This window comes from Neolamprologus multifasciatus, chromosome 15, assembly GCF_963576455.1.
Source record: "Neolamprologus multifasciatus chromosome 15, fNeoMul1.2, whole genome shotgun sequence".
Lineage (NCBI taxonomy): Eukaryota > Metazoa > Chordata > Actinopteri > Cichliformes > Cichlidae > Neolamprologus > Neolamprologus multifasciatus.
Window position 1 is genome coordinate 31,408,617 of NC_140453.1, and position 124,464 is coordinate 31,533,080.

A 124,464-nucleotide genomic window follows, 5' to 3' on the forward strand; every position below is an offset into this window, starting at 1 on the left:
GAATATATTCCTCCAAAATGCACTCAGTTTCGAACAAGACCAAAACATGTGGACATGGTTGGCAGGCGATAGTCCGCATCTGCTACAGGCATGACTAATGGTTGGATAGATTTTAGATAATTTTGCGTTTGTATAGTGTACTTTATAGACCACCTTGCACTGAATCAAAGCATGACGAGCACAAATTGAGGACAAGTGAATCAATTTCAAAGCAGAATCCCACTGCTGTTCTGGCAGGGTTGTCTGTAGCTCTTCCTCCCACCTCAGCTTAATATGAGAAATGGATTTGGGGACCAAAGCATCTAGTATTTTATACGAGGCTGATATCAGTCTGTTTTGATGAGGTTTCGTCTGCAGGATGATATCCAGATTTGTTTCTGGAGGCCGATTGGGAAAGTGAGGGAACTGTGTTTTTACAAAATCTCTAGCCTGAAGATAACGAAAAAAGTTGGAATTAGGCAGGCCGTATTTAGACGATAGGTCAGCAAAAGATAGAAAGGTGTCCTGACTGTACAAGTCCTTAACAGTTCTAAGTCCTTTATCTTTCCAAATGCTAAAGGTCGCATCAGTGTTTGAAGGTGCAAAATTACAATTTTTTGATAAAGGCATTAGCAAATACGGTCCAAGTAGCCCGAAGTACTTTCTGAACTATCGCCAAATAGTTACCGTTTCCTTAGCTATTGGATTACACCCAACAAAGGTTGGAGAGAAAGGGAGTGGTGAGCTGGGTATTGATGATAATGAGTAACAGCTAGATGCAGTTTCCATTTGTACCCAGGCTGGTACAGGGGGGTCGTTATGAACCCAATGTAAAAGTTTTTGTATGTTAGCTGCCCAATAGTAGTGTCTAAAATTGGGCAGACCAAGACCACGGTCAGTTTTAGAGGACTGAAGAATAGACTTGCGAATTTCCCTCCTCATATGAAATGTGACAGAATCTTTTCTAACTTGTAAAAAAATGCCTTGGTAAGAAGAATTGGGACATGTTGAAAAAGCACCCGCCCCTTTCCTGATGGGTGCCCAAAGTGCCCTTTTGTTGAGGCAACTTTTAAATTTTTTTTATTTATTTATTTATTTATTTTTATGTGTGTGGGCGTGCGGAGTCCTGTCTGTGCCCCTCAACAATAATATATACTATTAATCACATTTTGCTAAATAAAAGGATCTGGCTTGCATCAGTCACATGATCACATTTAACCAATGATCGCTCTTGACGGCAGAAGGCGCTGGTTACGAGCCGGGAACGAGCTCACAAAGAGCACGCGCATTTTTTGCAGTCCGGAGCTGTAAGAGAAACACAAATTAATTCAGAGACACAGACTGATGCGACAAAACCAGTAAGTAGGTGTACAGCGTACACTGTAGTCTATAGCACCCAGGAGTATTAGCTTATTATGTACACGTTGGTAAGTTGTCTTGTGGCAACTGACGAACTGAAACAAACGAGCGTGCTGTGTGTGCAACAGCGCGACAAACATTACCTGTCCTTTTATTAACTGCACAAGTAGTGCTGGTCATAGCTGCTGGCTACCTGTGTAAGGCTGTCATGGGTCTGTAGCTCTGTCACCGTTTTAGGGAACATATTTAGTTTTAAAGTAAGTTTCTGGGCTCTTCCTGCCTTTCTGGGGGGATTATATTTCACTTAAAACGATCTAATGTGCATGTCCACATAATTATGCATTATTATAATATTTTAAAAAACACACGCTGTATTTTAAAGAACATACATTAAGAAGCAGATTATATTAGATTTATATTTTAAATAAGACGAAATTTGGATTTTACAGCAGTAAAATTATTGTATCTCTACAGTTTAATAAGCTTTCCCCCTGCACAGAGTGGATAGTGAAACAAATGGAATCATCATAATGACATTATTTCATATTTATTACTTCCCCCTCCTCATTGCTTTATTATTGTAGCTCTAGTAATAAATAATAATGTAAGGATTCTGGATCAGCACCATAGTATAGTATATACGGTATTCTGAAGGTCTAAAATGTCACTGTGTGTGCGTGCCTGTGTTTGTTTTATGTATATGGAGTTTTTAAAATTATTACTCATGATATAACAATGTCCAGACATGGCTGGTAAGGACAGTAGGAGCTGTGTGAGGCTACTAAAGGCAGGGCTATAACATTTTTCTGTCATCATTAAGTGCAAGAGTTGTTAGGTGTGGATTTTTAAATTATAGTTTATTGCAATAGCAAGTTGTGCCTTGTTCTCAGATAGACAGCAAGTGGAGAGTGATATATGAAATGATGGGATGGAAGGAAGAAGAGAAGCAAAGAGTGATTCACAGGCAGAGCCTAAATTATTTCTCACAGTATTTTGTTGCCTTATGATTCCAAGCGCTGTCACCAATCTTTGCATTTTGTTATTATCTCATGAAACTTGTTTAATCAGCTACCATCTCTCCTATGGACTTTTTAATGTCTACAGTCTCAGATCAAAACAGCCCTGCCCTCCAGCACTATCAGCAGCAACCCCTCAACAGCAACATTGTATCCATCAGGTAAAACATCGGCTATGTTTGCTTTGCCTTGTCACCACCTCACAACAGTGATATAGTATGATGCGATCCCATATTAGATTCTTGATGAATGTGTGTTGTTGTTATTCAGCCTGGTTCAATGTGCCCCTTTTTAACTTTGAGCACCCGCCCCTTTAAACGTCTCTGCACGGCCCTGCTCTGAACGCAGCCATATTGCAAGAGGCTCGATAGCAATGGCGAATAGGAGGGGTGAGAGAGGGCACCCTTGCCTAGTGCCCCTTTCAAGTGGAAAAGGCTTGAAAGGCAAGTTGTGGTTAGTACGAATGCAGGTGGATGGCGAGGAATATAGTAGCTTAACCCAGTGAATAAAGTCAGCCCCTAAGCCAAACCTATCCATCACCTCATAGAGGAAGCTCCACTCGACGCGGTCGAAAGCTTTCTCCGCGTCAAGAGATACCACAACCTCTGGAATTGAGTTGCACGATGTGTGGATAATATTCAAGAGGCGTCTTGAATTGTCATATGAGTGCCTGCCGGCCATAAATCCCGTCTGATCAGAGGCGATAATTTGTGGCAGAACACGTTGTAGCCTAAGTGCGAGGATTTTAGATAGTATTTTAAAATCAATATTTAAAAGAGAAATTGGTCTGTAACTGCTGCACAACAGAGGATCCTTGTCCTTTTTCAAGATTAAACAAATAGAGCTTCGGACAAAGTCTTGGGTAATTGACATTTTGAAAAGGCTTCATTATACATATCTTTCAACAATGGTGCCATAAGATCATAATTTTTTTTTTAAGTCCATTTGTATTTCTTTTTAATTAAACCATGAAAACTTCAAACATTGCAGGTTTCAGTTTTTTTCTTATGCGTTTTTAAAAATTACTTATTTAATAAATACTCTTATATTTATAAGATATCCCCCAAAATATTTTAATTATATATTAATCCTTCCGTGCTGGTTGATAAAATGAGAACTGTAGTTCCCCTATTTTACCGAGGAATAACTTAGATCTTAAAAAATATGTAAAAGCTGTTTTAACTGTTTTGTAATAAATACTTTTTACTTGCCGATTAAATTGTGACATTAAGTAGAGAAAATGAAAAGTGTTCATTAGGAAAAGTATACCCTTTCATGGTGTGATACTTTAGGCCTGGGTAGTAATTTTGGAGGTGGTATTTGAGATTACAGGCTGAAGTTTCAGCTTGTTCGTGGCTTGGGGGGAATTTTTTCTACATGCTGGTGTTTGTGTGGATGGATTTGTGCCTGCGTATTGCTGTAAGCAGTTCTTGTATGCACCTCAGATGGAATTCATTTCCTAGTGTTTATGATGCATGACACATACAAGCTATTACTAAATGATGCACACACTTTGCCTGTCCTATTGTTGCTTTAGACAATTGGCACACGGAAGAGGGCATCGTTTTCATTATCCTGGTTATAAAACAAAATCAAAATGCATAACACAAACTTGAAACAGGCTTTGTTATTTAGTCATTAACATTTTCAAAGGGTCAGCAGGGAGCTCCATTTTTGATTTAGCAGAACTACACGCTGGATGCCATTCATTTTGCATCCCCAAAGGTATTTGTGCACTAACTGGAGATCTTTTACTTGTTAGCCAACTGTGTGAACCACTACATTATGGAGCCATTTACTAATATACTGACTTCATGTGATTCTATTCCTGTCAATAAACAGATTAACCTCTATTTAACAATTAATTGCTGGGAGAATATGCCACCTGTAAAGATGCTGGTAGCAGAACTTCTTTGAGTAATGTGCCCCATCTCTTACCCTGAAGATTCACTAAGATGAAAAACTGAAACAGGCATGCCTCCTTCAGTGCATCTATCAACACATGACTCTAACCTGTCCTTTATGGTTGGGCTTAGCTTGGAAACAATAACATAACTGTAGGGTTGGAAAGGCAAATAGGTGTAGAAAATGAAAGAGCAGTTTAAGATCTAGTAATTACAATTTGGAGTCATGGTGCCCTCCTCCCTCTAGGTGCAGAACCACTATCTTTCTTTTTTACAACTCTTTATATTCTACTCGTCTCTACCTCTCTCTCTTTCTCTGTGTGTGTGTGTGTGTTGTGACATTTCCAGGACTAGGGTGTGGTCCCATCTCCACTTACTGCCCTCTCCACTTATTGGCAGACTGTTGTTCTGCTCCATGTGGCAGTATACCTCAGGGCCACGTTCTACTTTAAAACACTTACCTGTCAACTTGCTGACCTTGATCTTGGGACTTACTTGCTTGTCTTCTTCCTCCTTCCTGCCTGTTTAGAAACTTTCCTGAATATCTGCGTGACCCACTCTCTCTCAGTCTCAGTTGGAGACTCACCTGTTCACTCTGGAACCACAACACTCCAGAATAGATGCAGAATACTTACCTGAGTGAAGTCCTGGTCTTTGGAAAACCACCTTTGATTATTGTCTTGAAACTGATCATTTAAACCTGTTGAATCATTCACCTGTGTCCTGTCATTGAGTCCCCAGCAATCTTCCATCATGGTATGAAGAGTGATGAAGTTTGGCCACATAAAACAAAGTTGTGAACATGTAGTAAATGCTTTACCCCCAATATTAGGTTAAGGTAAAAGCATATTTCTGTGCCTCTGTTTTGACATCTGTGTCTAATACTTTTTTGATCTCTGTAACCATCCTAAAGCCCAATTAGCCCAATTAATGAGCTTCACAGTAAAATATAAAAAGCCAAACAGAAACATTTGTCCATGCTGACAACGAAAGTCATCTATCTGCTGTCTGATTTAGTTTGGGGATTTTCGGGTGCTAAATGCAAGAGAGTTGGACACTGCATGTTTGGATGAGAAACAAAGACAAAAAACAAACAAAGACAAAAAAACCCCAAAGTGTTCATAGAAATTTATTAACCACTGCTAAAATCAGCTAAAACAAAGATGTGTTTTAGCTGAAGATGAAATCTGCTTCTTTTTTTGCACTTTTTGAGAGCACTGTACATTAGGAACCATATGTGTGGGTTCTGAGCTGAGGAAAATACCTTGGTGCTGATATCTAGAGCGTGGATGATAATATATGCAATGATGTTTCAAGGTCTTAAAAACTGCATTGCATCTTTTTGCTGGTAGTTGGTATGGGGTGTTTGTGCTGATATGCTGTATTTTGTTTTTGCTGTGCATTATTTCAACTTTGAAAACCTAAGTTGAGCTACCATGTTCTTTTTAGAGAGAAGAGGCATTCTCCTGGCAACTTTTACAAACAATCCATACATGTTCATCTTTAACATTTACTCTACATTTATTTATTTATTTATACTCCCCAAAACCTGTATAGTCCCCTGTACGTTTTTTTTTTTTTTTTGCAGTTTCTCTGAGCATTGCACGATCTGACCTGATATTGGAGTGAATTTGCTGGGACATTCACTTCTGGAAAGATTTGCAGGTATATTAAATGCTTTCTATTCATTAGTAAGCTTTCTCAGTCAAGAATGATTGCCTTCAAATTGTTTGGAAATACCTTTATAAACCCTTTCTAAGCTGATGGGCAGCAGCAATTGCTTCTTTCAAATCACTGTTCTTCTTTGGCATTGTGTTATCTGGATGAGAAAACAGCCAAAACATCTGCTTTACTAGAGGTGCTTGCCCTCCTTGATGATCAGTCTAATGAGATGGTCTAATTAATATGTCATGTGTTGTAGCTGTGGTTCATCAGAAGCGAGATAAGGTAATTAAAAAATATTACTTAAAGTGGCATTTCTCATTATAAATGGTTTATTGTTTTAGTCAGTGCTGTATACAGTACTTTACTTTTAGTGACAACTATTTTCTATTTCACAACTATTTTCTGACATGTGTATAAAAACGCACAAATAGATAAAAACTACAACCAATGATCCTTTGAAAAAAGAAAAGATGCACCCCTTTTTCTTTAGAGGGTGCTAGAGTTTTAAAAGTGAGTCCATTGTATTCTGAGGGGGCGGATGCTAACTTTTGTGGCGATAAGAAGAACCGTTTGTTTCCCCGGTTTAAAATATATGGTTTCTTCCAATTTTGACTTCTGTCAGCAAGAAATCTTCTAAAATCTCTGAAGCCACTGCAGTGCAGCTCTAAATGTAGCCTGGCAAGCCCCCCTCATCTCAACAAGGCTGTTAACGGCAAATGATTGTACCGTCACGTGGATCTGTTTACGTCTTGAGTCACTTCCGGAAAAACTGACGATTGACAGGTGCTTTATCCAATCAGAAGCTGGAAGTAGAGTAGCGGAAGTGTGCGTTCTCACTTGAAAGAAGAAGCTAGCGGAGGGATTAAACTGTTTACGGTCGGGTTTTTTAACCCTCCGCTTTAACGGAATGTAGTATATCAAAACCTTGAACTTGCATATGTATCTTTACACAGCTTACAGCAGAGGAAAGCTATGTCGCTGTCAGCAGCTCAGTTCCTGGACGAGATAAACGCGCAAGCAGAAATAAAGGTAAACACCCGGGAGAAGCGGACTAGCCACCCATGCTAACCTAATGCTAAGCATTGTAGAGGGACGCTCTGTTTTTGTAGCTAGCTGCACACCTTTTAGGGTGTCCTCTCTGATTTATTTATGTACACAGCTACATCCGCAAAAAGCGTTTCTATTTTAAAGTGTTTGACATTACCGCTGTCATTATCGTGGGAGGAACTGTCTTGTGTGTAAAGGGTATAATTATTCTCTTGGGGTTGGTTAAACTGTTTTATGATGTGTCGCTGAAAAAATTGGGGAGTGTGTTTCCTCATGTCACTCGTGTCAAGCACACTAATAATTACATATGTCCATCTTGCCGTCATTGCACGAGACTTTTCCGTAAAATGCTGCTGTCATTTGATGTTTAGTCATCATGTGCAGGTCACCGCGATGTTGCTTTCACTTCCCCTTTGAGCTTTTTTTTTAGTTATTAAGAAAGAAAACTACTATTTTACTCCGGTTTAGTCTTTTTTTTTCTGGCTATGCTGTCACAGTTTTCACCTTACTTGCTAATAATTTGTTGGATTTGGATCTAATAGTTGTAAGCAGCTGTTGTCGTTGAGAATGCAGACTGGTAAGAAAGCATTTTTGAACATTTTTTCTTTGGATTAATCGATAGCTCTATCACGTTGTGCAAATAAACCTTAGTGTTGGGTTACAAGTTTATGTTGTACTGTATGTACCGCCATAGCTCATCTTTTCTATGCATCACTGAGATAGGCGGCTTTAAGTCTGTATGTCATGGATCATTAAATAATAACGCATAAAAGTATTTACCTTGTGAATTCATTAGGTGTAATGCCTAACTTTAAAACACATCGTGTTGGGTGGAGTCCTCAGAGATCCAGGACTAGACCCAGGACCAGGGTACAGTGTGATGACAGCAAAAATATTATGTCATATTTTTATTTCATCTTGATGGATGAAATTCTTGGAGTTGACGTAAGCGACTTTTCTTCTGGCCAGCCAAAAGCTGACCACAAAGTTATGAGGCTTAGTAGCTTTCTGCATCACACCACTTTATTGATAGAATATCCTCCACAAACCCTGCTCTCAATTATACCTAATACAGGTGACGGAAGTAGGATTTGATTTCAGTGTGCAGCTGTGGGTGTGTTTGGTCTTCACACATTCAACCTTGATTGCCATCTCCTCACCGTTGGCATGTTGTTGCGGATTCCCAACTCTCAACTCCATGGCTTCACCTTTGTCACCTGTGTTAGGTTCGTGTGAGAGCTCAGTTTGTGGAGGTTTCTCTTGAGATGGTTGTCAGTCAGACAGAATGATGGAAGCAGATTCTGGCAGCTCTTGTAACCCTAGCTCTTAGCTCAGTCTTTAGTTGCATTCCTTGTTAATCCTTTAACACCCAAGTATCACACATGCTGCCTGGAGTTATTTTGTAAGTTTGGCTGTAAAATGAAAAAATAATTCTCATCATTCAGGAACCATTTGAATTTCCTCTCTAGCCCAATGTGGTTGACGGGTTATGATAATGTGAAGTACACACGGTAAACTGCTGCAGAGCTGATTTTTCTGTGTGCAGACAGCTGTACCATGTGAATGCTTTGTGCTACCGTGACACAACGTAAACTAGTCTTCTCTTCACAAATGTTAACAGAGTTAAGTTACTTAAAGAGTGCTTGTAAATAGGGCTGTTCAATATAACGATATATATCGGATGACAATATAAAAACTATTGTTTCATTTTACGCTATCGTTTGTTTCATGGTGTCGCAAAATAAACTGTTTACGGCAATATTTTTTCATGGTTTTGATGATCACTGTAGTGGCTATATTAATTTCTTAAAGTTCTCTCTTTCTCTTATATTTAATATAACCACACTACAGACAGACAAGCGCTTGTTTTTGCATTGCAACAACAACGGTAAAACCATCGCGTGTCCGCTTGTTTATGTCTCACATAAACCTTTCACAATAAAGCTCAAGATCCTGTTGAGACAAAATAAACTGAATCACGTGAAAGAGCAGATTATTTACGGATGAGAAGTAAAAAAGAGCCGCCAGGTACTAAAAAATAAACCTTAGACTCAAACGTTAGAACAGGCTTTTCCCCGCAGCACGCGGCGTAATAAATACTCAAAGAAAACGGCGGCCGTTACAACTTATGTCTAAAAATGTATCGTTTCATGCATCGGTTAAAACACTCGACTCCAGCTACATGACGCGCAGCTGGAAACACTTCCCGCAAGTCGAGCTGCCCGAGATTCACAGAATTTACAGAAAATGTTACATTTTTGTGATTTATATCGATATCGATAGAATTCTTATATCGGGATATGAGATTTTGGTCATATTGCACAGCCCTACTTGTAAAGTGGGCTCACTGGTGGATCCACTGGTCCTGGGTGGCAGAGCAGAATATCTACCAAATGAAAGTCAGTGGATCGATCCCTGACTTCTTCAGTCCACATGCTGAAGTAACCTTGGGCGAGATGCTGAATCTCATGTTGCATCTACTGGAGCGTATATGAATGTTAGAAAGCTCTTAGGCATAGATGTAAGTGGTGTATGAATGTGTGTGTGATTGGGTGAATGACCTTTTTAGTAGAAACCTCTCTAGGTCCTCAGCTGGGTAGAAAGATGCTATGTAAGTACGGGTACATTCCTGATTTAATATTAAGTGGATAGAAGAAACTGAATTTTTAATTAATGTAAAATTTTAAATAGTTTTTTGCTTTTTTGTGTGAACAAAAGAATTATTCTTTTCAAGACTTGCATAGTAAAGGGGATTTATTATGCCTCTTTCTAGCTCTATATACACATTTCATGGACTCCACTAGAGAAGCTCTGCAAGTCATCTTAAACTAGGTTTTCATGCAGGCTTTGAGTATTCAGAGCTTGCGCCTCACGGGGATTACTTTACTTATGCTAACCTCATTATTTGAAATTGTCTTTAAAGAAAACATCTCATATTATATCTGTCTATCTAGCTCTCTAAAAGAGAACAAGACAAACTCGTAATGAGTCCTGATTGGCTGGAAACAGTTACTTAAGTTAAGGCGAAGCCAAAGAGAAAGTACCAAAAGTTTCAGATCTCTCTGATTAAAAGTACTTTTGTTTTGAGATTGTTTGACTTGGCTGAGGGCATCAGGCTCTGCCCTCACAAAGCAACATGCTGTACTTGAGGTGCTCAGTAAAACCTTGTTTTGTGGGAAACGGCAGCAGCATTAGTAGGACAGTAGGGAAAGTTGCATAACAGCACTTTTGTTTCACACAGAAGTAATCAGAGCTCAGAAGTAAACAATTTAAAGTGACTGTGCAGATTGGATGGCTAAGATGGGCGTGATTCATGATTAAATCCACAATAGTTTGTTTGTAGCTCAGATTGAAAGAAGATTTGCCTGTTATTTGTACAAGCAGATATTTTTATGTACATTTAAATCACTAATTTTAGGAAAGGAAAAAGAGAACGTTATTATTAAACTCACTTTGTACTTCCAGATTATAATGATTAAAAAAGTTTACTTCGAGGCAATAATGCTACAAGTCTCAAGTTTACATAGAGTACCTTAATAATAAGTGAGAACTGGTGTTGCTAAAGCTGTTAGTGCCCATCTGTACCCAGCATCGCTGCTACAGTAATCTAGATAAACTAGACATGTGGCATTAGTCTGTCAGTGCGTTACATCTTAAGCATACACGTAAGATCAAAAGTTCACATCGCATACACATCCTTCTGACTCACACGCTCTTCCTGTATTGATCTGATTAGAAAACATTTTCTCTGAAAGGCTCACAGTAAACTTGAAACTCCTCATGAACTGCTTTTCCAATTCGGCAATAACACCTAAGCCTGGAAGGCCTTCAGCTCTTAGTTTCTCCTGACCAAATCACATGCTCCCCTCCACTTTGTGACCTTGATCCCTTTTAGCTCGATGAAGCTCACTAAAAGAAAACAACATGATATTCTAATCTAATGAAAATTTGCTCCAGCAGCAACCTGAAAGTCATGCTTTTTGTCTTTGTTTGCCCCCCAATAAGGGTCCCTCCCAGCATCCAAAAGAAAAAAAAAAAAGATTTTCTGATACTAAACCTGGGATTTATACCCTGCTCACACTTGTCTGTAAAGTTTATTAATAAGAGCAATGAAAGGAGACACAGGGGAGGTGCTACAGTTGATAAGTTGTCTTTTTGTCCTTGACAAAAACATTAAGTGTATGATTCTTCAAAATTAACAGATATTACACAAAATTACACTCAGATTCAAAATGAATGCTTTGTGTTTACCGGATGTACTGGAAATGGAGTAAGACTACACTCAGGCAGAGGCTTATACATTATGCTTATGCATTGCTGCAGCAATCTCTAAGCATTAGAAAGCGTCATCACACAGTCTAATATGTCGACGGATGAAACCTGACAGGCACTGTAGCTCATGTGTTTGACAAACCTGATACTTGGCCACTTTGAACTCTGCTGTGGACTAAATTATGGGGAAAAAAAGCATTTTGAATTTAAGAAAGCAGCGTCTGGTTTAGTTGTTGGCTTTCAGTGTTATTAAAGGATTGACTTGTGAACATATATCAAAGACTTGTCTGCTGATCTGTCAGTTCTCTTCTAAGAGAACAACCTGATTCCTAGAAGGTCTTTGGACATTAAGAGGGTCTAGTTTCTACGAACTGTCTAAACCCTGGAATAAACTTTATTCCCTGCTTTATTTATTTATTTAGTCTTCTGGCTGTAAGCATTTTCAGATCCATATTTTTGTTCTATAGGCCTCTATAGACCTGGAGGCCTCTTTTAAAGCTTCCTGTTGACCTAATAGAAGATTTTGTCGTTTTGGGGGGAAGGGTGTAAAATTCAGAGAGATATAATAATCAACCAGCAATATTCTTACATCAGTCCACTGTGCTGTAGTTCTTCATACAAAGGCTATCACCTCATTCAAATCATTACTTCTGAGTAGACCCGATTCACAAAGTTTCTTTAAAGACTGGGTGCTTATGATAATGTGGTGATACTGAGCTAAAATCACAAATATTTTTTGCTAAGTCCATTTAAAAAGTATAATTTAATTAGGTCTTCTAATATTGGCATGGTGGACAGTAAACCTGATGTGTGAAGCACGGAGTTTCCTGGACAAAAAAATGCTATTTTCCGAGTTGTTCCTTGCAAATTTGCCATTTTTCTGAAATTTGCTACGCCACCCCTCCCTCCCCCAATGCCCCCCCCTTTTCTCCCTACCTTCAGTATCCCTTTTATGTAGTTTTTTGCATTCACCTGTGTTTTTACCCATTGTTATGTTAAGTGTTAAGTTCTCATTTATTTAGTTTTATCATTTGCTCCTCGTTAGACCTGTTCTTGTCTGCGACTGGTCAACACACCACCCTTTTTGTTTTGCGTGAAGGTGTCGATGGCTTGATGGGCAGAATCTGGGTTGACTTTGGAGTTCATAGTCATATGACTGCTTAGTGTGCCTGAGGTTGCCAGATTTGGTGAAATAATACCATGGATATGATGTAATTGTCCTGTTCACCTGGTTCATGTTTGAAATGAAGCTGTTGGTGTTTAGGCTTTTAAAATGGGTCTAAGTGTACACCAATGTCGTTTCCAGGTGTGACCACAACAGTTGGCGTTTCGGGGTCCAGCTACAGGCCAGCGTGCGTGGTCATTTGTGTGTCTGCTTCGTGTCGTTATAAGTGAGTGGCTTAGCAGCTGGGGGTTGCAAAGTGATGCCAAGATGCTGCTGTCCCTGGGAATGCTGATGCTGTCGGCCACACAGATTTACACCATCTTCACCGTTCAGCTCTTCGCCTTCCTCAACCTGTTGCCCGTGGAGGCCGACATCACTGCTGTAAGTAATCCTTTACACAAACGCATTTGGAAGACCAGTTATGCTTCTTAAAGGAAAACCCTTAGATTAAGAAACGAAACCTGCCTCTTTATGTTTTCATAAGTGTCTTGAACTGCTGGTGAATTAGTTTTCCTTTCTTTCAGTTCTCATTTGACAACAAAACGGACACCTTTGATGATTTGCCCGCAAGGTTTGGCTACCGGCTCCCCAGCGATGGACTTAAGGTGAGTGCAAAGAGGCACCAGGTTTGTTTTTATGACTTCTGGCTTAGATGTTTGCTGGGAATTTTTCACTTTACAGCTCCATTGGATTAAAGTTTAAACAGCTGAGATGCAAAGTTCCCAAACTCGAGAAAACTATTTTACATGTCCTGAAATCTGAGCAAAGTAAAGATCGTTACATGTACAGTCAGAACAAAACCTGGTTGTACAAAACGTGTGATAGCATGTGACAGAAAAAACCTTTTAAATGGGTGTAGTCTTTAATGCTTCTAAAATTGCATTAACGTGACTAAGTTTATGAAAACAGTGGAAATATCAATAGAAAACAAACTAGTTGCCAACATAAAAAGCTGATTTTTATAAAACGTGCAACTCTGCTACAGAGACTTACAGATCACACCCCAGATGGGCTCAAATGAAGGGCTGTTAAGATTTAATTATATGTGGTGAAGGTGCTGTTAACCATTGTTGCTTAGTGTTGAGGATTGTAATGATCTGTGTTGTTGTGAGGCTTCTGTATGACACTGTGCAACCAGCAGTCCTCTCAGTGGTTCTCCTACAAAGCTCCCAAACAGAAGGGGTGATTCATGTCTGCTGCCTAAGCGGGTTATTGTGGTGCTTCCCACAGTGAAGAGCTCGCTTGTTGTTATCGTACAAAGGCTTTCCACACCACACCAAGCTGATATTGACATGCTTTGTGCCTTGTTTCGTATTTTCTGTTTAATGCCCGAGTTAAATGATCTCTACTCAGTCGTATGTATTGATCACACTTATCTGAATTTAAGAGCACCATGACATGAAATGATTCTTGTAGGATTGCAACAACTTGAATATGAACTTGGGCTAGTTGGGCGAGGCATACAGCCACGTGTTTGTAATTTGGCTTTCTTTTACCACCACATCCTTCCTTTTAACACGCATACAGTACACCTTTGCACTTGGTGTTTGGTGTAAAACTGTTAGAGCCATTTATATACAAGCCTGTATTAAGGAACTGGAAATTATTACTTATTAAAATTCTTGCAAAGGGGTCGTAGACTGCAGCGTCACCTCCAAAGTTCCTTCTGGATGCATACTCCCGTTACTTGCAGTGTTTGTTAAGAACTTGTTAGACTGTAAGACTCTTGCTCCTCTGCAATGCCAATAAAAACCTTTGGCATCACAAGGCAACAGAAGCTTGTTTCCAGAGGGTTCCCCCTTGGGGCTGGATGAGGCTTCAAACAGAGCCTTCGCTGTTTCCACTTGCACAGCGTGGGCTGTTTACAGTCTCGATGCAAAGCTACTGCAAACATATCTGTACCCACCGTGCAGGGTGACACAGAGATGGGGTTAATGTGCAGCACGACAGAAAAGTTCTGTGAGATTTGAGGATGCAGAAACTGGTGAAGGTTTGATGTTTCCTTTTAATGCTAGTGTAGTCAAAACATGTATACATTCAAAGGTGAATGTATAGGCACAAATACTTTTTTACTTGGTGATTTTAAGTTGTTTTTATGCCTTTTGTGCTGTAGACAGTCGTCGGCAGAAGTTTATGTTGTCTGATTCTCCATCCGTCCCATACCAGTGAATATTATACATCGGGATCACTCTGAGGGAATTTTTTGAAATTTGGTTAGATTTTGAGTTTAGGTTCATTCTGACACAATAAAACATGTTTTGTTTTGTTAGCAAAACTCACATTTTTAAGTGAATTTGACAAAGTTTTCACAGATTAAAGAATTTTACACCGGGTACCTTGCTGATGCAACCGCCAAGATTTTTGGCTGTCTCCCAATTCAGGGTCTGCAGCCTTAAAGGCCGCATTTTAAGGCCGATTACGTCACCGCGACGCGACGAAGGCTGTCCCAATTCGAAGGCTGCCCGAAATGCGGCCCTCAAATGCGTCCTTAATTTCCCTGAATTTTAAGGACGTGGCGGTGTAGACTTCGTGGCCCAACATATCCCAGAATGCATAGCGCGGCGGTGGGTGTGGATAATTTTGCCGAAAAAAACGGCGGATGAGTGGGGGCGCCTGAAGAGTAAACTTAAGTAAGTACTGAATATTATGTCACTTATTTATGTGCAAATGTTTAATAACGAAGATCATTAAAACATTCCTGTTGGCCACATGTCGGCAAAGTTATGTGACATTAGTGACGTTTGTACTAACTTGGTTTTACAGCCTTTACTTTAAAATATACGCAGTTCAATAGCTGAGCTTAATCAGAGAATGATCAAAGCTCATGTAGAAACAAACAAACAAATGAACAAAAGATTTTCTCCTTCATTTCTGTCAAACAAAGCTGTATGAAACGTTTCCAGCTGTTAGTATCATGGTTGCTAGGCAACCTGGGCAGCGCAACGGAGGCTAGACCGTCCCATTTCACAAGCCTCGCACTTCCGGCCTTAGCGGTCTTTAAGTACGCAGCCCTTGAGGATCGTTGAGGCTGCGTACTTTAAGGCTGCAGACCCTGAATTGGGAGACAGCCTATGTCTCCTCCTGTAAACACTCCACTGTCTGATTGGATAAAATGATGGCAGACATTGTATAGAACAGGGGTGTCGAACTCCAGGCCTCGAGGGCCGGTGTCCTGCAGGTTTTAGATCTCACCCTGGGTCAACACAACTGAATCACATGATTAGTTCATTACCAGACCTCTGGAGAACTGCAAGACATGTTGAGGAGGCAATTTAGCCATTTAAATCAGCTGTGTTGGATCAAGGACGCGTCTAAAACCCGCAGGACACCGGCCCTCGAGGCCTGGAGTTCGACACCTGTGGTATAGAAGAACACCCACTGAAACAATTTTGGTTTTAAATCTTTGGGAGAACTTTGCAACAGCAAAAATGGAAATGAAAGAATTACTTCGAGGAACAGGAAGCTCGACAAACTTTTTTTTTTTTTCCATCGGGTTTTGACATTTGATTGAAGATTCTATATTTCCTCTTTTTAAATGTCCCGTGACAACAGGAAGTGCCCGAAGGCGTTTGGAAATTGCAGCTGGATGTTGAGATTTGATTCTGTCCGGTCTTTGGTGATGACATTTTATATCTGAGAGATCAAAGTTCACGTCTGGTCAGACCTGGATTAGAAGTGCAAGGTGACTGGTTGGCAGCAGCCAACTTCAGCAGTGAAGTGAAGTATTGTACAAAGTTCACCATCATGGAAAGTTTTAGTCTTTATCAGCTCTGCAGGTGATTCTGGAAGGAATCATCTGGGTACTGTGACCTCCTATTTATTTATTTATTTATTTTTTTAAGACAACAATAAATCCAACTTGAAATAACTGCCCCCCTCCTCCCTCCTTTTTCCTTTATGCAGTTGAGTTATTTGCATACCACCGCAGTTTCAGATGTTTTGTTTTCATTCCTTTTTTTATTTTTTATTTTTTTTCACCCACTTTCATTTCCCCAATTCGGGCCTGGTCAGTAGACACAGTTTCACCTCGCTAAAGTTTACTCTGGAAAGTCCGCGGTTTGGCTCATGCGGCAGCAGATGGTGACCGACTACAGCTACGCCTGGCGTTGTTGTTGCTAAATGATTCTCAGGCACCCGTTTAAAAATAAAGAACTTTCTATTATTTAAATCAGCAGTCCCCAACCCCCGGGCCTCGGTCCGGTACCGGTCCGTGAGTCGGACGCGAGAGTTGAGGCTCAAGTGTGAAATGTATAGTTTTCAGGGTTTTTATCGGTTTTCAGCGTTATTTTGTTATTGTTTTTATCGTTTACTTGGTTTTCCTGGGTCTTTTCACGTGTGTTATGAATAAATCTTCTTTTTTCGGTACCGGTACTAGTTTTATTTTGTTGTATTTATCCGCGACACCTTAAAGGCCGGTCCATGAAAATATTGTCGGGCATAAACCGGTCCGTGGCGCAAAAAAGGTTGGAGACCGCTGATTTAAATGGATCTAATGCTGCATTCGAAGACTAATTAAAAAAAAAAAAGTTAAAAACCTAAAAAAACTTATCAGTATTTGTTTAGATTTTTTTTAAACTACAAATACAGTGCAATATATCATTACTGTAGCAAATGTAGCACATAGCTGTGATTACTGTACTATAGCTCAGTTTGTTTGTTAAACCACAGTAGAGAGAAGGCAGGAAAGCTGAGAGGACGACCAGGGAATGATCTCAGGTCAGATTCAGACCTGAGCCTTACAGCACGTGGGTTGCACCAGATAGTTCTAATTATTGTTTGTGTCTGGATGATTTAATCAAGCTTTATACTCTTTCTGTGTGTGATGAGTAACTTTGTGCCTGTTGCCTAACCAGGCCATAAATGGATCTGACCAATCAGACCACTGCGTTTGACGAGTGCGCTCATAGCTCAAAATACAGCCTGGTACTGAATATACAATGATATGGAAATAGTGTTATTTTACTATTTTACCTCAGTCACAGCTGGAAGCTGCACTGGGTTGATTTCTCTGCTTCCTCAGATGTGATCCCAACAAGATCTCAAGAAGTTAATGAACCCAGAATCTCTTCTGTTCTGTCTAATTCTGGGACATACACATTTCCTCAGTAAAATGTGACCCAGAAACATACCACTTCTTTTTAAAAACATATGTACACTGCAGCTGTACTGCGTCAGCGTTATTTCTGTACAGGATGAGTGCAATAAGTTTCAGTAAGATTGTCCCAAAACCAAAATGTAACACTAAACAGGGTGAAGTCGGTGTCTGTCTGAATGAAAGCAAGCTCTCACTCAGACAGCATGACAAGCTCGCTGGTCATGCATGAGGTCGGGTTTTGAAGTGCTTTATGCAGGTGAAGTAATGAAAATCATCATATCTGAGAGTGGAATCACACAGGTTTTAATCTGCTTACAGAGAGCCTCGGTATTAATTGCTTTGTTTCTATCTCTCTCAACCCAGAGCAAAGCTGCAAACGAGCCCTGTGGTGAGATTTACACTGACGGGATTAAGTGTAATCACTGTGCAATCATTTGAAAGAGTTGGCTTGGCTCTTGAATTCTGCAACAACACAAAGTCCCACAGTTTGTTGGCACTTAGGCACTCTGTTAGCACTCTCTGCAGTTGTTTGTACTCTAGTCAGTAGGAGAAGAAATTAAATAGTTTTCTGATCCTATTTAACGCTGACTCTCTTTAAATGTGATTATCAGTTTTATTTTGGAGAGCGCTACTCCACTAACAGGTTTTATTAATTATTAGCCTTTATTTGAAGCGAGATTTAAAGAAAATGCTTTGCTGGGTTAATTGCTGCTACCGCAGCAGCTCTGCAGTCCCACCTCTTCTTTGTGACATTCGCAGCTGGTTAGTTGTGCAAAAGTGCTTGTGTAAGAATATTTGAACCGCTGCATTCTTTCCATCATAATCATGTTAAATGAGTTGTCCTCAGATGGTGCTTCTTCCACATGTGGTTTTCTTGCTATGATGGGCTAAAAAAACTGTTACGGGATAAATTAGTGCTTTTTAAGAGTTACTTTTAAAATTTCTTTTATCTATAATGTGTTAAACCTTTTTTTCACATCTCTGGAAGCATCACAGCTGAGGTGCACTGTCTTTATTATTATTAAAAAATGCCTAGATGTTGATTTAGTTAGAATTTAAGGTGATATCGTCTACTGGTTAAGTGCGGTCTTGTTGCACAAGCAGAACATTTGTGTCATCTCGGTTTGTATTTTCAGGATGCACCCCCAGGTATTTCCTCTTTCCTCCCTGGCTCCTGTCTCTGCATTCTGCAGTACTTGCAGATGTTTTAGGGGTCTTTTTTTAAATTGCTTTTTATGTACAACAGAGGGCGCTCTTGCCACTGGTTTCAGGAGTCAGGAGGAATGTGAGGCAGTAGCACAGTGATGTCATTTAACAGCAAGGCTGGGCTGCGCTGGAGGCACCCAGAGGTGACGACAATGTGGGAAGCGGGTGATTCCTCACGTTCCTCCGGTCTGTGATATTTCAGAGAGCTCCCTGGTCTTTGGATTTGATCTTCCCGTTAATGTTAAACTAAAACCGGACACTGCCTTTAGTCAGCAGCTTTCTCTTCCGTGCTGTCGTTAACGTCCAGCTGATTTGTTAGGCATTTCCCGTGTTGAGTTCAGCCGGTGTTCTGGAGGCACAGAGGTGTGGCAGCTGGCAAGATGTGCACAAAGAATATCAGTTTCCTGCTGGTTGAAGCTGGGCTTATGTGTGTGGTAGAAAGTGCTGACTCTCTTTGATATACTGGGCTGGCTTTGTATACGTGAGAGAGAGAAACACAGAGCGATGGAAGTGAAGGCAGAGTCCCAAAGTCCCACAGCAGCTCACACTTCCTGTCTACCACCCTGCCTTAGACACACACACACACACTGGTGTTAGTTACACTTCCATTAAAGCGGCAGAGGTTTTTGAAATAGCTCTCCTCGTGTTGATTTCTTCTCCATGCATCTCATCTGGTTCTTTGCTTAGTCACTTCTATTTTTGTCTCCATTCAATTTTTTTTCTGGTTTTCCTATTTTGTCCGCAGCTATCTTTTGAATCTTTTGCTGTCTGTGCTTTTGTATCTTTCTTTTATCACTCCCAGGCTTTCTCTCTCTTCTCACTATCTTCTTCTCGTCCGTCACTTCAAAGCTGTTGTTGGCTATGTGACTAAGGCAGGAAGCAGCAGCAGAGAAGAAGAAAGAGGATCAGATTTTTGAGACAATCTGAGAACAACAGCATCCTTGATATGTAGCTGACTGTAATATGTATGTGTCTTCATTCCAGTGGAAAGTTCTGCATTCATTATACATGCATCACAATGTCACATGAATATGGTGCATGTAGGGGTTGCAAACCAGCAATTTATTTTCTCCAGCTTTCTTGATGGATGCTGCTTATCCAGGAGGAGAAAGGTTTAAAGCTTTAGATTAAGGAACGAAACTCTGTTGTTGACGCATGTTAACCACACACAGGCACACGCAGATCCCAGAAATCTCGCCTACAATGTAAATCTAGGAAAGGACTGAAAAATAGCAGCTCAGATATGTTTGAAGTTTGAAAACGTGATCTAATTCTTGTTTAACTTGTGATATAAGTGAACCAAATAAAGATAAATTTGGATGGAAGTCACATTACCCCTTCATAATATCTCCACAGGGCTTCCTGATTGGCGCTCGACCAGAAAATGCCTGCGAGCCCATCGAACCCCCGCCGAAGGAAAACTTGACGGGCAACTTCATCGTCCTCATCAAGCGGTTTGAATGCAACTTTGACATCAAGGTACCATATTCACACCAACGATCACACACAGTATATTACCCCAGTTATTGTGTTTGAGTCCTTGTCTGAACATCTCTAGTCCTGTTGTGAAGGCACATACCCGAGCAGATCCTGTGATATTCTAATGACACTGAATGATTTTGACTGCTTCCTGTGTGAATGCTCATTTAAAGCACTGAGAGCAACAGAAAACGCACGCTATTTCAGCAGCTGTAGACCGGTCAGGGCCCTGCCACTGTGTGCTTCACAGCGCGTTCGTGTCAGCAGGTGGTGTTTCTGAGTGGATTCTTACCAAAACTCCTAGATCAGCTCATCGGGGCAGAAAAACAGGAAGAGGCCATTTCCCTAAACACAGTTTCCTGCCTCTTTCTTTTCCTCCTGCAGCTTTGTGTGTGATACCTGATGTATGGAGTTGAAAAATGTTGATTTCCAAATGAGTTTCCCAAAAGAGGCCCGAGAGCCGATCCTCATCAGTCAAGTCAAGTGTGTTGGGAGCGTGGTTGTTTCCCTCGAATGGTAAAGCAGAGTTAGAGTAATGTCAATCATGTTGTAATGCTGACCTGTCAGTTTAAAGAGGAGAGGGAGAGAAAAAAGTCGGATAAACTCGGATAAATCCAGACTAATCTATGTAATAAAGCTTCCCCCCTCCAGTTTTCTAGTCGACTAGTAGCTGCTAACTCAATGGATTAGACTACGAGTCGATTAAATACATTTCTGGGGTTAAAGAGAATGTGATTAAGCTTCATGTCGCTGCACTGAGCATCCGACTGGCTATTTCATGTGGCCAGCTTTGGGATAATTTAATGTTTTTAAGCTCAAATTGGCTTAAGCGGGCTCTGTCATCTTTTAGCTTTTTAAAAACCCACATTTGGGATTTCCTGTCATGTGTAACTAGGAGCTGCTGATAACGTCGCTCTGCGACTGACTGGCTTGAGTGTCCATCAGCGAGGTCACTGTTCGTCCTGTGACCAACCGACCAATCAAAACTCCCTCTGTCCTCATTGACAGTTCGGGTGACTGTCAGGGGGAAGAGTTGCTTACAGTGACTCTGGGTTTAAGCTGCTTTTAAATGGCTCAGGTTTCGAACACATTTTATTGATTTGCGCAGATGTGGAAAAGTAGTCACCAGACTTTATTCCCTCCCACATAAAATCCATCCGTAAGGTGAGAGCCAAATACAAATCACAAACATTATGTGCCCTTTTTTGTCCCCAGAGGTCTTGAGGACACATTTTTGCTATATGAGTTTCCATAAAGACGTTCGTCAGGAACAGCATCTATCCTGAACATCAACCTTGACATTAGAATAGCCAAGAGTAGTCATTAGAATAATTTGGCATTTTACTATTGATGGAGCACCCCGACCTGACTATTTTGGATGATCTGTGCCCAAATTAAGTTTTTAAGTGTTAAATCGGATATGCCTCACACTGCCTGTTGCTCACAGATTTGGAGAAGCAGAGAGGAGAGAAAAGAGATGCAGCATTAAGATGAGTAATGGGCTAAAGGAGAGGAAGGCATGCAGCCTGTTGGCCTCTTGTTCCATTTATCTGTCTCATTTTCTTTTTTTCTTGTACTGTTACCTTTTCCATTCCCCCCTCCTCACCCTCCCCGCTCTGCCTTATACCGTCTGGGTTGTGCCTTTTTATTCATTCAGTCTCACATTTCCTGTTTTCTCCCCCCCTCCCCCCCCTTTTTTAACTCGTTTTATTTTCATTTGCCATTTCTCTCACTTTTTCTCGCCTGCTGTTGAAACTGTTGAGCAGCCATCAGCCATGTAGCCTTATAAGGTCTTACTGCCACACACACACACACACACACACACACACACACACACACACACACACACACACAGAAACATGTTGACAGACGGGGCAGTGAGGTGTTTCCTGAGCTGGATTGTAACCAGACTCCACATAGTTGTGTCAGACACACACACACACACACGATATATACACAATGCACATATTCTGCTCCATCAGAAGCTGCCATTTAACCCTCTGTGACCCTCAGCTGAGATTCTTAAACTAATTATAATTTTTTTTAACCGTGTGTGTTTCTTGAGAGACTGAATCATCAGCCATTAGTCATAATTAATTTTTTAATTTTTTTTTGGAGCTGCTCGTATTTCACAGCTTCTTCTGATTAAAGTGAAATTATTATTGTGTTAAAGCTTCACTAATTTATTTCTTGCCATCTTTACTTGTTTTAAGCCAGAATTTCCCTTGTCCTTCCTAACTGCCAACTGTGCATCCCACCACGCTTGTGATGTCAAACAGCATCACAAACAAAAAACCCCCAGTGATGAGTACAAATACTAAAGCTGCTGTACTTCGTGTCCCTGATAACATAATAATAATGAGTATGCCACCAAAACACGTATGATTTGACTCATGCACATGTTGTAATCATGTTTGTTGACATCTGTTCCATAAAAAGGACAAAAATATACAAAAATAAGGAAAGCTGTGGAAGGATGGAGGAAAGGAGTTCTGATTCTTGTTGTTGCTATAACCACATACTTAGTATAGAATAGTTTTAAACTTTACAGCAACACCCATAAAGATAAAGGCTAAAACTAGTGAAAACTAATAAATTTGATAATTATGAGAGTAAACAGACATTTGTCAGTAATCTCTGGGTGTGGGTGTCGGGGAGGTCGTCTTTATGTCTCCTTCTCTTTCTTTATCACCTCTCTAATCTCTTTTCCCCCCTCAGTCTCCCTCTTTCTGTGAGGTCTCACTTCGACCTTAATGATTGGTCATCTACACACATCATCACTTGGAGACACACACAGACATGTGGCTTGCCCCCTCCCCTTAGCACTCTCTCGATCACTCTCCCAGTTGTTTCTCTTTCTTGCATCCCTCCCTCCCCATCACACACACACACATACTGACACACACGACCTCCCACCCTTCCTCCCTCTTAGCTGGGCTCAGTTCCCTCCAGAAGCTGCAGGGAAACAAAGGAATAATAGATTCCATCTTGACTGAAACCAGGCGCTCATCTGTGGGGGTGTGTGTCTGCATGTGTGGGGTGCAGGGGTGTCACCCCTGCATGCCTGCAGTTTCGTCCTATTGCCCTCAATTTCTTTGTCCTTCTGCAGCCTCCTGCAGCTATTACACCTAGCCATTAGCATCCAGTGATCAACAGCGCAGAGTTGTAATGGATCCTGTGGCAGTAATGCCAATAAAACAGACACTCGCACACTTAACCCTTCGTCAAGCGTTAACACCTCGTGTGTGTGAGTGAGAGAGAGAAAGGGAAGGTCGTAGGAGTCAGTATTGAAGCAGGATAGGAGATAGGGAGGGGTGAAGGGATGTTAACAGGCATGCTTGCTCATCGTGTGTGTAAGAGCAAAGCATTCCTCCATGGCCTTTTTTTTTCTTTCTTTTTTGTAAATAAATCTCCAGAGAGCGAGGGTTTGCACTTCCTGTGGACTGGGATTCTTTGAGGTGGTGCGGAGCGCCTCATTGGTGACCTTTCTGGGAGGAGGAGAGGGAACGGGACAGGAAACTCTATACCCTTTTCCTCCCCCCTCTCATCCATGAGCATCCCCTCCTTTTTTTCCCCCATTTCATCCTTTGCTGAATGACCATCCATCCCCCCCGTTTCCCCTTCAGTAACACACACACACACAACAAGTCTGTATATGCTGCAATATAATATTCTAATTACGTAATACAGACTCTTCTTTTTCTCCTATAAGCTGTCCCTTTGCACAGTCAGTCCCTCTGCTGCCCTCTGTGTGATTGTTTTCTGGTTTAAACGGTTCCTACTGATCCAGTCTGTGAATGTTTTCGCTCTTATCTGGTTTTGGGTAATGTTTGTGCAACAATTGTGGCAGGTAGAGCTGACAGCTTTCTGTCTGGTGGAAAATTCCCTATCATTGACCTAAGTTGTGCTATGATTCATTCGAAAACTTACCGCTCAAAGTCAACCATTCAGTCTGGCGCAAAAGCTCTTTGTTCTGTCAGGAAGCTGCAAAATCCAGGCGATAAGATTACACATCAAACACGTCTCCCATTTAAAAAGCCTCTTGTTACCAGAGTTTAGTTAAACATAACCTGTAACCCTGTACTGATGTGATTCAAGAGCATGGTTGGAGAAAACTGGCATATAATTAGGGCTCACATTGTTACTTTACTAATTGTAACTTTAGTTTGTTGTTCATGAACTCAAAAGTCATTAAAGAGTATTCTTAAGAAATAAAGGAAATTGGCACTAAAGGTTTCCTCTGAACATTCAGGAAGATGTAATGAGTGCCCAGGGCATGTTTTTGTTTTAACCCATATCCATGTAATTCTACTTTTAAATTTCTTACATGGTTACTTTCTTAACTAATGCAAACTTTTTTTCTTATTAGTCTGAACAGAAAACTCAAAATCAAAGGAAAAGTTGAGTCTAACAATCTTGTAACTCTCAACAGTGAAGTACTGTCTTGAATTCTGGCATGTTTACTCTATTAATCCCTATAATAAAAACATTTGTAATGGATTTGTCTTCCTGTTCACTGTCACATTAAAAGCTTACATTGATTTTGAGTGGAAATGGGTTGTGCAGAGTAAATTCGGCAGATGTTTTTATGTGATCTGTGTCGATGAGAAGTTACAAAGTGCTTATTCACCAAGTCAAAATGTTGCTGCAGAAATCCAGTGAAGGAAAAGCGTGATAAACGGGTGACCGGTTAAACTTCATCACTTTAGGCGCAGTCACATCATCCTAAAGATGCTGACGGGTGACCCCCGGTACCACGATTGGTTTCTAGGGAAAAATGTGTATTCCCCAACTGTTTGGCGAGTGGTTTCTGTAACGACTTTCCAATAAGCTGGCACGTTGGTGTCACATCACCTAAGCAGTTTCTGGTGCGTGCCCCACATCTGTACGCAAGTCCAAACATCTTTGTGCCTGCTAGTCTTTATGTAACAGTCATAACACAGCTCTCATTCGACTTATGCACCCCAACTCCAGATTGTCACTGTCGGCATACCTGCTGCAGAAAACACGGTCAAAAACTGTCAAAACTGTTGCGCTTCCCTGAATGCATGAACCGCTTCCTGTATAACTGCAGTAACTCCAAAGATAACGGCTTCCTACTGTCCAAATGCATAACAATAGAAACAATTAAATGGCTCTTACACTTGCTGAAGGTTGCTGTCTGTTATTAGGTGAAAGTCAGTCATAAAGAGGGACTGGGGAACCTCCTTGCGATTTCTTTGGTTGATGGTTGCCATGGCTGCCCGTTGTTTGATTACAGATATTAAAGAAGAAAACTTTTCTGAAAACACTTGCTAGCTAACCATCGAGCTGCAATGACGTGGAAACATAAATGGAGAATGTTTGCCTTCAATAGGCACAACTTTCATACCGCCTCTTCTATACAAACTACATCAGTCACGGGGGGGGTTTAATGCAACACTGCATCCATGTGCCAGTCTCCATGTGACAAATCTCACCTTGTAACAGCAACCCATCTGCCAGCAGGTGAAGACCCTCCCACTTGGTTACCAGAAGATTGCTGACTGATCTTTAGCCCTGTGTGGCTGTGTGTGGAATAACACAGTCCATGTATTCCTGGATATGAGTACAAATATAAATACATTGAAAGTTGACTTGGAAAAGTCAGGAACTGTGACTTTTCCTTCAACGCCACAGTCAAAGTTGGTTAGCACTGGTTCCGGTGGCTAGTAATTCCCCTCCTAACCTTGCTTCCCACATCTGCCTTACAGTAAATACTTTTCAGTGCACAGCCTGTTTGTGTTGCAGTGACCTCACAGCCCCCAAGCCCCCCCCCCCCCACACACACACACACAGTCTTTATTCAAACAATGATCTAGCTTCCTGCACACACTCACTCAGTCTTATGACAGGGTATGACTATGGCTGACTGGATGTATGACTAGCTCGTGTGTGTGTGAGAGGGTCTCGGTTGTTTTATATCCATTGCAGTTTGTTGTGGCAGGAAGCTGCTTAAGCTGCAGATCTAGGCACAGATCCTTACATATTTATATATAAAGGAACTGTAATGCACTTAATTGCACACAAATGAGCTTATTTAGAAAGCTGATTTGGCTGCATGTTTCAGTCATTGACCTTTGTTCTCCTTTTCCACCTTTCTAGTTATAGGTAAAACTCTACATACATTTATACATATCTGTATTAATACAAGCAGCTATTTAAAACAACAACAACAACAACAACAACATGCAAACATATGTGCAGTTACAGACAAACACACTTCAATACCTTTAGTTCAAACAAAGGCTCTTTCAAACCCAGGCTTGGATTGCACAAATTAAAGCTGTAATGTGTTATCAGCAAAAACATGGCCCCACCCTGCAGTTTGCGGATTTATTGAACTCTTTATCTAATCGCTAGTCTGGACCTTGAAACTAAAACCCAGCTCTGCCCAGCATTCCTCTGAAAACCCAAGGAGAGGGGAGGGAGGGAGGGAGAGTGAGATGAAGGAAACCTGAGGAGTTGAATGAGATGAGGGCAGGGAGGTATAATAAAGGCATGAGAGTGGAAATATCAGCAAAGGGGCTGGGCATTTCTGAAGAAGCTGGCCATCGGGGTGATATAACAAGGGTAATGAGGGGGGAGAGGAGGAGGTTAAATTTAGAGAAGAGAAAGTGATGGAAATGAAAGACGTGTTTTGTAGGGAAAGGATGCGTGGGAGGAGAAAACAAGGAGCAGGAGGGGAGAAAATGGGAGAGAGGTAGTTAAGGGCAGAGAGGAAGAAGGCAGTTAAGACCTGATTTGGAGCTGCAGTAATGGGAAGCTCACATTTGCAAAAAACTTGCATTGTCCAGCTTTTAAAATCATTTAAGGCAAGAAATGTGAACAAGATGTCCTGTGCTGCTCAAACTCATTTACACAGAGCTGAGGTCAAGATTGCTCCATGCAAATTTAGCGACTCCGAACAAGCTCCACGCTGTCGCTGACTGCACGAGACACGAGAGTGGAAGTCAAATAGATAAAGAGGCAAAAAGAGGCATGTCTTCAGTGTAAGAGGAAAGACAAGTCGGTGTTGTTGCTGCAGGACCGCATGTAGTGCTGGCAGCAGATAGATAAGAGTGAAGATGCAGTAACTCTTCACACGCACACGCAGTGGTGATGCAGCAGTAGTTAGTGATGCTATCAGCAGTCTCTTTCCACACTACAGTGTTAGAGATCCCAGTATGTGAGCAGGAAGCAGGCAGGTGTAACTGCAGCACAGCGGTATATACTTGGCTGTATTTTCTTTTCTTGAATCCTGCAAAAAATATGAATCTTTTTTTTTTTTTGATTTTTTTTTTGTGTATTCTATGACATGCATGTAACAGAACACATTCCTGATAGCTTTGTAAGGCAGCACAGTTTGGTGTACTGTGTCTCTCTTAGTGTCCAAACAAGTCAAGTCCAGCTCTGGCCAGTGTTTGTACAGTTTACACACCTTCAGTCAGCTGAGAGCTAGAAGAGAGAGAGAGTGTGTGCTTTTACACACACTCTCTCTCTTCCGCAGTAATCGAAGGTGCAGTGACCTGTAGTAGCAAGCTACTTTGAAATACCTTTTCCACCATTTTACGGTTGACTTGAAACACGTTTCTTTTCCTTCTCTCACATTCACACAGTCGGATTCATTCACAGGAAGCAGCTCGATACGAGAGCAGAATTTGGCCGCTGTTGGCCTCCAGGTGGCTTCAGCCTTCCTGCTTGAAGGTCAAATAAACTCTTAAAGCTAATGAGTCTGGAAGAATGACATTTGCAGGGAAATTTAAATTGTTCAGCCTTATTTGCATTTATCTGCGTCATTTGTTTTGATTGTAATCATTGATTGGATAAACACTCAAACAATTAGGCGATCTATTAATTTATTCAGCAGTGTTGATGAGAGGAAAATACCAGGCATTTGCTGGTTTCAGCTTTGAGGATTTGTTGCTTTTCTCTCTTGGAGATATTTTTCAGTGACATTTTTGGACGGTAGTTGGTTGGACAAAAGGACCAGTCGAATCTTCTTATGGTCAGAATTAGGGATGGGTATCGTTTAGGTTTTATCCGATACCGGTGCCAAACCGGTACTTTTGAAACGGTGCCGGTGCTTAAACGGTGCTCAAACCGGTGCTTAAAGAATGGAGAACACAAAATTGGTCCAAAAACCTCTCATGTTCAACTGTTTTTTTGTAAAAAGATAACAATGTTAGCCTTTTCTGCAGCTATGGGGCATATATGGTATCACTCTTGGCTGGAAGCAGTGCTTAAACAATGGAAACAACACAAACTTTATCCAAAAACCTCTCATGTTTAACTGTTTTCCACTTTTTCTTTGGTCATTTTAGCCTTTTTGGCCAGAGTGAAGGGAGTATCTGCCATCAAACAAGAAGACAGCCGCATGTAGCTATGATGGTGTTTACTAGTTCACCTTACTGCATTAATGTAATAACGTGGTTAGCCTACTCAACGTAAATTACACACGAACAACATTAAGCTACTCACGCAGAGAAGAACGGCTGCTGCTGCATCATCATCCTCATCATTTCTGCTACACTGGCAGGGCTAGGGGCCAGGACTCTCCTCTTCGGGTTTTGGTGGATGTTGCTAACTCCGGGTCCGATAACAGGCACCACACCCGCAGTAGATGTGCTCGGTGTGAGGTCTGGCAGCAAGCTATCAAATACGGTGCATTTCTCGGCTTTTAAAAAAAAAAAGCTATGCATCGCCAGGTGTTTCATCAGATTTGAGGTGTTACCTCCTTTGACAGTATCAGCTTAAAGCACTTGTTGCAGGCTGCTGAGTTTGCATCTTTTGCTGTGAAGTACAGCCAGACTTTGACCGCTTCGCCTTGGGCATTTGTAATCTGTAGCTCTGCTCTAGAAGAACGTACGTACCTGGGCCCGCCTACTATCCTTGGAGACGTAAAATGATTGGCTAGAATTCAAAGTGTATGACATCTCAGGAAAAAAAAAAGCACTGAAATAAAGCACCGAAATGTGCGCGGCTTTTCGGTCTGGTTACTACCGTTTCTGACTAAGGACCGGTACCCATCCTTAGTCAGAATCTTATTAGGTCTACTTTTAGAAAAGATTAGACAAATAATGAAGACCAATATAAAAACTTCAATAATGATGGGAAATAAAGATGGGAATTCATTAGAATTTGGTGATTCCATTGTGAATATCTCTTATAGATTCGATTCCTTATCGATTCTCAGTGGGTTCTCATCGGCTCTGCTACCATCACTACCATCGCTAAGAATCATATAAAAGACATTACATTTGTACAAATTCATTACACGCTGTGGGTCAAATGTTTGTGCATGTTGGGGGTATCTGGAGCGTCTGACTGCTGGGCTGGGGTTAGCAGTCAGTCAGCTAACGTCACTCTGGGTTCTTGGCTAGTTTAGCGTTAGCATGCTGTTTGTCCAGGTACTTGCAAAGACTCAAAGTTGTGTTAGCAACAAAATGCAGCTGTTTCTGTCTTGGATGCAGTTTCCACGTTACCATTGTGCTCCTGTCCTTTATAAATAAAATTTATAAAGGACAAGACTAAAGATTCCAAGTAATTAAACTACTAGAAATCAGTTCTCTACAAGAATCAGTTCTTAATTCCCTAATGCTCAATATATTGCTTTGTCTTTGATCTAATTATATTAGAATCCATCATCAGTTCATGTGCATGTTTCACATCTGTATTCATTTTAGTACAAACTTCTGCCTTCACTGTGCGCTCGTATGCCACATTGTATTTTAACCTCCTGGATCTTGTTAAGTTCACTCACAGGGCTCCAAAAACAGCATCTTAAGTTGAGTTTAATCAGCCTTTTTTTTTAAAAAAGCCATAATTAGTCAGTTTTACAAATAAACCTTCACCGTCTGCACTGCTGCCCAGTTTAGAATTGGTTTGATGTGCACCACGGGGTGCCGAGAAGAGAAAACAAGCCGCGCTACGCTTTGTTTGGAATCCAAAGTGTGCTGGTACAAGAAAAGAAAATGATGTGAAGGTTTTGGAAAGCAGAACCGAGGAAAAAAATGACCAGAGCTAGAAGTTTGTAGAGCTAAGTCATGCCGTCACGTGACGACAAAAAAATGAAGCGATACCCTTCAGAATCTACACTTACCCTCTCTCTTTTTAAGTTTGCAACTTTTCCTACATTCTAACCAAATTGGGTGTTTTTTGAAGTGATTTGATGCTTAAGTATCATCGCACGAGGATACCTGCTGTTATGATCACCGTGATCCTCCACAGACGTTTGACAAAGAACAGAAATCATCATTTATCTGTTTCTCATCACATTGACTTTTACTATGAATTTCTGTTTTTCTATTATTCCTAGAGGCTTCTTATTTTCTGCCTCCTGTCGTCACCTCGTTACACACACACACACACACACACACACACACACACACACACCCCTCCCTGTTTCTCTCCTTCCTCTCTGGAATGCACTGAATGTCCTTATCTTTGCCCATGCAAACACGAGGGTGAGCCAGCAGCAGAGGTTGAATTCCTCTGCAGATCCCAGGCCGGCTGGCTGCACCACAAACTGGCATCTAGACAACCTACAAGTTAAACGACTCCCTACACGCACTGAAGAATGCTCCGTAAAGACGAGATGTAAAGCATGACCTACTTGTTTATCTTTTGGCCGTATTTTTGGCGTCTGGCAGCTGTTGCACTTTCCCATTTTTGCAACTTCATTTCCAGCAACCTTAACTTAACAACTGAACCAGAGACATCCTCATAATTTCTATCCTGCACATTAGCCTGCCCTGTTAAAACCCAGCACTTTCATTATACATGATGCATCTTTGGCCCCACACAGTTTGGTTGGGAGATTCAGAAGTGTTATGCTGCTAACCGCTAATGTGGCATTAGTGCTGCTGGCCTCAAGTGAAGATGACGAACAAGCTACAGAAATCACTTCTTCCAGGCTAAACATATTTTTATGAGCACTTTGAGTGTAATGGTGGCTTTCAGTGATGTTTCCTGTTGATAAATTGGTCTTAAATGTGTCCAGAAGAAGTTAATCCATCGCATAAGACTGAAAATCACAGCTTTGTGATATGAACCAAAGTCACACACACCTCTAGATGCAGTGTCTTGTATTCTGCTTCTCCAGACAGCTTTCCTCCAGACGCTCGCACACAGGAGCCATTGATACCTCCACACAATGCAGCCTCAGAGGCAAACACATGGAATCACAATGCAGCGGCTGCCATACACGCAGCTTTTACGTATGCATGTGCATAAAATTACTATGACAAGGAACACACAAAAGACAGAGCTGCTCAGTGTTGGTGTCCATGCAGGCCACAATAACACACACACACACACACACACACACACACACACACACACAAAGGTCTTAATGGATTTGCTTGCATCATAGCGGAGTACAATGCTTGTCTAAAGAGCCCTACTTGAACAGCGCAGCTGGCACAAATACTCACGACCAATCATCGCTCAGATTAGTATGAGCGGCCCACCCCGCCTCCTCACCCCACCCCTTACCCCACTCCAGACGACTTTCAGATATTTTACACTGTGGCCCAAAGTCCTCTTTCTGTTCTCCTTCATGTTTCAGGTCACATGCTCTGACTCATTATTCACATCAGCAGTTCTTCAGTGGCTTCAGGTCGCGAATCGTATTTAAGAAAAATAAACCTGCGTTCTTTGCTTTGCCAAATATATTGTCTCTGCTTAGGCTCCACCAAATCCTTAAAAATACTGAGGGGTGAGCTGGATAGCAGGGACTATTACTTTGTCCTACAGAGAAACTTTCTGTCTTGCCAGTCATCCTCTCACCCACCCAAATATTGCAAACCAAACCCCACCCTCCCTACACCACCATGGTAGTTGTGACTGCCTCCAGCGGGACAGCACAACCAAGAATTGCTCAGGAGATGCTGAGGGAACACATCTGAGGTGTTGTTGCAGTATGTCTCTCATCAGGATTGTGTAAAACTACTGAGCTGATTTTTCATTAAAGTTAGCGGTGAGTTGGAGCCGTTGATTTTAGACAGGACTAAGGCCACGATTGCTGTTGGAGATGATCTAGGACGTTTGTAGCTCAGGAATGCACCTGAGCTATAAGACTTGCAGCTTTTGTCTTTTGCAGATAGATTTAGTTTTGTTGCACTCTGCTAAATGAGATCAAAAATGTATTTCTCGAGGAGCGGCAGCGCTGTGGCTGCTTTAGCTTCCATGACTCCCTCAGGATGTTACGTCATCTGACGCATGTTTTTTCCCCTCTAAATTTCAGAGGAAGCATCTACTGTCCCACTATCTCTGACTGTGTCAGAATACCTAATGATTTACTCTGAGATTATATCGTCACATCCCGTTTCCTTCACCACATCAGCCACAACAATGGCTGTACAGGATACTGTAGCCCATAAAAGCTGCCTCACAGAAGAAAGATCGCATTACATCAGTTTTCCCCACATCCCCTAATGTAGCACACATGACTGCTGCAGGAAGGTTCCCTATTTTACTGTCTATTCATGTTTTGAATGTGTGTGTGTGTTGTGCGTGTGTGTGTGCGCGCCTTACACCTGTTGCATCTAGCGACCGGAGGCATTATGCCTGCTCTTGCCAACCATGAAGCTGTGCTGATTGTTAAGATGTTCTGCTGTATTGAAAGCGTGCGGTTTTCAGAGAATTATTTGTCCGTGTTTGAAATGTTGTCTGCTGTGTAGACCAGCGTTCCCCAACCCCCGGGCCTCGGACCGGTACCGGTCCGTGAGTCGTTTGGTACCGGGCCGTGAGAGTTGAGGCTCAGGTGTGAAATGTGTGGTTTTCAGGGTTTTTATCGGTTTTCAGCGTTATTTTGTTATTGTTTTTATCGTTAACTTGGTTTTCCTGGGTCTTTTCACGTGTGTTATGAATAAATCTTCTTTTTTTTGGTACCGGTACTAGTTTTATTTTATTGTATTTATCCGCGACACCTTAAAGGCCGGTCCATGAAAATATTGTCGGGCATAAACCGGTCCGTGGCGCAAAAAAGGTTGGGGATCGCTGGTGTAGACTCACAAGTTTCTTTTATCAGAATCGGCTTGTTTGGCCCAACGTAAGTCTGTCTTTTTACCTTTTGACCTTTTAATTAAAGTCAAAGTCTTGACCAAATAACAGAAGAGTCTGGACAGACATCATAGTGATAATCTACAGGAGGTTCTCATGCGGTTTGTATTTCTGATTTCATCAGACAATTAAAGTCTAGTTTACTTTCTTGTTTTTCTTGTTTTAAGCTGATGTCTCATTTATAATTGTTAAAACATCTAAATATGTAACCCTTTAGAGTACTGGATTGTCAGACAGGAGACAATGATCGAGACTATTCTGTGTGTTTGACTGAAAATGCTAAAAACGTTTGTCCAAAATAACTGCGCAAAGCTGGCAAGTTTTTGGAAAAACCCTGGCCTGGGACATTTCTAGATTATGAAGAGGGGAAAAAAGGTTTCAGAGCATAGCTGCTGCACTGACCTACGCAGTAAACACGTTACGCACTAGTGCAGGCGTCTGTTTTGTAGAAGAGGTGGGCGGGTACACATCTATGATTAATAAGAGTGTGATGAGGGTGGGATGTTTATGCAACACTTTAAAACACATACAAGCACATGATAATAGTCTTTGGCTAAAGGAAATGGCCAGTACTGTCTCAGCCTGGCTTACATTAAAGAATTGCATGATAACAAATATCTGTTTTCAGATATTTTCAGGATATTTGTGGCGATGCAGGAAAAATCTGAGTGACCTTTTATTGCAGTTTGCAGAGCTTTTTTTTCTTCTTCTTTTTTTTGTTTTTAATTTAAAAAAAGGTGCCAGCAGCAGGATTATAGTGTAGTAGGTAATAGCTAGTGTTTTCCCTGGAAATTTTAAGTAAAAGTATAAAACACCTGTTTTATTTGAACAATAATTTAAGACTGTAATTCTTCAGGGCCTGCAGGATATTGTCACATAATAAAACTTGGGGGAAAAAAGCCACACCGTGGGTGGCACTTTCTAACCAGCTGGTTAAAGTCCTGCTTTACCTCCATATTACTGCATCAGTGATTTCCATCCACTGTTTGCTTTTCCTGTCATATTGATTCTAACTTCTGAGTGCTGCAGCCATGCTCGGTTGAGTCATTTGTGTACGTTTGCATCGCACATCAGCAGCTGCTAGCTGCCCGCCTGCATAGACTGATTGTACTCAACTGTGTTTTTTTGCCTCATGGTTTCCACATTCAGCAGGAAAACCTTTCAAGTCCTGTGTTTTGACGGAGACTGTTGAAGTAGCTCCCTTGTAGGGGGAAAAATAATCATCATTTGATGCTGAAACGCAGCTCTTACTGTCAGACATGCCCGGGTTTGACTCGTCGTTGCTCACACAATATCGCGACTTGACAGTTTTGCATCATGTAAGTTTATATTGGTATTAACGCGGATTATACGATATAGTACATGCCTAATGCAAATAGTATTTTTAAAGATTTACATTGCAAAGTATTAATAAATTGTCCAATTAGAATTTAAATGCAAATCTTGTGTTTGTTACTACATGTTGTGTTCTTACTTATTCTTGATGGCTGATAGTCATGGCTTGTTTTTGTTGTAGAGCACAGAAAAGTGCCTGTAGGGTATCAGATTGACCCATGTTGGCTGTTTGTTATAAATAAAATAAGAAATTGTAGCACATTTGAAGCAGACCAGGCATCAGGACACAAAGCCATTCCAGTCTAAATATGTTTTTTTTTATTCGTGCTGTTCATCCGAGCCTTGGTTGAGAGGGCCACAGGCAGAGCATTGAAGCCCAGACTCCTCTCTCTCCCTGTCCACTTCTTCTCATCAACTCCTACCAAGACTTTCCCAACCCAACAGAAATGTTGAGCGGTGCCACATGCTTCATGCTGCTCTGTTAAATAATGAAAATCAAATTTGGTCACAGTATATGACAGAAACTGCTGTTATCACATATACTGCTGTCACTTTTATCCACCTGACCCCCACCACAAATTTTTTCAGATTGACAATCGGATGTAAACGGTTTTGCCTTTTTTTTTGGTTTGTTTGTTTGTTTCAGGTCCTCAATGCCCAAAAAGCCGGCTACAAGGCAGCCATTGTTCACAATGTGGAGTCGGATGACTTAATCGGCATGGGATCCAATGATGGTAAGATGCTCCTGTTATCTAGTTCAGTGTTTTAATGGGTGCTTGTTGGGTGGCCAAACAGTATGAACCTCCTTTCCTTTACGGATGCCTGTCTTGTGAAGCTAACAGCTCGGTAATGCTAACATTTAGGATTAAGTGTCGAAGATCAAGGTCACACAGATCAATGTCACACATGTTACACAAATGTGTGATAGGACAGAAATAATGAATGGGTGAATTTTCATAGCAAGAAGATCAGCTTCACTCTGCACAAACACTTCTCTGGTCTTTGTTCAGCGGCATAACTCAGCAGCTGGTGAACCTTTAAAATCTTTCCTCACCACACTCCCTGCTGGTGGCTGATGCCCTCAGACGTCAGTGCGTTGGTGGTTCTTGGTGTCTGGGGCTGGGCGCTCATGTATGTACCGGCTCACTCCTGGTGGCCGCTTGGCGAGGCCTGGCGCCTGTGGCCCAGCTGGACCCCGCCAAGCGGCCACCAGGGGCGTGAGGTGCCCTCTGGCCTCTGGGCCTGGGGCTCGGTCCTCTCTGGCACTGCTGGCTGCTGGCAGAGCCCGCGGGCACATCACTGCAACCCCCTCTGGCCTCGGCTCCGTGGCTGCTGGGTGACCCCTCGTCTGGTGCTCTCCTCAGCTCTTCCCAGGAAGGTGGCACAGTTGCCCCTTTGGTGGTCTTCCTTGGGTCCTCGTACTCAGGGGCCTCCGGATGTCTGGGGCCTGGATCTCCTCCATACCTGCTTCCCACACTCCCTAGCAGATCGTTACATGGAGAAACCTTTTGAATACAAGCGTGCTGATCCACACAGGTGTGCACACAGGTGTTCACATGGGTGTTCACAGACACAAACTACACCTTTCTTGGCTGCTACCTCAAAGCACATTGTGCGCTGTCGATCTTGCGTGCTGCACAATAACATGTAATATTTAGTATCTACTGTCAGCTAGTTTATTGTGATGGTGTTGTATTTATTATGTTGCTCTTTTTTTGTTTGTTTTCTCCTGTTTTTTTTCTTCTCTTGACAGGTGATCCAGGTGTTTTTTTTCTTTTTTGTTTGTTTGCTTTTCTTTCTTTTTTTTTCTTCCCTCCTTTCTCACCATCTCTTCTCCCCTCTAATTTGTATTTCTTTCCCTCTTTCTTTGATTCTTTCTTTCTCCCTGTCCTATCGTCCAGTCATGTCTGTCCCGTTTGCAACAACTGAAAATAAAATAAATAAATAATTATAATAAAGGTCAGTCAAATGGACCAATATGGCAGGGCCATGATGATCCACTTGGCATCTTTTTTGGCCTTCAGACAACAATTGTGATGGCTAAAGATCCAAACGGGACAGGCAGAAAAAAAATCTTTCAAAAGGATGCATTGATGTTTGCAAACGCTCAGGTGTAAAGTATTTGACTTATTGGGGAAGTTGTTTACTAATCAGAAGGTCAGTGGTTCAAACCCTGGCTCCGCCAACCTGCTTGTCTAAGTATCTTTGTGCAAAATGCCGATCACCACATGTGCCTTAGATGCATCTATCAGCGTGTGTGAATGGGTGAATGAGACTTGCAGTAAAAACACACTTTGAGTTCTCAGAAAGGAGCTTTAAAAGCTGCAACTGAAAGTAACTGAGTAATTCTAGATGTATGTAACTTATCCATTTTGTTTGTTTTGGTTTTTTAGTGGATATCATGAAGCAGTTGGTTATCCCGTCTGTGTTTGTGGGCGAGGAGACTGCGAACACTCTGAAAGAGGACTACATGTATGACAAGGGGTAAGCTCAAACCCAAATCTCTCCATTTTCTTCTTGTTTTTTTCTTTTCCTGCCCATCAGTATAAATAGAAGCAGCTTCCTGCTCGGCTCCTCTCACACTCCACTATGAACAATTCTTACTTTCAACACGTAGCGAAGAGCTGGCTGCTTTATAAAGCTGCATCACTCACCGGCCATTCTTTGCTTTCCAGCCAGGAGTTTAATTTGTTGTTACTGTAAAACAAAATGTGCAGCGTGAACTGTAATATATCAAGGAGAGGACTTGTCGCTGCCGATCACATGAGCTCAGAGGTCACAACATTATCGTTTCATTTCTCCACCTTAACTCGGTTGGTGTTTGTCAGATACATCCTAATACATGACGGTTATTCCCACATGCTGTGCAGCCCGGGGAACGAACACCAAACATGGTATTGGCATATTTGCGTCAGCGTGGGCCAGCTTGGTTGTTACATTTTTGCCTGAAGCACAGATAGTCTGCTGCAGAGAGACTGAAATAAAAGTCATTATGTTGATAAGGGGACCTTTATGTGACTGTCACACAGCTGAAAAGCACTAAAGGGAATCTCCTTAATGTGGCAGCTCACAGCAATGAGCTATAACAGAGTGCTGTTGGTGTAGGTCACAGTCACCAGCATAACGCCTGTCTGTGAAAAGGTTAATGTTTACCACATGTCCTGCACCTGACAGCGCTCTGCTTTTCTTTTAGCGGCCACGTGGTCCTCCTGCCGGACTTCAGTCTGCCTCTGGAATACTACCTGATCCCCTTCCTCATCATCGTGGGAATCTGCCTCATCCTCATCGTGGTCTTTATGGTTGGTAAATTTAAGATGTCTTCATTTTAACTCAGGGTTAAAGCATTTTACAAAGGAACAACTAAACTTGTGTAAAGATGGATAGTAATTTGTTGTTTTACTGCCATCGATTTGATGATTAAGAAGTAAAAACAGTCAAATCCACACTGTTCTGATACTGAAAGGGTTTTTTTCCTCGTAAGGACTCTTACTTGCTGTAAAAATAATTCTAAATAATTTTAGAAAAACAAAGTTTTAATCCCAAAACGTTGTTCTTCATCAGGCACCAGACTTCAGCCCAGGTTGAAGTCGTTTCATTTTTTATGTTCCTGTAATAATTAATCCACCAGTATTTGCGAGCTCGTTCATCGAAATGTTAGTTTTAATGCTGAATTGTAAATATTGTTGTTAATCATGAATTTTTGAATTGACAGTTTTACAGAAAAGCAGAAAAAATAGTAAAGTGCATTATTAATTTGAATTAAAATGCCAAATTACACTAATTTACTTCCATCCCTGAACAGAAAGACATTGTTTTCATGGTTGAATGTTATGCTTGATTCATTTATTTGGCTTCTCAAAAATGTCCAGCGTGTTAGCTCAAATTTTGGTACAAAAACAATAATTCAGTTTGTTATTTGCTTAATAAATAGCAATAACATTAAAAAAAATTAAACGTGTTTTTGAGCAGTTTCTTGTTTTTATGACAGGGGGTCTAATAAATTTGTTATGCACTGTAAATTTAAGTTTCTTTGACTTTACTTGCACAAGATCCGTGTGTGGTTTGCGCTCATTTTGACAGTTTTGCTCTATTTGTGCTTCGACTAGATCACCAAGTTTGTCCAGGATCGACACAGAGCTCGGAGGAGCCGCCTACGCAAAGATCAGCTGAAGAAGCTTCCCATCCACAAGTACAAGAAAGGTAGGAAAAGATCAGTGGTTAGCATCGAGGCTTCACAGGAGGATGAAAATCTCAATAATTTCACTTCCTGGCTCAATAAAGGTTAATTTAAGAGTTCTAGGTGGCTCAGTTTTTGCTAAAGCTACTGTGTAGCACAACATTATCATTATGCCCATTATGTGGAACAGTACTACAGGTTTCAATGAAGTTTATTTTCCTTTAGCAAAAAATATTCCAGCATTGTGTTGACTCCCTGAAGCAACCAGGCGTTTACACATCTTTTAGTCTGACCTCTGACCTTCACGATCTGTAGAGATGCTATTTTTCCTCTTTCGCTCCTTTCTCTCACATGATTCGGCCAAGAACAGAGATATCATCGATGCATTGCGACACACCATCGCTCCCTGGAGCTCTGCACCTAATCGGATTAATATGGACTTGATTTTTTTCCACAAAGGCAGATTAGAGCTCCTCTCTGTTGAAACTGGACACATGACCGAATGTAATCTCGGTCATGCTGGGGGCCGGCTGGGTCGAAAGCTAAGTGTAATTTGGATTTTACCTGTCAGGCAGATGTACAGTAGAGCGTGTACCGCTTGTTTGTAATAGGAGAGAAAATGTGATGAAGTAAAAATAGATCTCTGCTTTTATTTTTGTGTAAATATTTGAGTGTTTCATCAAAAACCTCTGAAAGCTTTTTAAGTAAAACTCTGTGGCTTCTCCTTCTTTCTAAGTATAGGTGTCAGGCTGACTATAGCATTGTTTTGAAAGGCAAATCCTCGTTGTGTGTTGGGTAAATAAGTTTGTCTGTGTATTTAGATGTTTGCCGGCTGTTACCTCCAGCAGATGTATTTTGCGGGCTGGAAAGCCCCGGACTGCCGTCGTCTGTGCAGGGAAACACCGGGGAGCTTTGTAGAGAATGGGTGGTGCATAATAAGTATCCCCCTTGCAAAGCTGCTAATTGAGGGGGGGTTATGAGCAGAGCTGCTCCTCCCTGCCTGGCAGTAATGGAAGCACGTGCAGCAGACCAGCTAAAAGCAGCATGTGCTGCTCTGGTCACTGTTTCTGTCACGTCAGGCTCTGTGGTTTGTGCGCTGTCGCGGCTGCGTCTGCGAGCAGTGCCCACTCTGACTCAGGGTTTCCACCAAGCACCGCTGCAGTCACCCTTTACTGCTCAGGCGAGTTCGGACGTTCAGGAAACAGCCTCCGGGGCGGCGTCTGCACGCCTGTCCGCTGAGTCAGAGCGTTTAACAACATGGGAAGGGGACACCAAATCTCCACCTAATCACCTTTTGAGCTCTGCACTTTGGAGCAATGCTACCCTGGCAAGAAACAAAGTGTCAGGTTTGAGCATGGGAGGGCTGTCACAGTGGGACAGCACCCCTGTTGTCTGATTTTGTGTTGTTAGGCGGTGCTTACCTCAGGTAAGAGGAAGGCCTCAAGCAGGATTTGGCCTCTGGATTTGGAATGACTGCAGCACTATTTCTGATATTTGTGTCACGTAAAGGGAAATGGGCTGTTTTGTAAGTGTTGTGAGTTAGTGGTATACTAACTACACACACCAGTGAACCTCTATGGTATATGGTTTCCACACAAACCCTCATCTGGAATGCAAAAGCTGGTCATTTATTGATCATTGTTTACAGCAGCTGGTTGTATGTGTGTGTGGGAGGGGTTTAAGCGCCACATTGTCACTTGTATTATTTTTAGCTGTAGCCTTGCTTTGGGACAACTCAACTCCACACAATTCAATGTGATGCTAAGAAAACTTGCTTCCTGCACCGTTGCTGAGGTTTTTGGCACCGTGCCTGAACTTCTTCACTGCAACGGTGCAGCTTCAGACTGGGAAAGATGTCTAACGGTGCCCTTCTTGGCCCAAGTTGCAGCGGATAATGCTGAGCTCGGACTCTGGGCTGCTTTGATAGGATGCAGCTTTAGTGAGTGGCTGCAAATCTGAAACCCTGAACAGTTGTGCAGAATATTACATGTTCAGGTGCTTATTTTGAAATGCAGCAGAAGTTGCAGTGCACAACGTTTTTCTGCAGAGGTTCAGTGGGCATGTTCTCGTGTTAAAGGTCTCGTAAAACATTTAAATCACTGATACCTTTTTGTACTTTAAAGTGCAGTTACCTCGATCATTTCAAAGCTATTAAGGTTTTCGTCTCTTGGCTGATATATCATTTAGTGCTTCCCTGTCTCAGCTTGGCTACAATAATCACACCAAGGTGGAAGCAGCCAGCAAGCCCAAATCAATAGCTTACCATTTACTTCAGGAGGCTTGTTAGTGGCAGTCTTGGTATACATCTAAATCTGTAATGGCTTTGCTGTGTGTTACTGTGAGTCATAGGTCAGGGGAGCTAAGAAATGTAGCATGGTGTGGAGTCACTTTGGGAAGTGGAAAGATGCTTGCCAGCTAATTATCGTCACCGCAGCCTGAGCTGCTGCTGTGCTGGCAGGATGTCTTTCTGCTGAGGAGAGTATCTGCTCCCCATCTGACAGAGGAGCTCACACCAGCACCGGCAGATATCTGTCCATCACTAAATTGATTTGCAGGTTGTAATTTATTTTTTTACACGTTTGATGGCTACTAAGGGGGCCAGAGTGTGCCAAGTAAATATCCTCCCCACCGTTACACCACCACAGCCAGCCTGAAGTGTTGATGCAGGATTGGATCAATGCTTCAAATTCTGACCCGGCCATCTGAATGTCGCAGCAGAAAACTGGAGTCATCAGAGAAGGCAACATTTTTCCAGTTTTTTATTCTAACACACTCTAACAGGAGTGGACCCTGGTGCGGTCTTATGCTTTAAGGCTTGATATGTAGGTGATCTTCTGCATAGCTTGGTAGTAACGAGTGGTTATTTGAGTTACCGTTGCCTTCCTACCAGCTTGAAGAGGCCATTCTCTTCTGACATCAAGAAGGAATTTTCTCCCATTTTTTCCAGCATCCGTTGTGTGGGGAAAATCCCAGTAGGTCAGCAGTTTCTGAAGTACTCGGACCAGCCCGTCTGGCACTAACAACCACATTTAGAGTCACTTAAATCACCTTTCTTTCCCATTCTCATGCTCAGTTTGAACTTCATAGAACTGGCATTTAATTGGTTGATTAGATACAGTTGAACAGTTACTCTTAATAAAGTGGCTGTCGAATGTATTTAGACAAAATTGAATATTGCAGAGTTTGTCTGAGTGACTGTGACAGTGATTTCTTCTAGGATGCCCATTAAGAAGGCACAATGGTCTCGCTTGATGGTTCAAGCATGAAAATGATGTGAATGTCACTCTGTGGCTTCACAGTTACTCAGTGGAACATTTTGGACCAACGCACAAAATGACAATTTACCAAAACACCAAATTTAGGAAGACAGAACTCCATTAGAGTTCCAGACAGTCTGTGAACTGATGCCATGGCACATTAAAGCTGTGATAGCAGCAGGTGGTGGTCGAGCCGAGAGATAAAATGATAACATGGTAACCTAAATAGCATTTTTGTTCTCATACCCAGCAGAGGACGACTTCTCTAGTTGCAAAAAAAGTCTGAGGAAGTGACCCGAGCAAGCTTCCTGATGAGTTTATGGTCTCATTGAAGCTGGTTACTATGTAGCTCCTTCCTCCATAAAGGCACATGACCATTAGAATGGCTTGTGTGTGCATAGGCAGGGACCCCCCTCACTAACTTCTAATACAAACCAGTCATTTGATTATATAGGCAGGTCTGAAATATATGACAGAAACCGCTCAGTTCAGAAAAGAGCTTTAAGGGGTAAAGAGTGAGGGCAGGTCATGTGGTGTTACCACGTGAGCGTGCAGCGTCGTTCGCTTGCTCAGTCACATCCACTGCTTATTTATCACTTCAAAGCACTGACACGGTACAAGCTAAAATCTACAGCTCAAGGCTTTAAGATGGGCGGAGCCTCACTGACCGGTGTGTGATGTCACGCTGTTTGTGTCCATCTCGCACATACAGTCTGTGTGCCCGGCACCTTATTGAGACACGTTTTCTTTTTGTAGTCTGCTGTCGTGCAGGTCGTTTGGTTAGATAAGTTGGACTGTTGCAGTTGGCCAGCAGACAGTGCTCGTAAAGATATGGGTCAGAGGGGGTGATGGTGGATAACGTCACTTGTGTGCGTGGAAATGGGATTCCTCAGACTGAAATGAATAGTAAGCGAGACAAGGAGTGTCTGCACAATGCCTTAATGAAAGCCACAATACCCGTGCAATCAGCGCACAATGCCAGTATGTAACATAAGACCTGTGCCGGCATACGGCATTATGTAATTGCAGCTGTGCGACTGCCGGCTAAGCACCGCGCTGCCATTAACATGACACATGCTCCAGTTTTCTTACAGAACCTTGCATCAGCTCCACTGACAGCCTGACATTTGAAAGCGAGCTTCAGCCTCACTTTGATGCCAGTTTTTGTCAGGAGTCGGCGTCTGACAGATGTATGAGTCAGAAAGTGTGAATGCACACGTGCAGCAAACTGACTGGAAAAAACAATGAATAAAGGAATGAAGGGATTGATTTTGACCCTTGGTTTTACTCTTCCTCTGATCTTTGACCTGCAGTCTGTTCCTCCCTGTGTATGATGAGTCACCGCACCCCTCCCTGCAGCTTTGCACATTCAAACCAAGGCGAGCACACTCACACACACACTGACTGGACTGAGCAGCTGCAGTGTCTCAGCCGTCGGTGTGTGAAGCATGTTGATGTCAGTATAGAGGAGCCCTCTCTGTCTCTGAGCTCAGTGGCCTCCTTGCCAGCTGTCCTTGTCTGGTCGGCGGTGACAAACTGTAGATGCTCTCCTCCCCCCCCCCCCCCCTCGTCCTTTTACCCAGTTTCTGTCAGCCTCTCTTTCATTCGCCTGCCCGCCCCAGCTCTGCTGCTTGTCTGAAGTTCAGTAGGACAGCGTGCTTCCCTTGAGAGCCAGGAATGCTGGCAGGCTGGCCGATTAATGGGAAAAATGGAGGGGAGAGGAGCTGCACCAGCTCTCAGAGCTTTTTAACGTGTGCTACTAGCCCCGAAACGTAATTGCGAGGGATTCCCAGCATCTGAAAAGTTGCCAGATGTGGCCTAGATGTTTTTTTTCGAGGGTCCAACAGCCCAACTTTTAAACTAGGATGAGGAGTAACCACCATCCTGATGAAAAACACACTGCTTTAGATATGTTATGTACCCCACGTAGCCTGAATCTCACAGAAATTGTTATTGTGGTGGAATATTCGAGAAACGTCCCCAGCAGTTTCTTTGATGAGTGTCGACTCAGACTGTGAATTATGTTCTGCTGCAGTGCTGTGCAGAGCCCTGGGCTTTCCTGGAGGAATCTCTTAAGTTTTTCGAGTGAACAGGCCATATTTGTCCGTTCTGAGCAGACTTAATAAAGTGCTAACAGCTTTTGAAGTGTAGCAGAAAGCGATCCTCGATGGCATTTTTATTTATTTATTTTTAAACGTTATCTCCCCAGCGCGAGGCCTCAGAGTTCACAGAACAGAGTTCAGAAAGCCACTGAACGTTTTTCTTCTCTGCTCCTCAGAATAGCTCAGTTATTGCCACAGTTCAGCATTTCCTGAGTGGATACTGGATCTGTGCCTGCACAAACTCTCCCTCACCCTGCGACTGTTCAGCACTGGCAGCGAGGAGAGGAAAGGATGGAGGCCGCTCTGGAGTCGTGTCAGAGGAGTGTAGGGCGAAAAGAAAATTAGCGATGATTGTGGTCGTGTTGGTGTTTTGAGTTAAAAGCAAAGCTGAACGTGAAACGGCCGAGGCGGAGCCGCAGTCGGACACGCTGCCTCGAGTTGGAAGTCGATGATGGAGGGAAAGGAAGGAGGGGCGGTTGATGCGACTCCCCGTCCTTATACGGTCACATGCGGCTCTGGCGCGGACACAGAGAGCTCAGTCAGGGAAAACATGCTCATTTAGAGCTTACATAAACACACCGACCCGCAGCCCCCTGCTCTACCGGCCTCCCTCCAGCTCAGGCAGGGAAAGAGGAAGGGAAGGAAAAGGAGAAGAACGCTGTGGAATTTGAGAGGGAGTGCGCTGATGAATTCCTAAGCTTTCAGTGCGCACAGGGAATGAGATGCTGCTCTGCCCTGCAGGCTGAGGATGGGATGGGTGGTGCAGGGACAAAGAATCGAAGAAAATCGGACTCGCGAGGCAGCCGGACTTTGTGAACCTGCTCGACCTCAGTGACCTTCAGAAACATTAGCATTGTCAGAGATCACAGTGTATTCATTCTCTACTATTAAGCATGCAGCATCTTTATCAATGAGTCCCTCCCTATTAGAAAGCTCAGAAAGCCACTTTCTTTCAAATGTGTTCAATTAAAGGGAGAATATGGTTTCTTTCTCCCCCCAGGTGATAACTACGATGTGTGTGCCATCTGCCTGGATGAATATGAAGAGGGAGATAAACTCAGAGTCCTGCCGTGCTCTCATGGTGAGTGACTACTCCCCTACCACAGTTACACTGACAGAAGCCAGTTACTCTGGTTTATTCTGTTTAGATCGTTATCATTTTAAGTAGATAACGAGGCTCCATCGTGATCTTATTCTCGTACTTTAACCTTTGCTGTGACAGCCATCAAAGGCTGGGTTGCATAAACAGGATGCCCTTTGTGTTCTCAGCCTACCACAGCAAGTGCGTGGACCCGTGGCTGACCAAGACTAAGAAGACGTGTCCGGTGTGCAAGCAGAAGGTGGTGCCCTCGCAGGGCGACTCGGACTCTGACTCTGAGGAGGGGGAGAGCGGCCCCGAGAACGAGGAGGTGTCTGAGAGCACCCCGCTGCTGCGCTCCCTGGCCTCCACCAGCGCCCACTCCTTCGGCACCATGTCCGGGGCGTCGCGCTCCGAGCACGACCAGGAATCCTCGGAGTACGAGGACGACGAGCTGGACACCAGCGACACCGAGGAGGAGGTCACCGTGGAGACCGTGGTGGTGCAGATGCAGCAGCCGTGCTCCGAAGGCCACGAGCACGACCTGCCCCGAGCTTGACCGACGTGTCGCTTAAAGCTCCTCGGCCTGCCCGACCTCACAGCTGCAGAGACTTTTGTTGTGGGCACAATGCAGAGTCATCCCAGTTCTTCTCACTGCTTACAGATACATTGTAATTTCCTTCTCACAAAATACAAATCTTAAGTTTTTGTTTTTTATCATGATTATGGACGAAGCTCAAGTCTGCATACCTTTGGCATCGCTTTGACCAGACTGATGCGTACAGTACACTGCCATACTGTACTCTTTATTTAGTCGTAAAAAGATGACACAAGCAGACGAGTCCAAAGGTCCCGGACACACGATCAGTAAATGTACTGTGTATATAAATATAGATCACAATAAAGGACATCTTGCATTTATTGTATATACATGTTCATGCTACAGTGACACAGGTTGGACCACTATGCACCATTGGTTTTATAAAATTAACACTTTGAGCCACAGTGATGTGGTTTGCCAATTTATTTCTATCATTAACCTTTTTGTTTTGTTTAAGGAGCTCTTGTGTTTTGTGCCACAGTTTGTTACAGTGATTCACACCAAGAGAAGCTAGTTAAACTGGTTTGAGTGACACACTGGAAGAAGAGGGTGTGCTCTCCGTGTGGTGTCACATGAAGCTGTGGGTTACACCAGTTCAGATTGCGAGAACTGTCCGTCGCCTGTGGTGAACTTCATTTCGTTAAACTCGAGCAGTTGCTGTTCGGTAGGCCTCATGGTGCGCGCTCAACTGACACGATGTATTTTTAAGACTGTTTGTAGTAAATAATCAGATTTTTTTTTTCATAACACAGCTTGATTTTTTTCGTTCGTAAATCCTGTTGCCTTCTCATTTCATGTATTTTTTTGTTTTCCTGCTCAAACATCTCTGTAAAACTTCAATAAAACGCCTGACGAGGAAACTTGACTGAGCTTCATTACTTGAGCTGAAAAACAACCTGCAATTATAGGTTTCTTGGTAACATTCAATAGTCGTCCAATGACCTTATCTGATACCAATCGGCCTGTTAAGTCTGACGTGGCTCATTAGGAAAGTGGAAGTAAAGGAATCTTTATGCTTTAGTCAAATATCAGTTTCTTAGTTAATGAGTGCAGTTTTACATCTACACACTAGATTAGGATTTTCTGGAGTGGCCTTGTAGTTGAGGCCTAAAATGTGGCAGATCTGGTCTTGGTTCTCCATCACTTCCTCATATCCAGTGGCAGGGGAGAAAAAAAAGAGCTTTGTTTTTCCTTCAACAATAGTCTCATCTCAGCTGTTCTGTAGCCTTCTAATCATCTTTTTTTTTTAAAAATTCATATTGAAGTTTAATGTGCTTGTATAGACCGTAAATTTACAACATTTACAAAGAAATAGAAAAATGCTTTGTTCTTCCTTCTTGCTTTTTTTTTGGATCAATTTTTTTTTTCCAAAGAAAAGAAAATACTTCCCAAAACATTTTTTTTTTGTAAGAAAGAGGGAAAGAAAAACAGCGGGAAGAGGGACGGGGCTAAAGGACAAAAAACAAAAAAAGCAGACAAAAAATACATATCAATCACCTGGATCACCTGTTGAGAAAGAAAAAGAGAAAGCAAGCAGAATAAAAAGAAGAGCAACATAATAAACAACATCACGATGATCTATGGGAATATAACAGTAAATACTAAATATTAAACATTGTGCAGCACATAAGATCGACAGCGCACAGAGTGCTTTGAGGTAGGAGCCAAAAAGGGTGTAGTTTGTGTGTGTGAGCACCCGTGTGTACACCTGTGAGCATGAACGCGCTTGTAATGATCTGCTAGAGGGTGTGGGGGGCCACAGCCCCGTCCTCCAGGGCATGAAGTAGGTATGGAGGAGATCAAGACTCCAGACATCCAGAGGCCCTCAGAACACAAGAGACCAAGGAAGACCAACAGAGGGGCAGCCGTGCCACTGTCCCAGAAAGAGCTGAGGAGAGCCCCAGATGAGGGGTCACTCAGCAGCCGCGGAGCAGAAGCCAGGGGGGGTTGCAGTGACGTGCCCGTGGGCTCCCCGGCAGCCAGCTGTGCCAGAGTGACCGAGCCCCAGGCTCCAGGCCCCGACAAGCAGCCACCAAGGAGTGAGCCGGTGTGTACCCGGACGCCCATCCCCAGACACAAAGAACCACCAATGCACCGATGTCTGAGGGCGTCTGCCACTGGCAGGGGAAGTGGTGGGGGGAGAAAGGCCTCCATACCTTGGAGGGCCTGAGATGTCCCAAGAGAGGTGGCGTCTGATACCCAACCTGACATACAGACACAGACATACAGGCACACACAGATACAAACATCCATTCCCACCCTCATGCTCTCATATGCAATTAGTCAACACTCAACCAATGTGGAGACAGACATAGAGAGACGCTGTACACACAATCACACTCCCCAAGCGTACTCTATACCCCAGGTCTAGGTACCTTTGCCCCTGGAGGGGGAAACTGCACCCAGACCCAGGTAGTGTTACCCTTTTCCCTGGGGTAGGGAGAAGCACACTGTCCCGACTCCGCAGCAGCAGGGAGGCCCCACATTCCAGACCCCAATCGGACGGCCAACTCCTCCTCCCAGACCCCCCACTCCAACAGGCAACAGAGAACGGGGGGGTGTGAAGACTCCAAACCTCCCTTCGCCCACTCATATGTAGTGTTGATGCATGTGTGTTCTGAGGTGCATTTAAAACCCAGGAGGGCATGGAGCTACCTGCCAGAGAGCAGCAGGTAAGCGCATAGCCCCTCCCGATAGCCCTCAGTGTCTACGTGTATTTAAAATTGAGAGGTGGGCAACGACGCCAGGGGTGAGGTGTACACTCTGATGGTCTTTCGGATTCCGTGTAGCATGCCCACCCCCAAGGTCCTATATGTATGTGTTATGAGAGTGTGAGTAATGTGAATGTCTAAGTTGTGGGATAAAATTGAGGCAGAGGCAGCCAGAAGAGGACAGAGGGGGGGATGCCTCCCCTGTACCCTGGTGACACACCTTTACCCCAAGGCCCTGCATGTGTGGGTGATTGTGGTGGAGCGGGAAGAGGGAGGCAGCTGGAGATGGGGAGGGAAAGAAGGGAGGGGCAAGTGAACCCTCCCTGGGGCCAGCTCCCCCGCTGACCCCAGTAGGCACCCGCATACTCCGCAACCCACCAGGGAAAGGGGGCCCATGCCCATCCGGACCGGGGCCCAGTTCGGCAGCGCCACCCGGCCCCACAGAGCCCGGGACAGCCCACCCGACCCCACCAGAGAGAAAACTGCACCCACCCCATCATCCACTCATCTTCCAAACTACACAAGACAATAGACGCCCAGGCTGAGATCTTCCTCCACCTCTCCTGTATCTCCCCCTCCTGCAGAGTGAGTTCCTGAAGAGAGGAGACCTCCTGCAAGATGTAACAGCCTCCCCCACCTGTTGAAGAGCCCCCCAGGTAGCTCGATGCACTGGCGGCACCCTGCGCCAGGGCTGGGCCCCCAAACACCCACCCGCCCACAACCCCGGCAACACACCAACCAGGACCCAAGGCCCAGCCAGGGCCTCAGCCCAGAGACGGAGCACCCCCAGAACCCCACGCCGTCCCGGACCCACCCAGGCTACCAGATCAGTAACCCACGTCCGTCAGCACAGACCCTCCACTAGCCCTGTTGCACGCAGCCACGAGGAAACCGTCACCTAAGAGCCAACAGAGCCCTTAATAGGCCATGACCGCAACCTGGGGAATCCGACGCCCCCAAGCCTGTCCGTACCCCCACACCAATCACAACAGCAACCTTCTAATCATCTCCATTAACAGGAACTGTGGACTTGTGGTAAGGAAACGTCACATTATGGTTTTTTCTGAGCACTTTATGGACCTTAAACATCCGAGAGTAAAGATGAGATGTGTTTTGATGGACCTTGAACGTCTGTTAAAGTAATCAAAAGCCACCTCAAGCTCCTGAACAGCTGTAATGACAGCAGTAATGTCTCAAGTCTGGTGTGACATAAGAAAAAAAAAATTAAACTTTTCTGTAGAGGAAAACTCATTTCAGAGTGACTTCAATCTCACACTCGGATCTGAAGAAGCACTTATGTGCTGGGACTAACCTTAACCCGTGTCAGGGAACTCGGGCACCTTAGATGAGGCCTAACCTGACGGTAACACCTGCAGTTAGCTCAGTCCAAACATTACCACAGATTCTCTGAGAGTAAAGTGTTCAGATCAACAGAGAAGACAGTAAACTCACAATCTGGTTGGAATAAATTTATTTGATCTGTCTGTAAACAAGGTGATAAATCAATTTATGGCATTTCTTGGTTTTATGCATATGAAATCAAATGCATTAAAGAGACTGTATCCCAGATGTAAGAAGAAAAAAAAAAAAAGTGGTGAGGAAAGAAAATGAATAGACCGGCAAACAGGACTTGAATTTTTTTTTCCTTTTTTTTTTTTTTTTTTTTTTTTTTTTAAATGAGTACACATATCCCACAAGGCCTAAACAGTGGAGCTGAAGCTAGAAAAATAAAGAAAAAAAAGTGCCAATGAAATGACCCCTTCATGGACAGTGGGTAACAATCCGTTTTACAACAGCAACAGATCTCTCTACGTTATGGCACAGGATACACAGGTTCTGCAGTTAAAGTTTCGACAAAACAGCCATGAGCGTCTTTGTTCCAACTAATCCCATCTCCCATTAAGAGTCATTTCTACTGTTATTTTGTATTCCCCCCACTTGGACGTTGTTAGCAGTGCTGAGCGTGGACAGGCTGATTCCCCAGAGCTCAACTGACTAGAGAAAAGGCAATTTATTCCACAGTATTATAGTTGTCAACACAGCATGGGGCTGCTGAAATGCAGTTGTGCGTTTCTTCCAAGAGAAACACAAAACAAAACCTAATGATCATTTTCGTCATAAACTCCCACCCTTACCTCCACTGATACTTCACCTTTTTTTTTTTAAACTTTAGTATTACTGTCTGGTTAGTGTTTCCTTCATCAGAAAGAATAAAAAGCAGCCATCCTTCACATGATTTAGAGCGAGTGTACAAATACCCGACCTTCAACTATACTTGGTCCTATATAAAGAAAAAGAAATTCAAACTGGACACACTCCAGAAGGTTATATGCTGGGATGTCTACTGTCCAAAAAAAAAGAAAGAAAAAAGGCAGCCTTTAAAAAGAAAACAAAAAGAAATTAAAGAATATACATTACAGGAGCTGGCAAACAAAAGTATTAAGTGCCTGAGCCGTTGTTACTGTGGAATGTCCGTGGGTTTTCATTTTTTGTGTAATAGGGGAGGGCTGCTATGCCAGGAGGAGAGTCCCACACCACCACCACATTTGGAAGGACAGAGGTGATCACAAAAGTCCTCAGTTGGATCCCTTATTACAATCTACTGTGGGCTCGAGATGATCTACAGGGGAGTGGAGAGGGGCTGATCTCGCCAAGATCAAATAGCGATGCCCCAGAGGATCCTCGCATTTGTTTTGTTTTAAAAAACACAGACTAAGGGGTGATATCTGACAGGATGGGAGCCGGAGTGGCGAGTAGTGTTTGAAGACTGCCCAGTGAGGTTTAGTGTTTGCTTGATTTGAAAAGGAAGGGGAGGAGCAGGGAGGGAAGAAGTGAAAATTTGGCAAGAGGGACTTGTGAAGATTGGGGTGGATGGGTAGTGGTGGATCAGAGAGGGGAGCGACGGTGGTCCGAGATGCGCGCAGTCTCCCCACCAGGACGTGGAGGGGTGGGTGGGGGCAACGACAGAGGAAGACGTGACGAGCTTTAGTGCTCCAAAGGCATCGGCTGCTCGGGGAGGGAGTGTGTGTGATTAAGTGATGGGCACTAATGTGGACGAAAAATAATAATAAAAGAATAAGCTTCAAATTAAACACTAAAGCCTTAACTGTGAGTGTTCAGCGAGATTTTTTTTTTTTGCTGGTCTTTAAGTACAGATTTGTCATGACATCCTGTTAGCAACATGCTCATCTTTGCTATGGATCAACTGAAGAGTGCTTCGAGGGGTATTAAAGAGTACACAGAGCAAGTGCTTTGAGGGGGGGGGAGGGGGGATGAGTGGGTTGGGGTAATGACAAAAAAAAAAAAAAAAAAAAAAACCCACACAGCAAAGACAGATAACAAATGGGGAGAAGAGAAGGCAGAAAAACAAAAACTACAAACTAGGACTGGAAGTAGTGTGAAATGCAACAGGGTGGTAAGGGTGAGCTGCTAGGTAGCTGGGTACAGGCTGCTTTAGTATCCGGACTTCCTCAGGTACTCAGACATCTGAAATGCTTTCTTGTTGAGCTGCCCTCCATGGACACCTTCCTTCCCCATGACAATAACCAATGCTGGAGTACACAAAGGAAAAGAAACAAAATAAAATGAACAGGCATGTTGATTGCAGGGCTGGAAAAAGAATAACACTCAATGCCATCTCGGCCAAATATGGGGACAGAGCTCGAACCCTGTGCCGTTTAGAAATGCTCCTGGGGTTGTTTAAACGGGACCGTTCGGGGACGCGGGGGGAAACATGGGCTCAACATTAGATAGAACAGATTTTTTTTTGCTTTGTTTTTTCCCCAAAAATTTTATGCTTTTTTTTTTAAAATTTTCCTTTGTTTTGTTTTTTTTATTTGTTTTTTTTAACCCTACACTGCATAAGCTACATCAAAACTAAACTAAAACCCTGAATCCCTCAAGTATTTTGCCATCGAGTATGCCTTCTTATTCAATCCGCCTCCATGGACCCCTTCTTTGCCCATTACCAAGACCAAGACTGAAAGAAAAGAGACAGAGAAGGGACATTTAGAGAAGGTGCGGAGATCACACAATGAAAAGAAGAAGAGCACAGAGCTAAAGCGGCAAAGGCAGACGAGACGGCTACAAAAGGAAGACAATGGCACAGAAAGCAGAGCGGTGCCTTCAACTCTGAAGGCTGTGCAGAGCTCCAACATTCATTTTCTTATCGGTGCTGCTGGTGGCGACAGGTCACGTTACAGTTAGGAAGACAGTAAGTGCAACAGGAAAATAAACGTGAAGGATGCATGCAAAGCCTTGTCGTCAGATCTGTGATGCCCAGACAAGCAGAGGCACAGAGCTGGAGTTAGCACAGAGTCCACTGCAATAGCAAACTGCCACAAAGACTCAATGCATCGTTTGTTATTTTAGAAACTATTAAGAGGACACTGCTTTCCCAGCATGCTGTGGTTTAACAGGAGCTAAAAGCCAGATCACTACACTTTAAACTGCTAAACGTAGACCACAGAACTCTGAAACTAGTCCAAAGTCCCTTTACAGTGATGAACAAATTCAATGCAGAGAGGCTGAAGTTTATCTTTCAAACTTCTTTGGGAAACTTTCTGATGCACTGTGTGAAAAATCTAGTCAGTGTTTTAGCCACTGATGGGAGTCAGTCTTTGTTTACCAGGTCAAATGGCTGCAAGAGTAGCTTCTATGTCCATTTTAGTTACATGAGTAAAATATCCAAATAATACCTGCTGTTTGGCCAAGAGGGTGGGGCACACAAAGCCTAGCATTTCATGGCTGTTTCCTGCTCCTATCAGTCTGTTTAATGTGTCATTATGCACCATGACAGCAGCAAAGAACAAGAAAGTGAAGTTAGGAACTATTAACCATCACTAATGCAGCAGCATGCTTGGCATACCTCTCCTCAATACATGTGTTTAAAAAAAAACAAAAACCCTCATGTGCCTCAAGTACTAGGACAGAGTGGAAGCGAGTGGGAAAAACAGGTTGTGAATTTGAAGGAAAGGGAGGGGGGTGTTAAACCAGAAAGGAGGAAGATGCATGCATTCCAGAAAGGATTTCCCAGAAATCCTGATCCCAAAAGTGAGCCCAGAAGCTGCTGATGCAGTCTCTGTTAGCTAGAGTACCTTGTGGCATGAACTGGGCAGGACAGGACATCGGGGCCCACACAGGCAACATGAAAACTGACAACTCTCAGGCAAGTCCTTAAAGACTCAACTTCTGCTTACTGAAATATTATCAAGGTTGTGACCCATGACAAGAAATACATTTTAAAAAGCCTTTAAATTTAACCTACTGATGGTCACATTTAAGGCTGAAGCTTAAGAATTGATCTAGTTTATAACCATTTCCACAAAGAAATGATACCCTTTAATTGTTCCGATTTTTGGCAGCTGTAAGAAGTTCTGAATAAACTGGAGGCAAAATGATTAAATTCACATATCAAAAAAAAAAAAAAAAAAAAGGTAAACATACAGACACTTTACTAAACCATAACTGATTATGATTTTCTCATTTGTAAGCTGCTTAGTCTTAAAGTGTTAAAGGTAAACCATACCAATTAAACTGCAATACAACTATAGCGGGGAAATAAACTCACTCTTGGATAATAGTCATAACAATAATCTCTGAATATGAACTTCCTGAGCTCAACCTGAATATGCATTTCTACATGGAAGCAACTGCGGCCCGTTATCGACCGTCACTGAAAGTAATATCCAGACATTTTACACCCATCTGTCATATATTGAGGAAAGGTGTAGTCAACATCTACCCCACATCCATGCACAAGACAATAATATCGTTTTAAAAGCAAAAATAAACAGCTAAACTAAAAAATGGTCAAACTCAAAGCAGGTTACTGTGTAACTACTCAAGATTTATGCTGCTAACAGCAGTATACCTGATGCTTACCTTTGGCTGCTCTGCCTACAGAAACATTGTATGTGGGCTCTCCTCCTTGACTCTTTGTTCGGATGTCCATTGTCCAGTCGTTGTCAATTTGGAGGCTGTCTCTGATTACGGAGCACTTTTTATTGCCCAGGGTCAGCCCACTGGTGAAGAATCCCTCTCGGTCCTTTCCTACTAACACATCAATTTCTTCAGGCTAGGAGGAAGCAGAGATCAGGAGGTCAGGTACATCCTTGTTAAGATCAATGCAGAATATTGCTTATGTGGAGACACTTGAGGGTTTCTCCACAAACACAATTTAAACACATGTATTGCTCCATAATGTGGGTGCTGTGAAGCCTCAAGATTGAGCAAGTTAACTTAATTAGGTATACACACACACAGTGAAAGCCTGAGCAGACACCAGTGTTTCAAATTATTTGGCTGATGGCTGCATTGTCCAGTGTTAATCTGTCGTCTTCGATCAAATTTTGATGGCAGTTTTAAAAATTGGTGCAAGAAATCCAAGTTACTCATTTCCTGTGTTTCCCTGGCACAAGACGATCATCACATCAGCACCAGCCCAGATTTCACAACTGCTCCATCCTCAAGTTTAATTGCCCAGCCTCCTCTCAGCTCAGAATCTGCTGTCCCTCCACAACAAAAACATCATTGCTTAATATATAAATTGAGAAACATACTGAAATAATTTGGAATTTATTGTAGTAAAATAGTTCTAATGATAGATGCACAAATGTGTCCAACTCTAGTCTGTGAAATCCTTGTGCCCAGAGCTTGCATTCATGTTTAATCTGCAGCTTTTAAATTACAAGAGGGTAGAATTAGTATTTATTGCCACTACTGCACAACATTCAACTATGACTGAATTTATGCACATGATGTCCAGAGCTGGCTGGACTCTCGTGTGATGATTTCCCTTAATCTATATATAGTTAATGGGGGTTTCAACATCTAACAGGAAGTATATCCTAAACTAATCTGTACATCTTAAGAGTTTGTTCTGCACCAGGACCCATTTAAGGCACCAACATAAAAATGTGTTTTACAGAAGACCTCCAGGCCAAATTTCCCTTATCATGAAGTATTTGGTTCAACAGATTACTCTGCAAGAGGCCCAAAATATACCAATGGGATATTTTAATTAATATGGCTTACAATTCAGTCATTAAAAATGTATGAGGTCATAGTTTCCATCTTTGATAGATTGCCCTTTCCCCCCTCGACCCCAGTCAACAAATTTCAAACCACACTGTATTATTGATGTTTAAATAACATTTCTCTCTAAAAGAGATGCGTATTAAAAGATTAAGTCTTGTTGAAAGGTTTTTTTTTATTTATTTAAAGTGTGTAATGGTTTTTATTAGTCATCTTAGCACAGAGGGCAGTGTTTAGACTGACACAGAGACCATCCAGCCCGGGGCAGATGAAAGCACATGGTCTGTTTCAAAGAGTCTCCTTTATGCTACCGGTGGAGAAGTCCTGAAATCTCGACCATGCCGCAATGACGAAAACGTTAAGCTGCTAATATTTCACTTTTGGGGACAACTTATTTGTTTTCTTTGAAACTCAGTACAGTAAAAAATATATACATTTTCTTGCTCAAACTACTTTATTTGGAGCGAACTGCAGAACAAAAGGCGTTGCCCCTTGAGTCCAGAAGTGCAGAGTCATGGCACACAGTCAGGAAGGGAAAACGGCAAACTCAAAGCACGTCGTAAGATAACGATAGCATGGCGGCTACCTACAAGCCCAGGCCTGGGTTGCTAATTTGGTCACTTCAACCGGGAATGAAAAGCCGCCGTCCCCACATGAAAACTACTTCAGATCCCCTGAAAACCTCCTGTATTCATTAAAAGGGGGTTCCTTTTACCAAATGTAACCACCGGGCATGCTGGTTGACAGCCGTTAAAAGCAAGCTTCTTTTACACGCTAAAAGTCCATTAAGGAAACTGCTGTATTTCAAAAGGAAAAACGCTGCCGTTCCTTAGCTCCGAGTGGGCACTCCCAGTTAACCTCAGATAACGAAACCACAGTCCACGCCACATGAGCGGGGTTTTCATTTTATAATAGCCAGCTAGAACTGCTAAATCTTCGTTATATTCACGTTGGAACCGGAGGAGTCCCGAATAAAAACGTAGATGACTGGCAAAATAAATTTAACGGACAAAATGGAGGATGAAGGAAAACCCCGAATGTGTCTGTTAAACAAGTTAGCTTTACTTTCAGTCGACTGAGTTTTATTTGTTGTAAAATAGGAGCATCCGACGCATGTTGTCCATAACACGGGGTGGCATGCTAATGAGAAAAAAAACGAGATCCGAGCCCAGACGTCTCGGTTAGCTCCCATGGACAAAAATGAATAAGAAACTGGGAGCGTGTCCGCCATCTTGGAAAAATGATGGGCGGTAGCGGTGGAGAGATTCACAGAAGCCGAATAGGAAAATTGAAAAGGACCAACGGAACGCCAGCACGTAAGGAATGCGTGCGAGCGCCGCCAACCCTGCGCCGTTAGCGTTAGCTAGTAATGACCGAGGATGATGGTGGTGGGGAGGGAGATGACCGGCCCGATTTGAGCTAACCGTGTAGTTCGCTAATCACTGCTAACACTGACTTAGTCTGCATGGAAAAGCTTACGGTAGCCGAAACTACTAAGCAGTTTTTAAACATGCGAATGACTAATTCAGGATACAATAGTTTTATAGGACTGCCGTTTAATTTTCTTATATTACTGTAGCTTTTCCAATGCGGCTAGTTACTGTTAGCAGCCAAGTTAGCCGCTTTAGCTCGAGTTCGCGGCAACGATGATCTCTAGCTTGAGCTCTTCGGTGCTGCACAGTTATTTTAAAAGGGGAAATGGCTTAAGCGTTAAGTTAGTAGACGTACAATAAAAGCGGGAAAAGAAAGGTGGCAACTGCAGGCGACAGGTTGAAAAGCAACGGCGCACACATGCCAGTGGATCCTATGTGTGACCACCGGATACCATGTGTACCCACACTGCTTCGCTTATCCCCCATTCAACAAGGCCTGGCATGCAGACAAACATATAAGCGACATGCAAAAATGTGCATTATGCTCATACACAACTAGGAATACCGACGTACAGCACATACGTACCGTTATGTTGGCAAAGGTACCGCCGACAAAAGATGCCCAGACATATTTGGCGTCCGCATACCCAACAATGGCCGCGTCCTGGCAGCTGCCATCGGCCATCAGGTTGTCCACGTAGCTTTGCCAGGACATGTTTGTGAAATTAGTTTTAAGGTGAAAAAAGTAAGCTAAGTCACGATCGCCTCTTGAACGACGAAGAAACTGTGAGAAAGCTGTATTTATCGGTGGTTACACGGGCCTCCAGCAAGCAAAACCCCCCCGGCACCGTTACGTCCCGGCTTTCTTCTGGTCTAGGCAACGAAAAGGAGCCGCTGCAACCGGACAGGCGCTTGGGTGTAGTCCTGACTAAATCACTCCGCCCGAGTCGTTGTTCGTCTCTCCTCCCATTGTATAATATAGGAAGCGGCGGAGGAATATCATGGTTTATCGCGACAGCAATAAGGAACTCGGTATTTTTCTCAAGTGCATCAAAGATTTAGCCAATCTTCCAGATTTTTTAAGGCCTTAAACTTGATTAAAAAACAAGTTTACATTTGCAAAGGAGAATTTTAATGGTTTAAGGCTCATTTAAAGCTTAGACTATAGTAAGTTATTCCGTTGTAAAGTTTAAAAAGGCATTTTGTTTTTACACAGTTTATTTTTTTTCACTTTATATTGATAATTTAAGACACGCTGGCACCCATCTCTTTATTTAAACACTGGATTAGAGTTTTTTGTTATTATTAACTATTGCATTAAAAGTTTTATAGTTCTTGATTTAACATTCCAGTGATGGCTACGCAGTCCAGTTAAGCATCTGAGAAAATTCTTCCTGGACTCTGTTAACTACAATGGTCATTTGAGTTACTGTGTCATATACAGAATGACACCTGCTAGAAGAAGCACTCTCAAAAGATCACAGGTGAAAACAGAAAGAGGTAACTGAAAATGATTTCATTGTTTAAGCTCTCAGGATCATGAGAGAAAACCTGTTGTACCTGTTGGGTAGAGCATGTGTCAAACCTGTATCTTATACTCCCAAGAGAAAAATATGAACGTAATATAATGTGAGGCAGCCATCATTAGCACAGTCAAAGGGAAAAGCTTTTTTCCATATATGTGCCTAATGTTTACATGTTAAGCATGGTTTATGCTCGAGAATGCATTCCAGTGAATACGGAGCAATCACGTTTATTTACTTTTTTATGGGAGTTGCTCATAATTTTATTCTGCGTTACTTCTCTAGAAGTGCTCTTACAGTGTGGCAGTATGACAGTTGTCACAAAGTATGTAAATGTAGGATTTTTATGGTGGCAGGCCTAAACTGTCCTTTAACCTTTTTCAAAACTATTTCTTTGTTGCAATTTCACTGTTTATTCGGTGTTGCTTTGCAAGTTTAGCTCAAAGAAAAGAAAAGAAAAGCCTCACAGCATCTCACACAATAACTGCACCCACTGAAAACAAAGGGGGAAAAAAACATAAATAAATAATAAACATAAAACAAGCTCATTCTTTGGGAGGCGGTTGGAATAAAAGGAATAAACACAGCTGTGTTTTTTTAAGAGTTCAGAGTGCACATGTGCGCATCTGTCCAGCATGCTCCGATGACCACAAATATAGGGGTGATGAGGACGCTGAGCTTCTACAGGTGCAGCAGTTTGGTTAAGGACGCGCACCAGCCAGTCACACACCTACGGATGATGTCAGCCGTGCGTCAGATCTGTGACTACGAGGCTGCTGTGTTTTGTATTTCTATCTGTTTGTGTTTGCTCCATGGAAACCATTAATAATCAGGCCACTCTTGTGATCAGTGTGCTTAAATTAGAAGACTGCTCTGCTCCTCCTACTCTGGTGATATGTGTGTGATCTTCATTTAGGGAACCCTTCCCTGGGGTTTCGTCTTCTCTTCCAGCTCTACGCAAACTAGCTTAAAAGTATGTGCTCAGGCACCTTGGGTGGCCACCTCTATTTGGCAGGTGTACAAAAACAAACAGAGGTCAGCCAGCCTGTTCAGTGACAAAGAGTGAAAGGAGAAAGTGGCATTTGCTGCCCAGATTAATGTGACTCTCAGTGAAATGACATCTGTTAGGAAGCTGGCGTGCCAAAAACTTCCCAGAGGGATTCAAGTGAAATGCACCAGGAACTTGGAACCACTGCAGGATTTGGATATCAAATTCAAAGCTGGAGATAAATCGTTTAGACTCAAACTAATGTGAAAAAAGATTAAACAACTGTAGGTAAAATGGCTTTTCTTTACGTTGTGGGCATTTTTTAAGTGTGCCATATACACAGTTTCCTCATTCTGAGTCTTTTCAGCACATGACAGTCTTATCTCTTTCTAGAAACGTCTACTTAATCCTTGTTCTCTCCCTCTTCCTGCAGAAGAATGGGCACGAAGAAAGTTATTAATTGACCAAGGTACAGGACTTGAGCGGGGCAGAATGACTTGTCAGTCAGGCCACACCCATATCCTCATCTCCCATTGGATGCCGACAGTTTCCATGGCCACCTCTGTTTTGCACTTCTGCTTGGGCAAAATAGTACCACTCACAACCACACCACTCAGCTTACACATGAGTCATGGAGATACAGAAAAGAGCTTACTTGTTTGCCTTAGAAAAGGTTTGCTTTTTTGGACAAGAGCATTGTCATCATAGCTGGATATCACCGCCCACCTCAGCCACCCCACTCCTTTTCCTTTTTGCAGATGTATGCATTCCTTATTTTTCAAGCATGACAGAACTTAAAGTTCTCAAGGATCAGTGTTTGTAATGGTATGAAAGTTTTTTATATGCTCTGTTGAAGTGAATAAAAGCAGGATAAAGTTGCTGCAGTTTGTTTTTTGTCTCACTTTCTCACTGAGATGAATAGACTGGATTGGAGAGTTTCCTTGTAGTGTAGCGCACGCCCTGATTTCAACAAATGTGCTGTAGCATCCTGTTAAACTGGCTGTGTCGAGGCATTTTGAAAAAAGCAGGACATGTTCAGAGTACACGGAAGCAAACGCCTTGGCAGCGTTGATATGATTATATTTGCGCCAAATTGCACTGCACAGCCTTTTTGCATTTATTTATTTATTACCTGGACTTTGCACCACAAGGAAGTTCATGGTCAATAACCCCTGTCATGGACTGCAAATGCAGGTTGAGGAAGAAGCCTTTAAAGAAATACTTTTTTATATTTGTGAAGTATTTCTTGATAAACTAATGGGACAAGACAAAAAAAAAACCTTTTGGTTTAAAAAAAAAAAACAGGTCAAACATGTTCACTCCTGCTTTATAAAAAAAAGGCAATTATGCTTTCAGACAATGTAGGGTTTTATCACATGTTTTGCACACCTGTTCAACTGCCCCTTAATGCAAATATCTAATCGGCCAATCACAAGGCAGAACTCAGTGCATTTAGGCATGTAGACATGCAGCAGAAGACCACACCAGGTGCCGTTCCTGTCAGTCAAGAACTCTCCTGAATTAGACACCATACGATTGGAAAAACGTCACCTGGTCTGCTCCAACATTCAGATGGTACGGTCAGAATTTGGCGTAAAGGACATGAAAATGCAACTCTATCCTGCCTTTTATCAAGCGGCGTTGTGTCAGGGTGTTGAGATATGTTCTGGGCACACTGTGGGTCCTTAAGTACCAGCTGAGTATCTTTTCCACACCACAATCTACCTGAATATTCCTATCGTGTTCATCCCTTTATTAGTACAGTGCACTCATCTTCTGACGGATGAAGCACCATGTCACAAAGCTCAGATCATCTCAATGTGGTTTCTTGAACACAACAATGAGCTCACTGTACTCAAACAGCCTAAAGATATTGTAAAAGAAAAAAAATGCTGTTCTCTCTGTATTTTTATTGAAGAAAAATATCCATGAATTGCTCCACTGCATGTTTTCAAGGCAGCTCTATGGCACTGAAAGATAAATGATAACAAGGCTTTATAAGCAATGCTGAAGACAAAGTTAGAGAGGCAAGGCTAAGATAGTTTGGATATTTTTAGAGGAGGGATAGTAGATGTATTGTACAAATGGTGTTGACTATGGAGATACCAGGCAGGAAGTAAAGGTTAAGGCCTGAGAGAAGATTCATGGATGTAGTGAAGGAGAACATGCAGAGGGTTGGTGTGGCAGAGGAGGATACTAGAGATAGGGTGAGATGGAGGCAGACGATCTGCTGTGTCGCCCTTTAAAGGGAGCAGCCAAAAGAAGAAGAAATGTATGAACAGTGACTACCAGCATGTTTACGATGCAAAGAGCCGAGTTATTTTTAATGTAACATTATAAATACTAGAGCAGGAGGACATAGGGTTAGAAGTTACCAACCTTTAGTCCTGCACGGCAGAATCGGCAGGTAGCTCTGCTTTGTCTTGAGAAGCCTGAACTGCACTCATTTCAGGACTTTTTTTCGCCACAATTTAACAAAATTATTTATTCATGACCCCAGTTCAGTCTTTGTCTTGTGTAGCAGCAGGGAAAAAAGGACCTATTTTTGACTCATACATATGAAAGTAGTAGAGTCCATCTGTTAGTCGATACTCGGATACAGGAGGAACAGTGTGGTTTTCATCCTGGTTGTGGAACCCTGGACCAGCTCCTTATTCTCTTGAGGATACTTGAGGATGCATCAGAGTTTGCCCAACCAGTCTACATGTGTTTTGTGGACTTGGAGAAGGCATTCAAACGTGTCCCCCTGAGTATCCTATGGGAGGTGCTTCAAGTATGGGGTGTCTGGCCCGTTGATACAGGCCATTCGATCCTTATATAACTGTTGCAGGAGCTTGGTCTGCATAGCCGGCAATAAGTTGGACTTGTTTCCAGTTGTTGTGGACTCCACCAGGGTTGCTGTTTGTTACAGATTCTGTTCATAATTTTTATGGACAGAATTTCTAGGTATATCCAAGTGGCAGAAGGCTTCCACTTGGGTGGTCTTAGAATCGTAGATGATGTGGTTCTGTTGGCTTCATCGGGTGAAGGACTCCAACTTGCACTGGAATCGTTCGCAGTCAAGTGTGAAGCAGTGGTGATGAGAACCAGCACCTCCAAATCTGAGGTCATGGTCCTCAGCTGGAAAAAGGTGGAGTGCCCACTCCGGGTCAGGTGTAGGGATGGGTACCGGTTCTGACATAAACGGTAGTAACCAGACCGAAAAGCAGCGCACATTTCGGTGCTTTATTTCAGTGCTTTGTTTTTTCTGAGATGTCATACACTTTGAATTCTAGCCAATCATTTTACCTCTGCAAGCGTAGTAGGCGGGCTCGGGTACATATGTTCTTTTAGAGCAGAGCTACAGATTAAAAATGCCCAAGGCGAAGCGGTCAAAGTCTGGCTGTACTTCACAGCAAAAGATGCAAACTCAGCAGCCTGCAACAAGTGCTTTAAGCTGATACTGTGCAAAGGAGGTAACTCCTCGAATCTGATGAAGCATCTGGCAACGTATAGCATTTTATTAAAAGCCAAGAAATGCGCCGTATTTGATAGCTTGCTGCGAGACCTCACACCGAGCACATCTACTGCGGGTGTGGTGCCTGTTATCGGACCCGGAGTTAGCATCATCCCCCAAGAATCCGAAGAGGAGAGTCCTGGCCCCTAGCCCTGCCAGTGTAGCAGAAATGATGAGGATGATGATGCAGCAGCAGCCGTTCTTCTCTGCGTGAGTAGCTTAATGTTGTTCGTGTGTAATTTACGTTGAGTAGGCTAACCACGTTATTACATTAATGCATGTAAGGTGAACTAGCAAACACCATCATAGCTACATGCGGCTGTCTTCTTGTTTGATGGCAGATACTCCCTTCACCCTGGCCAAAAAGGCTAAAATGACCAAAGAAAAAGTGGAAAACAGTTAAACATGAGAGGTTTTTGGACAAAGTTTGTGTTTTTTCCATTGTTTAAGCACTGCTTCCAGCCAAGAGTGATACCATATATGCCCCATAGCTGCAGAAAAGGCTAACATTGTTATCTTTTTACAAAAAAACAGCTGAACATGAGAGGTTTTTGGACCAATCTTGTGTTCTCCATTCTTTAAGCACCGGTTCGAGCACCGTTTAAGCACCGCCACCGTTTCAAAAGTACCGGTTTGGTACTGGTATCGGATAAAACCTAAACGATACCCATCCCTAGTCAGGAACGAGTTCCTTCCCGAAGTGGAGGAGTTTAAGTATCTCAGGGTCTTGTTCACGAGTGACAGGGACAAACAGTTTGGTGTTGTGGCTGCAGTGATGTAGATGTTGTACCGGTCTGTCATGGTGAAGAGAGAGCTAAATGTAAAAGCGAAGCTCTCGATTTACTGATCGATCTACGTACCCTCACTTATGGTCACGAGCTGTGGGTAGCAACCGAAAAAACGAGATTGTGGATACAAGTGGTGGAAATTAGATTTGTTTTGAAGCGTGGCTGGCCTCTCCCTTAGAGGTAGGCTGAGGCGTTTGGGCATGCGGGAGAGGCTCAGTGTAACGCCGCTGCTCCTACATATTGAAAGGAGCCTGTTGAGCTAGTTCGGGCATCTGACAAGGATGGATCCTGGGCGTCTCTTAGATGACCTGTTCTGAGCATGTCCCACTGGGAGGAGGCCCCAGGGCAGACCCAGGACAGGACTTGCTGGAGAGATTATATCTCTCAGCTGGCCTTGGAATGCTTTGGTGTTCCCCCAGAGGAAGCTGGAGGAGGTGGCGAGGAGAAGGAGATCTGGGCTTCTCTGCTTAAGCTGCTCCCCCCGCGACCTGGCCCGGATAAGCAGAAGATGGATGGATGGGACATGAAATTTCTCAAAGGTTAAGATTAGTGCTGTGAGCGTTAATCTTGTTAAAATGACGTTAACGCCATAACTGCATTAACGCGGCAAATCTCCGATAGCGATAGGATCGCCCTGTGCATGGAGCTGCACGGCGTCAACGCGTTAACTCACTAATGGAGATTAGCTAACGCGGTTATGGCGTTAATGTCATTTCAACGAGATTAACGCTGATAGCACTAGTTAAGATGTTTCAGAGTCACTGAATAAATCAGTGTTTTGGACAAAATAATTTCCCAAACTTGGATTTTTGTGCGCAATTCACACATTTTTAAAAATACAGTGTGTTTGTCATTGGGTTGTTAAGCTGTAAAGAGTTATGCTGAGGTGATTTAATGCTAAAGCGTTCATGAAACAAACCCCAACCTAACAGACATGGTTTAAAAAAGAAACTGAGCTTCTTTGTTTGTTTTTAACTTGAATTCCTTCCTGGGGCAGCTTGGGTGCAGTGCATTAAATATTGAGCAGCAGCAGGTAGAGAAGATGGAGTGCTGGAGCAGCTCCTTTCCTAGAAAATGTCTCCGCTCTGCTCACCAGGTCCCGGCTGTCACAGACAATAGAAAATCAATAGCAGCCAAGACTGAGGAGGCGATGGATACTCACCAGTGGATGCACACATGCTCTCCATTTGAGAAAGCCCATGGACAGCTCTGACAGATGAGCCATCAGAAGCATTTTCATTGGTTCTTTAATAGATGCATGTGATGAATTTCCCTTCAAGAAATGTTTTAAATATAAAGTATTTTTATCCAACGAGGTCGGGGCAGAGCTGGAGAATTAAAGTTTAAACATATTTATTGGTTAATTGAAATACAAAATTTCATGGCTACAGTAACATCTCCACACAGGTACCCACCCAGCTTGAGTGGACGTACACTGATCGTGACAGTAGGTGTGGACGGCACGCACACATGCAAATGGATTCTCAGCGCACAAACGTTTTCTCATGTGAAGACACTTGTAAAATGTGGGCATGCAAATACGCGTGATCCGTAGTCCACGACACACGCGATAGTTACCTTGTGTAAACCCACCCCCAGGGCGATGATGTGGCCAGAAGGACTGGCCTGCAGAGGTTAGAGGAAAAGAAAAACCCGGAGAAAGTAGAGATGAACTTTCTTCTTTAATTTCCTATTTGTTCTTAGGAATGACGATAAAGATTCGATAGACTCTTCTTCATGTTCCAGCACCCATATTTTGGTCTTCTTGAAATAAAAAGGTAATAAAAAGACAAAGGAATGAATCTGATTTTATTTGTATTTATAATCCATCATTTTTGAGTGAAGCAGCCTTTCAGCAGCACGCTACTGTAAATGCAGCTCTGCATTCACTGGTGCTTCTGTGGTACGGACTGGATATAAAGCGCCAGTGTTCTGCTCAGATGAATAGTCATGATTCATAGTGAAGGATGAAGAGAATCTGAATCTCATTGTGGAGGGTTATTTTCATCCTCTGATCATTTTTTGTTCTGCGTTAGCTTCTTATGACGATTGTAGCTCCTTGTTCATTTTAGTATTGTTTTGAAGACACCTTCAGTCGTAGGCAGGTCGCACAGAGTGAAGCGCACTCATGAGCGGTCAGATAGATAAACGTGCCCGTGGCAGGTTTATGTGAAAATAAACTGATGTTATAGAAACTGAATTTTCGAAAGTGTAACATAAGTAAGAAATATCATTTCACATATCGCGACTTAGACATGCTGTGGGTCTTGGGATGTACAAAGGCGTGCATGATGCTCCTCGCTCTGTTTCCTTCAAGTCACACCTCTTGGCTCTTTCTGCCCTGCACTATGAAAAAGTCACCTGTTCCTTATCCAAACTTTGTGGCCGTCTCTTTGAATTTTCTCTCTGAGATTCTGTAGGTGGTGCTGTTATCTCTCTGTTTACCTTCCTACTTGCTCAGATTGAAAATAGTGAGATTCTTGAGGGTTTTATTCACCAGTGGCACACTAGTGTTGTTGAAGAAAGAATAGATCTTAAAGTGAGGTAACTGTGAAACATTATGACTTCGTGGGGGAAACACACAGATATCATTACCCACAGCTGAGTGCGCTGCACATCGAAACATGCTACTGCCATTGTAAAAGAGGAATGGGAAAGGAAATGATCTTCAAAGCCAATAAATGTGCAGTTTTTACGGCATCTTTGAAACAATCACAAAGACATATGTTTCTTTTAGTCAAAAAACAAGCCGGTTTAAATTGGAGCTGTTATAATGTCTTTATTTTCTGTCAGGTGAACACTGTTACGGTGGTGGATTTTGAATAATGAGCTCAGTCTGTGTGCAGGTGGGATGTAGTGTGGTTGTAAGGCCATGTGGTCAGCTCAGGCACAACATCCATGTGTAAGGAGCAGATAATTAGAAGAAACTTGGCTTCGTAAAAACCCAGTTTAAGGCAAATAAGCATCATCCTGAGATGAGCAGAAGAGGTCTATTTTGAAGTTGGGGGCTCATTGACTGTCATTGTGTTGATGGTGGAGAAGAAGCAGGTTCAAAACACTGCGAAACTCAAGTTGAGCTCAAAAAACTCCAGTTGATGCACTTCAGAGCAGCTCCTGAGTGGCTTTTTTTAGAAGACAGAAACCACAAGGTGAAATCCTAGAGAGCAAAACTGAGTCGCCACTTGTGGATGTTTTGTTTGCATTATTTTCATGCTCATTTGACTAACACAGCAGTAAACATTTATGCACAAATGCCTTCGGTCAGGTGGACACCCTCCTGAAAGTGTCCATTTATGACAGCTCGGCTCCTGGTGAGCTGCTGGACCCTAACCCTAAGCTCTGAGGACACATTTGCAACACCTGGTTAACGCTTTGAAAACCCCACGCACTGTCGTATATGAATACAGTTACACATATCTGCACGGTACCCACCCGCAAACCACTACCCACCCACTCACCCACACAACGCACAGCCACAATGCAAGTCTTCTTAAAAGAGCAGCTGTCATTTGCAAGTCAAAACAATAGTAAATGGGGTGCGCCACTGCAGCATATATCGCTTTGTGTGTATGTCTGTGCGTGTGAGGGAGTTTATTTGACACCAGTGATCTTTGATTTTACTCTGCTGGATCTTTTAATTGCTTTTTAATTTATGGAGCCATAATGTTGCACACTCGGGCCAAGTAATAGGATTTAACAAGACCTCCATTTCCCTTTATCATCTGTGGGTTGACCGCTATATGTGTGAGCAGCATTCTTCTTCGTTTTTTTAATTTAATTTTTCTTAATCCATTTAGGTATTCTTCTCTTTTTAAATCTGATTTATCTCTTGTTTTATTGGTGTATTTTTTATTTTATTATAATCTCTTAATAGCTTTTTTAAACCATCCCAGTTTATATATGAATAGATATTTAAATACACACAGAGAAAGCAAGAGAGTGCTTTTACTGCTCAACGATGACACCTTGTGGTTGTAAGTGTTTATTGCAGCAGCTCAGGGGCGTCATGGCGGCAGTCTGACACAGATGGCGCTGGAGAGCTGCTGGATGAGGGGGAATAAAAGACTTGGCATTGTCGCCGCGAGAGGTCCTCGGGCAAGAGAGAAGACGAGTCCGAACAGTGAAGTTCATGTAGAATTACATCATGGCGCTCTTCCAAATCGATGAAAGCTGGCAAGTAAGTACGGTGGGAAAAGTTGTTGAATAAGTTAAGTCAAAACTCTGTTGCTGTCCTCAGGTTTGTTTCGAGTATTAACAGATGACACAGACACACACATGCTGGCACTCGCCTGTGATTTACCCATATACCACCTTCTCATCTAAAGGCACAGGAACAGACTTCAACTGCTCAGGTCCTCCAGCTTCACCGCAGGTTTTCTGCAGGCTGTCTCTGTAATGAGAGCTTTCTCTGCTGTGTCACATTCAAATTTCAAAATGATTCATCTTTTGAAAATTTTGCAGGCATTTACCTGCCGTGAAGACCGCCCTCGCTTTAATATGGCAACAAATAAATAAAATAATAGGCGTAGCTGCTGTAGGGGAAACACATTAGTTTCTGCAGGATTATTGATCTGGTGTCAGTGTTAGCAAACAGCAAGAAGTCACACTTTTGTTTAAGCTGTTTTATCCGATTATTTAATGTTCTTTGTCTATTTTTTTTATTTAAAGATAAAGATACATAAAAATGAAACATTGGTGCAGTTTTGTCCTTCCAGGCAGCAGCTTTGTGCTGTTTCTTGTGCTCTTCACACATCAAGACATTTTCCTTTGAGAGTTTTTAGAAACACTGGAGCCAACTTCTGTAATTAGGAGCAAGAAGATTCACGACTAAAGATGTCTGTGAAGATTCTCAGTCATCCAGGTCATCGTAGTCTAAGGAGCTTGGAAAGAAAAGCATCTGGACTTCTTTAAGTTTCTTCAAGACTTTTCACCCAATGACTGTATAAAAGATTTTTTCTGCTGTTTTCTACAGTCATTGGTTTCACCTCTCATCCAAGAAGCTTCTTCAGTTCTAAGAGCAATTGGTGGAGAGTCCCAGATTCACGACTCAAGGTTTTATCATTCCAGCACATGTATTCACAGTGAAATCAAATGACCTGCACTCAGGAAAGTTAACACCAACAATCTAATTTTTAATCAGACAATCTTAAAACATCTGTAACAAAATGAATGCTGTTAATGCTCCAAAGGTAGTCGAACGTTAAAGGTCCGCTATGCCCCAGTAGCACACTCTGGTGCAGCTGACGTAGCTGATTCATTAAGTAGGCTTCGACACAATCACATTCTGATAGAAAATGTACATAGAAATTGCTTTTGCGATGCTCCTGCACAGCAGGGTGCACACTCATTCAAGGAAACATGTCATTCAATCTGGAAACCGCAGCAGATTTTCAGATTAAATGTGCCCCAGTTCTTGGTAGCACAGTATTGAACTGAGACCCTCTTTGCCTCCTACATGCTAACATCCTCAGCTTTTAAAAGCCAGATTCACAAAACCAACCAACGTCACCCCCTTTGTTAAACAGCACAGCATCAGAACCTGCGTGGGCCTGACCATATTCATTTTGTTTATCCAGTGCTAGCTGGATAGATCGCTGGAGATTGGGACACCCACGCGCACCTCTCACCTCAACCTAAACCCTCCTGATGGTCCTGGTGGCCCTCACTGTAATCCAGATCACGTCTGGCAATTAAGAAAATAGGTTGTTCAGGACTTGGAACACAATGAGGAGATTAAGAGATGGAAGTACACCTGCTGGAAAAACAGTAGGGGAACATTATGGCCTGTCAGGCCAAAGGTCGCAAGACAGTGAGTCCTGTAAGGCTGGTGGGAGGAAGAGAGTAGGAAGGATAACACAATGAATGCTTGCAGATGTGCTGTTTGAAGAGTGAGAGGTTAAGTAGGCTGTCAGTAATCGTTTAGTGTAATGCAATAAATTGTCATGCAGATTTTTGACTTGGGCAACTTTATCAAAATTACCCAATTTTTCTTTAACGCTGCAGCGTAGCAATAGTCAACACCGCCCAGAAAGTACGTCTTATTTTGAAATGTATCCTATGAACTCGATGTCTGACGTACGGTTAGCTCCATAATTTGTTGGACTTTTTCTTTTTTGCCTCCGTACAGCACAACAGTCACGTGTGACCAAAGTGCAGGCTTTTAGCTTTAATTGAAGTGTTTTTTTCTTTTTCTTTTTTTGTTGTTGTTTTTTCAAAGGTTCACAGAAGCTCTTTAGTAATTACAGCAATTTTGGAGTCTGGACAAACTAACCTCATTTTAAATATTCTATCAGCAGTCATGTCATCGAGAAACACCAGTAACCCCGTTCCCCCGGCAGCCACACGTGCCCACACCGTAACACTGCCGCCTCCATCTTCGACAGTAATGCGGTATGCTTCAGACGACGCTGGCTTCCTGTTTGCACATTGTTGTAAATCCTCTGATTTTAGACCTTGACAGCGAATCACCTGCCTCCTCGAGAGCATTCCTGGCCTGGTTAGATATCGTAAAGTTGTTTTTCTTGTCTTATTATAGACTTAAGTTGCTTTCTGTAGTCTTTCAGGCCTGATGGACCAGACAGCTGATTAGGCAACTCTTAAAGTTTCTGCTATCTCTCTGAGAAGTTTGTGTTTGTTTTTCTGCTCAGTGATGGCCTCCGTCACTTGAACTGACTTCTCTTGGGGCCTCATATTTGAAATTAAAGTGAAAAGCTATAAAACACAAATTCAAAACTTTGTCACTTTCTTTTGAAGTACCAAGGGAACAGGCCTCACCAGTCATCAGTCAGTTGTCCAATTAATTAGGAGTTATTAGCACTGATCAGGGCTATAAAAGCTGTCCCTGCGTCTGTTTGTCTGAGACCTCACCCTCCCAAATCTCCTGGCTATCAGATACTCATCACTGCTTATCAATGCCGATAATCACATTAAAATAGGCCGATTTTATTAACCTATAAAAGTCTTGGGCACAGCAGAGATAGGTGTCAGCATGCTTGCCCTCATAAACATGAAGCAATCGTTTTGCAATAGAAAATCAGAGGTTTATAAATATGCTTGGTATAAACTGAATGTATACTAATCTAGTAAATTTTATTTTGACCAGATTCTATGAAATTTAATGTTTTAAAATGTAGCTAAATAACACGGATGTAATGAAATTATTTAGAGTTGGTCATTCTGGCGTAAATATTTTCCTCAGTGTAGATCGAGGGTGTCCAACTCCTGGTCTCAAGGGTCGGTGTCCTGCAGGTTTTAGCTCTCACCCTTGATCAACACACCTGAATCAAACATTAGTTCATTACCAGCCTCTGGAGAACCTCGGTCTGCAGCCTTAAAGTACGCAGCATTAACGGTCCACAAGGGCCGCGTACTTAAAGACCGCTAAGGCCGGAAGTGCCAGGCTTGTGAAATGGGACGGTCTAGCCTCCGTGGCGCTGCCCAGGTTGCCTAGCAACCATGATACCAACAGCTGGAAACGTTTCATACAGCTTTGTTTGACAGAAATGAAGGAGAAAATCTTTTGTTCATTTGTTTGTTTGTTTCTACATGAGCTTTGATCATTCTCTGTAAGATTAAGCTCAGCTATTGAACGGCGTATATTTTAAAGTAAAGGCTTTAAAACCAAATTAGTACAAACGTCACTAATGTCACATGACTTTGCCGACATGTGGCCAACAGTAATGTTTTAATGTTCTTCGTTATTAAACATTTGCACATAAATAAGTGACATAATATTCAGTACTTACTTAAAGTTTACTCTTCGGGTGCCCCTCATCCTGTCTTTTTTTCGGCAAAATTATCCACACCCACCGCCGCGCTATGCATTGTGGGATATGTTGGGCCACAAAGTCTACGCCGCTACGACCTTAAAATTCAGGGAAATTAAGGACGCATTTGAGGGCCGCATTTCGAGCAGCCTTTGAATTGGGACAGCCTTTGTCGCGTCGCTGTGACGTAATCGGCCTTAAAACGCGGCCTTTAAGGCTGCAGACCCTGAATTGGGATACAGCCCTCAAGACATGTTGAGGAGGTCGTTTAGCCATTTAAATCAGCTGTGTTGGATCAAGGACACATCTCAAACCTGCAGAACACCGGCCCTGGAGGCCTGGAGTTCCCCACCCCTGGTGTAGATGAAGACTCAGAGCATGCAACGATGCAAGCTGCAGCCCTGAGAAGTTCTTCTGCATCAATGATTAATACTTCATAGATTTTAGCTTTAACGACTGCAGATGGAGGCGGCTGGATGTTTTAAACATCGCTTCTTTTGATTTTACTTGAAATAACCCACATCTCATCATGCTGACATGCACGGGGGCCATATGTAGCTTGAAATAAAAGGCTGGGATCAAAGAACAAGTTTGACTTTTCACCTCTAACACAACCACAAATGTAACTACAAAAATCTATAAACATGAAATATTGCGCTTGTTTTAAAAAAAACAAAAACTACATTTTGATATTTGTGTGCTAGTTATGTGTGTGCTGGAGACAAAGACGCTTGCAATCCTCCGACTATGTAGGAGGTTTGTTTAGGAATAAAGACTCTGTTTCATCAGATAAATCATTTTCTGGGAACGAGATGTTTTTGTCAAAATGATTCAGCTGAACGATCGAGATAAACATCTGAAGGTAGAGCAGAATATAATAACTGCAAATTTTCCACCAAAGACAGTTCTCCTTTCCCTCACAAATGCCTGTTTATGCTTGCTCTGCTTAGGCAACATGCGCCCCTGCATTACATCATACAGTAGCTTCGACGAAATTACCCAAAATCCCCAAAAAAGGGGAAACTGTTCGAGGGGATTGGAGATTTGCTCTGTTATTGTTTTGCTGCAGTTCTAAACTTTCCACATAAGCATGAAAAACATACAAGGTCGGCTCTAAGTGGGCGTGCACGCTATTGTTTGCATGCTCAGCAACCTGTAGCTGGATTCATGAATCATCGAGTTTCTCTCTGTCAGACACTTGAGAGATAGTCCTTTAGGCCTAGTGGTTGGATAAAAGAGATTTCTACTGTTTTATTTGGTCGCTGCTGCATTTTCTTTTTGCACAATGAAGCCATGAAGCCGTCTCGTTCAGGATTAGAGCTCAAAAATCTGCCCTCCCAAGGAATGTTCTCTCACTTTATTACAGCGTTATTCGACGTGTTGCAAGGGTTTTAAACCTCCAAGACCTTTAACTGTGTGCTTGTAATTATTGGTGGCTTGGTATTTTCATAATTAGGCAAATTAAGCACTTCCGTCTTGAACTGTTATTAGAAAATTACCGGAACATATGCATTTCTATTTCAAGCAAAGACACATTCAGGCTTTAAATAGCACGTCACTACTCTGACTGAGCACTCAAAGTACTTTCTTTTAATCACAAGCTTCATTCAACCCATCACACATGAATTCATACATTGCTTTATAATGGGAGTATGGTTGGAAAACTCCTTACATATTATATGCATGTCTGCGCTCTTATTGTTTATGTCTTGTGCAGGAGCGGGAGTTTGCAACACAGTGTAGGAGTAAAACACCCCCAAAAAGGCTTGTCCTTTGTCTCTAGTGCAACGCTGAGTAGCACTTGTATGAGATTTTAGACCAGTGTGCAAAAGATCACGCTGCACCATCATCACCAGTTGGGGCGGCTGTAGCTCAGGAGGTAAAGTGGGCTCCTCCAGTCTGCATGGGGAAATATCCTTGGGTAAAATACTAAATACCAGGTAGCTCTTGGTGCATTCATTTGTGTGTGTGTGTGCTCAAATACAGTAGAAAAGCATTATAACAATAATAAAAAAAGAGAGAGTTGCTGCTATGGCTCATAGAAACCATGCTTGCTCTGCATCTTTCCTGCACTGTAATTTTGTGGTTTTTCTGGAGAAATTAAGGTGGTGCAACAAAGAGGTGAGTCAAAGCACATATGACTGGTGCTCCCAGCAGCGACTGCCAATTAATTTTACTGTAGTTTCTGTTAGTTTCAATAAATGAAAAAAATACAGACATCACTGTAACTCTCAGCACAACTAGAAATCAGTTCCCTGAAGTTGTGATTTGACTCCCAGATCCAACATTAAATTACATGTTCTAAGATGACATTGAAGCTGTTGGATCAGTCTTAGTCCTCCAGCTATAATTAGATTTTGATAAATTGCATTACATGTATCATTATAATGTATGTGCACTCATCTAAGTAATACTGACAAACTGCTCTGTTGCTCTGTAACGATATGAAGCCCTCTTCTCGGGGAAGAAGAGGGCCTTCTCACTTTTTCTTTGTCCCAGCTTTAAATTCTGAAGGGATTGCACTGAAGATGATGAATGCAGTTGCGTAGGGACTCAACGCCTCTGATTCAGAGTTTGAAGGGAAAATCTTGTCCAAATTCCCTGGTATTCTCCTGAAGCATGACATTGTACGCAACCTGCCTTTGGTTTTGAAGGAACAAAAACACATGTTACACAAGCAGGTTCAGCAGAAATGATTTCACATGCAACGCCGATGTTGACTTCCTTGTGTGTTGATGTTCAACACACAAGGAAGTCAACTCTATTAGTCAGAGTTTTCACAGTTAGTGGAAAAAGCTCCAAAAGGAAAAAAACAATTATTCCGGTGTGAGTTTCGATGAGTTAGGTGACATATGCAGCACACTCGGTGTCAAAACAAGCCACCGAACATCACGTTATTTATGTATTGCAACATTACTTGAAAGCTCGGCTCAATGCCATGTCCATATAGGGGAAATCTTTGCATTTTTTGGATTACATCACATACTGTGTTATATAATGTCAGGATATTGTGCAACAACTCATCTAGGCTTCCAATAGGCTTCCCCTGAGAGGATTTATGAGGTAAAACTATGGAATGAGAGAAAACTATGAGCAGTAGCCTCTAAAAATATAGCAGACTTTAACTCTGAGCTGTTTCTGTGCATCGCTGGAACTCACAGCCGGCCTCATGTGGGGAGAACAGAGCTGCACCTTGAAAAGCATACTCATCACAGCAGTTTGACTTTATTTAACACTTACTTTTATTAGCAGTCAGACATGGAGAAATAAATGCTCCCGGTCAGGACTAACAAGTCAAAGTGTGTTTTCTGTGGAAACAGAGCCCAGTAAACCTGAAACCGTGCACAAGGTTCACGTGGTCAAGTTGCCCTGAACCAACCCCTTGTACACTTCTCTCTTGGGAATCTCTTTTTTTAGCGAGTGCTGATTGATGTTTGGTCAGGCTGTTTGTTAATCATGTACTCTCAAGGCCCACAATGCTTTGCTAAAGGCCAGAAGTTCCTCAGGTTGGGCTGCTGAAAGTGACCGCTGGCCTGGACCCCGGGCCCCAAAATACAGGCGGCACAAGGCCTGTCTTGTTCCTGTGGTGGCAAACTGAAAGTGGACCCAGCGTGCTGGACTGGGACACGCTTCGCAGCACAGCCTGGTAGTCTTCGCCCTCAGACCAGAGTAAATAAACACAACCAGCTACACAAACACTTTGGCTGGGGCTGGGAAAGCCCACGCACAGCCTGCTACTAAAGGAGAGCATCTAAGTATAGAGGGCTTGTTGCAACTGATGTTGCAATATTGTTTTTACAAGGAGTTGTTTCCAGGTCCATTTAGAGAGAAACACAAAGCGATGTTCAGCTAATAAAAACATATCTAACCGTGAAACAACATACCAGAGCTGTGTGCAGCAGAAAAATGACATGTTTTTACTTTAACGGTCTGGCTTTTCCCTGCTGTGCTACACAACGATTTAAAAGATGCTTTATATAGTTTTCAACACTTGCATTCTTGCTTCTACTTTCATTAGATTTTAAATAAAATTAGGTCTATTGCTTTGACATTTAGTCATGAATTCTCACATTATGGGCTGTTTTCCATCTTTTCTGTCTTATCTAAGAACCAAATGAAATTGTTTTTGTCAAGCAGACCTTGTGAGTTGCCATCCGGACATTATGTAACTGTGTAATTTAATGAGAGCGACTTGTGTCAGGGGAATAACACAGCAATGCTATTTTCAACCTACGCTATTCATCATCCTTGAAAAAAAAGCTTTAATGAAAATGCAAAGAAGATCAGAGTGGTGGTGGAGGTCGTCGGGTTGAAATCTGGAGTCTCTGAGCTGAGTGAAGTGTCCTTGTGTTCATTCGGCTTTTTAGTTTTACATCAAACTAAATATTTCCAATTTTGTTCTGAACACTTGCAGGAAGTGACCGAAGCAATAAAGTGCAACCTTGTCCTTCTCATACTTCGCTTGAGGGTTTCTTTTAAAATGAAACACTGACAGCAGCTTCCTTAACCTTTGTGTGGCACTGTGGGACTTCACACTGGCTTCACACATTTATTTATACAGTAATTAATTTTAAACTCCAGCTCTCTACTATATCCAATTATGCCAGAAGTTTCTTCCTGTCGAAACAGAGTTTTTCTTTCCCACTCTCACCAGGAGCTTGTTTTAAGACAGCTGTAAGTCATCTGATTGTAGGGCCTTTACTGTATAATAGAAAAGGTGTTGAGGCGACAGTTGTGATTTGGTGCTATAAGTAAAATTGATCTGAAATGAAAAATGTGTTGTTTGGGTCATGACAGTGTAGAGGTGCACGATCTGATATCCTTGTGTTGGTGTTGTTCCCAGATCATCATACTAAAGGTTGTTCCAGGATCAACATTGCAAGTGACCAATCAGAATGTTGTGATGTCATACTTTTGCGACCTCGGGAAAAAACGGCGTAAAACAAAAAACTGTACTTAAGCTGCGAGAAACCGCCTTTGTCCGCCGATCAACGTACCCTAACCCTGACCCTAACCCTTTAATAAACGCTAAGCAAAATTGATATTGTCCTTGCAACACTGGAATTTCATAAATGCACGAATGGGTTGGTGCGCAAAAGAATAACGTCACAACAATGTGATTGGTCACTTGCAATGTTGAACCTGGAACAACATTTTCATGATGATCTGGAACAACACCAACACGAGGATATCAGATCATCCGTGTAGAGGTACCCAGCTGTAAATTGGGGTTGGGAATAAACAGCTTCTCCTGTGTCGAGCTATTTATTGGATGAAGACACTTGAAGAAGATTCTCTGCTCAGGGATTTTAGACGAGAGAGGAGATTTGGAAGATGATGAAGAGGAGGAAGGGAGTCCTTTTGACTTTACTGGATAGTGTTAGGGTTCCTGAGTCCAGGACAGAGTGTTGAGTTTTGGGCCTTGTTGCAGTATTCAATGATGTTTCTTTGGTTTTAAGCCCCTGGCTCCTATCTTGGTTTTAGTTTACATCTCTTTCCTTTCTAATGTTCTCATGTCTGTTCATGTCTCTGTTCTGTTTTGCATTGCTTTGTCTTGATTTTGTCTTTGATTTCATGTTTAGTTACTTGCTGTTTTGTTGGTCCTTTGTCTGCACTGTCTAGTTTAACTTCCCTCTCCTCAGTATTCCTGATCTATCTCCCAGCTGTTTATTCCGCATCTCATTATCATGTGTATAAATGTCCTACCCTGGTCCTTCGTCGCCTGCTCAGTCATTGCTGCTTGTTTCCTCCATGTCAACACGCAGGAACCGGACTCCAACCCAGAACCTTACAACAAGGACTCCAACCTTCAGTAGACAGCCCACCGGCTCAACCAGGTGCTGTAGCAACAAAATCAATTCAGAGTGAAGTGAAAGTGAGTTTGAAGAAGCATCAGTGAACTCTGAGATGAGCCAACTTTTCACCCTAGATGCCATTTAGAAATTCAAAGCAGGAGATGCTCCCTGATTTAATCTAAATTCTGTTAGATTCAAAAAGAACAGCTGCATTGTGTGTGTGAAAGATTGGCAGGACGACACATCATCAAGTACAAGAAGCACTTACACAACACAGATATTTTTATACGCTGACACAAACAGACTATTCAACTGGGCTGAACTCTGAACTCTGCTTAAGATAAACATGGTTTTTTTTCACCCATAATTTTCTGTTTATGACAAAAATACAAAAAAAGGAATGTCACCTTTTTAAATAGGGTCAATTCTGAATATTAATTATGTGATCTGCATTGTTTGAAACTGGAATAAAGTAAATATCTGTTAAGTATTTTTACCTAAATAATCATGGCTGTATTGACTTTAAAGACCCACAAATGCTGGATGAGTAACAAAAAAATGAACTCTACACAAGAGTTAAATACATTTACTTGGAACATCTGTACTATATTTGACTAAATTAAAAGAGCATGAAGGGTGCTGACCTTAAAAACATAATTTTGTTTGTTTGTTTTATGTGGGAAAAAACCCAAGAAAGGCAGATTAACATCTTTATTTCCCTCATGAAATAATAAATACAAATAATAAACAGAGAAATGAAGCAATACTTCTCACTACACTGTGCAAGTCTTTAAACATATTTATTCTGATGATAGAAACATGGAATGCTTCACTTGGACGTGGATGTCACTGTGCACATATAGATTCAGCTACAGTAAAGAAGAAAGTAAATAAATCACTTTATTTTCCTACATTTTAACCTTTGCAAACAATCACAGATGAGAAGTGACAGGAAATGAGAGGAAAGAGATGCAACAAAGGACCTTTGAAGGAAATTTAACTGCAGCTTTGTTCAAACCACCATGATGACTCCCCTCCCGCCAGCCTGTCGCAACAGACGGCTGCTCCATCCTGAGCTGGTGTCTTCCTGTTATAAGGGAGTTTTTCCTTCCCACTTTTGCCAAGTGCTTACTCATACAGGGTTGTTTGGGATTTTCTCTGCATTATTGTAGGGTCTACCTTACAATAACCAGTGTTGGGAAGGTTACATTTAAAATGTATTCCATTACAGATTACAGAATACATGTCCCAAAATGTATTCTGTAACGTATTCCGTTACATTACTCAATGAGAGTAACGTATTCTGAATACTTTGGATTACTTAATATATTATCATGCTGTTTACAACTACATGAATGTACTATTGCTGTGATTTATTACTGTTACTGAAGGTCCGCGGCTCCAAACCGTAGTAAAGGGACCTCTGGCTAATACGGTGGGTTCTGTGTCGGGCTGGTAGCCGAAAACTAGCTTTACTTTGTTGTCTGGGTCAACTTTGCTAGCGAGAGACAGAGAGAGGCCTTGAAAGGCTGCTCCAACAGAACTTATTGTTTTTGGAGGAAAACACGAACACGGTGTACAGTCGAGTCTTAATAGCTTACTTACAACTGGGCTCGTCAGGCTCTCTTCTTGGCTGCAGTGGTTATTATTATATTTACATGCTTCCAGCTCCCGTTTATGCTCGATGACAACTCGTACTTTTCCTTTTTCTCCCTCCCTCGCTCACAGACACATAACGGGTATGGCAGTCCATTCTCCCTGCAGCACGGACTACACTGCCTATGATGCTACATTCTTTAGAGCTATACCTGTAGCATTCTGCCTATTAGCTTAGCACAACAACAACAAAAAGGCCTCTCTCACTCAGGAAACACGCAGAGAGAGAGAGCGTCACCCTGTAACCATGGCAACCGTAACGCTGCCACCTGGAACAACAGAACGTAGCTGTCAAACAAAACCCAAACAGGCCTGACCCGCCACAATATGAAACAGGGAAGTACCGCCGTGTAATCCATTTATTTCAACAAAGTAACTGTATTCTAAATACCACCTTTTTAAACAGTAACTGTAACGGAATACAGTTACTCATATTTTGTATTTTGAATACGTAACGGCGGTACATGTATTCCGTTACTCCCCAACACTGACAATAACAAGCGCCTTAAAGTGACCGCTAATGTGATGTGGCGCTATATAAATTTAATTGTGTTGTAACCTATCATCACATTTCAATTTTTCAGATCCCTTGCAAGCTTTCACAACTTCCCGCTATACAAGCAAAAATAACAGAGAAATGTAAGCTTTGTGACAAGTCATGAGAAACAATCCTTCTTTACTGTAAAGCAACTGAAGCCTCTGAAATAATCAGCTATGACACATTTATTTTTCTTTGTGTCATGCACTGACCTTGTGACAAACTACCCAGCAGTTGAGCACAAGCCTTTGCTTTTTTCTGATGCAATGACCTCTAGCCATCAGGTCACTGGAAATAAGTCAATATCAGTTAGTAGTGTGGATAAAATCTGGAGAAATAGGTTATGGTGTTGAAAACTAGACTAGATTAGACTTAGTTTAATGTCACTGAAAAAGCATACAACTCAAACAATAAAGAGCAGTTTGCCATCTAATCCAAAGTGCCAGCGATATATGAACACATACGTATACAATATGTACACTCTGAGATAATACACAAGACAACACGCCCCCCATTTTGCCAAAGGTTTTATGAGTCCATATCATTAAATCTGTGTGATTCACATCTTGGGGTTCGTATCTTGTGAGTTGCAATAGAGCCACTCATGCTGTCTGAGTCACTGCGGCCGCATGAATTCAAGTTTGCATTGTGAAATCACCTGGCCAGCAAACACATTACCCAGATATGAGATGTGTCACAACCGGGCTCCACCCTCCCGCTCCTCCTCCCCTTCTATTTTTAAACAGGTTTTACTTCTGTCCATAATAAAATATTTCTGTCCCCAGAGGAGTGAGCGCTCAAGGCCACATGTGTTAATGTCCTCCAGTTTATGGGCCTTTATGTTACTATAACAAAAGCTACTTTTTAAGAATATGTTTTTTTAAATGATAAATGGCCTGTATTTGTTTAGCGCTTTTCTAGTCCCTAAGGACCCCAAAGCGCTTTACATATCCAGTCATCCACCCATTCACACACACATTCACACACTGGTGATGGCAGCTACATTGTAGCCACAGCCACCCTGGGGCGCACTGACAGAGGCGAGGCTGCCGGACACTGGCGCCACCGGGCCCTCTGACCACCACCAGTGGTCAGTTTACCACCAGTTTATTTTAACAAACTTAGAGAAACAAAATGATAATCTGAGACAATAATGCAAATTACACAGCAAGAATGACAAACTAATGGGAATGACACAAAGGCCATGTTCGGAAAGCACCGACAGCAGCTCTTCGTGTCCGGTCATGCCGGATGATAACCCAGACAGTCTGAGTTTATACCAGGATTAAAAGGCTTCATGTGGGCAGTTTCAACAAATAAATAGATATAAATGTGTATTTTGTTTCATTTTACATTTGTTTGAACCAAATTAAGCAGTTGAAAGCTTGTGAAACAAGTTTCCCACAGATATACTCACATATACAATTTACAGAATAATCTCTAACTCAAAAGACAAACAGCTTAACCCTGTGTGCACTGAATTTAACAAAAAAACAATACTGTGTGAACATATTTATAATAATAATAATAATAATGATAATAATAGATTGCATTTATATAGTGCTTTTCGGGGCCCTCAAAGCGCTTTACAATTCCACTATTCATTCACTCTCACATTCACACACTGGTGGAGGCAGCTACAGTTTTAGCCACAGCTGCCCTGGGGCACAGAGTGAGCACCATTTTTGCAGATATTGTATGAAAACGTATAGTTAGTTATGATTAGTTTGAAATTGTGCAAAAGCACCTTCATCCTGTGTGCAAGAATCAGAACAAAAATACCTTATTAATCCTTAAGGAATCTCCAAGACAATAAAAACAGTAACAGTCTGAACTAAATTAAATAATACAATTTATTGCAAAGTTAAATGATATAATATATTTAAATTAATGTAATTATAAATATCCACAATATTACAGCGATTAAATATATGATATGATTGACATTTTACTCTAAACTATAAAACTTGTTATTTTCACTATAGAGGATGTGCAAAAGGGTGTAACTATTGTACTTGTGTACTGTACGACAAGATGAAGGAATTGTATGGAGAGAGAGACACAGGCAGGAATGATTTCCTGTGTTGTTCAGTGGTGCATTTGGGTAATCTCAGTCTCTCACTGAACGCGCTGCTGTGACTGGCCAGCATGACGTGGAGTGGGTGGGAGGTATTGTCTAGCAGGTATTATAAGGTATTGCCCTTATCTTGGACAACATCCGCCTCTACAACACCACCTTAAGGGAGTCCAGCTCCATCCCCAAACATTACTGGCCTCGAGGATCAGTTTATTGAGTCTGTTGGCATCCGAGACCCTCAACCTGCTGCCCCAGCATGCAGCAGCATAGAGGATGGCACTGGCCACAATAGACTCTGACAGCATTGACCGACAAATGTTGAAAGACCTCAGCCGCCCCAAGTGCAGAGGTGTTTTTAACATAGTCCAGTTTATTGTCTATATGTACTCCGAGGTATTTATAGTCCTCCATTGTCCACACTGAACCGCTGGATTGAAACAGGGATCACCGGTTTCCTGGTCCCTGTCAGGCTGCTTGGCCATGTGTACATTCTTCCACATGTTGACTATTGCAACCCCCCTCAACCCCCCAGCCCCACCCCCCAACAAAAAAACAAAACACGCACAGACAAAAAAACTACGACACTAATTATTTGTTTCTCACAAACACTCTGTCATATAATTTGACCTCTACTAGCAATGTGATTTCCCATTAAAGGTCAACCTGCCCATGAGCCAAGTGAATCATTTCCTGTCTCATGGACACAACTGGGACAATTGGCAGTCTTCCAACAACTGTGATGTATTGGAATTAATTGTTTTGACAAATGACACAACTGATCTGGACCCGTATTTTCTGTTAGGATGTGTGAGCTCACAGATTTCAGTGAGGGATAAAACTTTAGGACTGAGTGCACCTGGTGATTATCAGCTAGATAAAAAAAATTACAACCACAATTCCCCCAAAATTAGGACAGTGTGTCAAATGTAAAACAGAATACAGTGATTTTCAATTCTCATAAATCCAATGAAAAAGACATCCAATGTTGAAACTTCCAAAACTTTAAGGAAACAATAAGGTCATTTTGAATTTGATGGCAGCAATACGTGTCAAAAAGGTTTGACAGGGCCATGTTTATCACCGTTATCACCTTTTAACAGCAGTCCATAAGCCCAAGGAGAGCAGCTGATGGACTTGGATGGGAGCATATGTTGCTGTAGAACCTGTATAAGCCTTTCAGGATTGATGGGGCCTTTCCAGTTGGGCGAGTTGTCAGTGCCGTAGGCACTAACGCACTCCTATACCATCAGAGACACAGGCTTTTTAAAGGACTAATGATAAAATAATGAGCTTGATGGTCCCTCTTCTCTTTAGTCAGGAGGATGGAACGTCCTTCTTTACTAAAATAAATTTAAAATTTTGATTCAACAGTTTTCCTTCTTTTTTGCATGATAGAGCTTTAACCTCGTTTGTGGGTAGCATTACAAACACAGTGTTCACAGACAGTGATTCTGAAATTGTGTCCAAATTTGTGAAGGGGGATGTTTGCAGATTTGTGAAGTCTGCATCTGTAAGTTGCTCTTTTTATATTATGTTGCCAGATACCATAACCTGCAGCACGTTCCTCCAGTTGTGTCTCTCAAATATCACTTTCTTTTCCAGCTTTTTGTTGCACCATCCCACATTTTTTGAGATGTTTTGCTCCCCTCGAATTCACAATTCGCTCATATTTTCTATGAAATAGTTATATTAAATATTACGTAATATGGTTTTTGAGATTAGAAAATGATTACATTGAGTTTCTATTTACATTTTACATAGCACCCTTACTTTGTTTAGAATTGGGACTGTGTGATAAAAGCTTCATGTCAACGTTTTCCAGCAGCAACAGCCTAATGTGAGATCTTCTCATACGTATGATCTGATCTCACTTTTAAGTTGTTGTAACTTTTAGTCACAGATATTAATACACAGCACTAAGCTGAGTTACTTAAGCAAGATTTGAATGATTATGACAGGCGCTCTAAGATTAATTAAATGATTCATTCATAAACAATTACCCGTCATGACTCACTGCCACGACTCTATAAAATATTAGGTATGGATCAAAAGTACATGTGTCACGCATTATTCCCGTATAGAAACCGATTCTTGTAAAAGAGGTCAGTTTAAAGCCGTACAGCTAAAAATAAACTATTGCTTTTTTAACTAAGACGATTTATGGGGGCGCTGTTGAATATGAAACGCTGTAATACATGGCAATACACAAACGATGGATTTAAAATCAGTTTGAAAACACAAAAAAACCTCAAAACAGTTCAATCTAGTAACGAAACACAGGCGGAATCGTTCCGCTTCCACTGCGTGTGTGACGTCAACCGGAACTGACGACAGCAATAAACGGAGTCGTTTTTAATGTAAAAGGTTTTAAGGTAAAATAAACTATAATTTTTTAATTTTTGGCAGGTTTAAATTGAAAGATTTGATATATTTAAAAATGTGCCTTTAATTTGTGAAATTTATTTTTAAGATATCCGAAAAGTAGTTTGACCTCCATACCCAGGATGCACTTCGGCTTGCCATCTTGTCGCGTAAGGAGAGCGGCGGGCAGGAGTTAGCTGCCCGTTAGCTCACAGCCGCCGTAGTAAAGTGGTTATCTGTCAGCTAGTTGCTAGTAGCTGCTGCCAAAAGTGAGCTGTCCCCACGGCGAGAGGCAAACTTCGCCGACTTTGGGACGTTTTCTTCCCACACTGCTGGATTATATATTATTTTTTTTGACAAGCCGAGGAGTTGTTTACATCATGATGTCGCACATGCTGGTGCCGAGGTAGGGAAAAGTAGCTAACAGCAGATAACTTGGCTAACTGCTCAGAAGTACATATATAGCTGAGAGAGGAGAGTGGTCTGAGACGCCGGGCCCGCCTCAGACTAAAGTACCGGTGGCAGCTGCTCAGCAAGAACTTTGACAAGGGCCTGTTTACAACTCCGCTGCCGGGACACAAGGAAGGCCGACCGTGTGTGTATGTGTGTGAGAGACAGTCTGTGAGAGGGAGAGAGAGGCCGGGAGGAGGAGAAGAGTTTCGGCCCGTCTGCTGCGACCGGACACCGCGGAAACGTTGCGGGACTCCTGTCGTGGTCTGGCCTCGGTTGTGACACGTTTTTTTTTCCTCGGACAGGAGGGAGAAGAAAGAGGAACGGTATGGAAATGTACTGTGACGGTACATGCCTGTGTCAAATCCTTTATCTGTGAACACTTAGCAAGAGCAGTAAGCGCAGCTCTTGGTTTCATCTGGGAGCTGACAGAACTTGACGCAGTTAGTCAACATGTCGAAAATGCAGAAGAAGAAAAGTTGTTTCCAGATCACGAGTGTAACGCAGGCTCAGGTGGCGGCGAACACCATCCCTGACGACGCCGACAGCTTGGACGATCCGGACGAATCCCGGACGGAGGATGTGTCGTCGGAAATATTTGACGGCTCTCGGGGCGAACTGGAGGTGTGTGACAGGAGTTCATCCGAGGAAACCTTAAGCAATGCCGGGGAGTCTCAGGAGGGCCAGCTGCCTAACACGGGGCCTGTCAACGGGGGGCTCTCTCATAATATCAGTATGGTCTCTGGGCGTGCTACCCCACATAGTGTTGGAGGAAGTGTGGGCATGTCAGCTTCAGCTCAGCCCTTTGTTTCAGGCTCAGCCACCAGTGCGGTCCCTGGTTCCACTTTATCTAGCACTGCTGCTCAGACAGCTCCCGTGAGCACCAACTTTACTTCCCGTTTCAGAGTTATCAAACTTGACCATGGTACTGGAGAGCCCTTCAGACGGGGCAGGTGGACATGTACTGAGTACTATGAGAGAGATTCAGATTCAAATATTAATCGGAGTGACAGTATAAAGTCCACTTTGACTCATGACCACAGTTTAGACCGGGACAGTGGATTAGGGGCCACTGGTAATTCTGTCTTCACTAGCAGTTCTCAGACTTTGGACACCACCACGGAGAGCGGCTACTCTGCCTCTGTTGGGAACCCCGCCCACCCACACCCTTCAGAGTCTTGGCAGCAAGGCTACAGCTTGGCTTCTCAGATAGGAAGCGGAGCAAGTGCCTTCCAACCCACGGGGTACACAACTTCATCATCACAGCAACCATACCAGGGTCAGGTTAATATGTTGCCTGTAGCTGCTCAGACCTTCCCCTCTAACAGCTTCAATGGTGTGCACCAATCTACAATGCAGCAGAATACTTCCATGCCTGCTGCCCCACAGGCCCAGCAGTTTCCTTATTCAACTCATCAGCCCCACTTTGGCTTGAGCGCTCAGAACCTTCCCGTGACTTCCATTGCTGTAGGACCCCCAACTAGACAAGTGTCCCCACCTGTAATGACCCCTACTGGTCCTGGATCAGTGGTGCCAGGTGGAGAAGCAGCTTCAGCCCAGGGCCTACCGCTGCAAGCTGGTGGCGCACCATCTATGGTAGCCCCCTGTCAGGCCGCTGGTCAGACTCAGCCTTCAGGAGGGTTAGGCATTGCTCCTGCACCTTCCACCACCACTACCTCTCACAGCGGTGGCCATAATGTGCCTTCCACAGTGCCCAGTATAACCAACACTTCTCCGGGTGTGCCAAGTCCCGGACACCCAGGAGGACACATCCAGCTCCAGGGAGCTCACGGAGGAGCCACAGTAGGCCTTCCCCCCGTCTTCAGTAACCAGCCAGATGATAGCGGACCGAATACTGATGCCCTACCTCAGCACACTGCCGGTGTGGTGCCAGAAAAAGATGGTGTGAATCCTCTCAGCGAGGGCCCCAACCCACCCTCTCCTGCTGTCAACAGCCTGTTTGGCATCCATATTACCATGGATATGGACGGGGACAGGTAAGAGAGTAAACAAATGCCTACAAGAAATTTTCATTTGTTTATTTGTACTTAAAATCTAGCACACACACACGTGCATACTCTGTCCTGTATTTGTGTTGGTCTCTGTTTATTAGTGTGCTTATTGTGCATGACATAGTTAGAGCAGTAGGGTGTGTGTGTGTGTGTGTGTTTGAGGAGAAGAGTCCTGATTTTTATTGCCTTTAGTCCAGATACTGATGAAGCAAGTCATATTTGCTGGAGATTTTTTGTCTTAGCAGCATTAAACAAGGCTTAATATAATGAGCGGATTGCAGTGTGCGTCATCATAAAGTGCAGATTTCTTGCTGTGCACGTGCGTGAGACTGAGTGAACGAAGGTGACATCAGTGATTGTGTAGATTGTGGCAACAGGACAGGACGTGTCGAGAAGGTGGAGTGGACAGACGGGAGACACACACCTACATCACAAACACCTGTGGAAATGATAGTAGGCACGTAAGCTGTCTGTGTGTCAGCAATGACACAGCTGACCAAATCAGCTGAACGATAGCTACCTTCTGCTCTGTCTACTTAAAGGTCCGTTCTGAGTTGCCAATGTTGAAACATCAACTTCATTCAGTGTTGACTCATTTAGTGTTGACTCATGATATTCTGATATATTGTCTTTGTGTGCACTCGCTCTGCTCTGTGACATTGTAGCAGTACTGTGTGCTGACATAGGACCATCACAATTAGCATTACAGCAACATGGATAGTGCTACATTGATCTAATATCAAATGCCGCCCCTCTAAACCCAGGCTCAATAGGTTTAGTTAAGATTCCAGTTCAAAGATTCTCAGTCCTGCACATGACATGGGGCATATTCAACTGATGAAAAACTAGTTGAGCTCATTCGGCTACATGGGGTGATGCTTTCTGATGCTTAGAAATGTTGTTTAAAGGCTTATTTTTTTCCTGCCCCGAGGTCTGACCTGAAACTGTAAGAGATGCTTTGCCCTGTTACAAGCATACAGAGTAGATGTTGACCTTTTGGTTAAAGTTCATATGGCAGTACTTCAGTTTTTGACTTTTCCTCCTTTGTTGCTGCTCGTGGCTGCAAGTGCATGTTTCTATTTATGAAACAAATATAAAATGTTATCTGTTTCACGTGCTCAGTTTTCACAGACCTCAAAATCTTTGTGAGGAGAGGTTGTGGGGAAAAACAAGTTGGGCTGCCGTGGCATCATTTTTATGCACATCATCTCTTAAAATGTCATGCTAACTTGTAACTCATAACTCTTGTAAGTCTCAGATAGAAACGGATTGTAAAAAAGTAAAAGTTTTTAATGAAACACACCCAGCTTGTTCTCTTCCCGTTGGGTGAACGACCGCTGTCTCGCTGAGGAATCTGTTCCAAGTTTCATTGTTCTGTTTTGAATTAGAGTGCATCACAAAAAGTGGAACAAAGCATTGTGGGGGTGGAGTTGTGAGATGACAATGATTTTCCTCCAGCTTGGAATGGTTAGTGTCTATGCTCGGCGGTCTTCGCCAAATAAAGTGATGAAGCTGCCCCGGGACAAATCGATTTCCATCAGTTGGAGCAGTTGGCTCTCAACTCTCCCAGGAGAGACCACCCCCCTGTTGTAACGCCTCAGTTAGGAATGTTAATTAATAATGTGTAATTGATGACATTGTTTCAAGCGGCCCAGAAGTGGAGGCTTAATTATGCAACAGGATTAAACGCAGTCTAGGGCTAATTCTGAGACTGTTTGCCATTTTGTTGTTTCATTTTCAGGAACTGAACATAAATCAGATTGATTATGTACCTGTAGGTCATGTGATTATGCTTTAAAAATGCCTTCTGTTTTCACGTGTTATTACTAATAAATACTACTCCTGGTTTATTTATATCCCGGTACTTTGCCCCATGCCCTCCACTTCTTACTGGAGCCTTTTTCCTTACATCTGACTTTTCTCAGCTGCTCCCGCACAGCGTCCACCTTTCCCTGCCCGATACCGTTGCCATTTTTCTTGAAGAAGTTCAGGCAGGTCCTGTTTGTTTTCTGTTTGTATTTTTGAAAGACTGTTTTGACTCATTTTCTGTGCTAAAGTGTAGGTTTGGCTGAGATGAAGCTTCCAAAATGGTGAAAATGAAAGATTAATTACAGCTTCTGTATATTGTTGCAAGTGATTATCTTGTATGGGTGGTGATCATGTAGATTATATGGCTTTGAGACCTTTACAGAAGCAGATTGGTGGTGAGAAAGCGCACGTCCGAATCAGTCTTTACCTCAACAGACCCACAGTACAAAGTCCATGTTTTTTTGTTTTTTTTTTTAAAGGGAAGAGAGGCAGCGTCATGTGTCTGACACGTTTTGCTCAGACACCTACTCTCACCAACAACATGAAAGAGCGTTTCTGTAGTGAGGACCCATCCGATCTGCAGAATCTGCCATCATGTGGTGACAGAGAGGGCAGTGCCGTAAACTGATTGTCATGACGTTGTCAGAGGTTTACATGTGGAAATAGCTTGTGTTTACCTTTCCTCACCTTTGTGCATATAAGCACCTTCATATTTGAGAGCTCTACACTGAGTTGTATGCAAAGAATATGAACGGCAGTAACCCAAGTGAAGGGAAATTTCCGGTCATTCTGCATGTTTAAAAAGCTACCATATAATCACACGCTTTGGTTTATAAACTTTAGGTTTCCGCCAGATTAAAAGACTGCCGCTCTTATCTGCAAAGCAAGCTGATCTACATGTGCCAACCAAAAGAGGGCAAGACAGCTGCCAGGCTTTGTCAACTTCCCTGACAGTCCACTAATGCCAGCACCGTAAAGTTGCGGAAACTCAAATACTACGCTGTGAATTTCTCCTCATTCACATTAAATGTCACACAAAGCTTTGTGAAAGGTCAGACGCACAGTGAGTTCAGTTTTAGGGGAAACTGTGATTGGTCTGCCTCCAGAGGAGTTACACTCCTGCAGCATTTTAGGGGAAGAGTGAGACTCGGTTAGTGGAGAGTCATTTTACTGGAAGGGGGGCAACATTTAATGCAGATGGCATTCTTTAAAACAGCTGCCAGCAAGAATGTGTTAACAGTGGATTGACTTAAAGCTGAGTAAGAGCTTAGCGAGTAGCTCAACGGTTAGCCTGTAATGGTTCTCAGCTGACCATTTTGTCACAAATGAGTTGTTTTGGATCTCCTCTAAAGAAGAATACTCAAGCCACCTTTTCCACAGCTTCTCTCTTCCATGCCTATGATATATTGGTAACTTTTGGTAATATTTTTCCTTAAGACAGCATGTCTACTTTCAGTTTTGATAGTCTGAATGTGCATGTGTTGTAGTGCCTTACCCCCTTTGACTTGTAGTTGGAAAAGATTGAGAACAGTGTGGGATGAACAGGCAGGTTTGGGAGGGTGTGTATGTGTGTGTTGGTTAATTTGGTTTCTATAGTGCCTGGAGACAAGGCAGCAGCTATTTTCCACAGATAGCTGACCTGCCTGAACTTCCAGGGGACATATTCCAGGACTGCTGAATGGCTGTGATTGTGGGATGCCCCGGGCTGGAGACTGAGCAAGCGGGTCTGCAACAGCTCAGTTTTTGGGCGAGACCGCTCAGCCTGCCCTCCTGTCTGTCTCCGTCTAACGTGCCGGCTCTGTCTCTTGAAACGGAGCTGGTAACACACTCTGTCTGTTTCTAAACTGCTGATGCAGTTTTTTTGTTTGCCATAACTGTCTTTTCTGGTTTAATTAAATAACAGTGCTGTTCTTTCATCGGAAGCCTCAGGTCATACTTGGGATTCCCTCTGCTTTAAATTTGTGCTGGAAGTTTAGGGGTTGAGCAATCACCAGCATTTTTTACATGCTTAATAACCAACCAAATCTGGCTTTTAATCATGCCTCCCCAAACTACCCTTACAGTGCTGATTACTGGTTTCACTAACTTGGCCAAAAATGGCGCTCTTCATGTGATGGCACAGTAAATTGGTTTTTCTTTTTTTAAATAAAGACTCACAGAGGTCAGTGGTGTGAGGTAAAGTGGCGGAAAAAGTTAGCATAGCAGGACCCACCCTGTTATCGCAGCAAGATGTGGTCAGGGGATCACTTCCAAATAGGACGGGTCTGCAAAGGCAAGTAAACAACCAAGAGCCTGGCGGGCCACTGTACTAACTCAGTTTGTGCTGAAAGCAAAGCAATTAAATCAACCAGAGTACGTTCCAGGAATGAGGACAATGTCTGTAAACCGATGGTGTTTTTTCAAATCTGAGTATAAAACAGGTTCGACTGAGTGGTTACAGTATGTGATAGTTATGCTTCAGCTCTCTTCAAAGAGTGGCTTCCCAGCATAGGGACTAGCTGTTGACAGGTCCTCGCTACCAGTTTGTACTTCCTACATGTGACTGATGTGTAATGTTCCAGTCCATGTTAGCGATGTCACCAGAAGCAAAACCTCTGCTGTACCATTCGATACCTAAATTCTGAAAACGCAGTGTTATTTGTTTTTTATTTGGAAACTGTTGACAGCGGATGTACAGAGGCAGTGACAGGATATGGCTACACGTGTTAAAGTCTAGCCTTATCATGCTGTAAGAAGAAGCAAACCCACAAGCGAAGGAAAAACTACATGTGGAAGAAATACACTGGTGCAGCCTGATACTGAAAAAGCAAAAAAGCTGGATTGAATGTTGGCAACAATGAACTGATCCATGGTTTGATCCATTCAGTCCTGTAGTGTTGTGTGTTGACTGTGCGATAGCTTAGCTGCTAGCAGCAAAACTAAGCTTAGCGATGTGGCTGCAGGTTGGAAATATTTCACAGCTGCAACACTCACACATTCTGTTTGTGTGTTTGCAAAAGTGTTTTTCTTAGCTACAAACGCTGAAAGTGAATCGACATGATCGGAAAGACTTCACCACAGCGATGCTTTCTCTCGACGCTTGTTTAACCTTGGTGTATTTATCAGAAGAATTATATGATTGTATTTGGTTTATATATTATATTTGGTTTAACAGTTGTTGGGAAGTTTTTAGTAACATAACGAATTCTCCCCAATTCGATTATATGACACTTTACTCCAGCTGTTTGGCAGCTCCCCATGCAAAAAGCCTATGAGAAGGAAAAGTAAATTAATTCGATTAATAGCGCCTGTTCATTTTAAAACAATTTTCATTTAATTCACACAATCCTCACAGTTAGGATTACAGCTTATTAATTTAAAACTGGTATCGGATTGGTAGCTGTAGATGCCCGCACCCAAGGTATTCGATTGGATTGGAAAATGCTGGATTGTTGCATCTCTGCTTAGTAATGCGTGCAGAAGGTTGGCTGACCTGTTGCTGGCTGTGAATTTACCTGATATTACACGTGCTATTTGCACATCGGTGCAGGTGGATACCATGTGGACTTTTCACCAGTCAACTTATTAGTGCAACAGCATTTGATGTGCCGATCAAACTCCGTCAGTGAAAAGCTTCTCACGTGTACAATTGTTATGTAGCAGATGATAAAACGCTTACCAGCGGTCTCTGTGATTACCAGGAAACTGTAGCATGGTTTGTTTTCTTGAGGTTTCTTTATTTAAAGTCTAAATGTAGTTTTGTTTTTTCTCTTTGCGACTGATAGTGCTTTCAGTTTTAGGAAGTGAGTTTAGGCTAAGGGCCAAGAAAATCCTTTTTCCACTTTCACTGGCCGGTTCAGACCAAAATTGCATGCAACTCGGTGACCATTAGGGCACTTTTGCATGTTTAAAACGGTCCTCTTTTTGACGACTGTGGCGTTTCAGAGTCTTCTTCCTCAGAAGTCACCTTACTTATGTCCGACTTTGTTATCTCCATCTGTTGGGTTACGGTAAAGTAAGATATTCTGATACAAAACAGAGGAAGTGAAAGAGAGAAAAGTTTGTCAAAGTTTATTCGTGGACTGTTTCTTTGCAAGTGTCAGATGCTACGATTTTAGGGCAACTGGGCAGAACTGGTCACACAAACAAGTTTCACTTTCTTATTCTCCTTTTGATTAATTCTAAAAAAAAAAAAAAAGAGAAATGAGAAATCAAAAGAGGGGAGAAGGAGCTTGTAATGGGGAAGGTCAGGAAGAACGAGAACATTCAAATAATTTGGGGTTAATGCAGTGGAGAGGTGATTCAGCAGTTCTGGGATAATGTCTTTTTGTGGTTCAAGGCTGACCGCAGATCAGAGTTGTTCACAAATAGAAGCCAGTCGGCTGCAAGTCTGTGGGATATAAAAGTCTTCTGCTCAGCAACAACCAGTTGCTTTAGAAAATGCGGAGCTGTGTGTCGAGCCATTCAGTCTTCTTAGAGAGAGAAGCAATGGCTGAACAACGAGGTTTTAGAGCCTCGGGTCCCGCAGAGCCCAAGATGTCTACATAGTGAGTAATGAGGATGTGTGGAAAGCATGGCAGGCAGCTGCATTTGAGTCATCCATCCTCTCAGAGCTCTCTCTTGCTTTCAGTGGGTTTAGTCTGGCTCACTGGTGCCTGTGACTCTTCACTGTTTTCTGGTCCTCTGTGTATGTTGCAGTATGGCAGCGTGGGACTGACTAAAAGAGTGAAGTTCAGACTTGAGGACGGTGCTCATGTTTGGCTGCCTCCGTGATTGTCCTTTTCAGTAACCAATCACTGCCAGTTTTTTTCCCTCTCCTTAAGTCTGTCTTCTTCCCATTGAGGTATCTCGAGTGTGTAGCTATGCAGTTAGATAAATCAGTTTAAAATCTGCACCTCATTTGACCTGGACAATTTTGGCAAAGAAAATAAAACACGTTACAGTGGCTTCCTTTATTTTTTTTGCATTTTTTCCCCCCTCAAAAACACAGTTTAATCTGGTTATGTGGGTGCAGCACTGCAGTCAGTTTTGAATGATTTAGTCACGAGTTCTCTACAAGTAAGGAAGACGAGCACAACCTGCTCGAAAGGTCAGCCGAGATCATATTTCTTTTGCAAGATGAATCTTGCATCCATTTCTGTCATCAACTGAGAAATGTGCAAATTCTGTAAGAACTTCCGTTTCCTTTCATACTTTGATGTGCACTTTCATATTCAGTGGCCCGCTTCCTCTGCCGTCTTCCCCCTTTTCCTTTTCTGAAGTCGAGTTTGTCTCGAGTGTCTCCTCTTGTCTGCACTATGCCGCAGTTTAAGTTTGCCCCCAACACCAAAACACCTTCACTGATGTCTTACAATGAGCAGACTTCTGCAAGGAAACAGACGTGAGTCATTGTGGCTGGGTAGTCTGATAACCATACAGTCGCTCATTCAAACCAACATCTGAACAGATGGCACCTTGGCTTATCGCTGCATCAGGATGGATTTGTCATAAGTGCCTAAACTCGTTGTTTTCACTTAGGGAGCCTTTGCAGATTTATATCCCAGCTTCTAACAAATAACTTCCTCTAATTATCTTCAAGTATCTGCGTGTGTAGCTCAATGAAATATTTATTCTTTTCATAATGCTTTGTTGAACCTGTTGTATCATCCCCTTATGAATCAGACTTGATTTCTTCAGGTGGGAAAAATGCAGAAATTTGTAGAAGCACTAATCACCCCCATGTTGCTTTCCCCCCCCTTTTATAATCTTTAATTGCGAGCAATTAAAGAGTATAAAACTTTGTTGTTTTTCTTTCTTTTTTTGAAAAACATTAATCAGTGTGAGACAAGTTGACCTCTCGGACATCACCGTGGTGAGATGGGATGACTGGTTCCTTCTGAGCTTTCACACCGTCGTGCCTTTCTACTTTACGTCTGAGTCAGCCTCTATGTTTAACATGTTAAAATATTTCACCCACATTCTTATCAGCTGTTGCAGAGCTGTGAAACATGAACACAGCTGACACAGCGCTGCGCTTAAAGAATCCATATTTATAGTTTCTGCACTTAAGGGCTAATCATCCTTAAAAAGCACTGTTGTTTTCTGTGCACCACTCATCCAATTCATCACTTTGCCACCCCCCTTGCTGTAGCTCAGAGCGAGGTCAGCCAAAAAAACTCAGTACCAAACAATGGAAAATATTCAGCTACCACTTCCCGTGTTGTCAGTGGAGTGTACCACGTGAAGCAAGGCAGCAGTTAAGGCCAAGAAGGGTAGTGCGGTGGGATTTTATCGCTGAACTAGTTGCTGCGAGAGACCACAAGAAGCACTGAAGGGTAGTTGTTTGATAGATCCTGCTCTATGCAGTCTGAAAAAGTAGCTTATAATGAGCATTGGCACAGTGGCAGGGGTGATCTGAAAGCTCTCTGTGTTGCAGTGCAGTCTGCAACAATTAAGTCTTTTTTTTTTTTTTTTTCATCCAGCTTGCCAGGAATTGTGAATTGCAAAAGTGCATTTTAATGTAACTGACTTTTCACTAACAAACACGATAACTTTGCACTATATTTGACATCATTGCAAAGAAGTAAAACGAACCTTTGCATTGTACACTCCTTGTAGGAGATAAAGATCTATATCAGGTTGAGTTTACCTCAGGGCAGTAAGTGAAATGCCCACGAGACACACCCAGTGTGTGGTATTCTAAAGGAGTTGGCTGTGATTTGTCACAGGAATCTGCTACTGCTTCATCTGCACGAGGGTATGAATGCACAAACAGCTGGGATGGTCTTGAAGAACAGGCCTTAAATCAAAGCAGCTGCACTTGCATTGGAAGTTGCTACGTGTGAGTTATTTATTCATTTATTTTGGGAAACAATAAAGGGAGTCAACTGCTCCCAACCCAGCTTTTCTAGTCACTAAACTAAACTCAGGGAGCACTTGTCAGATAACAGTGCTCCCTGAGTCGCCCTGCGAGTGAGTACGTGTGAGTGACAGGCCACTGTTGGTACAGAACAGCTGACGAGTCGAGACAGAAACAGAGCTGACGGCCAGTGTGGCAGAGTTCAGTAGGCCAGTGTCATGCTTCAGGAACCGATTCTACACTTTATTTAACCGGCAAAGTCAGTGAACACGAACGCAGCAAAGTGAAATTGAGCAGAAATGGTGGCTTTGTAGCTCCAGGCTGAAGCTATCGGTTGCCACCCAACTGAATAAGCCACCGCAGATTGTGACTGACTCATCGGTGCTCATGGTAACAATTATGTGTAACTCGAGCAGAAATTAACACCCAGTGCTTACGAGAATGCTCATATCAGCGTGACATATTTTCACTAGGTTTTCTCTGACTTTTACATGTTTGCTTTGCTGAAGTGTTTTGCTGCCTGTTTTTAACATTGCTAAAACCTGAACTGTGATGTTGTTCATTGAGGTTTTTCTAAGTTGAGCCACAGATGCCCCAACAAACCGCTTTTATTTCCTGCTTTCTGTAGCCTCCCATAAGAGAGCGGGCGAGGTTGTAGCGTCACTGCTGGGATTTTGTCCGCTACGGACGCGGGCTCGACCCCATGAAAAGGGTTACATCCCCGTTGGCCGATGAGCCGTTTGCGCTCACCGTGTTATGAGGAAAAATTCATGCAACTGCTCGGTCCGCCGTCCACTTTCCAGTATATTTGGCCCACCATCAGGTCACCCCCACACAAATTTAGTTTTTGGTGACCATAAATGGGGAGATGGCGCTCCAGAGGTGGGCTCAAAGAAAAATAAGTAGCATTTCAAAACCGGGTTGCAATCCCAAGTTAAGTTTATAGAGTCTGGTTTTGTCCCTAAATTTGTATTTTTTTTTTAATATTTAAGAAAAAAATGCATTATTAAAATAAAAAATTACGAGGCATTCATGTTTTCCTGTCACACCAGAGATTATGATTATGTCACTGAAGTTAACAGAACATGTAATGTAAACTGTTCTCAGAATGTTGTCATTGCCAAAGTATCTAAAGTCATAAATGGTGGTTACTGCTCCAAATGGTTCTTGCGTGTTTGATTTGGCAGGTCCTTTTTTCCACATGTGATAAATGGCTGTGACAGCGACCCTCCTTTATTGACAAAAGCACCGGCTGTTAAATCCCTCGTCAAGCATACATCATGAGACCAGGGAACAGTCTCTCAGATGTGACAGTATGGTGACTTTATGTCAGACTGCACAGCCAACAGGAGGCATCTTTTTTTTTGGTAATCTTTTTGTAGAGTATTTTCTATTTTCTTTATTGCAGTAGACAGTTGATGGTGCTTTTGCGATAACGATATAACTGACGATATAATTGACACTAGACAAAATACTTTACAACTCCTGAACTTTATTAGTGCAAAAAAAACCCCCAAAACATCAATGTATTTTCACTTAAACGAGCAGCTTTTTTAAGTGCATTAAAGTTATATTTGTTTATTTGTTTATTTATAAGGAACCCCATTAGCTTCCACAACAGTGGTTGCTAGTCTTCCTGGGGCCCAAACCATCAAATACCATCGAATAAATCTAATAAATAAATATCCACATAATTTGGCTCTTACATCCACAATAAGGTTTTACAATTCTGAAAATATAAGCATGTAAATATTAAAAAATATAAAAACACTCAAACAAAATACGCAATTTCCATTACAAGTGACATTACCCTCTTACAATATTTACAAATAAATTAAAAACTGCCTAAATAGGCTTTTGGGTGATTTTTAAAATTATGAATAGAAGCCAATTCTCTAATTGCATAAGGCAACTTATTCCACTGAAAAGATGCTCTAAGTATAACAGTTTTTCAAAAAGTTACTTTTAACTCGAGGAGTTACTAAATTGTGGTTAGTTGAGAATCGTGTAGCATGATTATGTATTTCATCTGGATGCTGCAACTGAGCATAAAAAAAGTGTGGTGTGTTTACCAGTATTGCTTTCTTTAAAAATACAAGTAAGCCATAGTAGAATTTAGCTTGTACAGAAAGCCAAGAAAGTTTATCGTGCATTTTTACAATATTTGTATAATATGAACACCTTAACACTAATCTAGCCGCCCTATTTTGGACTAACTGAAGTCTGTTCAGATCTGTCTTATTAGCTGCTGACCAAATGATTGAGCAGTACTCTAGATGAGATAATACTAGTGCATTAATGACATCTTTCATAATTGAAGAAGTAATACAAAAAGAGCATTTCCTAGCTATAGCTATGCCCTGTCCCATTTTCTTAATAACAGAGTTGATGTGCTGAGACCATGAAAGGTGGTGGTTTATGGTAACACCAAGTAATTTAACCTGGGTGACCTGTTCTAATACCGATCCAGCTATGGAAAGATTTAGTTGTGGGCTGTTGACTAAGCGTCCTCTACTTCCTATTAACATGGCTTTGGATTTAGACACGTTTAAAATCATGTTGTTTTTACTTATCCAGTCAAACACGTTCATTAAATCTTGTTGTAATACGCTTGTCATTTCAAAAATGCCGCTGGCTGAATAAAACATGGTGGAATCATCAGCATACATTACAAGATGAGATTTATCCAGGACGTACGGCAAATCATTCGTGAAGACTGAATAGAGAAGTGGACCGAGGCAGCTGCCTTGGGGTAGAGCACAGTAGATCACAGCCCTCCGAGAAATAACCATTATAATAAACCTTTTGCCTTCTTCCAGACAAATAACTTTCCATCCAGCACAAAGCAGCTGGTGAAAATCCATAACATTTTAGTTTATCTATCAAAAGATCACGATTTATCAAATCAAATGCAGCACTAAAATCCAAAAATACCACCCCGGCCAAATTCCCATCATCTAGATATTTATACCAGTTATCTGTCATGTGAATGAGAGCTGAACTGGTGGAATAACCAGGTTTGTAAGCATGTTGAAACTGAGTGAGTAACTGATTTTCTGTTAGGTAATGTTGAATTTGTTCATAGACAATCCTCCCCATAATTTTACTTAGAACGGGGAGTAGAGTAATAGGTCTGCTATTGACACCATTAAAAACGTCATTCTTGTTTTTAGGAATGGGAAATATTTTTTCGATTCTGTCCACTGCAATGGAAATAAAAAAATAAAATAAAATAAAAAATTTAACAGTGCAAATGTAAATTCCTTGCTGGCAGTTTAACCAAAAGGCATTTCCAGTGGAAACTGGCCGACATATCCTCAGCATAACCATGTATAATATCCACAACACTTAAAAAGAGGTTATACACACACAATACGGTCATATTATGTTGAAGCACAGTACGTATCACTCCGCGAGGCTCCGCCTACGATAGCCGTAATGCTCCGACAATCCATCAAGTGGTGCGGCTTTGTAGCTTAGCAAAGTCGTACTAAAACATTTGTCAGATTTTCGAGCGCTGTGTACATAAAATCATTTCGAGGTCAGTAAACAGAACCAGAATTCATACATAAGGCACACGGGGTTATAAGGGGCACTGTCGATTTTCAGAAAAATCAAAGGATTGATTTTAAGTGTGCCGTATTTTCCAAAAAACACGGTAATAACGGCGGCCCGCTGGCATGCTCTACCAAAAATAGTGCTTTGTTGTGTATCTGACGGATGAAAGCTAAACCAGTTCCACACCAGTGAAGTTGCAGCATTTTTACAAACCAGTTCTGGTTCATCCGTTTCATTCAACGATCCACTTTCGCTCTTCTCATTCTGCGTCGCCGCCATGTGTGTATGTAAACAAAGGCACTGCGCATGCACGTTTTACCCATATTCTATCACGATATTTCATTTTCCTATCGTTGCCCAACATTACACCGGTATTACCGTGAACGGTATGATATAGCCCTACCTGAGTGTACAATGGGACATAAGGTGTATCTGCTCCAAAAAGTTGTGAGAAAAACCTAAAGTAATGACATTTTTATTGTATTATAAAATGGATACATCATTCTTTCTTTTCTGCTTGCCTAGGTTTATGTAAAATGTACAAGTTAATAAGGAAAGGTGAAGTATACGTTTTTTTTCCCCGACTGGCAGCAGTCAGTTGGCGTTTCTGTGACCTGATTAAGTTCGTCATTTTTGTTCACTGTTTTGAGTCAGGTAAATAAATCCAGGACAACCTGTACTTTGACAGCATGGATCATAAATTATCTCTCCTTAAATCTCAGGGACTGTGATACTCTTTGAGGAGTCACGCAAGCAGTTGCTCGAGCTGGAGGCACTCTATGGCTTTTCACAACAGCTAATGCAGGAACAATGAGTAAACTGTAACTCTGATTGACAGAGAGTCAGATTAAGATCAAGTGTAGTCATGCACACTTGTGATAAGTGACTTCTAAATTGATGCCTTAAAGCTGGGCAAGAGTCTTTTCACGTTTTCTAACCGAAGTCCCCAGCAGCTGAAGGTCAAATGGGCAAGAAGCTGTTTTCAGTGCTCTTTAATATTCGCCTTCAGCAGCAATGCAAGTGGCAGCAGGTGAAGTGAAGCAGCGGTCCCAACCCTTTTTTGCGCCACGGACCGGTTTATGCCCGACAATATTTTCACGGACCGGCCTTTAAGGTGTCGCGGATAAATACAACAAAATAAAACTAGTACCGGTACCGAAAAAAGATTTATTCATAATACACGTGAAAAGACCCAGGAAAACCGAGTTAACGATAAAAACGATAACAAAATAACGCTGAAAACCGATAAAAACCCTGAAAACCATACATTTCACACCTGAGCCTCAACTCTCGCGGCCCGGTACCAAACGACTCACGGACCGGTACCGGTCCGAGGCCCAGGGGTTGGGGACCGCTGAAGTAAAGTACAAAAACGTCATTAATTTTTAATTATTCTGCGAATTGCCAAAACATAAATTGAATTGTGAATTATGTTTCGTAAAGCCGAAAGTGACTTATTCATAGAAAAATCCTTTTTGATACACCAGAACGATTCACTGTTACCTTGGTCATTTACATGACTAATAACGGCTTCAGTTCCTCACATTAACTTTCAGTTTACTTGTCAAATGCAGCTCAGCGACAGCAACATGTATCCATTCTTCATGTGTGACTGTGACTTCAAGCACAAGAAGATTCTTTAAGAGAATGAAGCTGCAAGCAGTCTTCGTTTCTTCTGCAGCAGTGCTGTGATGTTAACAGTGGACTGCATCCCCGCTTTGGTCGTTTTTTGATTGTCACACACACAAACTGTGATGTCACCTCTGCCCCGAACCAACACCATACTCCGTATCAGTCAGCGGGCTGCAAAAATTGAGGCGCACAACTCAACTCACAAAATTCAGGCGACTGAAAGAAAACTGAACCATTCATGATGGCGACAACGGCAAACCAAAACTAAGAGGAAACGACAAATATAAAACTAGGTAATGATTCGATGCCTCCAACTAGGGCTTGGCAATATAGCCTAAAATCCATATTGCGGTAAAATTTGAAGCATGTGCGGTAACGATATATATCGCAATATATTTTTTTTTCTTCTGTATAATGTATTTTCCACACCAATAAGGCGCACTTGAAATCCTTTAATTTTCTCAAAAATTGAGAGTGAACCTTATAATCCGGTGCGCCCTATGTATGAATCCTGGTTTTGCTTACTGACCTTGAACCGGTTTTGGATTGTTGGAGCACTACGGCTGCCGTAGTCAGGAGCCTCACGGAGTAATCTGGGTCCAAAACTCCTCCGTTTGCAGTCTCTGCAATGCTTTCGACCAAAACAGGTGCAGCTTGATGACACCATCAATATGCGCTATCCCGGTATAGTCAAAACCTCTACCGTTGGCCAAATTCATATTGTTTCTACCGTATACCATTTAGACCGCCCACCCCTACCTCTAACGTGCATGTCTAATAAATAAAATGGCAAATTCTTTATATAAAACAATAAAAAAAAAAAACATTTTACACTTTACTGGAGGCACTGTGGCAAATTTAAAAATGGACAGTTTTATATTCTCATCCAATAATTACACAATATTTCAGTTTCTTAAGCTCTTAATATTCTCTGCTCCACTGTGAGGCGTCAGTCAAGGGTGTAACGTGGCTGTCACAACATCTAACTAAACCTGAAATGTGAAATTAAACTAAGTTTGAAAAAGGAGGAGAACAATAATTGTTATTTTAGTTTTCGGCATCAGGGAGAAGTCCCAGAGAAACAAATAAAATGTTTGAACAGACTGGATTCATATACCAGTATAAACACATGTTGCCATTGGTGGTGTTCAGGCTTGGTGCTTCCTCTATTTTGTGATAAAGGCTCCTTTTAAACTGTCACAAACTTAAATTATGACAACCTGTTGCTTTGGTGTCTCATCTCTGAGCTGGATTACCTTCTCTCTGTGGGTGAGGCTCCTGACTACCATATCTACCTCACCTGCGCTTCTTTACTATTGTTCCTTTTTAGGGGGAACAGAAGTGCTATGTTCACACACCATCTCTTACCAGTTGCTGACAGTGTGGAGCCTTGTAACTGGTGTACATTTTCTTTCACTTTTACTTGCTCTTCCTCCCACAAAGGTGAGTGCCAAGTAGTCTAAAGTAGACCTCCTTTATTGAGTGAGGACCTAAAGGAGCTTACTAGCCTTTAAAAGAAAACAAAGTCTGTTTATTTCCTTCAAATGAGCTCTAAAACGGAGTGATTGCAAAGGCAAACAGAGTCTCTATAGTCCTGTGCACTGTAATATAGTGTGCTATGAGAAACTAAGCTTTTGCTCAGGGTAATGCTGAGAGGTGTGTGGTGACACGGTGGTTCCATATTTCCTTATAACCGCTTCTCCCCCCCATCATTTCCCCCTCTTTCTCTACTTCCTTGATTTTTGAATGACTCCCCTTCACTCATCTTCTCTTCATACCTGGCGGCCCTCTGGGGATAATTTTGCATGCAAAATGAGGTCATTGAATGAAAGATTCAATGACCTCATTTTGCATGCAAAATTTTCCCCATCCCAATAAAACCTGGTATTTTGGCTCAGTCAGAGTTGATGTGACAGCTGCTGTCATGAAGTGTGTTGTTTGGGAGCTCTATAAACTGACAGTGTCTAAATACCGAAGCAGAGATGCCGAAAACTTGGGTTTACTGAGCTGCTGTTGGCTGGGAGTGGCACATAAATCTATCAATGGTTCGCATATAAAAAACTCAGTGGTAGATCAGGCTCGACAGTAACTAGTACAGTATACAGTAGTGGATGGTTAACCCCACTCTTCTAGTTTTGGAACTGAATTCCTAAGCCACGCCGGATTTTGTTTTAGGTTTTGTTTTTAGATTTTGTTTTCCTCCAGGGTGTTGTATATATTTAACCTGCGTAGTTTGTGATTTTGCTCGACCACCCCTGCAGACACTGTAGGAGCAGGCTCCATAGAAAGTTTTATATTGAAGATGCAGACGTGACATATTAACCAGCACGAACCTTACAATAATTATTTTCAACCAATTTGTAGTCTCGTCTGTCCAGGATATATTTTTTAAAATTTTTTTAGAAATAGTGCTGATTATAGTAAGACAGTTTCTCAGACATGGATTAAAGCAAGTCCTCAACTACAAAAACATTCAATGATCTCCAATGGAAACAAGTTTCAGTCTAAGACTATGCTTAATCCATGTCTGGGGAAATGAGCCACAAGGTTTGGAGTGGACATGTCAAAGCTTTAAGTTGGCTGTTCATACAAATGACATGATTCTTGTTTTCCACCTCAGTACCCTGCAGACTTACCTTTAGCCTCCTTGACTCACTGCTCAAACCCAAAAAGGGAAAGACCATCTCTGAATCGAGGAGGGAACCTAATCTCTCACCATCTTACAATCATGTGATTGCAGCCGTTCCCCAACTCTCTGTGAATTGTACTCGTGGTAATCAATGGTCATGACAATTTGCAAATTAATGATCATGAAACTGATCTCACAGCCCTTTGTTAATCAGTGGTTCTAGTTTCAGTCATTATGCAAATTTACTGTTTGGAAACTGCAGTCAGCTGAGACTGAAGAAGTCACTCTGATGACTGACAAAATGTTTCTCTCCTCAGTTTTACCTCATTGTGGTTCAAGTTCTTGCTCTACTTCCTCACTATGCACATTTCTGTTTTTTCACTCATGCTTCTACTTTCTTTTTTCCCTTCCTAATTAAAATGCAGGAACCCGTCCACTGCTTTCTACCAAGCTTTCCGGCCTAGCCGATTACGAGGGTCAAAGCCCATCAACGATAGGTATGAGCTCGGGTGTTTTAACTTGTGTGTGGCCTTGACTTGGCTGGCTGGCTTAACCGGACCCGGTACCCCTTTCACCTTGTGCACCCTAAAGGAAAATGTCCATCTTCAGCAGCCTGTAATCTATTTATGGAGTCCTGAAGTAGTTAATTGATTTTACTAATTTCAGTGTGAGCATCTGTCACAAATTTACAGAAACAATTGGAGGATGATTGTTATGTCAGGGGTGGAGGAACACCAGGCCTCAAGGGCCGGTGTCCTGCTGGTTCTAGATGTGTCCTTGATCCAACACAGCTGATTTAAATGGCTTGACTTTCTCCAGAGGCCTGGTAATGAACTAATCATTTTATGTGTGTTGACACAGGGTGAGATCTAAAACCTGCAGGACACCGCCCCTTGAGGCCTGGAGTTCCCCACCCCTGATTTATATAGTTTACAAGTGACTACAGCTGTACTTTAAATTTATTGTAGAAAACGATGACCTGTTCTGGATAAGATTTTATTTCCTTTTCTGATAGATGTATCTATGGATCTATTTCCATATATACTTATATTATTTAAACAGCAATTTTTCAGCCAGAATTAAACCAAAGAATAATTGGCTCCTTATATGTCGTACAGATTTTATCGTTGAGAGGAAAAGACTGAATGTATCGAATGATTACCAGATTATTAAAGAAGTCTAGACGTTTCTCCTTTATTGAAATAAAGAAACATCACTTTGGGACTCATTACTTAAACGGCTGGTCAAACTGGACATTTCAGCAGGTGTGAGTGTGTACAGCACGCAGAAAGCATGGCAGTGGAAGAAGCACTAGAGCTGATTTGGCAGCGTTTCACATCTCTGTGACACTCAGCGTATCTGTGGTCTGCCAGTCACGAGGATCTGGGGCTCAGGTTTCCCTTGTCCCTGCGATGTGTGGAGCTAAGTGCTGAAGAGGTTTAGTACTGAGTATTGCAGATCCAAATGTAATAACATGACCAATGTTTTTGTAAGCCTGTCATTGGTATGATCAGATGAGAAGTTGGTGATTTTTAAAAGTGTTTTTAAGCTTAATTCTCAACTTTTAAAAGCTCATCCTTAAAAAAAGAGTCCATGTCAGAGCTGTGGCATTGTGCTTGTTACTAACATGCCTCGGCCTTCAGCTGATTTATATTAACCCATAATGGATGGGATTATGTGTAAATTTGAGAACTATTTTTTAGTTTTTAAATTTAAAAAAAAAGTATTAAATTCCGTGTTCCAGCTCCAACAAATGTCTCTTCAGGGAGAGCTCGATTTTTCTTGTTACCTTTCATAGACTACAAAGATGACAGAAATTGCCAGAGTAGTCAAAAATTACTCTGACAGGTCTAATAAAAGAAGAGGCGATATCTTTAATTCAAAAACGGCTACACAAAGGTAGCTGTCCAGATTGACTCAAACAAAAAAATTGTAACATTAAATTATTTTAATATCTTAAAAGTTAGGTTAGACATTTGTGTATACATTTCTTGAGTGTGGCCAGATCCATTTATTTTATTCTTTTATTAAATGTTTTTTAAGTCCTCCAAATGCTTTTACTTGCATACTACTATAATTTAATTTAATTCATTTATTTTTTTTCTTCATTATTCCCATTGTTCCACCACCAAGACAAGAGCTGAAGCACAGGTATGTGCTCTTAGAGATTACAGTAAAACTCCCAAGCTGAATTTTATGAAATGGCATAACTATGGATTTGCTTTGATTTATTTCATTAGCAACTCAATCAACAAATGCTGTAATCATCATATTGTACGTATATATCTGTATGCTTACTTTGCACGAACACTGTCACACACACAGCGATTATTAACATCTATGTTTTTAAAAAACAATCCTTGGATTTCAGGATGTACGTTCATTTCATTGTCTCCCTGTTAATGTGATGCTAACTTATCCGTTTCACTCGGGGCTAAATACGGGATGAAGAATTTGAAAAAGTGCCACGAGCCTGGTGTTTGCTAGTATGTATAATGCATTTGACAATCTTGCTTTATTTAGAGTTTAGGCTTCATTTTCTGTGCTTAATGATAAATTTTTTTTAATAAGCTATTTGTTTTGTTGCATAGGTACCCGTCAATAACGCAGACAAATGAATGGCATTTGTTTTGACTTGGGAATCCGTGGTTTGCATTTACCATAAACAGTTTCTGTTCCCATGTGCTCTCATGGAAGCTGCCAACAGATACCGGCAAACAAACTTTGAAGTTGAGGTGTATTTATCGTTTAAACATGCGGTTGACTTGTTATGTCGTGAAGTGATGTGCAGAAAATTCTGGGTAGTCTTGGGAATAAGCAAGAAAATAAATATGACTTAATGCCATATATTAACATATTTATCCTGTGATATATATGTAGAGTTTACAATTATTGAGCTTTAAATGATTCTTGTTTCAAAATGTCATTCTTGGGGATATTGACTAAAATTGCATATATCATCAAGGGTTGGTGGATTTTTGGAGTAGTTTATCAATGCTTGTGACTTTAAACCTCTGTTGCCAAGTGGCAGTAAGTGGTGGAGGGATTAGCAACCAATCAGACGTTGTGTGTGAAATAATAATAATAAAAAATTGTATTTATATAGCGCTTTTCGGGGACTTCAAAGCGCTTTACAATTCCACTATTCACTCACTCTCACATTCACACACTGGTGGAGGCAGCTACAGTTGTAGCCACAGCTGCCCTGGGGCAGACTGACAGAAGCGAGGCTGCCATATCGCGCCATCGGCCCCTCTGGCCAACACCAGTAGGCGGCAGGTGAAGTGTCTTGCCCAAGGACACAACGACCGAGACTGTCCGAGCCGGGGCTCGAACCGGCAACCTTCCGGTTACAAGACGAACTGCCAACTCTTTGAGCCACGATCGCCCCGTAATACTGCATTAAGCATGAGATCGTCCATATGATCTAAATAAGGGTCCTTGTTTACTTGACAACAGTAGCAGTTGAGCAACAGTGCGTCGTCACCGCTGGCAAAAGACTCTGTGCTTCTGTTTGTTCCTCATCCAGCTCGGCTTTGCCTCTGGGCTCTGCGAGTAACAGAGCAGCTTTATTCAGAACTTTTCAACTAACCGCAGGTAAACCTGAGGGAGACGCCTCATTCCACCTCCTTTTGTCCCGAGCCAGCTCTCCTGCAAGGTCAGACTTGTTGGAAATGAAGAGGGGAATTGCGCACAAACAGTTTGAGGGCCCTTTAAAGCATTCCTCAAAATGAGTGGGTTTATGAAAAATGTAAAACCTCAGTTGAGCACAGTGCCCGCTCATCTTCTCAGTTTTAGACAAGTTTCTGGTTCGCTTTTGGGATCAAAATGTATCTGTGCCAAATCTTCTGCTGCTCTATCAGCAATGCAGAGCTTTACAACCCAAATTAGTTTTAAAACCACAGGTTGCTGAAAGCCTTTTTGGACACCTGTGGAAAAATGCTGCATTAGAAATTTTTGCTTGTGACTAAAATAAAACACGCAAATGTTATTTTAATTTTGAAAACACAAAACTCGAAAAACACTCGAAGACACGCATTATAGCTTTTTCTTCTTTTTTTTTTTACATCAGGATACAGATTTAAATTTGGAAGGTTTGGTAAACTGAACAGAATTTTTAATATTCACCCATAAAAACAGTGGCAGTGAATTTGTACTTCATATTTGTATAATTGTACTAAAAATGTGCATTCATGTGTAACTTTTTTTTCTCTCTTTGACATTCAATTCAGTTCAATTTTATTTTTAAAGCGCCAAATCACAACGTCGCCTCACAGCACTTTATATTGTAATGTAGACCCTACAATAATACATACAGAGAAAAACCCAACAATCATATGACCCCCTATGAGCAAGCACTCTGGTGACAGTGGGAAGGAAAAACTCCCTTTTAACAGGAAGAAACCTCCAGCAGAACCAGGCTCAGGGAGGGGCGGGGCCATCTGCTGTGACCGGCTGGGGTGAGAGAAGGAAGACAGGATAAAGACATGCTGTGGAAGAGAGACAGATTAATAGCAAGTGATTCAGCAGAGAGGTCTATTAACACATGTCATCTAAGACATTCAGTCTTAGGTTTCCCATGCAGTGATTTATTTCTTTTTTCAGTTTTCTAACTGCTAATAAGAAGTATAACCACAGGATGCAGAGTTGTTTCTGAACATCATTTCACAAACTCAAAGTCTCACTGGTCTGTAGTTGATCCCCTACAGCTCTGCTTTAGTCTTCCCTTGTAAAAAACTCTGCACATACATTTATTTTTTAACCTAACAAGATTACAACTTGAACTCTGCTTTTGTAAACATAGCAGGAAAGCAATCTGTTCTCTGTTTTGAATGGATTTATTATAAGGCTGTGATTAGTCCCACGTAACCCACAGGCAGCAACCCTTTTACAGTCCTCTGTCCACAAAGATCAACTTGATGATTATGGATAATAAAGAATAGACAGATTTATATTTGGTCAGAGAACACCTGATTGGTGGTCTCAGGCCCAGCCAAGGCTCCGCCAGCGGGGACTTATTTAAACCAGATCAGATATGTTAGCACTGTTTATGACTCAGAAACGAGCAGTCATTATTGGGGAGAGGAGCAAAGTTTAACTCTGATGTGCTGATTGGACAACACTGTCATGGTAAACTTCTTCATCAACTTAGCTGCAGTTGTCTTCAAAATAGAACTGAGAAATATAACTTTCATAAACTGTCATAATTTATTGCACCTTTGTTATTTCTTGGACTTACGTCAGATTGTAATTGCCAAAAGCCTGGGGGGCGGGTCTTATCCTCATCAGATCCATCCCAATACATTTTCAGTGTCTTATCTGTTAAGGAAGTACAGTTATTTTTAAAAAATTTAAAGTTTACCCAACAGCTGTGTGGGAGCCAGGACAGGACTGTACGTGCACAGAGCGCTGATCTCATATGGGACACCTTTTTTTAAAGGTTCATGGAGAATTTGATGGATGGCAGTCGTATCCATGAAAGATCTTAAAGCTTGCATAACACACCACTTGTCACAAAGATTGTACTGTTTTAGTGGCAGCATTTTCATTCTGGCTACTTTATCTTTGGAAGCTGCTGACATTTGATCTGTTTTTACCCAGAAAGGGTTTGCTGAGCACACATGGGCCTTTCCAACATCGTGTCTGCTAGAGCTCGGACAGTTAAAGACATTCACACTTAGTTATATATCAGGGTATCTCCTATAGCCACTGACTGACCATTAAATTACCAGCTGAACCACCATGAGGTCAGACTGATATATGATTTACAGTAGACGATGGACATTGGCAGTTATTGGTCAGAAAACACTAAAAATGGCTGTTTTATTTTGTGTCATATTTTGTCTGACCAAATCTGCAAAGTCACCAAATTAAAAGCCAGTATCCTGTTTTTTGCGAAGATCAATTTTTGTCTTTGCTGGTGTTAATGATTTATTTAAAGCACAGGCATTTAGTTGGTGTTAAGTAGTCAGATTGTCTTGTGGTTGCTTTTAAAATGCAATGTTTAGAACATTAAACATCAGCGTTTCCCAAAAGTCCCCTTGAAGTGCCTCTGATAAAGGCACTGACATGTGTATTAGGGGTAATTAGACTGTACTACCTAACGACATTAGCCTGACCCACACCCTTCGCTTCAGAGAGTAAACCCAAATGAGGCTGAGTCCTTGATCCTGTGATAAATGCTCCCCTGAATACAGAGGCCCGTTAACGCTGAGGTGCCGGGATTTTTCCATTAAAGCCTCAGGAACAAAACTATTACGTATGCACATTCCAGCGGGGGTCTTAATCCAGATTGAGACAAACAAGTGGCGAAGCTCAAGTCTCTCAGGCGTTGAAAAAGTGTAATTTGATCTCGCAGCACATTGTGTTTAGGTAATTATGGTCAGAGGACCCTAAAGCTGCATTCTCACTGTTTGCATATGGGTTTTGATGGATTTCTGTAGGAGCTGTCGAGGTCGAGTACAGTCGCCATTAACAAACAACCCTCCTGGTTAATTTTTTTAGCCTCTTTTTAAATCTTTTTAAAACTCACACTTTCTAGTGGATTTCACAGTAATCTACTGTTTGGAACTTCTGCTGGTCCGTTTGCTTCTTACCGCCTGCCCCTTTCCCTGCAGCAATGCAAAACGTCAGCTTCACTAGCAGTAGTTAGTTGTAGATGGGGAACAGATTGCAGATGTTGCTTTGGTGAGCTTGTTCCCTAAACCAGCAGCTTTTATCTAGTTGAATTGTGGCCTACGTGTACGTGACTGGTCTCTTGATACGTTTTCATGCTTGTTGGTAGGTATGGACATCACGTCTAAGACTGTGCTATGAAAAAAAGGCCTTCTGTGGACTGCTTAAATTAGCAGTGGTGGACGAAGTTCATCTGCCGTCTGAAGAATTCAGATTTTATCCTCGCTTTATAAGCCCCCGAGGGACTTGACTGCTTCTCATGCTCCCCCGTCATCCGGTTTTGTTTACCAAGATGTCTGCTGGAGCTGTCCATGTGGTGGAAGGACGGGCCGGTTCCCTTCCAGTCACATCGCGTACGTTAGACGAGGAGCTGCTTGTGCAGCAGTGTAGCGATATTGCGCAACAGATGAGGTTGCAGTGGGACAACTCCTCCGGCCTGTTTACGAGGAAGCTCGGTGACAGCAGACACGCCCACTTGTGACTTTGATTTAGTGCTGGAGAAATAAAACTTCCCCGTGGTCTCTCTTATTTTGTTTAGACTCCATTGTGTCAATATGGACCACCCCTTATATAGACATGCTCCCAACAATACAGCATCCAAATATGTGCCATGTTCACAGACTCGTATTAACATACTTGTCGCATCCTGCAATTGTCACAGTTGTTTGAAGCTTTGCTGTCCACGGAGGGCAGAAGTAGTTTTTCGAGATTGTTTTCTTTGGGGGATTATTTTAGTTCAGTATGCAAATATATGTGCTTGCAGGGAAAATAAGATGCAGTAAACCACAAGAATTCCTTGTGGGATATGTAACCTGTTTCTCCTCTTTTTAATATTCCAGTTTCAGGTTATTTTCATGAAAAGCGTTGAGGCTGTGTTGACTCACATGTTTCACACACATTAGAAGGTAAATTGTTCTCTTCCTGATAACTGATTTCAATGTAGAACATTTTGAGTAACGAGTTTCTAATTGCGGTTTTGCTAGTGAATAAAATGTTTTATTTGTGTGACAGGAAATAATCTGAAACTGTTTCTTCAGCTTCACATATGTGAGGATTTGATTGATTTATTAGGCTGATGCGATCAGAAACTGAAAATCTAAATAAATCTAAAAGTTTGAAAAGACAACAATCTGAAATTGTAATGACTTAAGTAAAAAGAGAATAATCTGAAATATTATAGATTTATCTTTTATGAAACAAAGCCTTTAAATCTAAGTATATATGATCAAAAGAAACTAGAACCTATGTCCACGCATCAAATATTTCTAAAAAAAATCTGTTCATGTCGGCAGACATTGCATTGACTAAAATCCAAGTTTCCTCTTCTTTTTGTTTTTCTTCTTTTAGTACTTGTTTCTGTGGGAAAACTGGATATGATCTGATTGATTTAAGCAGATGGGTAAACATGAGGGGCTCACAGGTCTGCTGCCGAGAACGCCCTGTTGCAAAAATACTGGTTTCTTTGTTTTCAGAGTGAGTGATCGTTTAGTTGAGCCGAGTGTTGTGGAGCCTGCTTGGTTGTTTGCTGGGTCACGCAGCACTTTTGACCCTTTTCAGACAGATAAAAAGAGAATTGGTCCCCTGTAGCTCCGATGGAGCAAAAACATGCTTTGTTTTTTATTTTCAAATTAATTTTACAGCTGCGTCATGATTAAACATAAACTTCAAGCTGATTTGTGCCATAATAATGAAATCATAGCTAAACTGCTGTCTTCCCGAAGCTGCTGAACTTTTGAATCGCAGCTAATCGGGGGCCTCTGCTGACGCCAACTGGCGCAGCGGCGGAACTACACCCTCCTGTCTTTTCAAACAAGCGGCTGGCTGCAGCCAGCGTTTGCATCGGAACGAGAGCCACAGTGAGATGTCAGCGAGCACACTCATCTGTTGTTGCAGCCCCCACCCTCCAGCTATTGTTTTGAAATATGATCGTTGAGGGGGGTTATTACTGTAAGACAAAGGTCTAATTTATTCAGCTGCCTTCCCCCACAGAGAGTGTTTATGTGCTTTGGGACGGGGACGAGTGCCGGTGCATTTGTGACCCTAATGTAGAACACATTGGCGTTCTGGTGCTGTAAAACAGTGTGTGATGATTTAGGGAGTTTGTTTGGCTCCTGGACGTGTCTGCTGTGATGTACACGGATCCAGGTGGAGGATGGGTACACCGTGCAGTGTAAGAGGAGATGGGCTCGGTGTCAAAAGGGAGGCACGCGTGGTAGAAACTCTGCAGCCAGCCCTGGTGGCTGTGACACAGATGTCTGGGTTTGAATGCACTGGCCTCGGGGCCGGAGGTGGCCAGAACTGGAATGTGCTGCCTAGTGGTCCCGGAGACTTTGTTTGGGGGTGGTGGGGGGTGGTGAGTGCATTTGTACTCTGCTGCAGTCTGCGGGGAAGGCCCGTGTTGAGGTTAACACAGCCAGTGGTCCTTATATAAACCACCACATGTCTTCTTCCTTGAATAAAATATACAGTTTGCTTTGTTTTCCTTGAACATGGAATGACAACAACCTGTTTCTTCCTTTCTAGCTTTTTCTTTAACTCTTCAAGTACAGATTGCAAAGCCAAACTTTTCTTTTTTTTCGTATTTTTAATTCAACCTGCATGCCTCTTGTCTTTTGCTATTGATAAAAACACATTCCAGCCAAAGCTTGTGGACATATCTATTTCACTGTCCCAGATGTGGAAGTGCTCAGTTCAAAGGGAGGAATGTGTTCTGTTGCTGCTGCCGTCATCTATCGACTTTAAATATCTGAGTGAGATTTGTGCTGGAATGTGCCTCATTTACCTCACCGTCATTACACAAGTACATCTCTCACATCCGTCCATCCCTTTGCTTCCGCTTTGTCCAATTCAGGATTACGGACAGTGGAGACGCTTGAGCCTCTCCCAGCAGCCAAAAGAGCCGGAATGTGGGGGTACACCCTGGCTGCTATTCTTATCGCAGACTAATCTCAGACGTTTAGTTAAACCATTTTCGGTGCTTGGTAAACCACTGAGTGAGTGGAAAAATAAGCGGGCAGTTTGAAGTCATCTCATGTTTTAATCTTGGTGTTTTTACTGGAAATGACAGAGGAGGAAGGGACTGCTTTGCTAATGTAATTAGCCGAAAAGGACATGAATTTATTCCTCTGATGTTTTAATGCAGTCTTAATGTGATCACTAAAACCACCAAATGTTTTTTTTTTTTTAAACAACTGTTGTTTACCTCTCCTTGTTGTGTTTTATGCACAATTTATATGTCAAACTCTGCAAAGTTTGACTCAAATTTTCAAGGAAAGACAGAATAAACGTGGAGAAACAGGCCTGCAGAAACCTTGTAATGGTGCAGATGGAGTTTAAGGCACTAACACAAGATATAGGGTACACACAGAGCTGTGCCTCTCCTTGAATTAAAGCTGAGCCTTTAAATATGTTCCCGTGTGCCTCTGGAGTGGCTGTTCCGCACGTACGTTTCGGCTCTGAATAACGTAACTTGTGAAGGAAGCTTCTCGGAGTAAATGAATGGTGAGGGGAGGGAGGAGGCGGCGAAGGCTGAACTCCGCCTCACCATGTGACCAAGCAGTGGTTTTAAGAAACCGTGAGCCTCCACTCCAACAGGACAGTTTGTTGTGTTTGTTACTCAGTAAGAAACGTGTAGCCGCGAGAAAACTTCAGGAACCATGCGCTGCAAAATGAGCTACAGCCTGCCCTGCTCGCCGGGAACATCCCCGCCACATTCAGGGCGTTTGGTGGCCTACAGAGCGCGATGCGTCAGGTAAACACCTTTAAAAGCTGTTTCTGTGTCCGCGCGTGTGGGCTTATTTTACGCGTGCATATGGACGCGTTTGGAGTTTTTACGGCGTCTTTGCGTTACTAACTGAAAACATTTACATACCTGCATCATTTTTTAAAAACTCTTATTTACGAACTGCAGACATTTGGCTCCTTGTCAATGTTTTTACACGTGCTTTGAGTGTTGCTCGGTGGCCATTTGCGCTCGTTTCGTCCCCCGCATAGTTTGAGGTGTTTTGCTAGCAGCTGTTCCGAGTGTTAACCACTCTCTTCCCGAACATGTGGATTCAGTTTGATCTGTGTTTATACCACGTGTCCCCCCACTAGATGCCCACGGAGCCGTACACTACGTGCGCTCTAGCACGCAGTGTGTAAATGATGGATAGACTGTTACCAGACTGATGTTAGCGCAATGTGCGATTTCCACGTTCTTTTTTTTAATTTTTATTTTTATCTAATTACGTTTAAAAAAGATGTAAACATAACGTAACAAATGTTTTTTCTTAACTTAAGCTCCTTACAACCCCCAACCTCGGGACACAATAATTGCGTCTGTATTTAATTCAAAGGAAACTGTTTCACATCTACTTTTATCACATTCTTATAACGTTAACCAATTTTTTAACATCGTGGACGCTCTAAAAACAATAATTAGAGGCAGTCTGCACATTGTGTTCCGTCTGCTGCTCCAGTCAGAGCGCCGTCCAGCGGCTCCAGGACACATCGATTGCTTTTGTTTTCGCTCCACAGCGGAGCAGGGCGGTGATTGTGCGAAAACAAAGGCGCTTTTTGTGGAGGAGGTTAAAAGGCAAACGGTGAAAAGTCGGCGTCGTTTGGTTTCATGAGGATTTGTAGCACGGACTCGTAAGTTAATCGTCGTGTTTTAATTAAACGCTTAATCGTCGCTTTCTGGTGAAGAAATGGTGAGATGTAAAATACAGGGTTGAGCTCCTCTGAGGCGACATCAATGTTTTTATAACGATGTAAGAGGCAGAGAGGAGCTAAGTGGGTGCTTGGTATTTTATGCAGATATAATTTAGAAAAGAGCGTGCACTGATGATGTAATCTGATTACCAGACTCCCTGTCTGCCATGCATAGATGCTGTCTGACCTGGATTTATGTGCAGATAGTTGAATTTTGATTTAGCTGTTATAACAAGTGGAACTTTGTCTTGGTTTCTATGGGTTGCTGCTATGCTCTGATTCACTGGTGGCACATTTGAAAGTAGAGTCTGACAGCTGTTTGTACTGAACGGATAGTGTGAGCGATGAAAGTCAACTTCACTTAATGCAGGCATGTAGAGCAAAGGCTTCAAGTCCGGGTTATAAAGCTGTTGCTGAAACAGAGTTTGGTGTGTATAACATGACATGTCTTCACCTTCCACCTCAATCTTTCCCGTGCTTCTGGTCTCTGAAAACGGCATCACATTTGTAGCATGCCGTCTTGCATTTTTGCGTTTCCAAACATGGGCCCTCTGCCAGTTTGTGTTAAACACAATGGAAAATTCGCTAAAAATAGTACGCGTTTTATTTTCGTTTTGTTTTTTTTCCTGGTCTAATCTAATTTTTTAGAAGCTTATCTGCATGAGTGAAAACGCTCGAGGGTTTGTTTTGATTCACCTGAGCAATGCAAGTGAAATCTCAAGTTGTGGGAGAGCCAATTTTGGCACTTGGTGAATGTGAAATGTCCGATGGGCATAAGCAAGATTGATATCTAAACTTCCTCCTCTTCTGTCCACAGTGCCTCGGGAGCCAGCGTCGTTGCCATCGATAACAAGATTGAGCAGGCAATGGTGAGTTTTTCCACATATTTAAGTCATATCAGAATAAATCCTGTGATATGGATTCCTTGCCAGTCTGTACAATTACACGTTTCACAATAACTTTTACCTTGCTGATGTTAAGATAAGTGCTTGAAAGAGGATGAACGTGAAACGTCTTGTAGAAGGAAACAGAGGAAAAATGAGCCTCAAATCTGCCCAAGCATTTGGCTTCTGTGCTGCTGGTCCCTTTGGATTGACAGGGGATTGCACGTCTCGGTACAAAGACCACATTTATTTTTGTGTGCTAATTTTAGTTTGTCCTCCCTGTCAGGATCTGGTTAAGAGTCACCTGATGTACGCTGTTCGTGAGGAGGTGGAGGTGCTGAAGGAGCACATCAAGGAGCTGTACGAGAGAAACTCTATGCTGGAGCGCGAGAACGCCGTGCTGAAGTCACTGGCCAACTCGGAGCAGCTCAGCCATCTGACCAATCAGCTCACCCATGGCAGCAGATCGCCGCCGCTGCAGCAGCAACACCCGCTCGTCACAAACAGCACCCCCTCTCTGGTTCACCACGAGGGAAGCCAGAGCGTCCCTCATCAGCCCGACATCACCTCAGCGTGATTCCCTCTTTATAAACTGTCAGAAACACACGTCCCACGGACAGGAGTCTGTTAGCAAAGGCAACAACTAACTACTACCGTCCCCTCAACCCCAAACAGCAAATGGACTCGGCTCTGTGTTCAAAGTGCTCCACTTGAGGACAAATCAACAAAGCAACATCTGTGTTTGTCACTAAGAGCCGTGTTTCAGCGTGTGCTGATGTCATCAGGCCTTCACATTATTTAAGACATTTACCATCCTGTGCAAAGTCTTATTCGGGCCTTGTGTTCGGCTGCAACAGAGCTGAAAAAGGAGAAGATGGGGGGGCAAATGGGTGGGGGGTGAGGGGGAGCAGGGCAGCCAGTGTGCATTTAAAATAAATAAACAAAAACCAGCAACTGCATGTTGATGTTGTGTAGGGGATGGCGGGGGTCAGAGGGCACAGAGAGCTGGATTTGTTGGGGCAACAAATGGGGGAAGACAGCAGCGTGTACCTGCGAGGGACCAGAGGGGTGACGTGGATCCTTGGAAACATCCAGCAGGGGCTGACCTCCCAGTGTCTGCACCCAACGTCACTGCAGGGCTGGAAGAGGCCAAGAGTGCAGAGAGGGTGATGGAGAGGTGGTTTGGAGGATACGTCCTTCCTGAGCGCAAGAGGACTCGAGCTCGAGCGGATCGAGCCGACAGCCTCGGCTCGTTATATGCTGCATCGAAAAAGCTTGTGTTGCTCTCAGAGCCACCATACGTTTGACATGAATCATAATAAATTTTCATTAGTTCAGTTTTAGTATTTGCGTTTATTTATTTCAGGGCTGCTATTTTCATAATGTAAATGAACAATGTCATGGAGATGCTTATTAAAAAACAAAAAAGAAACTTTTTTTTCTTTTTGGTCTTTTGGTATTTTAGAATCTGTCGGGTATTAAATTTGATAGATTCTTGCAACTCGTAGTTCTCAACAGGTAGGCAATAAGTTTCCAAAAAATAGACTTTTTTTTTGGCCTCTTCATGAAATAGTGCTAACACTAAAGCTGCGCTTACATTAGATGAAATCCAGGTTGAATGTATATTTTGTAAAGTGTAAAGTATTAAGAGCATGGGCAGTTTGTACGGGAGAACACCTGTTGTTTAAGATAAATAATATGTGATGGGATGTTTTGATAAAGAAAACTGTTGATTAACTTTTTCTAGACTTTCTTCGTCAAAACGAAAATGAATTTGCTGGGTTTGGCTTTGGGGGGATGAAAAGCTGTGAAAATTGTTTGACCTACTTTATAACCAAAGACACAAAGCTGTGTAAGTCTTTCTTTTCCTTTTTTATTTTAAACCGCGCACTTATATATATTTTTTTCTACTCTCTCCTTCCTTGTGCTTCTTTGTCACCATTTTGCATATTCTGCGTGATCTGTTATCAAACCACTTCGGTACCTCGTGGTTTTTATCCAGAACTCTTGTTTTTCTGTTGAATGAAAATCTGAAGGTTTCCGAGAGAGAAAATGGATAGGAGGTTGGAGTAAGTAGCTGATGGTGTGAATTAGAAGTAGAAGAATGGAAGGAAAAGTGTTGTGCATGAGGCGAGAAAAGGAGCAGTCTTTGTTTTCATCTAAATGCTGTTAAATTTCATATGCATAGAGAAGGGTTTGTTACATTGCAGATTTTGATGAATGCACCATTTAATTGTAATGCATAACAGTTTGCTTACAGTGGAAAAAAACACAAACTAAACAGCAATACTCACAGCAAAACAAAACAATCCAAACTATTAAACATTTCTCACTTTCAAGCTGGATCTCAGTCAGCTGCGTATGAGCATATTATGGGATGTCCTGTCTGCAATTGCATCTTTTGTGCCTCCTCTGCCGACGCTTGCTGTCAGCAGGCGATCGGCATCTCTCTCTGTGGCTTAGAACCAAATTGCTTGGTAATTGTACAATCAGTCATCTTTCTTTTCTTTTTTCTTTTTTGGCAAATGGGCTTCTCTTTTTTTCTGTTCTTTCATTTGAAGGAGATACCGTGTACATGCCAAATGTACTGTATGAAAGTGATCACTGAGCCTTGGAGAAAATATCTTAACGATGCCCTTGTAATGTGCTGTTCAGACAATTTTAGTTTTCAGTCAACGACAACAACAACAAAAAAAAAAGATAATAAATTACTGTTTTATTATGAGAATGTCTTCATGTGTCTTTATTCTTCCTTTACATATCCCCGTGTGTTGCGAAAGTGTCATCCTTCCAGCATTACCAAGATTTTTTTTTCTTGTAAGCAGCAAAATTACAAAATAAAATTAGTCACATCCTGTGATTTCACCTTAAATCATATACTTACTGTTGTTTTCTTTCACCTAAATCTGGCTTTTTGTCTCCCAGAGTGTCAAACAGGCAAATAAACAATATTGTAAAATGAAAAAGTTGCTGTAGGTTACAGGGGTCCTGCATGGGAACAAATACAGAAGTATTTACCTGAGAGTTGGCTCATTAACGTTTAGTAATTGTGTGTGAGGTGGTTTTGTTTGAAGAGGCACAGAAAACATTTGTGACTTCAATTTTCCTGTGAAATGAATATAACAAACATGAGAAACTACATTCACTGGCCACTTCATTAGGTACACCTGTTCACAATAAACTTTATATGGGTGAAAAGTTACACAAAAAGGGATCTGAAGAGTCAGATATACACACAAAGCACTACTACTGACAAGTACTTGCATGCTAACCTGGCACCGCGCTGCAGTTATATAACACCACGCACACTGGAATGCCACATCCCTTCATGCCCCCGAGGTTTGCCTCCTAGGAGACTTATCAACAATACAATTACAAACTTCTACTGCTAGAATTCTCTGCACTACTATTGCCAAGATCTTGTGTATGTATAAAACCTGTCATTATTGGATGATCTATGTGTTAGTAATGAATTAATAATACTGTATTATAATGATACTGATTAATTGAATACCTTATTTACTCTCCACCCCGTTCACAGTAGCTGGAGCTTGAGTTCAAGGATTTGGTCAACTTGAAGAGTGGGCTGCTTTGGAGGGGCTCCAGCTCACTTTCATCATCAATCCTGTGAGCAACACCGAATTCAGTTTAATATTATCGACAGCCTGCTTATGGGCTCATCTGGGTCTTCGGGACTGTTAAAGAGGGTCAGGTCTGGGGTCGACTCGGCTCTGTAGCAGCGAACTTGTCTCCAAATTGACGTGTCCCATTGAAAGACAGTAACACAGAGGAGAATTTTCACTCCATGAATCATAAAACAGAATTGCTGCTGACCTGGTTAACCTCTTCCAGCAAAGCTACCCTCTGTGTATAGTCTGTGAGTCGGCTCTCCATCATTCCAGTGCTGCTGACTTGGGGACTGTTAGTTAGTCCATATATTCTTCCCCAATAACTTTCTTAATTTTACTATTCTTTTTCTTCCTAATTCAATATTGTTATTACAAATATTATTATTTTATCTTCCCCTCCCTTTTCCCCAGACTGATATGAGGAGCCTCACGCTCACCACTTAGCATCGCTGCCAAATTCGTCAGCAGTGTCTTATCATGTTGGTGTCTAATCATGAGGACATGGTTGAGAGGACTTGTTTAAGCTCTAACTGAGCACCAGAATGAGGAAGAAAGGTGATTTAAATGACTTTGGATGTGGCATGGTTGCTGGGAACAGACAGGTTAGTTTGAATGCATCAGAAACTAATCTGGGTTTTCCCACAACCAGAATTAAAAAAACAAACAGACTGAAAATAAATAAGCAGCAGCTCTCTGGGTGAGAATGACTTGTTGATACCTGAGGTCAGGGGAGAATGACCAGACCGCTTCAAGCTGATAGGAAGGCAGCGGTAACTGAGATAACCACTTGTAGGAACAAAGGTCACACATCTTCAGTTAATCCAAAATGCTGCAGCAAGAGTACTGACAGGGACTAGAAGGAGAGAGCATATTTCTCCTGTTTTGGCTTCCCTTCATTGGCTTCCTGTTAAATCCAGAATTGAATTCAAAATCCTGCTCCTCACATACAAGGTCTTAAATAATCAGGCCCCATCTTATCTTAATGACCTTGTAGTACCATATCACCCTATTAGAGCACTTCGCTCCCGCTCTGCAGGCCTACTTGTTGTTCCTAGAGTATTTAAAAGTAGAATGGGAGGGAGAGCCTTCAGTTTTCAGTTTTCAGTTTGGATTCAGGAGACAGACACTATCTCTACTTTTAAGATTAGGCTTAAAACCTTCCTTTTTGCTAAAGCATATAGTTAGGGCTGGACCAGGTGACCCTGAATCCTCCCTTAGTTATGCTGCAATAGATGTAGGCTGCCGGGGGATTCCCATGATGCATTGAGTTTTTCCTTTCCAGTCACCTTTCTCACTCACTATGTATTAACAGACCTCTCTGTATTGAATCGTATCTGTTATTAATCTCTGTCTCTCTTCCACAGCATGTCTTTATCCTGTCTTCCTTCTCTCACCCCAACCGGTCGCAGCAGATGGCCGCCCCTCCCTGAGCCTGGTTCTGCCGGAGGTTTCTTCCTGTTAAAAGGGAGTTTTTCCTTCCCACTGTCGCCAAAGTGCTTGCTCATAGGGGGTCATATGATTGTTGGGCTTTTCTCTGTATCTATGAAGCGCCTTGAGGCGACATTTGTTGTGATTTGGCGCTATATAAATAAAATTGAATTGAATTGAATTGAATCTTTGAAGCAGATGAGCCACAGCAGCAGAAGACCACACCGGGTGGCCCTCCAGTCAGCTTTGAACAGGAAAGCCAGACTACAGTTTGCATGGACTCCTCCAATGGTGGATTGAAAATAGTTGGCAAGTGACAAGTCATGATTTCTGCAGCAACATTTGGATGGTATGGCCAGAATTTGGCATCAGCCACCAGAGATGGGCAGTAACGCGTTACTGTAATCCGATTACTTTTTTCAAGTAACGAGTAAAGTAAGGGATTACTATTGCAAAAATGGTAATTAGATTACCGTTACTTTCCCGTAGGAACGCTGCGTTACTGCGTTACTAAAACCGTGATTTTTTTGCGAGAATGTCTCATGACAGTGACATAAGCGAGCGCGACATTCGTGACAACAGCTGTGTGCAGATCAACAATGGATAATATATCGAGTGCGGGAGAGAGTATGAGCGTGCAGCGTTTAAAGCGTGGAAGTACTGACCTTACTTTGAGTTTGATTCCATAAAAAGTGACAAAAACATTAGTGTCCGTTGTGCGTGGGAAGAAAACTTGTTTTTACAGCGAAAAAAAACCCTAAACTTCCAAACAAGCACCGAGTAGCTACGACGTAATGGGAAACTCACAGAGAAACTCGCGGATTCTTCCACTGACCGCTGCGGCACACCTGCACCAGGGTAAACCTCCGCCTACCCCACTCCTGCTTTACAGGTGAAAACAGAGCAACAGGACCGCTAGTCTTTGACTTTATTTATTTTCTGCTATGTTTTACTTGCATCTATTTGAAAGAGTGAGTGTAAACACACAAAAAATATTTTATGTGCTGGAATGTGCAGAAAATAGGTTTAAATTTTAAACAAATTTCTTCCAGTCAGAGAATGTTGCATATATTTTTGCTTGATGCATAAAGTTAAAAGATTAAAACTAATAAAACAAGTTTTAAAAAGAGACTTTTCCATTTGATTACATTTTGTATGAAGGATTATGTAGAAAAAGTAGAATTGGGCTGAAAGATCTATCGCTTTATCACCTATTCAGGTTGTAAATCGTGTTTTTAAAAAGTAATTAACTACTTTTGAAAGTAAAATACTTTTTACTTTCAAAAGTACTTTTGAAAATAAATAATAAGTAAAGTAACGGGATTACTTTTTTGGGGAAGTAATCAGTAATTAGTTACTGATTACTTTTTTCAAGTAACTTGACCAACACTGTCAGCCACAATGAAAGCATGGATCCATCCCACCTCATAGCACTAGCTCAGGCTGGTGTAATGGATATGTGCTTGACATATTTTGCTTCCACCACCTTTGAATCTAACCCACGAAGAATTGAGTCCATCTCGAAGGAAAAAGGGAGTCTAGCAAGACTTACCTAGCAAAGTGACTGATGAATGATTGTAATTAAAATAATTCACAATGAAAACAAAGCTCTGACCAAAAATAGCTGTTTACATGTGTAACGAAGCATGCAGCCTACTATGACCTCATTATTATATCACCGTAACAATCTGTCCTCTTCCAAAATTCCTCACAGACTGATAGAGCTTTGAGGAAAAACTTATCTCATTCTGAGTAATTCATTTTTCCCAGGAGGAAGTAACTCTACCTGCTTGCCTCAACGTCTCCTGAAGGAGGGAAACTGACACCAGCACAGATGAAGACATCACTCATCGCCTGCCTGACATCTCTAAGCTTTCTTTCAGCTTATTTGGAATACCCTGCTTTTCTTTTCCAAGTATCCCTCTGGCCTGAATCTCTCAGTTAGCTGAGTTTGTGGTCACATGTAAACCAATTTAACTCTAAGTTGTTTTTCTGGGACACTCTTATGTAATAAATCCTTTTCATTTATTAAAACGGAACCTCGGCTGTCATAACCTCTTCGGTACTGGCTCAATTTGATTTTTGGCAACGACCGAACAGGCAATAAACCGAATGGCCTTCCCCATCGGCAAAATATGTGATTCATGACTTCTCTGGAAATAAATGCTACATTCAAATATCTGTTGGTGTGATTATGTGAGGATAAATTGAGGAAACTGCTCTGTGCAAAACTGAATAAGCATGAAATCATGTTTGCACTTCAGTTAACATTTACTTATAAAAAGTGGGAAATTTTCTTCACAGCCACCTTTTGTCTCTTTGAACTGCAAAACATCAGTCGACACATGCAGCTAATGCTGTTTGCACTGGGCTGTAAGAGTCTTTCTTAAGCTTCCCTTTCTTTCAAACTTCTTTCTCTTAAAAACTGTGAATCCTTTCAACATTTATACCTAAAATCTGGAATAACATGTATCAGGAGTTGGCCTTGGCTGAGTCAAACAGCAGGTTGATGCCCTTACTTGCACTTTTCTGCAGAAAACAGCGACTTCCTTGGAACGCTCTTCTCTGTGTTTACAGGTGGCGTCATGTGGATCCAGTTTCCTTGTCAGAGCTTTACAGAGTTGCATCTAATGTCATCAAGGTTAATTCAAGTCAGATTAAAAAGAGAATGATGATTTTGCCCTGTTTTATTTACCCCTTAACTTTTAGACAGCTTTAATTGAAGTTTTTGGTTTTTATGTCATTGCATTCATAATTTTTTCATTGCTCTGCCAGGAATAATGAAAGATGGTCTGCATTTTGCACAAAATGGCAAAATTCATACTTTAGTTTTCTCAGTTTTTCTTCTATCTGCAATGTCCATCTTTGCATATTCGCAGACTCTCCCATTGGTTGATCTTTATCTATAAATCTCTCCTTGGGCTGGTTCCATCTTATTTATGTGGTATATGTGTAAAAACCACAACCAATACAGCCTTCTTTCGCACAATATCATACAATTGATTGTCCCAAAAATCAGAACAGAATTGGGGGAAAACGCTGCCCCTGCTTCCTGGAATAATCTGCAGAAGGAACTGAAATTATCAGAATTGGTTACCTTGGGAGAGTTTAAGTCTGTCTTAAAGGAACGAGAGAACAGCTCTTTTACTCAGTGTGATTGTTTTTAATGTACTCTTAATTTGATCTGTTATTGTATATTTTACACATGTTGGTATGGGATATTGTATTTGTTTTAAATGTTATATACTTACGTGGTATGTGACTTTTGTTGCCATGATGCCAGGTCTCTCTTGGAAATGAGATTTTTAATCTCAATGAGAATTTTTACCTGGATAAATAAAGGACTAATAATAAAAAAATCTGCTGACATTTAAAGGGCATGTATTTGTGGCTACGCTACAACACAAAGGATGCAAACTGCACATTGCTACAAAACTAAAGAACTGGACGGACCAGGTTTTTGTGTCAGCGTGACAGGTCTTCCCAACCACATACTTTCCACACATTATTACATGCGGTCATGTGGCAGCATGTTCACCCCGTATTTGCTCACAACTGGGAGTGTTTCAAACGTCACTGTGAGCAAATACAATTCAGCAAATGCAACACTATGAATGAAGGAAGAACGCTAAAATCAACATTTCCGCTCCTTGATTTGACTGCGATCTTGTCACCTGACATGTTCTGACTCATGACAGGTGGTAAAATGTGTGTCAAAGGTCACGATGGGTCATATTAAATATGTTGAGCGCAACTTAATGGTTTATTAAACCCTGTTGGAAAGCTACTGGTACAAGGTTACGTCACTTCATTCTCCTGCTTCACTAAATTTCAAATGGAAATATTGAATTTAAAATTTTAAAAACATTCTATCATCATATAAATCAGATTAGCTCTGATGAGCCAAGCAGGACATCTTAATCTTTAAAGAACATTTGATTACACAAAAATATCACATGAAAGCATTTACCCCGTCTAATACTAAAATTAAACTGTTATTTCGAGTTGGTTAAAGTAAATCCAATAAATAGATTATGAAATCTATTTTGGCATAATCAACATTTTTGTTTTTGGTTACGGTTTGTTGACAGTGGTACTTTTTCTGGAGGTACATTCTTCTTTGAAACTGAACATTGTTGATATTTCCAGAGAGTACGGAAATAAGGTCGGACGTCTCTGTTACGGTCAAAGTCAAAGTTATGTCTGACTCAGCTAAGAATGTCTAACGTTGTATAACACAGACACACACTGTCAAATAGCACAGAGGAAGGAAGTCTTATTTAATCACAGGGGTGATTTGTACATGGCGAGGGACTGTCCACGTTATGCATGTCCATGTGCGT

The 124,464-nt window shown here is 42.1% G+C and overlaps 3 protein-coding genes and 2 long non-coding RNA genes across 8 annotated transcripts; 4 read left to right on the forward strand and 1 right to left on the reverse strand.

Moving 5' to 3' along the window:
- The first annotated feature begins 6,737 nt into the window (after window positions 1-6,737).
- Window positions 6,738-47,347, forward strand: rnf13 (ring finger protein 13). 2 transcript variants are annotated; one of them, XM_085134092.1, is made up of 10 exons: window positions 6,738-6,952; window positions 12,549-12,788; window positions 12,932-13,012; window positions 20,065-20,187; window positions 35,231-35,318; window positions 36,978-37,068; window positions 37,778-37,883; window positions 38,691-38,784; window positions 45,121-45,201; window positions 45,390-47,347. In XM_085134092.1, the coding sequence occupies exons 2-10, from the start codon at window positions 12,675-12,677 to the stop codon at window positions 45,755-45,757; spliced, it is 1,146 nt and encodes a 381-aa protein (XP_084990218.1). In that variant the 5' UTR covers window positions 6,738-6,952; window positions 12,549-12,674; the 3' UTR covers window positions 45,758-47,347. The 2 variants fall into 2 exon arrangements, with proteins under 2 accessions (XP_084990218.1, XP_084990219.1); XM_085134093.1 differs by lacking the exon at window positions 6,738-6,952 and adding an exon at window positions 6,974-7,547.
- Window positions 47,348-49,964: 2,617 nt separating this feature from the next.
- Window positions 49,965-57,801, reverse strand: pfn2b (profilin 2b). 2 transcript variants are annotated; one of them, XM_085134096.1, is made up of 3 exons: window positions 57,505-57,792; window positions 54,394-54,586; window positions 49,965-52,061 (listed from the first exon to the last, which is right to left on the reverse strand). In XM_085134096.1, exons 1-3 carry the CDS (start codon window positions 57,631-57,633, stop codon window positions 51,964-51,966), a joined length of 420 nt encoding a protein of 139 aa, XP_084990222.1. In that variant the 5' UTR covers window positions 57,634-57,792; the 3' UTR covers window positions 49,965-51,963. The 2 variants fall into 2 exon arrangements, with proteins under 2 accessions (XP_084990222.1, XP_084990223.1); XM_085134097.1 differs by lacking the exon at window positions 49,965-52,061 and adding an exon at window positions 52,332-52,489 and having other exon boundaries at window positions 57,505-57,801.
- A 39-nt stretch (window positions 57,802-57,840) lies between these two features.
- LOC146502448 (uncharacterized) lies at window positions 57,841-63,280 on the forward strand. Its single transcript, XR_014869591.1, has 2 exons — window positions 57,841-61,551; window positions 61,678-63,280. It is a non-coding gene; the product is annotated as an uncharacterized LOC146502448 (long non-coding RNA).
- Window positions 63,281-84,049: 20,769 nt separating this feature from the next.
- On the forward strand, window positions 84,050-117,792 carry tsc22d2 (TSC22 domain family 2). 2 transcript variants are annotated; one of them, XM_085134084.1, is made up of 5 exons: window positions 84,050-86,353; window positions 103,239-103,310; window positions 104,947-104,964; window positions 114,998-115,049; window positions 115,351-117,792. In XM_085134084.1, the coding sequence occupies exons 1-5, from the start codon at window positions 84,810-84,812 to the stop codon at window positions 115,639-115,641; spliced, it is 1,977 nt and encodes a 658-aa protein (XP_084990210.1). In that variant the 5' UTR covers window positions 84,050-84,809; the 3' UTR covers window positions 115,642-117,792. The 2 variants fall into 2 exon arrangements, with proteins under 2 accessions (XP_084990210.1, XP_084990209.1); XM_085134083.1 differs by lacking the exons at window positions 103,239-103,310; window positions 104,947-104,964.
- Window positions 86,360-102,567, forward strand: LOC146502450 (uncharacterized). The gene is made up of 2 exons (XR_014869589.1): window positions 86,360-97,703; window positions 97,761-102,567. It is a non-coding gene; the product is annotated as an uncharacterized LOC146502450 (long non-coding RNA).
- Window positions 117,793-124,464: the final 6,672 nt, after the last annotated feature.

Excerpts from the sequence above, each read along its gene's own strand:
- rnf13 (XM_085134092.1), top strand. The coding sequence starts at position 12,675 with ATGCTGCTGTCCCTGGGAATGCTGATGCTGTCGGCCACACAGATTTAC. Across the intron at positions 12,789-12,931 it reads TGGAGGCCGACATCACTGCT|TTCTCATTTGACAACAAAAC; the intron begins GTAAGTAATCCT and ends CCTTTCTTTCAG. Across the intron at positions 37,069-37,777 it reads GACTACATGTATGACAAGGG|CGGCCACGTGGTCCTCCTGC; the intron begins GTAAGCTCAAAC and ends CTTTTCTTTTAG.
- pfn2b (XM_085134096.1), bottom strand. The coding sequence starts at position 57,633 with ATGTCCTGGCAAAGCTACGTGGACAACCTGATGGCCGATGGCAGCTGC. Across the intron at positions 54,587-57,504 it reads GTACCTTTGCCAACATAACG|CCTGAAGAAATTGATGTGTT; the intron begins GTACGTATGTGC and ends GCTTCCTCCTAG. Across the intron at positions 52,062-54,393 it reads TGTAGGCAGAGCAGCCAAAG|CATTGGTTATTGTCATGGGG; the intron begins GTAAGCATCAGG and ends TGTGTACTCCAG.
- tsc22d2 (XM_085134084.1), top strand. The coding sequence starts at position 84,810 with ATGTCGAAAATGCAGAAGAAGAAAAGTTGTTTCCAGATCACGAGTGTA. Across the intron at positions 86,354-103,238 it reads ATGGATATGGACGGGGACAG|GAACCCGTCCACTGCTTTCT; the intron begins GTAAGAGAGTAA and ends ATTAAAATGCAG. Across the intron at positions 115,050-115,350 it reads ACAAGATTGAGCAGGCAATG|GATCTGGTTAAGAGTCACCT; the intron begins GTGAGTTTTTCC and ends CCTCCCTGTCAG.